The sequence below is a fragment of the Schistosoma mansoni genome, chromosome 4 (assembly GCF_000237925.1).
Source record: "Schistosoma mansoni strain Puerto Rico chromosome 4, complete genome".
NCBI lineage: Eukaryota > Metazoa > Platyhelminthes > Trematoda > Strigeidida > Schistosomatidae > Schistosoma > Schistosoma mansoni.
Genome location: NC_031498.1, coordinates 22,776,180 through 22,920,358, shown reverse-complemented (window position 1 = coordinate 22,920,358; position 144,179 = coordinate 22,776,180). Strand labels below are relative to the sequence as shown.

General features: G+C 36.6%; 5 protein-coding genes across 5 annotated transcripts in view; 1 reads left to right on the top strand and 4 right to left on the bottom strand.

Annotated features, from left to right (window-relative positions):
- The window catches only part of Smp_078700 (hypothetical protein), a gene marked incomplete at its 5' end in the record, with an annotated part of 22,551 nt that extends 10,787 nt beyond the window's left edge, over positions 1-11,764 (bottom strand). The window contains 3 exons of the mRNA XM_018797240.1: positions 1,949-2,099; positions 5,702-6,010; positions 11,540-11,764. Coding sequence (XP_018652302.1) covers positions 1,949-2,099; positions 5,702-6,010; positions 11,540-11,764 — 685 coding nt within the window. The remainder of the gene's footprint in view (positions 1-1,948; positions 2,100-5,701; positions 6,011-11,539) is intronic.
- Positions 11,765-38,522: 26,758 nt separating this feature from the next.
- Positions 38,523-63,676, bottom strand: Smp_145060 (acyl-CoA:glycerol-3-phosphate acyltransferase; the record flags this gene model as incomplete). Its single annotated transcript, XM_018797239.1, has 14 exons — positions 38,523-38,856; positions 39,529-39,690; positions 41,844-41,948; positions 43,495-43,612; positions 45,350-45,463; positions 49,126-49,295; positions 50,803-51,026; positions 51,813-52,009; positions 53,134-53,734; positions 54,712-54,812; positions 55,226-55,460; positions 58,340-58,389; positions 59,591-59,717; positions 63,668-63,676. The coding sequence occupies 14 exons, from the start codon at positions 63,674-63,676 to the stop codon at positions 38,523-38,525; spliced, it is 2,547 nt and encodes an 848-aa protein (XP_018652301.1).
- An 11,367-nt stretch (positions 63,677-75,043) lies between these two features.
- Smp_042210 (putative origin recognition complex subunit) lies at positions 75,044-80,556 on the top strand (the record flags this gene model as incomplete). The annotated part of the gene is made up of 7 exons (XM_018797238.1): positions 75,044-75,214; positions 75,251-75,326; positions 75,372-75,700; positions 76,848-77,231; positions 78,038-78,146; positions 78,932-79,027; positions 80,255-80,556. The coding sequence occupies 7 exons, from the start codon at positions 75,044-75,046 to the stop codon at positions 80,554-80,556; spliced, it is 1,467 nt and encodes a 488-aa protein (XP_018652300.1).
- A 4,285-nt stretch (positions 80,557-84,841) lies between these two features.
- Positions 84,842-111,722, bottom strand: Smp_145050 (hypothetical protein; the record flags this gene model as incomplete). Its single annotated transcript, XM_018797237.1, has 10 exons — positions 84,842-85,072; positions 85,856-86,221; positions 87,842-88,037; positions 90,220-90,468; positions 92,688-93,196; positions 94,358-94,588; positions 98,530-98,859; positions 100,129-100,139; positions 107,349-108,029; positions 111,593-111,722. The coding sequence occupies 10 exons, from the start codon at positions 111,720-111,722 to the stop codon at positions 84,842-84,844; spliced, it is 2,934 nt and encodes a 977-aa protein (XP_018652299.1).
- A 12,477-nt stretch (positions 111,723-124,199) lies between these two features.
- Positions 124,200-141,335, bottom strand: Smp_145040 (hypothetical protein; the record flags this gene model as incomplete). Its single annotated transcript, XM_018797236.1, has 7 exons — positions 124,200-124,924; positions 126,368-126,541; positions 127,202-127,363; positions 129,251-129,358; positions 136,364-136,592; positions 139,902-140,140; positions 140,231-141,335. 7 exons carry the CDS (start codon positions 141,333-141,335, stop codon positions 124,842-124,844), a joined length of 2,100 nt encoding a protein of 699 aa, XP_018652298.1. The 3' UTR covers positions 124,200-124,841.
- Positions 141,336-144,179: the final 2,844 nt, after the last annotated feature.

Sequence of the window (144,179 nt, the reverse complement as noted above, 5' to 3'; positions counted from 1 at the left end):
GGGGGCAGGACAAACTGGTTGATGTTGCCGGAGCAGCAGGCCAGTTGAACTGCCCTTCGAAAAATTCCGCCCATCGTCCAAGACGTCGAGAGATGTTAGTGATTGGCATCCCGTCATCCTCGTAGATTGTTTCACTCACACCAGACTTCTTGCTGCCAGTGGCTCGGATGAGTTGGAAGAGCTTCCGGCAGTTACCAGATGCAGCTGCTGCTTCCATCTCATTAGCACGCTCCGACCACCAGGCTTCTCGGTCCTTACGCAAGCTTTGCCCGATTTCACTACGTGACAGCCTTCGTTTGTGGTCAAACTCACGGTCACCCGGAGTAGACCGACGGGCTTCCATCAGTTGTAAGGAGCCAGAAGAAACCCAGTGCTTATAATCGGGACTCCTTCAGTATTCATAATCGGTGGAAGCATTCACTTTCAACCAGACAGTGACTGGAGATCGTTTAGATAGGACAGAGTTTCCACCATGGGCGAGCTGCTGCATAAGTTGAAAAGTAAGGTTACACAAATTGGGGATAAAAGGATGTGAATTAGCGATATGGTAAATAATAATAATAATAATAATAATAACAATAGCAATAATAACAATAATAATAATAATAATAATAGTAATAGTAATAATGCAAATTGTTTTGTTTCTAGTATGAACGAGAATATAATTGTCAGTTGAATGTTCCATTTCATTTATTTGCGAGAGGGCTGCGATACTGCCCGGGTGTCCAAACCGAAGCAGGTGGTTTTCTTAGGGGGCCACACCCCGAGCCTTTGACCTAGAGGTCTAACCCACAAGGCAGTGGAGCATCGTGAGGAGATGCAGTCCCATGGTAGCCGGTGACCAATAACTGGCTCATTCGCCATTTGTTCCTTCAGGATACGGGGGCCCATGTGCACCATTGGTTTGGAATCAGGGTTTTCCAACTCCCCTAGGTGGATCCTTCATATCCACTAACCCGGTTATAGCGCCGGACATTCGCTTTTTATCCTCTCAATTTCGTAAACAACACCCCCGCCATGAGAAGGCAGTGAGTAGGACTTCCCTGGTAGGGGCTATATACGTGTGGCCATGTGAGAGCATTTGGAGAGGGAGAGCGGACTCTCTCTACTCTCGGCCGTACCAGGGCATTTGGGGGCGATAGTAATATATAAAAGAAAGATTTTGTATACGGATATAAATACAAGGAGAGAATTAGTTCGTAAGAAGAAAGGTTTAAAGCAATTTTAATTTCATAGTTTAAGGGAAGACAAGGAGTGTATACACCTACACCCGTGTGATCGATTCTCAGCCATGTCTCACAGCCTCCAACCATTGGTTACGAAAGTCACGCGGACCCCAACCAAGTAGCCTGCATCTATCAACATGACACATGGGCTCCAGTATCCTGAAGGAACAAATGGCGTATGAACCAATCGTTGGTCACCGGCTACCATGGGACTGCATCTCCTTACGATGCTCCACTGCCTTGTGGAATAGACCTTTAGGTCAAAGGCTCCGGGTGTGGCCCCCTAAGAAAACCACCTGCTTCAGTCTGGGGCACCTGGGCAGTATCATAGCCCTCACACAAATTCAATGAGATTTGTGAGGCGCATATTTATCTGGTGCTTCCTTGTACCAATATTTATGTGTTTAAATAAAATAAAATAAAATAAACAGGCTAGAAGTTAGTGACTTCAAGCACAGATGCCACGTTTTGATTTGGCCGCCCCTAATTCTCTTCCAACCATTCCCAATACTAGTCAGCATAGCACATCGTAGTAATCCATGTTCAGGCATACGTAACACGTGGCCCAACCATCTTAGTCGATTACTTTCAACCACATAACAAAGTCCAAATAAATATAATGCACCGTCTTTGAATAAGCACACACTAGTTTCCTTTGAAAAAAATTTTGATATAAATACAAGTATTTGCTTTAATATCATACAAGAGTGACTAAAACTTACTATCAAAGGAGAGAATTTTAATACCTAGCTGACGAGCTTTGTACAACAAGTCATTATTTGAATTTAACTTTTGACCACATCCCAATACACAAGACATAGATGATGACTGAGATTGTACAGGTGCAACAGATACATCATTGGATGTTTGAGCCTAAATTCCAAATAAAAATAAGAAAATCACAAAATATAAATAAAAATATGAATGAATTTAGGACATTATGAAGACAGTGTTAACTTCTCATTACCTAAGGAAAAGATCAGTGGATTTCTGTAGCGTCTACCGAATCGACATTTACTCAGAAACCCACCTCATTAGGCTCCAAAACACGATAAAGAGCGAGGGAAGAATAAACGTAGACTGAAAGAAAAAGCCTACGCCATGATCGTGAACAGTGGTGCACGACAAAGGCAAAAGAGATGGGAAAGGTATAGGCAATCGATAATACTAGACAAGTATTCTAACTCATCAAGTACACATGTATTAAAAATCTGATTGTTAGTGAAACTTTCTCAGAAAAACTAAAACTATTATTCACTTTCGATCCAGAAGATTAGACCGATAGGCAAAATGATTTAAGCAATAGTCCAATTGGCCTCCAGCTACCCTTCAGTTATTCACTATTCCGATGCTTTCAGACACTCAGAGCCGATTAAAAGGCCATAACAAAATTATGCGTAGAAAAACAACAGGACCTTATGGGTTAAACTCAGAAGTATTTAAAGATAGTGATAGTGATCTGATATCATTAAAAACTGACTGATCTACTAATTAAAATATGTTACATGGGAGAAATTCCATCTAACTGATCTCGACCACCGATAGTCTTAGTCTATGAGGACAGAAACCTCTTTCTTCGTGATAAATATAGAGGAATAAGTCCAAAACTGTCTAAAATGTTAGCTCCCGTGAATAGCCAAGACTTGAATAGAGATTAGGAACAACAGACCCAAGTAAACGAAGCACATTTTAAGCATGGTCGTGTATGTATCAAACAAATATTAACTCTTCAGTGAATTTTCGAAATACAAACGTGAGGAGCTACAAGTGTTTGTTCATAGATGTTCTAAAGCATCTCTTGTTTACGGTGGAACGACTAAGTGAGTAACGTTGAGGTTAGGCTCCAGTCAGTCAGTCAGTTACAACGTAGAACTTCGTACGTACGTACATCAGTTCGAGTTGCCATACCACATTACCACAGAGATCCAGTTGTCGATTCAAATCCCATATTGGTAGAAGTAGTAAGAGTATAAGCATTAATGTGAAAGATTAGGGTTTGAAGATGTTATTGAAGGAGTATAATACAATGAAATAAATTTGGGAAGAGAAAAAGATAGAGACATGAGGAATTCAGAAGATTAGAAGTTGGTAGAACACAAAGAGTGGATGCACCTTCGCCATTGCAAACGATTTCGAGCCATGTCATTCAAGGTCTCTCTAACCATCGGTTGCTATCATCTCGCGAATCCCAACCAGGTAGTCTACACCTACCAACATGGCCCAGTCCACTTGTCAGTGACTTCATGGATTTATGCCATGTTTTGGTCTGGCCGCCCCTAGCTTTCTTCCAACCTGCTCCTACACCATAAAGCATTGCACGTCGGGGCAGTCGGTCATTGGGCATACGTAACACATGTCCCAGCCATCTCAACTGGTGAAGTTTCACTACTTCATCAATCGATTTGCCACCATTACCTAGTACCCGTTTCCTAACATCTGCATTACTTACCCGGTGGTCCCAGGATATACGAGCAATACGTCGAAGACACCTAGGCTTAGGACATAAATACCAAATCTGTTAATACCCGGACATGGTTTATGCATGGTGAACCGCTGCACCCCTCAATGAGTAAAAATAGCTAGTTTAGGCGTTGAAAGAAATTTAGAAGTAACCAGATTGAAACCTGGAATCATTCCATGAGGTCAGTACCTAACGGAATAAACTGTCTTGCTGGGCTGAAACCACTAGCTTGGAGTTTGAGCAATAAACGTGACTAATAGTTAGATACCTTGGGTGAAAAGATTCAAAATCGATTGTAGTGGATTAAGTGCATTCATTTATAATTCTCCTTTGGATACTGGTCGAGTAACTAAATCAAAACATTTGGTTTTCTTAGGAGGTCATAACCCGGGCCTTTGACCTAAAGGTCTGATCCACATGGCAGTGGAGCATCGTAAGAAGATGAAGTCCCATGTTAGCCGGTGACCAATGATTGATTCATACGCCATTTGTTCCTTCAGGATACTGGAGCCCATGTGCACCATTGGTTTGGAATCACGGTTTTACAGCTCCCCTAGGTGGACTTTCCGTATCCATCAACCCTCCAAGTTTTAATGTTCTTTCATACACTCTTTTCGAGCTATATTACCCATATATAGGAGCTTAGATTTTGACGTTAACAGAGGATAACCTGAATGGATCTCCTCGATACTGCCTTTAGTTACAGGTTTTACTATCTTTTGGTGGTGGCTAGTGGTCTAATTCAGGGCTACAATCCCGTTAAACAAAACGGCAACTCAGTAGCTTATTGAATAACGCTTTCTTAGTTGAAGAGCTGTATACTCGGTTCAAATCAGTTTAAACATCAAGAGTGGTATACTTAGCTGACGAGTCCGGAATACGATGAAACGCGCACCCTACATTCTACACTCGACCGTTGCTGCTACCTTGACGTGGTGGTCGGGCTTGCCTATCGTGATGAATCAATCGGGCTATGCTGGCTGGAACAATCGTTTCTCAAGGTTCTACCATGCCAGGCAGGTCGTTTGAAGAGCGGTGAGACTAAAAGCAGCAAATCCAAGGTCCGAAGGCGAAGTCGTACTGTTGACTGTACAGAGGTGTGACAGCAGTAAGGTGTTTCCTTCAGACAACCAGCATGACAGCGATGCTGCCTTTCCACAAGGAGGGGTGGGGTTAGAAAAGGTCGACCCTAAAAATGCACGCCTCGCCTTATCCCACGGATATCCGTCTCCGGCGGTAAGGTCCCATCAAGTACGGAGCTAACACAAAAACTACCCACAAAAAGGTCGTGTGTGACCGACCTCAAGCAGTTGTCCCTTGGGCACTGCGGTCACGCTCTCAGGTCATTAAGACCACTTCTAACCCAATTTCCTTTTCAGGTACCTCTAGAAGAACCCTTCCACGGTGTGGGCAACCGGGAAGTGATAACTGCCCTCATACCTCTAACAGCACTCAAGACCACTACATTCTACGGCTAGCGACAACCCGAATGCACTAAAATATATTTCCTATGTTTAATCTTCCTTATTATCATACCCGCCACCACTACTTCGACTCATTTTCCATACCTTGTTGATCTAACCCTTATACTGCCGTGATGTGATTGGGGCCGAAACACACTTGCTGAAAGCCTTGAGGTTATCATGACTACATTACTTCCGCTATATCATTGCATCACAAGTATAAAGACAAAATGGATTGATCTATAAGTAAGTACTTCTAAAATGATTGCAAGATGGAGACCATATTACAAAACCCTCTTATTATCAACATATTCAGAACCAGCAATCTTAAAACTGTTAGACATTCAAAGTATCAAACAGGAATAACATGTATTAGTCAGTTCGATTTAGTCAACGTAACATCTGACATGAATCTATTCATTTAGTTCTCGTCTACTAACACGGGTCCCTACCCTGAAAATGTAGTTTTTGAAATAAGTCTAAAAGTATCACCGACACTAGAAAAGGCATTTGTGGTGATAATTTAAATAAGTTAAAAACAACCAACTTACTTGGTTTAATATCGATGAGGCTGTAATACCTGATGGAGTAGAATTAGAATCTTCAGCAGCAATTTTGCGTGCGGCAAGTAACATAGCTCTACCACGTGTTACTGGGCTATTAACAGGTTTGCTTCCTATTAACACAGGAACTTTGAGATTGTTTGGTGCTTGTGAAATGGATGAGGACTGATTTTGAAGTGAAATGGATTGTTTCGACGATGTAACATGTGATTCATCAATAACAGATGATGTCAATCGAGATGATATCCGATTAGTTATAACGTAATCAACATCTCGACTAAAGAATTCAACTACCTCCTAAGTTTTGGAAAAGGAAAAGACATATAATAATTATTAAGAAAAGAATAATTGAGGTATAAGTGACTGTTTCAACAGAAAGCAATCTACGATGATTAATTTGAACATTTGACTTTAAATTACAATGTCACTTATCTGAATTCTGCTACCATATTTAGCTAACCAGGTAACAAGTCATACCCTCAAATGAGATAGCGAGACGTGAAAATAACTTGAACCTTATTTATTCGGATACTTATCAAAGTCGCTTTACTGTGCACCAGTATGGTGAGAAATCAACAAGAAAAAGTATTACAAATAAAATTAATTAGGAACTAAAGAAAGCAAATGTTAGAGGAAACTCCAAACGAAGAACAAAACGCATTGGTTAGTTACAGGATTCATACGATTCATACGTTCGTGAGTTCCATGAGTTATGAGCTATATAACACACCTCTTTCTCAGAGAACAAATAACCAAATCAAATTTAATACAAGTTTAAATAGTACAAAAGAACAACACAAGAATATTATGTGCGATCAACCAAAAAAACAGGTTTTAACAAATCGCACATAATATTCTTGTTTTGTTCCTTTGTACTATGTAAACTTAGATTAAATTTGATTTGGTTATCTCTCCTCTGAGGAAGTGGCTTACGCTGAGTCACGAAACGTCAGAAAATTTAATTTTTCTACTCACTGGGATATTACAAATACATCAATTTATTTATAACAATCTACTCAATGCTCAATTTATTCGAAATCATCAAGTCAAACCTTGGTAATGATACCTATATAACACGGTAGCGACTCCGATTATTTCAAGAATTTCAACAGAGTATCCTTAACTTTTGGTGGGACCATAAAAAAGGGTAGATCCGAAAAATTCAATGATATTCAGAAACTGTGAAAGCAGCAGTGATATCTGCTAGTATGATAAACCATAAGGTTAGGGAGAAACGATGGATTTCAGCAGCATCTACCACACTGATAGATGCTCGGAAACTCATTCCATCTGGCTCTGAACATAACGAAGAGAGGAGTCAACTCAAGCACAGGCTGATAAGAAGCCTACACAATGATCGCGAACAGTGGTTAGTAGCGAAAACAAGAGAGATGGAAAAGGCAGAGGCAATAGGTAACAGCAGACAACTGTTTAGACTTGTCAAGGAAACCGGTATTAGGAACCCTAATGTCAGCGAAACTATCTCAGATAAAGATGGATATATTATTCACTCTCAAATCAGGAGATTGGATCGATGAGCAGAACACTGTAGCGGTTCAGTTTAACTGGCCTTCAGCCACACTTCGATTTCCTACAATCCCCAGTCGACTTGAATGGCAAGTTAATGTTAACCCTCCAACTCTTCACGAGATCGAAAAAGCCATAGGAAATCTGAAGCGAGGGAGAGCAGCAGACCTTGACAGGTTTTCCTCTGAGATTTTTGAGGATGGTGGTCCAGTAATAGCAGCGAGATTGACTGAGGTCTTAGGTAGAATCTGAGAACTGGACGTAATTCCATCTGACTGGTCCCAATCACTGATTGTGCCAGTCTATAAGAAAGGACAAAAATCCTCTTGCGACAACCATAGGGGGATCAGTTTGACTAATACAGTGTCTAAAATATTAGCTTGAATAGCACTTCAACACCTGACTAAAGCTCGTGAAGAGCAGACTAGAGAAAACTAGGCTGGTTTTCGACCTGGATGTGGTTTTATAGACCAAATATTCACACTACGTCAGGTCCTGGAACATAGACATACATTCAGATGCCCCGAATTCGTAGTATTTCTTGACCGTAAGGCGGCATTTGACTCCGTTGATCGTGAGGTTCTATGGCAGTGTTTGTCACTGAAAGGAGTACCAAACAAGTACATTAACCTGATAAAGGCTCTCCACTCGAACACAACTGATTGAGTTAGAGTCTATGGAGAACTGTCATCAGAATTGATTACCTCAAATGGTGTTCTTCAGAGCTGTCCACTCCCTCCATTCTTGTTTAACTTTGTCGTTGACGTGCTCTTAGAGATAACGCTTTCCTCATCTTAATTTCCAGGAGTTTAACTTTTACTCTAAGGCTCACTTGTTGACTTAGAATACACCGATGACATAGTTCTATTTGGTGAAGACGCTGACAAAATGCGGAGCCTTCTGACCACTATTTATTTTATTTAAACACATAAATACTGGTACAAGGAAGCACCAGATAAATATGCGCCTCACAAATCTCATTCGATTTGTGTGAGGGCTGTGATACTGCTCAGGTGCCCAGACTGAAGCAGGTGGTTTTCTTAGGGGGCCACACCCCGAGCCTTTAACCTGAAGGTTTAGTCCACAAGGCAGTGGAGCATCGTAAGGAGATGCAGTCCCATGGTAGCCGGTGACCAACGATTGGTTCATACGCCATTTGTTCCTTCAGGATACTGGAGCCCATGTGCACCATTGGTTTGGAATCAGGGTTTTCCAACTCCCCTAGGTGGACACTCCACATCCACCAACCCGGTTAAAGCGCCGGACATTCGCTTTTCGTCCTCTCACTTTCGCAGTGAGTAGGACTTCCCTGGCAGAGGCTATAAGCAACAATGCAGGCATGTTCGGGATGCCATTCTCTCCCTCGAAGTGCAAAATGTTACTTCACGACTGAGTTGCATCGACACCCGAACTAATGATAGGAAGTGAAGTAGTTGAGCGTATTGACCACTTCACTTATCTTGAGAGTCACTTCAGCCCTTGTGGTCTGGTGTGTGACGAAATCTCAGCACGGATACAGAAGGCTCGTCTAGCTTTAGCCAAACTACGTTATTTATGGTGTAGGCGAGATATCCGTCTAGCAACCAAAGGACGGGTTTACTGTGCAGCAGTTCGTTCCGTCCTACTTTATGGCAGTGAAACATGGTGGTAAGAGTAGAGGATATTCGTAGGCTGCTAGTATTCGATCATATGTGTCTTGAAAGCATTGCTCACATAACCTGGGACCATCGAGTAAGTAATGCAGTTGTTAGGAAACAGCTACTAGGTAAGGATGGCAAATCGATTGATGAAGTAGTGAAATTTCATCAGTTGAGATGGCTGGGACACGTGTTACGTATGCCCAATGACCGACTGCTCCGACGTGCAATGTTTCATGGTGTAGGAGTAGGTTGGAAGAAAGATAGGGGCGGTCAGACCAAAATGTGGCACAAATCCATGAAGTCATTGACAAGTGGACTGAGCCATGTAGGTAGGTGTAGACTACCTGGTTGGGAGCCGCGAGATGATAGCGATTGATCGTTAGAGACCTTGAATGACATGGCTAAAAATCGTTTGCAATGGCGAAGGTGCATCCACTCTTTGCGTTCTGCCGAATTCTAATCTTCTGAATTCTTCGTGTCTCTATCTTTTTTGTTTTTTGATGTTTATTTCACTGGATTATTTTCTTTGAATAACATCTTCAAACCTTAATATTTCCAATTACTGCTTATACTCTTACTATTTCTACCACTATGGTATTTGAATCGACAACTGCATCTCTGTGCTAATGTGGTATGGCAACTCGAACTGATGTATGTACGTACGAAGTTCTACGTTGTCGCTGACTGATATATTTATATACGAACGCTGCCAAAACTGAAAAACTTGATCTCGATGGGGATTTTACATTGGCACTGAACGCAACCAAAGAGGCCCCAGACTAGTCAAAATAGGGCGGAATTTCCTGTTAAAGCAGAGCTCGAATCCTAATGAAAAAAGAGTGGAGCTCGTTGAAATATTCAACACAGAGAACTCCGACGTTTTTAAGGCCCTAGAAATATGTTTGAAGTCGAAATAAGCGACGGTGAGATCTAGTTCTCGAGATTCTAGCAGTGTGATAATGAAAGACGAATGTATAGGAAAGATTTGATCAATCTGCACGATGAATCGCATTCTACATGATCTATCGATAGCCCCCAAATGCCCTGGTACGGCCGAGAGTGGGGAGAGTCCGCTCTTCCTCTGGAAATGCTCTCACATGGCCACACGTATATAGCCTCTACCAGGGAAGTCCTACTCACTGCCTTCTCGTGGCGAGGTGTTGTTCACGAAAGTGAGAGGACGAAAAGTGAATACCCGGCGCTTTAACCGGGTTGGTGGATGTGGAGTGTCCACCTAGGGGAGTTGGAAAACCCTGATTCCAAACCAATGGTGCACATGGGCTCCAGTATCCTGAAGGAACAAATGGCGTATGAACCAATCGTTGGTCACCGGCTACCATGGGACTGCATCTCCTTACGATGCTCCACTGCCTTGTGGACTAAACCTTCAGGTTAAAGGCTCGGGGTGTGGCCCCCTAAGAAAACCACCTGCTTCAGTCTGGGCACCTGAGCAGTATCACAGCCCTCACACAAATCGAATGAGATTTGTGAGGCGCATATTTGTCTGGTGCTTCCTTGTGCCAATATTTATGTGTTTAAATAAATAAATAATCGATACAATAGCATACAATTCTGAAATGGAGAAATCGGCTTCAAGCTAAAGAACACGACAATGAATTAGTAGAAAACAGATGACCTAGATATGGGGCCGAAAAACCTTTTTTCTAACCAATCGCACTTCTGGTCAAATAGCTGCATAAGCATTAGTGTACGCAAGTCCAACCTACTTTCCAGGCTTAGAGACGGAGTCGTCAGTAAACTCCTTTGACCAGAAGCCGTTGGGATTCACAACCTTACTAGCATATTTTTTAGCACAGCAGTGATTATAGAACCAACAAGGAACAAGGGATTCTCATTTAAGTTAGCAAAGTAATTGCATCATAAATGATAGACGACTAGGACAATGGAGATGCTATAGCCAATCATGATGTAATAATCTTAACTTACGAAATACTACATCAAGAAAAACAGGTGTAGAAGCAAAGCTATACAACAAATTGAGTTCAAGTTACCAACTCTTAATTAAAATGTAACTCATGGACTAGAAATTATTAAAAACCTGTACATGCTTATCTTACGGGTGGACTAGGACTAGGCACACATCGAAAGGTGGACTTGTCACTTCCAATTAGACCAATCAATACACATAACACAGTTGATAAATTTAAAGGCCAACGACAAACTATGTCATAGAGTGAAGGCTTTCCTACCGCATAACTAACTCTTGGAATCTGATTTTAAGAGCGTTTGGTGCCCTGACTGAATTATCCCAGAGAAAGGTAAGCAAGATCACTAGAAAAATAGTAAAATGGCTATGGCACTGTCCGCTAAATTCTTCAAAACCTAATGTACTAAACTAGGCTGTTAGATCCATCTTATTGTTTTTTCCGTCCCCAAGTGACTAGACGCACTGAATAAAGACTAACACGTCACAAACACCGCATTCGGTGGGGAGATTGTTTCAGTTTTCAGCCACATTCTAATAAACGTCTTACTAGATCTCGGTGAATACCACGTGTCAATGCTACGGGGTTTTTCGCTGATTTTCAGCCAAACCTTATTAATGTAAGATTGTAAATGTAAAATGTAAAATTCACAGAAAAAATAGTGATGTGCATAAGAAAAATGGTAAACTTGCTCCTTTAAGCTTCTTCAGCACTTGTTCCATTTGCTTATCACGAGCTGTGCCTGATTCATAATGCATGAACAACTTTTTGCCGAGAAGTGGAGCGAGTCTGTTTTCTGGAGGTGAAAATGCCTTACTAATTCTTTCTACACCAGTTTTATCATCGACCAGGGAGCTATCTGACTTTACAGGTGGCAATCCAAACGTTGAATGACTGCTCATTAATTTCCTCTCACAACTGTAGTCACAGTCACCCATATTCCCGTAACCTGAGGCCGTTTGGTCAGTCGGCGTCTAGGTCGGTGTGTTATTGAAGGAGTGGGGAAGTGTGAGTGAGGACCTACAAAAGAAGAGGATCAGTAAAGCGGCGACACAGTGCACGTGAACATATTTCACAACATGCAAACAACAATCAACTAAGAGGAGGGAAACTCAAAGTTTCTGATTACCACAAGTACGACCAAAACAACACCTTGGGACTATACAAACCAAATTGCCATCGCAAACCTGACCTTAACCTTGAACTTAGCTGATTGTCTTAAACAGTACTATGATCCTTCGATGTAGGGACCCTTCCCTATAAAAGAAAGCGAGCTTTTGGAAAAGGTTCGGAGAATATAAACCAAGCCTATTCCCGGATTAGTGAAGCTCCCGAATGATGCTCGAATGGCTAAGCTAAACCTATTCCCGTTAGCATGTTGAATAACTAAAGGCGACTTGATGACAGTTTTCAAATTGCTTAGTGACAAATTTGTATCTGATATACCCTCAATTTTCTTATCTTCCAAAACAGAGAATTTACGAGGACACCTCCAAAAAGTTCCCAAAACCAAGACAAACTACTTGTCAGCTGACTATCGACTTTCCCATCGAGTTATCAACGAGTGGAATTCATTACCTCAGCACGTGGTTGAGGCTCCATCAGTCGACTCTTTCAAAAACAAAAGTGGATTAGCTGAAAGACCATAATTGTCACGACTAACACAGGCCACCAAGCATCCTGTCCTTTCCAAACTGAAACTGAAACTATTCCTCTGAGTAAATTTTATGACATTGATCGTTAAATTACACATCAAGACCACTATTTTTGCTGTAATTGAAGATGTTTCAGTTAAATTAATCCCCAAGAGTACCGCTTTTAATCTACAGAAGCTTATGATCTGTACTTTTTGAGCACAAATATAAAAAAATTGTACTGATATTTATTTTTCCTCGTTGAGTATATCTTTATTATCGTTTGTATCCATAGGTACCAAGGTCTTTTCGTAACTACTGAAGTCGAATTTTTTTATTGTTGTTAGGTACAGTTATAGACAAACCTCCGTTTTTGTTTGTGTTCCGGATCCGTTTGTGGATCCGGAATATATGTCCAAGAGGATCTCGTATTAACAGACGAGCTGCAGAAGTGAGAATAGATGAGCGCCACCGAAACCGTGAAGGAAACCTCGTCCTCAAGGGTTTTCACATTGTAAAACTTCGGAACCAAACCACTCCCAAACCACTCTGGGTGGTAAGGGAAAGTTTTCCACATAATTCAAGGTGTGCTACACAAATGCTAACAGCATACTAAATAAAATGACAGAGCTCAAGACAATGGTAGATATAGAAATCCCGGATGTTATTTCTGTCTCAGAGACATGATTAACATCAGACGTGTCTGATAATGAAATTCAGTTGACTGCTTTTTTAACCAGTCGGGCTGATATATTAAATTATAGGGGAGACGTCGTTATTCTGTACACGAAAAGTATCTTGATCATACGAGCTCTTGAGACAGTGTCACATGTTTCAGGGACATGTGAGCTGGTGCGTTGCAATCTGAAATGTAGACGGCAAGATATTAAATTAGCTGTAGTATACCGCAGCCAGGAATGACTTCCTCCTAAGCACACTTGAGTCCTGGTGTAATAGGGGTAAAGGCCTTATGTTAGGCGACTCTAATTCACCGTATATAAACTGGGTAATTTTAGAAGTAGGGTCATTGATAACGTTATTCGATTACAAACTGTCAGAAACCTCAATTACACACACTATTAGAGATCTCACCAGATATGATCTACGAGGCTTCTCGTCTCTCTTCGACTTAGTCTTCGCACACGTAGATGACGTCGCTCAAACGGCTCTCCTACCACCTCTAGGGAGAAGCGATCACACAGTCATCTTATTAAAATTGATGGCTGGGATGGCCCGTCAAACAGTTAGGATCAGGTTTAGGCCCGTGCCAACATAAGAAAAGCAGATATAGTGGCAATAAACTCCACAATGATCGGTCGGAAACTGGAAAATTGATTCAGGGTCATCAGTAGAAGAGGCATGAACTCATTTCAGGCAGTTATACAATCGGGTAACTTAACCGTATATACACTGGATAGTCCCGAAGAATAAGAAACACTGCCATCCCTGGATAGGCCGGGATATTCGAGGTTTACTAAGACAAAAGAAGAAATGTTGGAACGTTGCCATCAGCCTTAGCACGGCAAGTACAATGAAACACTACAGTTTGGTAACAAACAAGTATACAATTAAAATCTGGGAAGCTCAGAAGAAATGTGAAATGCGGTTGGCATAATCTGCACTCAAGCAACCTAAGAGACTATGCTCGTACATAAATTACAAAATAATGGTGCGACGTTGAATTCCCAACCTATTTAAGGAGCTGAGTTGATCAAGAAAAAGCAGAGGCTAAGGTTCACTATTTTAAGGCAGTATGCACTCATGAACCTCCTCTAGACGAAGAACTAAACACAATTACAAAGTCAACAAATAGTTTGCTCACCGTTGATTTCGATCAAGACGATGTATTTAAGGCTCTTAGCACCTCAGACATAAAAAAGTCAACAGGGCTAGATGAAGTACACCCCAAAATCTTGAGACATACCGCACAATATATCTCGGCCCCACTGACTGTGATATTCAATCTGTTACTTGACCAAGGTGTGTTACCTATGGACTGGAAGAGTGCAGTCGCCACTACAATATATAAAACAGGACAAAGACAACAACTACAGACCTGTCAGTCTCACCAATGCAGCAGATAAAATACTGAAAAAAGTAGTCAAGAAGACAATAAGGACATTTGTGGAAACCAACAATTTGTTAAACAGCGAACAACTTGGTTTCAGAAAAGGTTTACCTTGTACAACAAACCTTATAGCAAGGTAGCAAGGGATAGAAGCTCTAGACAATGAAAAATCAGTGCATGTGGCCTACATAGACTTCAGCACAGCATTTGACAACGTGCCAACAAATAGACTACTGTTAGAGCTGGGAAATCTTGACATTGCCGAACTTCTACTAAAATGGCTAAGGGATTTGTTAGTAGGTCGTTGGCAGAAATCAAGAGTAAATTCGAAGTGTCACACCTGTAGACCAGTACTTAGCCGAGTACTTTAAGGTTCTGTTCTAAGTTCTTTACTTTTTATACTGGATGTAAATGATCTCCCAAGTATAGTAAGGTCCCCAATGTTATTATACGCTGACGATGTAAAACTCTAGCGAGAAATAACGGGAGACGCAGATGTATGCGCACTACTCGTAGACTTATGTATCGTGATTAACTGATCCAAAGAGTGGCTGATACCTATCAACGCGGCAAAGTGTGTTTATATGCATTTTGTGGAAACAAAGGTTAATAAGTACAACATAGGGGAAGTGCCAGTACCCGTGGTTCGGTCTCACAAGGATCTTGGGGTGACAGTGAGTCATGAACATAAGACTACAACCCATTGTTTGGAGGTCACATCTATGAGATTTAGAACCGTCTGGTATTTAAGACGGACATTCACCAAGTTAGATACTACCATGTTCACTAAAATATCAAGTTGATCATGCATGTGAACTGGCGTGACTTCTGTAATTATTTTCAGAATATATATATATATTACTTGCTTACGCTTGTTATCCCTTGTGGAGAAGTATAGGCCGCACACCAGCATTCTCCATCCAACCCTGTCCCAACCAATTCTTTCCAGTTAACATTCATCATTTTCACATCTGTTTCTATTTCCTGACGTAATGTGCTCTTTGGCCTTCCACTTTTCCGCTTTCCTTCCAAATTCCAAGTTAGGGATTGCCTCGTGATGCAGTTTGGTGATTTCCTCAATGTATGTTCTATCCACTTCCAACGTCTTTTCCTAATTTCCTCTTCAGCTGCAAGCTGGTTTGTCCTCTCTCATAAAACGCTGTTGCTGATAGTATCCGATCAGTGAATGTTGAGTATCTGACGTAGACAACTGTTTATAAATACTTGTACCTTCTTGACGATGGATGTAGTAGTTCTCCACGTTTCAGCTCCGTACAGTAGAACAGACTGACTTGACATTCGTATTGAGGATTGTCACTTTGAATTTAGTTGACAGTTGTTTTGAGTAGCATATGTTCTTCAATTGTAGAAATCCTGTATTTGCATTGCCAATTCTCACCTTTCAATCTGCATCCGATCCTCCTTGTTTATCAATGATGCTTCCCAGGTACGTGAATGTTTCCACCTCTTCCAGAGTTTCGCCATCAAGTGTGATTGGGTTGGTGTTCTCTGTGTTGCATTTGAGAATCTTGCTTTTCCTTTGTGTATGTTGAGGCTTATTGATGCAGAGGCTGCCGCTACATTTGTTGTCTTCGTCTGTATCTGTTCGTGTCTATGAGAGAGGAGGGCTAGGTCATCTGTGAAGTCCAAATCATCTAATTGATTCTGAGATGTCCATTGTATTCTGTATTTCCCCTCAGATGTCGAAGTCTTCATAATCCGGTCAATCACCAGAAGAAAGAAGAAGAGGGAAAGTAGAAAGCCTTGTCTGTCTCCGATCCCTGTTGGAAATGCATCTGTCAGCTAAGCTTCAGAACTGTGTTCAGGCTTCGAGCTCCTGTTTAAAAGGTGACTCTGATATACAAAAAAGTACAGAGGGCTGCTACCCATGCAATTCCAGAACTTCGGAGTTTACCATACAAAAAACGGCTTGAAAAGGTGGACCTCTTTACTCAGTCCTATCTCAGACTAAGGGGAGACCTAATTTTGATGTACAGAATACTGAGAAATGATTTTTAAAGCAATATATCTGTAAGATCCAAACCTAAATTCCAATAGGTCTGGATGTGGTCGAATAACCGTTAGATAGCTTTAGACACTCGTGTCTCAGTTCAAATCAAAACAAGGTATATATTTGACACGGTTCTGTAATTCGTTATATATACAAATGTACAAATTTACCTAAACGAATATTATCACCCAGTTATTCAACCAACAATTGATACCAAAATATTCAATCTAAATTACGATAAATAGCGAGGTGATAAGAAATATATGAAAAATTACCAAAAATACCAAAGAATAAGCGTTATTCTATCCTTTCTGGATAGATCAAGGGAGATTCCGTTTGAGCGGTTATTTTATAACACCAAGTGTTTCAATTTCTGGAAAAGTGCTCCAAATACAACCAAAAATGCACGATCCCAGTCAAGTTCAAACCGCACAATCAAAAAGCGAGCAGCCAATATGACAGATACCAGAATAATAGCAATTAAAACAAACTATATACAGCTCAGTAAAGAACATGGAGACTCAATAAAAAACGATAGTAAAACCAAGAAAATTGAACGTTACAGTCTTAATTAGCATAATAAATGTTAACAGCATATACAAATAAAGAAAACGTAAGGAAGAAATCACAAGTGTATGCATGGAGGGATTTTCACTTGCAAAATGGATCCAACAGTTGGTTGTACTTCTTATATATCTGTATACATTTTTCACGTAGACTGGCTATACATATATACCATATGAACTAATTCTAAAAGTTTTCGGTCGAAGATATGTTTAGTAGCTTGATACGATTAATACTACTATTAATAAGTGTTTATTTTAGACAAAACATTTTGGATTAAACCATGGTCAAGTACTTATTAAAGTTCTCTTTTTTTTTCATGTTTAGGAAACTTACGTAATGACTTAACCAGTTTTCCTGCAGCATGCTTTTTAGTGTGATCATATAACCCATCTTTATTGGCAATATTCAGATTTTTTTTAAATTTCTGACATTTAAGAATCAATAACCGTGAAGATATAGTACAGTGCGTTACTGTAAGGTTACTATCTTAGCCGCGTTGATTCCACATACCTAATTTTAAACACAACGTATAAAAGAACTGTTAAGTAATCATAACATTGAACTGACGATATGACTATCGTGGCTATGTTAACGTTAAACCAATTATTATTAGTGGCCCATACAAAACCCTGGAACTTAACACTAGCGTTATAAAAAAGACATGTTATGTCAATAGCTTATATATATACTTTTTTTCTCGTTGGTTTAATTACAACATAAAATGGAAATCTACCGAACTTGTAGTGTTTTTTTTTCTATGGTATTATTATTAATACAAACAAAGAACTTGTACTGTTCCAATATGGCACTTTGACATATCAATCCGTCCTCTTGTTATCTTTCTCTCATATCTGAGCAACTTATGGCCAACAAACGTCGTATTGAAGGGGGTTTTGATGAACAAAAACGCAGGCCTCACGCACTCGAACCTCTGCCCTCCTGAATGCTGGACCGTGTGCCTAGCCATTAGACCACATCAAACCACGGGGGAATGACTGCAATTTTTCCTTTTATCGACTAATCATTCATAATACTAATGAGTAATAGGACTTACACACTTCTGAGGTGCAAACCAATTCGTTACTTGGGTGAATTGACGAAATATTGCCTCAATATATCATGCATACCTAAATCAAACCAGAAAAGGGTATTTGTCACAACTGTACTTGATCCGCATACTCCACACAATTTTTTTTTGCTCCTTAATCGTATATTCGTTTCCGTTTTGTGGATTACACTGATGCACCCTTGGTTACGCACCTAGTTGTAAAAGGCGGTCATCACTGGCTCAAGGTCATGCATTTGATCGATTTTGTTAAAGAGTCCAACTTCTAGCGAGTTCACCCTTTTACATATATGCATTACAATAGTTTTTTTTGTTGCTGTTTTCATGGTTCTTCGTGCACAAGGTATCTACACAATGTTTATTTCCTTCCAGAATACCAATCCGTTCTGGAGGCCAAGCACTTACATGAACGGAACAATTATCAATTGCATTTATGTATTTCCATTTTGTATCTTATTATTTTATGCAGGCAGTGGAGCAGTTCTACAGGTTTGCTTGATTTTCACCATTACCTTTGAAGTAGACTCTTCTTTACTTTTTACTTGAGGGCGACTCAAGAGGCAGGTGAGTAAACACCTGATAGCCGGTCTGAGCATGGAAAAATCGTACCTCACCAACATGATGTTGGGTAGCCCGCTCGCGGCACTTCCTCAGATATTCTTATTCCACATTCTCACACTTTCTCTTGAAAGCACGCAGCAAACCGTCAGCGATAGTTGTAGAAAAGATCACATGCTAAAAATAAGATGACAAGCTAGTAAATGAAGAGACATCCATGGACTATCGTTTAAAGCGTTAGTCGTAACTGATTGTAAGTCAAATAGTGAGCGAGTTGATAATTTCGCCTTGGGATGAGAAATAGAACGAAGGTGTTATCGATAGATAGGTTAATCGAACCGACGTTCCTACGGAAGTCGATTCTAGGGGGAAGCTAATGTAACAGCTCAGGTTGGTTGGTTAAGAGTTGACCCCAAACAACCAAGCATATGCTAAAACAGTATTGTTCAAGTATTCATTCACTTCCTTACCTTTTGTAAGCGTTATATTCCCTATTATCTTATATTGAATGTTGAGAGCCTTTGTTTGTCTGAACAGATAATCCCACGCTCCACTGTGACTGCGCGAAGATCGAAATAAAGACCTATTCACTACTTCTCTGGTTTCTTCTATCAATAGCACGAGGGTTACCTATAGGCACGAAAGTTCTTTCGACATGTCTGTCTCTTGCCACCATAGGAATCGTAAGGCTCCTTGATCGGATTCAGGGACCTTTACTTGCATGAACATTTCTTCAACGTCGGCACAAATGGCAATTGCCTCCTTGCGGAATCGCAATAATATACAGACTAACTCTGCGGTAGTGTCAGGACCTTGATAAATCATATCACTCAGTGAAACCCCAGCGAATTTAGCAGCACAGTCCAGCACCACCCTCGGTTTCTCTGGCTTTTTGGGATTTATTACCGCGTGATGAGGCAGATACCAGCGAGGGAGATAATCTGACCTTAACTGGATTTCAGGGACCCTTTGTGCATATCCTTTAGCAAGATTACTTTCAATACTTTTAGCATATTTAGTGTATAGGTTGCTATCCTTCAACAACCTACGCTTCAAACTAAGTAATCTACTGGCCGCTACCTCATAATTTCCCGTTTTTTTGTTTGGATACATTTTCCATGGTATTGGAACTACGAAGCGACCACCATCGTAGAAGGTACCCCTTTCCACTATTTCTATTGCTGATCGATCCTCTACTGACGGCGATTTATCGCTTGAATATACATCAGCGAATTCTACGTCATAAAGCTTACGGAATTGATCTTCTAACGTCTGCAGCTTACTCATACAATTACTAACTTTTTTCTTCAATCCCGAAAATGATGTAGGTCCAAACACGGTCCACCCGAGCAACGTTTTTACTGCATATGGATTTTTTCTTCCACCTAACCGTTGATCGAGTACCCAGTGGGCTTCCGGGACATCACAACCAATCAGTAACACAACTTCGCCAGAATCTATAACTTCTAAAGGTACATCGCTCAAATGCGGCCACTTCACTAGGCTGCTCATGATTGTTTTCGTCGGCTTATGCCCAGGTATTTGCGACACTACCAGGGCTCCTTGAATTTTAACGTGCTCAGTTTGATCTAAGGAATACACCTCAAAAGGTGTCTTTATCACTCGTGTTGCCTTATTGCCGCTCACGGTTTGTACAACCACCGACGACTGTTCCTCGTTTAGCCCCAACAACTTCAAACATCCTGACCTGATCAAGGTTACGTCAGAGCCATTATCCAAAAGGGCATACCCCACAACCTCAGCGTTTCCCGATCTCAACCTCACGGGAATCATTCCCAGACACACGTGACCGTCCACTGGCCTATCATGTCCACAATGGTTCACCGTAGCCAGTCTATCCTCTGATTTACTCTTTGCCGAACCCTTATGCAACAGAGAGTGATGTCTCCCAGAACATCCGTCAATGGCGCAACGTCTCGTCACCTTGCATTCAATAGCTTTATGCCCTTGTTTAAGACATACGAAACAGATACTCTTACCTTTGACGTGCGACAGACGTTCTTCTGTCGTGAGAGCTAAGAACTGACTACACTCGTAAACAGCGTGATCGCCTGAGCACATACTACACTTAGCACTTGCGATCGGTGTATTCTTCGGTCTCACTACGGAATGATAACATGATTTAGTAGTAACTCCGCCTCTTGGACGCTCAGCCAATTGTCCAAACCTACTCGCAGCTACTCTCGCTTTAGCTGCTACGAACTGAGTGAGTTCGGCGAACGTTGGCTCCCTGTCCTCTTCTGTCAAACTATCTACCACTTCGGCCCATTGTCTTTGCATAGGTTGGGGCAGAAATCTTACTACTCTCTCTAACGTAACCAGCGAATTCAAGTCGGCAGTGTAATTCATTTGCTCTAGAATCATACTACAATTTTCCATCTTTATTGCTAAACTTGAGAGTTGCTCGGCGTCATGACAACCACGCCTTACATCATTGAATAAATCCTCCAAAGTCTCTCTTGCTATAACATGAGCTTGACCGAATAATCGTTTCAAAATATCTCTAGCTCTTTTATACCCAGACGTGGCCTCCATCATTACACATCCTTCGATGGCTGCTTTAGCCTTACCCTTGCAATAATGGAGCAAATACAGCAAACGTTGACTATCATCAGATACTCTTGCCGCAACGTAGGTATCGTATTGTTTTATAAACTTCCAATATTCCTTCGGCTTTCCATCAAAATAACACAATTCAACTTTCGGTAGCTCTAACCCAACTATAGGAACCTTAGGTGTTGTGCCCGAGACTGCATGCCTAAGTCTTTCCCCTTTATCTAAACTAAGATCCGCTACCTTATCTAACATTGCGTCACTATCACTATAGCTCTCTTTAAATACATTAGAACCATGAGGCGTAAAGACATCAGAAAAAACTTGCTTTGTACTAAGGGATTTGTCGTTAACCTTGTCTTCACCCTCTCCGATCAGCTTAGGGATTGACTTCTTTGCACGATTGTTAGGCATCTCGAATTATCGACCAAATTTGTTTCAGAACTGTGAGCGAGGACCAAGCTGCAAACCGACCAATATTTGTTCAGGACTGTTGAACACGGACCAAGCTGCCAACCGACCAATATTCGTTTAGAACTGTAAGATCCAAACCTAAATTCCAATAGGTCTGGATGTGGTCGAATAACCGTTAGATAGCTTTAGACACTCGTGTCTCAGTTCAAATCAAAACAAGGTATATATTTGACACGGTTCTGTAATTCGTTATATATACAAATGTACAAATTTACCTAAACGAATATTATCACCCAGTTATTCAACCAACAATTGATACCAAAATATTCAATCTAAATTACGATAAATAGCAAGGTGATAAGAAATATATGAAAAATTACCAAAAACACCAAAGAATAAGCGTTATTCTATCCTTTCTGGATAGATCAAGGGAGATTCCGTTTGAGCGGTTATTTTATAACACCAAGTGTTTCAATTTCTGGAAAAGTGCTCCAAATACAACCAAAAATGCACGATCCCAGTCAAGTTCAAACCGCACAATCAAAAAGCGAGCAGCCAATATGGCAGATACCAGAATAATAGCAATTAAAACAAACTATATACAGCTCAGTAAAGAACATGGAGACTCAATAAAAAACGATAGTAAAACCAAGAAAATTGAACGTTACAGTCTTAATTAGCATAATAAATGTTAACAGCATATACAAATAAAGAAAACGTAAGGAAGAAATCACAAGTGTATGCATGGAGGGATTTTCACTTGCAAAATGGATCCAACACCGGCCCCCAAAATCCCTCCATACTGCACAAGCTATTCTGATGTCTTTTTTGCCATGGTTCACCTAATCGCTTTCCTCACTAAAAGAACGGGTAGGACTTACAACAGTACGCCTACTCGTTCTGTCTACATTGTTTGACAATTAACTAATTGGACCCTTCTAGGAGACATACCTTACGTATATCCCTTCTAATAGACCCGTTATTAGTACGTACTGACACCGTCCTAACCTTTCCGTCCTTGTCTGTTTCACAACTCTCTATTACCCCTAGAGGCCACTTACCGCGGGTGAAAATATCAGAAACCACAATTACTACATCACCTGGCTGGAAATTACGACGCTCAACCAACCATTTTTGACGAGCTTGTAAGGATGGTATGTACTCACGCAGCCACCTTTTCCAAAACACGTTAGCTAGATAATTCACCTGTTTCCAGCGTTTATCATAATTAACTCTGATACTACTTTCGTCAACTATACTGTCGCATTCCCTCAACAAAAGCAAACTGTTAGGTGATAATGCTAGCTTGTCGTTAGCATCCTGTACAATCGGGGTTAAGGGTCGATCGTTCAATATCCTTTCAATTTCAACCAAATAGGTGCCTAAAGTTTCATCATTCAACGTTTGTTCTCTGGTGATCAATAATAATAGTCTACGTACGGATCTTATCATTCTTTCCCACACACCCCCTCTGTGGCTGGATGACGGAGGGTTAAAATGCCACTGAATCTGCTTCGCTGACAATTCATTACTTATCCTTTGTTGGTCCCACTGCCGAACATATTTCCTTAGCTCAGATATTGCACCCACGAAGTTCGACCCGTTATCACTATATATCTCTGAGGGCTTCCCTCTTCTTCCAATAAAACGTAACAGGGCCATCACAAATGAATCGGTATTCAAACTATAAGCCAATTCAATATGCACTGCACGTGTTTGCGAACAAGTAAATATACAACCATACCTCTTTTCTAGTGATCTTCCCCTTTTTACTAAAATGGGTCCGAAGTAATCCACCCCTACAATTGAGAAACTATGCCAGCCTGGTTTCACTCTACATGAGGGAAGCGGTGCCATCAATTGCTGTCCTGAGTTCGTCGTATACCGCCGACAAATTACACACTTACCTATCACTCTCCTGACTGTGCTGGTCCCTTTTACTATCCAATAGTATTTTCGGATTGCGGCAAGTACTTGAGAAGTTCCTGAGTGTCCTTCTTCTTTATGATAATGTCTGACTATCATTTCTGTCACTAAGTGACGACTAGGTAATATTACTGGATACTTGAAGTCATCAGGGTAATCGGAGTAGTTTAGACGACCTCCAACACATAGTAAACCGTCGCGCATTACAGGCGATAAACGTTTCAGATCATTTTGACTATTCACATTACTGTTGTTCTTAAATTCACTGAGTAATCTCCCATATACCTCTTTCTGGACTATCATTAAGACCTTACGCTTGGCACTTTCAAGCTCTTCGACCTTCAGGCATCCCAAATGAACGGATCCTTCAAGACTTGATGAATGAAGTATCATCCAATATTCTATAAACCTTCGTAGCCAAGCTACTGCCCTGACTAATCTTAACCAGTCTGAGTAATAAGAAATAATAGGGAACTTGTCATAATTCAGTTTACTCAAATTAACCACAGCAGTCTTTCTGAACTCAATACTGTCCGGAATGGTTTGTGGACAATCGGTAATAGTTTTACCGAACTCGGCTTGCAGTAAAGTAGGGCACTTAATCCACGACTCAAGGTCGGCCAATTTTTGTATACCTCTCGAAGTCCAATCCGCTGGGTTCTCCGACGATTTGACGTAAGTCCATTGCTCAACCTTAGTGTGCTGATGTAAGATAGCAAGACGATTAGCAATATAGGTACTATATCGGTTTCCTGTATTTCTAATATAATACAACACTATCATAGAATCAGTATGAAAATTTACTTCGCAGAAAAAATTGGGTAAGCTTCTTTGTAGCACTTCACTTAGCCTTACGCTTAAAACTGCTGCTGCCATCTCAAGCCTCGGAACAGTGACTGGTTTTATAGGTGCGACCCTGGACTTGCTGTACAACAAAATACAATACGGCGGTTCGTTCAAATAACTGACTCGTGCATAAGCTACTGCTCCATAACCAATCTCGGAGGCATCACTAAACAAATGCAATTCCACCTGTGCATTAGGTTCATCTAATTTATTCTTGATCCCTCGAGGTATTTTAACGTGACTTATCTGTCGCATAAAGTTCACCCAGTTTAGCCAAATCGACGTATAAGGCTCATTGATCGGCTGGTCCCAGCCTATTTGGGACTTACATAACTCTTGCAGCAGAAGTTTGACCGTCAGACAGACTGGAGAAATTAGACCCAAAGGGTCAAATAAAGAAGATGCCACAGATAGAATACCTCTCCTAGTCAACGGTCTTTCTGGAGCGTCAAAGTGAAACTGGAAAACATCTCTTTCACAATCCCATTGTACCCCCAAGGTACGATGAATGACATCACAATCTCTAGACATTTCCATCACAGGCCCTTCCTTGCATACCCCAGGCAAAACGGACCTAACATCTACCGAGTTTGTTATCCACTTCTTTAATGTAAAACCGCCTTTACACAGTAATTCACTTACTTGCTTGACAAAGTTTTTTGCTTGATTACTAGTGGAAAAAGATACTAGGCAGTCATCCACATAGAAATTGTTCTTAACCGCCTCTACTATGTAGCTATCAAATCCATCGGAGAATGTTTGAGCGGTCTTGATCAAGGCAAAGTTTACACAGAATGGCGAAGACGTTGCTCCGAATGGATGGACGGTCATTTGAAACTCCGATGGTTCTTTCGACATGTCTGTCTCTTGCCACCATAGGAATCGTAAGGCTCCTTGATCGGATTCAGGGACCTTTACTTGCATGAACATTTCTTCAACGTCGGCACAAATGGCAATTGCCTCCTTGCGGAATCGCAATAATATACAAACTAACTCCGCGGTAGTGTCAGGACCTTGATAAATCATATCATTCAGTGAAACCCCAGCGAATTTAGCAGCACAGTCCAGCACCACCCTCAGTTTCTCTGGCTTTTTGGGATTTATTACCGCGTGATGAGGCAGATACCAGCGAGGGAGATAATCTGACCTTAACTGGATTTCAGGGACCCTTTGTGCATATCCTTTAGCAAGATTACTTTCAATACTTTTAGCATATTTAGTGTATAGGTTGCTATCCTTCAACAACCTACGCTTCAAACTAAGTAATCTACTGGCCGCTACCTCATAATTTCCCGTTTTTTTGTTTGGATACATTTTCCATGGTATTGGAACTACGAAGCGACCACCATCGTAGAAGGTACCCCTTTCCACTATTTCTATTGCTGCTCGATCCTCTACTGACGGCGATTTATCGCTTGAATATACATCAGCGAATTCTACGTCATAAAGCTTACGGAATTGATCTTCTAACGTCTGCAGCTTACTCATACAATTACTAACTTTTTTCTTCAATCCCGAAAATGATGTAGGTCCAAACACGGTCCACCCGAGCAACGTTTTTACTGCATATGGATTTTTTCTTCCACCTAACCGTTGATCGAGTACCCAGTGGGCTTCCGGGACATCACAACCAATCAGTAACACAACTTCGCCAGAATCTATAACTTCTAAAGGTACATCGCTCAAATGCGGCCACTTCACTAGGCTGCTCATGATTGTTTTCGTCGGCTTATGCCCAGGTATTTGCGACACTACCAGGGCTCCTTGAATTTTAACGTGCTCAGTTTGATCTAAGGAATACACCTCAAAAGGTGTCTTTATCACTCGTGTTGCCTTATTGCCGCTCACGGTTTGTACAACCACCGACGACTGTTCCTCGTTTAGCCCCAACAACTTCAAACATCCTGACCTGATCAAGGTTACGTCAGAGCCATTATCCAAAAGGGCATACCCCACAACCTCAGCGTTTCCCGATCTCAACCTCACGGGAATCATTCCCAGACACACGTGACCGTCCACTGGCCTATCATGTCCACAATGGTTCACCGTAGCCAGTCTATCCTCTGATTTACTCTTTGCCGAACCCTTATGCAACAGAGAGTGATGTCTCCCAGAACATCCGTCAATGGCGCAACGTCTCGTCACCTTGCATTCAATAGCTTTATGCCCTTGTTTAAGACATACGAAACAGATACTCTTACCTTTGACGTGCGACAGACGTTCTTCTGTCGTGAGAGCTAAGAACTGACTACACTCGTAAACAGCGTGATCGCCTGAGCACATACTACACTTAGCACTTGCGATCGGTGTATTCTTCGGTCTCACTACGGAATGATAACATGATTTAGTAGTAACTCCGCCTCTTGGACGCTCAGCCAATTGTCCAAACCTACTCGCAGCTACTCTCGCTTTAGCTGCTACGAACTGAGTGAGTTCGGCGAACGTTGGCTCCCTGTCCTCTTCTGTCAAACTATCTACCACTTCGGCCCATTGTCTTTGCATAGGTTGGGGCAGAAATCTTACTACTCTCTCTAACGTAACCAGCGAATTCAAGTCGGCAGTGTAATTCATTTGCTCTAGAATCATACTACAATTTTCCATCTTTATTGCTAAACTTGAGAGTTGCTCGGCGTCATGACAACCACGCCTTACATCATTGAATAAATCCTCCAAAGTCTCTCTTGCTATAACATGAGCTTGACCGAATAATCGTTTCAAAATATCTCTAGCTCTTTTATACCCAGACGTGGCCTCCATCATTACACATCCTTCGATGGCTGCTTTAGCCTTACCCTTGCAATAATGGAGCAAATACAGCAAACGTTGACTATCATCAGATACTCTTGCCGCAACGTAGGTATCGTATTGTTTTATAAACTTCCAATATTCCTTCGGCTTTCCATCAAAATAACACAATTCAACTTTCGGTAGCTCTAACCCAACTATAGGAACCTTAGGTGTTGTACCCGAGACTGCATGCCTAAGTCTTTCCCCTTTATCTAAACTAAGATCCGCTACCTTATCTAACATTACGTCACTATCACTATCACTATAGCTCTCTTTAAATACATTAGAACCATGAGGCGTAAAGACATCAGAAAAAACTTGCTTTGTACTAAGGGATTTGTCGTTAACCTTGTCTTCACCCTCTCCGATCAGCTTAGGGATTGACTTCTTTGCACGATTGTTAGGCATCTCGAATTATCGACCAAATTTGTTTCAGAACTGTGAGCGAGGACCAAGCTGCAAACCGACCAATATTTGTTCAGGACTGTTGAACACGGACCAAGCTGCCAACCGACCAATATTCGTTTAGAACTGTAAGATCCAAACCTAAATTCCAATAGGTCTGGATGTGGTCGAATAACCGTTAGATAGCTTTAGACACTCGTGTCTCAGTTCAAATCAAAACAAGGTATATATTTGACACGGTTCTGTAATTCGTTATATATACAAATGTACAAATTTACCTAAACGAATATTATCACCCAGTTATTCAACCAACAATTGATACCAAAATATTCAATCTAAATTACGATAAATAGCAAGGTGATAAGAAATATATGAAAAATTACCAAAAACACCAAAGAATAAGCGTTATTCTATCCTTTCTGGATAGATCAAGGGAGATTCCGTTTGAGCGGTTATTTTATAACACCAAGTGTTTCAATTTCTGGAAAAGTGCTCCAAATACAACCAAAAATGCACGATCCCAGTCAAGTTCAAACCGCACAATCAAAAAGCGAGCAGCCAATATGGCAGATACCAGAATAATAGCAATTAAAACAAACTATATACAGCTCAGTAAAGAACATGGAGACTCAATAAAAAACGATAGTAAAACCAAGAAAATTGAACGTTACAGTCTTAATTAGCATAATAAATGTTAACAGCATATACAAATAAAGAAAACGTAAGGAAGAAATCACAAGTGTATGCATGGAGGGATTTTCACTTGCAAAATGGATCCAACACTTCCTTTAAAAATATGACTAAAGCCACAAAAAACATCGGTGCAGATTAATATGAGATCATTATATTTCGTGACTTCTCATCAGCTGCTTACAACCATTTATGTATTGAAAGTTAACACTTACGTAAGATGGAATGTTCAAAACTTCCCAACCAATTTAGTCGACAGATATCTACACCATCTGCACTTCATTTAACTTTCACAAAAAGAATTCCCGTCATTTTATGAAATTGGTATCAGTTCTTAATTAATCGTAAGCCGTTTAGTGTGATGTTTCTTTGAACTAATGATTCCTTTGTACTAAATGACTACCTGACTTCGTATTACAAATTCGATATGTTCGTTCGTGCTCATCTAATACTTCTATGTTAAATTGCGTTATTCCTGGGATTCCTAGGTTGTACTACAATTCAAATACTCCTAGTTATTACATTTAGACATGATTTAAGTTTTCCTCCTTAAACTTACTAATAAAATGTTACTATTTTTCGAATACGTCATGACAAGTGGACAGTCAATACTATATTCCAATTGGCAGCATATTGTGCTTATATTGTATATTCACACTCTGGCATGGAACACTTTTTATCAACAGATTAGTCTACACAGCGGAACGGTCGGAGGCAGTGAAAAACGTAATTAATTCCCCTTAAAGCTTTCTTTTCACCTCAGATTGTTGGCTGCCCCAGCCTTACAAACGTCAGTCAGGAGGAGTGACTGGATTTAAAAAATGACGAAGTTCTGTCATGAATTGAGAGATATAGTCTAAATGTCTGCACACTCGTTGTGAGTAGCGGTCAGACGTGGTATGAAGACCATACGTTAAAGACTTATGGTCGGTGAATAGGATGAAATCGCGATCTTCTACTGCATGCCGGAAATGTTTGATGGCGCAGTAGGCTGCTAGCAGTTCTCGACCAAAAGCGCTATATCTCGTCTCCGTAGGAGTGAGGAGTCGTGAGAAACATTCGAGAGGTTGCCAACTCCCGGAGATATTCTGTTGCATAACGGCTCCTATGGCGAAATCCAATGCATCAACCGCTATACTAAGCGTGGCTGATAGGTCAGGATGAGAGAGAAGTGTGGTTTGAGCTAGGGCCGTTTTATTCTCTGAAAAGGCCGTACGCGCGGCATCATTCAATTATAGTTTGTGTGGACTACCATTAAGTTAATCGGTTAATGGCCGTCATCAACGTTTGATGATGGGATTAGCAGGTCATCAATGTAGGCGTGAACAAAATTAAAGTCTTGTTCTATGCTATCGATAAACTTTTGGAAAGTTTGAGCAGCATTCCGTAATCCAAATGGCATTCGTAGGAACTCAAACAGGCCGAAAAGAGTTGTGATGGCGGTTTTCTCGATGTCTTCAAGAGCGACTGGGATCTGGTGGTATTCTCGTTCCAGATCGATCTTAGACAAAATAGTCGTGCCCTTGAGTGATGCCGTGATGTCATGTCTGTGGGGGATGGGGTGGCTATCGAAAAGCCTAACTGCGTTTAATGCTCAGTAGTCTCCACATGGTCTCCAACTAACCTCATCCTTTTTGCATACCATTTGGAGAGGTGAGGCCCAAGGACTGTGAGAAGGACGAATAAGACCAGTAGCTAGTAAATTAACAAACTCACGTTTAGCGAAAGCTAATTTGTCCGGTGCCAGTCAGCGAGGTTTTGCGTGATTGGTGGTCCGCGGGTGACTGTGTGGTGTATCACACGATTGGTCACCGATGAAATCTCCTCAAGAGGTTTAGTTAATTTGGGGAATTCCTGAAATAAAGCGTGGAATAAATCGTCCTGAGGATGAAATACATCTGTGATTCGGTACGCGTTTGTGTGAGCTGTAAAGCCCATGAATTTGCTGTTCGACGGAGTATTGATTAGCTGCAGCTTAAGTGAATCGACTAGCAATTCATAGTGTCGTAGGAAATCGATGTCGAGTATGGCTGTAGGAACATTGACAGTGATGTACGTCCACAGATACTGTCGTCGGTTGCTCAGGTTCACTGTAAGCTTTCGTGCACCATAGGTAGGAATGACTGAGCCATTCGCAGCGCGTAGTCGAAGCGTCGTAGCTTGAGACTTACTGTTAATAATCGGTACGACAGAAACTTGAGCACCTGTATCTGCTAAGTACCTAACGTTAGTGCGGTAATCGTCCGCGTAAAATAAACGGACAACCGGAGGTGAAGAGCCGGCGAGTGCGACAGCATTTACTGGCTGGCTTGGGAGTTTCTCGCCTTGTATGAGCAGAGGGCTCCACAATGGCGGGCGCCGGACTCGAAGGCACGGTGGAACCAGCATCAACCAGAACTCGCTTCCGAAATCGCCTTTTGGCGTGGCTTGGAAGATGCCCGCTTAGGGCGAGTTGTTACGGCTTTACGAGAGCGTTACCTAGTTCAGAGGACGTAGGCTTCTGGTGTATTGAATCGGTCTCGAGGACTGAGACGGGTATGAATACGGTAATCTCTATCTCCATGAGCCGTAGGCTGACTAGCATCGAGATCGATGCTTGATCGTGATGTCGAGGCAACTATATAGTTGTCTCGGGTGCTAGTCCGTGCCAATATGTTATCTGCTATGAGGTGTTCTCGAGCAGAGCCGTAATAGTTGGTTGCATATGTGCTGGTAATGGTTCGAGCCACAGTTCGTTAACGATCTCGGAATCGGCTATCGTATTTCCTGCAAGAAACTGCAGGTGCGTGAGGTGATGACTCCGTTTAGCATCACCAATTGGGTGACGTGCCAATAAAGTCTTCAATCGTTCTTCCTTTGAAAGGAGGAAATGTCTAAGGATTGCCCCCCTGAAACGATTGTAGACGTTAAGTACATTTTCATTGAGGACGACCTAACAAACAGCAGCTATGTGATCCCCAGACAGCGTTTCCAGAGCATAGGCGTACTTTTGTCGTTGGCTCGTCCTGCGCGGATCTTGAATTGAGACTCCAGTGCCGCCAACCAAACTTCTGGATCTTGGGGGATAAAGGGAACAAGTCGAAAACTGATTGCCTGCATTTCTGAGCCTATTATATTACTGCTATTCTTATCGCTATTCACCATATTGAGTTGCTGCCAAAATATTATATATTGAAAAATTTCAATACGATTACGTGCAACAGAAGTGCATAGATGAATAATAGACTCACAGTTGAGATCTTTGGAAGATTTGCCAAAGGTTAAACTGTGTTCGAGAATTTGGCTCACCAGATGTAGATGGCGTGTCGAGTCACGATTGAATATGATCACCACTACAATAAGGTTACGTGCCAGATATCGACGTGGACCTCTCGGTAGGTCAAAAACAAGAAGGCTGTTAATGGTCCAGATAAGGTATATTTGTTGGCGATCTCGTGGTATCGAAAGAATACCAAGACGTGCCAAAGATTACAGGCAAAACGGCGAAGCGTAAGATCGTTCCTACAAGCAAAATGAACAACGGAACGAAAAGTGATTTTGCTAGAGTTAAACAAACAAGTACAGTAAAACAATCACTTGTTATAATAATATTTGTTTTCATTACACCAATCGCGTTCCCATAATAAAAGTAGGTCACTACAATATCATGAAATCAGCAACCTCAGTTGCTCTCAGGTTTCTGAAATACGAGAACTTTCGTTTTACAAAATCCAAATTTAGTTCATAGTTAGACAGTCAAATATGTTATATATATGTATGATTTACAACAATAAAATAATAATCATCGAGTAGTTGCGTTACGTGATAGTAATGTAATGTTAGTGTGATCGTAAAATGGTATCGAGTAGTTGGAAGAAATAGGATTATGATAATCAAAGTAAATATTCAAAAAACCAAACAGTTAATAAGTTGCTATGGTAATCAGAAGTATTTGAATTGTAGTATAAACTAGTAATCCCAGGAATAACGCAATGTAGTCAAGAAGTATTAGATGAGCCCGAACGAATGTATTGTATTTGGAATTCAAAATTACAACAGTCATCAATACAAAGAAAAGTCATTGATTCATTTAAACATCACATCCGCCACAGCTGAAATTAGAGTGTAAGTGTCTGTAATCGATTGTACGTTTTCTTATTAAGTTCATCTTACATCTGTCCAACAGTGCATTGGATGTAGACTCTGTATTATCTAGAATGCACTCATAAGTATTAGAATTAACAACCGAAATTGGAACAGACTCACCTAGGTTCTGGAATTGTATACAATCAGCATGTCGGTTGTGTAGTGAAACCATTGATATTTAGAATTTGCATCATAGACTTTCCAACAATATCCTCCCCCACGAAATAATGTTGGGTCCTTACGTCACAATGTTTTAGCCAATATGACGTTCCCAATTTGCATTATCTTCTCAAATCTCACGCATCGACTACTGTATGTGAGTATTTGGGGATAAACACTGATATGTAATTTGAGGTATTCCATCATGTGACTTTGACTTGAACAAAAATCATGATACATATTCTTTTTGTTATTCATATTAGAATACACAGATAGATATGCATTGATATATGTAATTAACACATGTGATTCAATTAGGCTTGATTTACCTGCGAAACAATCGAATAGAAAACATTCATCTGCCTCATATTCATTAAGATAATCTTGGACTTGATTTGGATTCTCTGTCTGTGCAAACTTCACTTCTGGGCAAATTGGTTCTCTGATTATTTCGGTAAATTTTGCTATCCCCTCTGATTCATCATACCCCTGACTAGGGATTCTATTCAACATACATTGTTCGTGAGAGTATCCAATATCTGATACAATAACATCAGAAATATGACTAGAATTCGACTCATTCGGAACATATTTTTCACATTCATTAGGAATATCATTAGAGATAAATTGATTGTGATGACCACTGACATTTGATATGATATCAGAATTCGATTTCTCTGAAATATTTTCCTCAAATTGATTAAGAGTTTCATTAGAGAATAATGGATTATCAGGGAATTCAGCATCTACCAAGACTGAGTCTGGTTTTTGATCATGATTTGACTCATTTAACATTCTATTCTCAGAGTTGTAAGAAATTCCATCAGAAGTATGTGAATTATTACGACAAACCATATCTGGTTCAATAACATGAGAAATCCGATAAGTTTGTTGGTTAAAAATTTTTGTCTCACAATGATTCTGGGTTTCATTCAACTCTGGACTGTTATGCGACGTTATACCACTTCTAGATAAAGATAACTGATCATTAGAAGCATCCATCTTAGCATTACTTTCAGCAAAATGAAGCATGGTATTACAAACTGACTGAATGTGTCCAGTTTCACCACAGTTAAAGCATTTAGAATTACGAAATGCACATGAATTACATGGGTGAAACTTGCCACAGAACATGCGTTTACTAAACTCGTGTTCATCTTCATGGACTGTTTCACAGCTCAATGAAGTATTATCTGGATAACTTTGATTACGCATCGAACTGCGACGACTTAGTAAAGTAGTGGAATTCCTGATCTTCTGTCGAGTCATTTTATCGGATTTGTGTCTCTTACCACATTCAAAATTTGTATACTTTACATGATCCAACAGTAGTTGCTTGAGAGTTGCATAGGGGAGTGAAATCAGTTTGTCTGGAAGTGACAAAGTCTTTATAAGGCTGTATGTTTCTTTTCCAATGAAAGTAAGGAAATGAGCCACAATATTAAAATCTTCATCGTCTTCCTTGGTCATAGCCCAGATTTCGAACCTCTCCATGTACTCCTCAAAAGCATTAAAATCTGAATTTATATTCAACCGTTCCATCACAGGCTGAATCACGACGCCAATATGATAATCAGAAGTATTTGAATTGTAGTATAAACTAGTAATCCCAGGAATAACGCAATGTAATCAAGAAGTATTAGATGAGCCCGAACGAATGTATTGTATTTGGAATTCAAAATTACAACAGTCATCAATACAAAGAAAAGTCATTGATTTATTTGAACATCACAGTTGCACAATTCATAAGAAGATAGAACTAGCAAAATATTTTGATAAAAGGTCAGTATTATAGTAATATTGTATGAATGAAGTGACAAATGTTGAGAATATGTAAAATACAGTGTAGAAGGAATAAAAAAGTACTTTAGATATTTTTGAAGGAAAGGGTTTCATCAAAGTTTAGCTACAAACTCATTCCTATACCGATGGCCAAGGTAGCGAGAGTGGTTGTACAAACTTCTTTTGAATGCAAAAGTTTGGTTTATGAACATGGATTCTGGTTATCTCAGTATTGGGAGAAAGTTGAACGCGTAAACCATGAGATAAATTTGATGGAATATGTTGGATAACCTTAAAAGTTTTATTCAAGTCAATTTGATGACATGTGTCCACCATGTGAGGGAAAATAGAAGTTTTAATCATTCTTACCTGTCCTTTGCTCAACCAAGACGGAACGGTAGATACATTTGTTCTTCTTTTCATTTCATCCATGTGTTTGTTGATGAACTTCGTTGGGTTTACATTCCTACTAAGCAGGTTGTGAATATTACTCAATTCATTTACAACGGTGTCATCAGAGCAAAGAACTCTAGCATGATGAGTGAGGATCTTTACAAAGCTTTTTGTATCTGATTTGCACAGTACTATAGAAATGAGTATATTGTTCAACTGTAGACTTTCTATGTATCCGTCTTCTTAATGTTCCATCTACTCTTCTAGTTAGTTGGACATCTAGAAACGATGTGCTTTTGTTGGTTTTTTCTTCATGTAATGAGTAACGTAATCGATGGATGAATGTTATGTGAATTATCTTTTTCGTGTTCTTTTTCTAATACCATGAAAGTATTATCTATATATATGTAGACAGTGCGATATTAGATAACAGATCATCTCTTTAAGTGGTCCATTTTCTAGATTTTCAAGAAAAGTGTCTGTCAATATAGGGTTCAATGGCAACTTCTTGGCTGTACCATCTAGTAGTATTCATTCTCAAATCGGAAGCAGACATTCATCGTGCAACTAAGAATTAACAGTCTTATTGCGGATGGGGAAATTTAGGTTTCATGTGCACCTCTCTGTTAGTTCACTGTAAATAAAATCCTCAGTTTCAATTAGGAGAATGTTAGTCAATAAGGACGATAAATCCAATGATATCATGAAGTTATTTTTGACCGACAGACTTTATATTATCAACAAATTCAAAGGAATCTTTGACGTTATGCTTAACGATTTCTTTGTGCAATGGTTTGAGAATTTGAAATAACCACTTTGCTTAAGTATGACTGGCTGGATTATTCATATCTAAAACGGATCGAAGGGACAAACCACGTGTACGTATTTTTGACAGACTATATAGCCTTGATGTTATCGTTCCTGTAGGTCTCAACACTCCAAACACTTTTTCCGAACCTTGTTGTTTAATTTCTTCTTCAATGCTTTCTACACATCACTCTTTACCACAAGTTTCCGAAATTTACTCCTATCATTTAAAAAGGCCTTCATCCGGTCTAAATAGTTGTTTTTACCCGTGAATACTACACCACAACCTTTGTCTAGTTTAATGATTAATAAATTGCAATCAGTTTTAAGTTTCCTTACGTTTTTTCGTCAAAATCCCTTACAAATTGTGTCCATGTTTCAGATATCCCAAGCAACCATTCACCAGTGTTGATTTAAAACTCTCGACATAATCTTTTGATGAAGTTACTAGTTCTGCCTTCTGGGCATAAAGATTTTCAGATTGAATTTCAACGTCCATTTTATTAACCGTTTTATTAAAGTCACAAAACTTAAGGCCTAAAAGATAATGCTTCTAACTCAGCCTTATTGAGCTTAACACTGAAAAAATTGTGTGTATACTGACCTGGGTCAGATGGAAACGTCGTTACTGGAGTCTGTTTGTCTAGATTTTTCATTAGTTTCATACGTTTCTTTTCTTTTCTTTTATCAACCACTAGCTTAACATAGTGCAGAAATTGTTCTTTTAATTTATCAGCTAGCACTTCCATAGAGTAAATTCCCTCATTGACATTTTTTAGCATCTCAGATAGATTGTAACTGGTTACTCGACTTCGCCAAATTGTTTAAGCTTTGTTTAGGTAATATTTATATAACAAGAAAAGCACTTGTTGATATACTTGCGAACATATTCATAGTTATATTTATATTGTCAACTGCCACCAAGGATACTTGATGCATTATGAAAAATCTGTGATCGATGTTACTATTGTTATTATGCCTTGATTAAAAAATTGATAAAAAATCTAACAGTCTTTGGACTTCAATTGAGAACATGTAAGCAGCTATCAGTATTGAGTGGAGTGACACTAAGTATGTAGCTTAAAACAATACCATTCTTACTGTAAATCTATGGATGAATTATAGGAATCGATCACTGAGTGTATCATGCTTACCAATGAACTTTCTCAAGTTGAGAAACACAAAAATGCAATTCTTACCACACACCAGAAAAATAAGTTTACCACAGTCGTCAATGAAGACTATGCTTTAGTACATCAATAACGAGTTGGCAAGATAATACAAAACCGTCTAACTTTGGGGAATGAAATTTTTGGATAGGAATTACTATTAGAATGTCCTTCCTACGATTTATTTCATCCATCAAATAAAACCTTAAGGGACAACTCTTAGAGTTTGATTACTAAAATGGATTTATATTTATGAAAACCTGAGAATTAATTATTATTTCAAGAGATGAAATTGGGTGGATCACTGAAGTATCTTCATGTAATGAATTATCACTCTAGTAACCCTTCTTTAAAATGAAAACCCGAAAAATATGATAATACGCACTGGTGGTTAAAGTTGTAACTATTTTAATATTAACATTCCTTTCTTTATTTAACTATGAATAACTGTTTTGTAGTGCTTTAACACTAATAGTTATAGAGTCATTGAAAATGTTGCCTATTCAAACTCGAAGTCCAGTCAATAAATAATAAAATCTGGCTTTATAGATTTCAATATGATGTATACGCTGATAGTTAGGTTTGTCCATTGTTTAATAAATGACCTATATCTATGTGTCATATTCAACGGTTAGAAGTGAAATCTTTAAACTGCAGGAAATGCTGAAGATAACAAGTGATGGAATTTTGAAGAGTCGAGTTTACCAGCAAAGTCTTAAGGTGAACTGTGGACGGAATTAACAACTTCAAGTTGTGCTGATCATGGTTTTTCTATTTTCCCACTTTGATTTGACCTTTTCAAAGATACATATTAAGACAACGCTCTCATCGTCTGAATTTTCAAGAACCGATCTCCAACTAGGAGATTCTCTTATTGAATTAGAATACGCAGATAATAGAGCTCTGTTTGCTGGAGACGCTGACAAAATGCTAAGTCTTCTGACAGCCTTACTCAACAATCCAAGCATATCTGGGGTGCATTTTTTCTGTTCGAAGTGCCAAGTTTTGCTTCAAGACTGGTCTGCAACAGCTTCTGAAATAATGATAAAGGGTGTAGAATCTGAGTAGGTCCATGACTTCACTTGTGTTGGAAGTATAATCAACCCTTATGAGTTGATGTCCCACAAAATCTGTAAACGGATTCAGAAATCCCGTTTAGCTTATGGCTAGTATCCTTGCCTTTGATATCGATTCGTTAAAGGGGTTTGATTCAATGATCCTGTTTGTGAGCAACTATCACTCGAACTTATTGTATTATTAAATTTATTTATTCATCAACACTATATTGATTAATTCTAACAATTACAACTCCTATTCAGCAAAATCGAAAAATTTTTTCTTACAATACTGAATGGTATCAAAATATGACAGAAAAGTAATCCTTTATTATTGTATGTTTTCTTTATATAAAGCATAAACACATAACAATGCAATTTAATATAATAACATAATAAAATTACAAAAAATTCGGAATAGAATTAACATCATACATTAAAAGGAAGACAATATGTAATTACATCAGTCAGTCAGTCAATCAGCTACAACATAGGACCAGGTACATATATGCATCGGTCATAGTTGCCATAGCCTCATTAGCACAACAAGATGAACACAGGATTCATAGAAGTAGTTAATTTAATGGTGGTAATATATAAAAGAGGTATCGTATATAAGGATATGGTATAGGAAGGAAGAACATTAATGTAATTTCATTTTCAAAAGAAAGGCTTAGTTACAATTAAAATCATGATAATTAAACTTGATATCCCTAATGTTACACCAATCTCAAATGTTTGTTCATATTTACCTGTGAATTGATATAATTTAATTAATCCTGTCCATGCATAAAATGCATTAGTCCAACAATTATCTAAATTACAATCTAATTGTTCATTTATCGTTAATTGGTCATCTTTAGCTGATATATCAGAATGTATAATAATTGTGTTAAGATAAAAGTATTGTACATCATTTAAAGTAGTTGAATTTCTACAAAATGATGGATACATTGAATAATCACATAAGAATTGCCAATTTTCTTGGGAATATCTAAAATTTAGATAAATAAGAAAATTTTTTCATAGTAATAATGAAATTTCACAAAAATTGTTGAATTTCAACAAAATGGTTTTTTTATATAGTTGAGATCATGAGTCAATTAAAGCTAGACCACCATGGAAAACCTGGAAGCACTAGACGGCTATTTCGTCCTATTGTGGGACTTCTCAGCAGTGCGCATCCACGATCGCGCCTCGCGGGATTCGAACCCAGGACCTACCAGTCTCGCGTCAGAGCATTTAACCACTAGACCACTGAGCCGGCATCCAACAGCGTTAATGTCTAACTCCAACTAATCCATGAAGTTGAGCAACCATTAAATTAAATGCTACTATATTTATTGAATAACAGAGAATAATACACTGAGATAAGTGAAAAGAGAAACAAAAAAATGTGGAATGCTCGTTTATATTCCCTTTTAGATTAGAGTTTACGCACAGAATTATTCGTTTTTTTTGGGGGGGGGGAGGGAGAGGAGGGAACATAAATATTTGTAGATACAATTGACTACTATTTTTGAAATCGAAACTATCATTAAATACATTGGAAAAAAACATTTGGTAAACATTAAAATTCTTTTCAAGAAAAATCTGACCAAATTTATTGATTACACTGATTAGTTAATTACTTTGTAAGTTGTTAAGTTTAATGAATAAAACTTACTCAATTGATGCATATATAATTTGTCTTAAAGGTATTCCTTGTAATTTGCCTTGAATTGCAGATATTATTTTTAAGTATATAGTAGATGTTATATTTGGACAGAAGCCAATGAGTGCAGATGTGTTATCGTTTCCAGTTGATGACTGTAAGACAGGATTATTTCTGAATAGTGAACAAGAATAGTTTGAACATATTGTGAAGGTTATATAATCATAACTATATGTAGCTATCACACTATTGTTTGCTTTCTACTGAATAATTAAAGGCTAGTCTCCATATTCATTGATAAATTTAATTAAAGATCTTCCTTATACTTAATGTTAACTGTTTTGCAGTTTTTATTACCTTGAATGTAAGTTGGTTACTAATACTTACATATTCTGATTTTATCCAACTTTTGCTACATCTAATAAAATGAAACTGACAAATTAAATACTTATATTATCCTGATCACGAAAGATAAACATTGCCGAGTAGGGCCAGTGAAATGTCACTGAGCCCTAGCCAAATCATTAGGCAGTTGAGTCACTGAATATCGAACAGATAATCGATCCCTGTCAAGATCAAGGACAACCAACGCGCATCAGCTAATCGTATGCCATAAACTGGCTCATGCGATGGTGGTCTCAAAATCTTCTCTGTGCTCGTTCTTACTAATATATCGCCGCAATAGCGTTCTTTGTGTTACACTATTTATAGTTCCTCTTTGATGTCAGTTAATCGATAGAGATTAGGGGGAATTCACTAATGTTATAAATTGGTCATTAAAACATTAGTTTTTAGCAAGTAACCTATTAATATAGACACTTTGTGCCTACAAGAGATCTGATAAGTCACAGATAGGTTAGCAATAACGTCTGTGTCTGTGTCACTGAGTAGCAGGGGTTCGGACGCATATAAAAAACAATAATTTTTTAGGGAGACAGATAAATCTTACTGACAAGTGGTTATCAATATAAAACCCAAATTCAGAATTTGCTGACTATTACGTTCAATCTGCTAACGGTGTAAATAGTGTGCACAGTAATTTGAAATTATTCCAATTCAACCTGTAGAAATCAACCAGCAACACGACATTGCTTATTACTGAATCACCGATTAATGCAAAGTTATTACTGTTTCTTATAAAAAGACATTAAGTTCATGTATTCATTCTATATGATAATTTGCCCGATAGCTATGCTAAAAGTCCTATCCATATAGTTAATAATTTAGCCAAGAAACATAAATGACAGTTTACATCACTGACTGATTTTAACTAGACTATCATTGAAGATCAAGAAGCGCAAGCTCCCTTTTTTATTGCAATTTCAGTTGTTTAATTTAAATCCGACTACGGTATAAAGTTTTTGATTTGAACGGTCTTCTTAAAAAATGAACGCTTTGTGTAATTTGTTGAGTTTTATATTTCACATCATGAATTGACCTTAGTTGGACAAGCACTGAAAACCACAAAGGACTGAACAGCTTTTTCGTCCATGTATGAGAATCCTCACTCAACTACACTTATGACCTCACCGGGGATTGAAATCAGGACATGCATATCTTTCAACGTACGCTTAACATTTAGATCACTGAGTTAGCATCCAATAGTATACATTTATAAATCTGATCAATTTGTGTTGTTGCAAAACCACTTTTCACTGCCATTGATAAGTAACTGCCTCGTACTCAACATAGTTGAACTAAGCTGATCACAGATTCAGCCACCGAAAACCACTTCTTAAAACTGATAACTTGTGATCACATGATTATTATTAGTATAAAAGATTTATGGAAACTATTAAAATTTAAAATTTACACTACAGACTGTAAAAGAGGTCCATACCATCAGAAAATAAGTCTACTGCTTTCTAGTTTTTTTAATGATTATCTAACTAAAGTCGCTTAGTGATTTAAACAAGAAAATCAAATAATTTTGTAGTTTATTTTCACAATTTAACACATAACATAACATCGTTTGCAATGGCGAAAGTGCATCCACTCTTTGTGTTCTGCCAAATTCTTATCTTCTGTATTCTTCATGTCTCTATCTTTTTTTCTCTTCCCAAGTTTATTTCATTTGATTATACTCCTTGAATAACATCTTCAAACCCTAATCTTTCACATTAATGCTTATACTCTTACTACTTCTACCACTATGGGATTTGAATCGACAACTGCATCTCTGTGCTAATGTGGTATGGCAACTCGAACTGATGTACGTACGTACGAAGTTCTACGTTGTGGCTGACTGACTTATGAGTACTACGTTACTAATGATTATAAAAACAATGATGATGATAATAATAGATTTAGTGAAATATAATATTAACCTTCGTATAAAAATCCAATCCTCTGGTGAAGTTTTAGATGCTTGTGGATAGGTTGCGATTACTTCACTTGGCATAAATTGATTTAATCTTTCAATAATAAGACTTCTATAAAAAGAAAAACACATACACATAAGTCCAATTTTAGTATAATTAACCAATAATAATAATCAGGTGTGGAAAGTTAGTAAAATGAAATATTACTCAAACAGATGCTAGAACAACCCCCAGGACCGGTTAGGTTCGGTGATGGAATAAGAATCTGTATTTTCAAAATGGTATAACAGCGAACAGCTGAAATACCATTCAAACAATCAATCAAAAAAAACAACACCTCCATCCTATTCTTTAACATTTATATAAGAAACTTTTTCAGTGATTTATGTTCAAAATATCGTCTCATTCATTCACATATAACTCATCAAAGTTACTACTGGATGATTTCATTCAATGAGCAGACATAATATACTGAACAAATCCACTCCAGTCTGAATCATTCACTCATCACAGTAACCGACTGAGTCAAGGGTCTGGAGTGTCATTAGGATACGTGAGACACCTACGCTATTAACTAGCCATTGTATGTATTTGTTCATAAATCTTATTGTATTTCTTTGTTTTTCTTTAAAATTACCTCTGACTTATATATGTGCTAAAAACGTAAACAAGTAATGTTCATGATAATTTTAGTGTTTTTAATGTTGATATTTTTGATAGAGTCGGAAAAAACATTAACAGAATTAGTAGTAGTATTATTAAGATTCTCCATGTGATGAATTACAAGTCTCTGCTATCAATTGACAAAGAAATATTCCAATTTCATCAATCAATTACTATACAAACTTAAGAGGATAAATCCCCTACTCTATAAATTTGACTAAGTTGATTGAATGAATCAATGTTTCCCAATAAAACTTTTATCAACTGAATTGTCGAGGTAGAGTTGAAATAAAGACAATCTTTATTACAAAAGAGAACATTAGTTAAAAATCAGGAAAAATACTACAGAACTGCTTTATCATTATCCCATCAATCCAATCGGTTTTATTAGTTATGCTTTATTAAGTAATCTGTTATTCACTCACCGAAATGGAGAAGTTATACCTAACAATCAAAATTATATATAAAGCAATTATTCCGTTTTATAATTTCCTATAGAACAATGAGAAGACGGTGTTGATCTGAAAGATGTGATGTATTTGCGCTATACATTTCGAACAATCTGGTCATACATTTACCTGTCAAGGCATTTTTATATGCAAATTAATAAATTTCAATCAAATGAAGGTCGAAGTAAGGAGGATAAATTTACGGATAGACAAGGTTTCTATAAACCTGAGAATTCGTTCTTGATAATTTCCATACGTCGTTTCAAAAGCTGTATTGATGTCCTGCTTCAGTTATGTGCTTTGCTATCGATAAATATGGTTTTTTATTTTCTATGTTGATCGGAACATTTGATGTCAACTGATTTTGGAGCAATCTAAGTGAAAGTATAGTATACTGACGTCCTTAAGTGAACCAATCGGGACTAGGATAGAACCCCATAAATTTCTGCGCGAAACTAAATACAAAGTGACAGATAGCTTGTAGGTTGTCACGAACTAAGTGAAAATTGGCGATTAGTGTAATACAAACAAAATTGATTTCTTACCTTAGTTTATCACAATTTGTAAAATCGTTAAGACCCAAAAGAACACGACAGGATGTGATCATAGTTTTACCAAATTTAAGCTGATCAACTTCTGAATTTTCACATAACATATCTGGGCCTGAAGTCAAACAAATCATACTTTCTTTAATTTAAGAGTATTCTAATATAAAATGAATGCGAATAATCATTTGATCAAAATAGCACATATACTTTTTTATAGAAATGAAATCCTCCAAAAAGTAATGACGACCATTTACCGGTTAAAAAATTTGGTCAAGATTACAATTGGGGATAGCCAAAAGAAATTTTTAAAAAAATGGATTTACATAATGACAAACAAGCTTAGTGCTTAACATAGCTGGTCACGTAATTAACCAAGGGAAATCAAGTTGGTTATAATTAAATATGACGTTTGCTCTAAACTACCGATATTTCTTTCGGTCAGCCAGCATCAGCATAGAGCCTGGGATATATTTATGTCGGCTCCAGTCATCATTCTAGATTTATACAACGAAATGAAATCAACAAGAAATAGTAAAAGAAATTAGAATAATGTGGCAATGACAATGAAAAAGAAACTAAGGGTTCGAATTCGGGCTGGAGAAAACAGTTAAAGGGTGTATATGAAGGTGTGTCAAGATTTTGGACCAATGGTTGATTAAAACAAAGTCATAAGTTAAATTAGAAACAAAATTGAAAGACAAAGTAATGAAATAAGGAAATAAAGTACAGCAGTTTTCTATCTGAATCTAGATATAAGCATTATTTTGGGAAAATATGTATTATGAACTTTGATCTTGCTACGTTTGAAGAGATTACGATGTCACCGGCGAACGGAACGAAAGTCAGCAACACAACTACAGGACAAGCTAGGCTATTTCACTGTACCCCAACCCTTCTAACTAGAGGGAGGAGGTCAGATTCATCCGGCAAAATATATATTCCACAAACAGCCGGAAGCATAAACGAACAAGCACACAACTCATTCGTAAATATGCAGTACATAAACGTCCTTAAAAAACGACGCAAAGTAGCGTAATAAAAGAGGAAACGAATCAATGACATTTGAAGTCCTTTCAGGTAGCGATTAAAAACTTGAAGTAAAAATAGGTGCTTTTGGTGCAAAAATAACAAATTCAGATTTCCATAATAAAACTACAAAACGAGATGTTTTTATCAAGCGATTACTAGGGAACTTGTATTTTGTCGCACTTAAGACTTATCAATTAGATGTACCTAAATTTCATTGTTAAACTTCATAACTGCATTTGAACCCAACATTCATATCTGAATATGTCAAAGTGTCACCCATTAGACTGTAGTGGGAAGAAAGCTAATCACGGGAATGACATTAACTGTTGATCGATGTGTGAATGTGAACAATATCGAAGTATTCTTTCAAGAAGTTAATATTACTAAGAAAGAATAATCCAAGTCAGTCCCGAATACCGATAATTATAAAAGTTATTTATTTTTGAGTAATTTTGTATCCCAACCTGGATAAACAAGTGTCGGACTCGTAGTTTGAAGATCATAAATTTGTTACAGAATGACTGACACTATTAACGGGTCTTGAACTAAAATAACGAAACTATTCAACATCCTCTATATTTTTTAGTTCTTAAGGCGATATTCAATAACCGTTAAAGTTATTTTCATCAAGACAAGCTCTATTAATAGGTTGTTTCATTACTCAGTTTCAAACAAATAACTGAATACAAGTCTTATTAAATTCCCTTATAAGTTGATATCCAGGAAAAAAACAATATTTGAAGTGGTACACTAAAAATCATCTCTCTTTGCAGGAAAGAACCATATTATCAATGAAAAAGTTTATGAAAATCTGATTACCTACCAGTTTTCATAACACCTGATTTGATATTAGTTTCATCATTCGTTTGAACTAGGAAACGTTGAGTAGATGTTGATGTAACCTGACCGGTTATAATTAAATCATCCAATTCATAACCTTGATAAGAATGATTTACATAGAAAGTAAATAAAGGAAATAGAAATTCACTTTCGATAAATAAAATTACGTTGTCAACAGTGGTTAAAATATATTTTACTGATGAAACAATCAGAATTCAGTTGGCGAGTAACTGTTGGATTTTGGCATGAAATTCTAAACCTGCTGAAGGTCATCAGCAAAGCATACTATCATGTCAACTATTTACAGGATATGAAAATGGTTAAATGTCAGAATTTTAAAATTCACTTTTTTCAAATAAATGACTTATTATATTTTGATGTATACTATTTATGTCGATAGATAAAAGTAGTATGTAACACCAATCAGAAATGGAATGCCTGATAGCAGAAGGTTGAGAAGATCAAATTAATGAGAATAGTAACGTAAATAGACATTAATTGCAATAATAATGAAGAAACGGTGAAGTTTGAGACAACTGATGAAAGATTCGAAAATGAAGTATTTAGTGTATGGTTTTACACATTTTACCAAATAACTCTAAAATTACTTACTTACTTACGCCTGTTATCCCTCGTGGAGGAGCGTAGGCCGCCCACCAGCATTCTCCATCCAACCCTGTCCTGGGCAATCCTTTCCAGTTAACATTCATCCTTTTCATATCGGCTTCTATTTCCCCGCATAATGTGTTCTTTGGCCTTCCTCTTTTCCACTTCCCTTCCGGATTCAAAGTTAGGGCTTGCCTCGTGATGCAGTTTGGTGATTTCCTTAATGTATGTCCTATCCACTTCCAACGTCTTTTCCTAATTTCCTCTTCAGCTGGAAGCTGGTTTGTCCTCTCCCACAGAAGGCTGTTGCTGATAGTATCCGGCCAATGGATGTTGAGTATTTTGCGTAGACAACTGTTTATAAATACTTGTACCTTCCTGATGATGGTCGTAGTAGTTCTCCACGTTTCAGCTTCGTACAGTAGGACCGTCTTGACGTTTGTAGTGAAGATTCTCACTTTGAATTTAGTTGACAGTTGTTTTGAGTTCCATATGTTCTTCAATTGTAGAAATGCTGCCCTTGTTATGCTAATCCTCGCCTTTACATCTGCATCCGATCCTCCTTGTTTATCAATGATGCTTCCCAGGTACGTGAATGTCTCCACCTCTTCCAGAGTTTTGCCATCAAGTGTGATTGGATTGGTGTTCTCTGTGTTGTATTTGAGCATCTTTCTTTTTCCTTTGTGTCTGTTGAGGCCTATTGATGCAGAGGCTGCTGCTACATTTGCTGTCTTCGTCTGTATTTGTTCGTGCGTATGAGATAGGAGGGCTATATCGTCTGCGAAGTCCAAATCGTCTAATTGATTCTGAGATGTCCATTGTATTCCGTGTTTCCCCTCAGATGTCGAAGTCTTCATAATCCAACTCTAAAAATATGCATTGAATAATAAATTGATATTCCCCACTTGAGTTTTCGTTCACTGCAATATAGCCGCTTAGTTTGTTTTATAGATTTATTTACTATTATATTTTTGGCACAATATAAAATTCTCAGCACAAACTGTTTTAACAAGTTTCTTTTTCTTATTTTTTGATCGATCCTGAAGATGAATATTGAGCAATCACCAGTTAGGAGTTAGCAGTTCAGGACTTGACATTTGAACAATGTACACTGTTTTCGATGAATATAACCATCAACCACGATGTCTCTGATTGGGTTGTTTTGTAACTTTTACAGTGAACAGCCGTAAACGTTTCAAAAAAGCACCTGAATAGGTTATGCGATTACTAGCCATAATGATGTATTAAAACAAACAAAATTAGATACTTTTCTGAAATATCTAGATGGCAGCAACAGGTAGCCCAGATATTCAAGCAGACCGCCTTAGTTTGATTGTAATATTTAGATATATGGCAATGGTAATTATTGAAGCTTGTACGATGTTTTAATGATTGATACATTTTAACTATTTGCTCAACTACAAGGCTCAAGAAACAGGTTTAAAATCTGGCCTAATAATATTATCATTCATACGATTATGAAGAATGGAATGTAACAGTTTATAATAATTATTTGAAAGACAAACGAAAGGTTATATGTGAGTGACTTTATATACTGATCCAAAAATTCGATACCTTTATATGATTGGAGTGAGTAACATAGTTCATCATATATAAGTTAAACTACACAAGATATAATTTAGACTTATAAAGCTTGAGAATAAAGCATATTCAGTTAAAGATGTAGAACGGTATTGTGAGGAGGAAAACATATCATGAAATGACGATGATTTCAAATAGAAAATTTGAAAGTAATGTTAAGTCGTGTTGATGGGAATCAAATGAAATATATTCTTGTAGTTGAACATTCAGAAGATTTTCATTTTCGAATCATTCTTTCGTCTAAAATGTAGATTTAGATTGGGGTTATTAGAAGAGTTTAGGAAATCAATTCAAGAGTTCAGTCAGATGATTTATCAGTGGCGATGGAGAAAACTACAATGAAAATTTTTTTTGAATAATTAGAAGCCTATATCGAGCGTCAAAAGAAACGGTTTGAACTGCCTCAAATAAAAATCATAGAAGTCTTTATACAGAAAATGTGCTTGTCCTAGCAAAACCTCGCTTCTGGTGAACTACAAGTAACATACCGATACAGTCATTAGGCCATCGATAAATTTAACTTTGATGGTTTAGCAGGTGTTACTTTTGACTCACGGTTCAAGAAATATGAAGATCTGTTCCATATTGATCTCTGTAGACTGGATGATGCTTCAAAAGTCAAAATACGTTTAAGAAAACTTGGAACGCAGAAACATGAACGCTATAGTAACTTTATTCTTTCAAGAAACCCATAGGACTTTAGTTTTGATGGAACAATTAAAATTCTGTCTCATATCTTTGGAGAATAGTCATCTATATTTAACATCCGTTACCAATGCTTGAAGATAAAGAAAGGACCAGATGACTGGGTGAAACATACAGGAATCGTGAACTGAGAATAGGAGAGCTTCAAGTTGTCTTCCATGACAGAACACCAGTTTAGATGCCTCGTATTGGTCTGTAGCCTGCATTCACTCGAGGATACTGATATCTGAACAAGAATCCCAAGCAAGCGTGAACAGCATTACTCCACAGGAAGTAGCTAGCAAATGCCAAAGATCAGTCAAGTTGAAATATGATACCATAATGGTCGGGAAGAGTAGCCGGTTCCTTCACATCAATGAAGTCGAAATAAAAGACTTACAAGGTTTCGGCACGCAATTGATTGACTGAAATCATTCATTATTTTGATGATCATTAACTTACTTTCATTGATTTTATTTTTGATACTCCGAAAACAAAAGTACTACTCATCTCGAAAATCTGTTCGTTTTGGTTAATTACAGATTTAGAAGCTTTAAGTTTCATCCTAAAATGCGAATAATAGATGGATCGTACACAAGTTTAGTTTAACTGAATTTTCCAAAATGAGATAACCCATCATAGTACTTGATAAAAATCAAAATAAGTTCTTTTAAGACACTGTTAATCCAATCTTGACCCCCGGTAAAATACAACGTCTGGGGGTCTAGAGGAAATTCACCAGAAGTTTTCAATGGTATACTTTCTCCTGAATATATATATTGCAAATTCAATAATAGAGAATCAGACTGTTAAAACTATTTTACTTAGTCGAAATTCAGATTTCTTTTATCATTATTTTCAACTTACCATAAAGGTGTGAAGGCAGCTTTGTGTCAATTTCATTGTCTACTTCAGTAGTATGAATAAATTTAACAGAATATTCCTGATAATATGTTGTTTCAGTGCTAGTTACAGGTAAGTTGGCTACATATACTTGAGCTAATGCTTGTTGTATACTTCCATTGGACCAAACAAATCTGTTATAAAGAAAAGGTATAAAGATGGTTACCAAATGATCTTGTTTAAATTATGTGATTTTCTAGGTAAAGAAAAAGCTTTCAGGTTTAGTTAAGAGAAAAAAACCAAATTATAGCTTTCATTCAGATTATTCTTCAATAATCTCCAAAGAAACATCAACTATAGGAAATATGCTGAGAAGTGTTTCATCTAGAGAAGTTCTATTAATGACATCAACTTTTGACAGAATCCAATTCCAAATTATAATAATTTTATCACCTTTAATTTAAAGGTGATAGCTGTGAAGTTCGACTATCTAGTTAGCAAACATTTATTTAAAATATCAAAATACTACTGATAGATAGGTGTGTGAAAGCGCAAAGATTTAGATTTAGAGTTTCAGCTCGCTTTAATTTGAATGATCTGTACAAGTCCTGAAACTTTTTAAGTGTTTGTTTAACAGAAAATGATTTTATACGTTTACTGGCAATATCGTATATTCGATATTTCATCAATCTGGGAATAACTATGGTGAGATTTTTGATGGTCAGTTATGGCTACAACAAATGAAACAACAAGATTTTGGTTTAACTTATTTAACTAATATGATTAGCTGGTACGATCCTTTGAAAGATATCTGGAGATTCGGTGACCGATGCTAGTGGACATGGTGGAATATGACAAAAGACACAATTCTTGAATGTATCCACAGCAAGCCTTCATGTTGCTCGATAGAACATTTTTATATGGATTCTAAAACATCATGAAATATAACATTTGCTTGTAGGATCACCCTAGGATCTAGTGAGTGGAATTCGAGTGAGTTTATGACTCAATCGTATTATATGCTATTACATATGAGCTAAAAGCCCAAGTATATATATATATATATATATATATATATATATATATATACTCATATTATCAAGTGACTTGGTCATTGATCATTCTAATTTATGAGAATAGAAAATCTTTTTTTATAAACATTGAGAAGTTAGCTCAAGTGAATTGAAAATCGAAAGGTTCATACTGACTCCACACCTTTGCGAAGCTCAATAACAGAAATTCTGAAGAAGTAGATAAATTGCAAACTTAAATTGAAAATTGCTTGATCATGGTTATTATTTCTCTTCTTATTTATATAAGAGTCGGCACTGTGAATTTCGGTAGATGATATCCTGACACGTGCAACATCTTATGACAATATTGATGTTTATATCCTCAGTGGTTTAGAGGTCAGGCGTTCGCGCGCGAGGCCGAAGGTCATGGACCCGATAACCTGGTCAAAGTAGTTGAAGTGAACTTTTGTGGTGTCTCATACTAGGATGAAACAGTTGTGCAGTGGTTTATGGTTTTCAATGATGGTCTAATTAGGATCAGTTCGTGATTTAAAAACTATGGACATTCTATCATCTCTACAAGACTCTATTCTGATAATTATTTATGTTTTATTATCCATGTACATTTTTATTTGAGGAAATAAGTTTGTCTAGAAAACATTACATATATAAAAGAGGAAAAACTCACTTATAATCCACTTTCAATACAACATTGTTGCACATATTATTCAATAAATCAATGTCAGGTGGAAGATCGAAACCATTATGCCAGGGACAGGTAGTTGGGACTAAAGGATTTGACTTCACTGAATTTTGTGATGGGATACATGAAGTCAATTTGGACGTCGCATTATATGTACAGTTATGATTGAAAAAACCGGTTTGATTTATTTGATCTACATTAATATTTGACTAAAGAAACATCGAAATACAGCAAGAAAAGGTAGAAAACACTTGAGTTTTTCGGATATTGTACGACGTTGAAATTTCAAACAAGGATTTTAAAACATACTGGATGTTAAGAAATTTAATACTTAATATGGATAACAAGAATTAGGCTATAAATGATATTTTGAAGTCGTCATTAAGCATTTTCGCGCATTTGAATTTGAACCCACCACACTGAAAGTTGCATCACTAGTGACCGATTCATGAAACCTTTAAGGGAATCTTCATAAATCCTCAGTCAATTCGTACTTTATCACAGTCCATCAGAACTACAATGATCGTTTTTAGTCATTTCATTAGTATTTTTCAGTTTAAAAGTACAAAGCACTATCCGTTGAGCTGTTGATTTGAGATAGTCACTAATTTTATTGAAGGGTATGATGTGTGTATCCCAATTAGTAAGAGTTTGAATTGTTTCGTCGATATTCGGGATTGGAGCTGAGGCAGGTATATTCGCGTGATGAACTTTAAATAGAACAAAATGCATGACCTAGAATAAACTGCTAGCCACACGCTATACATACTAAAACTTGTAGCATAAAATTGTGTGGAGGTGGTATGCTCAGGATGTACACATAGCAACAGACATTGGTCAGTTGCAATCCTAAATGTGAACAATGGAAGATTGAAAATCCTTACTAATACTTGTCACCAAAATTTAAAGAATCTCATAGATCAATATTTCAATTTATGACACATAAATAATACCTAATCAATGATAAATAATAAAAACACTGGATTATCACATACCTGAGAAGACATTGTAAAGTTCTGTAATTCATTTTGCTTTAAACATAAGTAATCTACCTTTACTGGGACTGGTGTATCATCACGTAAACGATTCATGCGTAAACGAAATATTGGTTCAGAATATCTTGATATTGCTAAATCATCAATTAAATAAGCACGTGCAAATAAACGATCCAATAGTGTTCTTGGTCCCCAGCCTAATCATGTTATGAAATACATGTATATGAAAATTTTATTTTAAATATACAAATGTTCAATTTATATTTACTTAAAATTGTTTACTTCAACCGTTTTCTCTCATAACTTCCATCACAGACTGACCTTAATCCAACAATTATTGGAAATCAGAAAGTATTGAATAGCTGTTTGGTCCTAGAATGGTATTCCTGAAACTAACAATGACATTGGATGACGGTTGAGTAAAATCGCGAATCGATGAAACTTAGAACAAAACTATTGGATGATAACTTAAAATTCTAAGAGTCGAACTTTAAACGCGAGATCTGAAGGTCCTGAATTCAATTTTCTATGAGGTTATGAGTGTGCACTACTGATGATCTTCATAATAGGGCGAAACGGCTGTTTAGTGCTTTATGGTTATCAATGACTGTTTAACTAAGGTTAGTCCTTGAAATAAACAATAAAATTCAATAATTTCCATAAACTCCTCAAACTAATGATACTGAAACAGATTGAGTTCAATTGATAAATGTTAGTTTATTCTGTCTGTTTAATAAGTGATAGATACATTTAACTGTTTCTTTAATTCTTCTCATTCTCTAGCTGACTAAATATAGACTGTTACTGTTATTAACCATTTAGTAGTAATCAATGTCCTGCTATGTAGTCCTTAGAGCTATTTGAATTCTCTCGACTAAGTTGAAATATACCAGCTAAAGATAATGACTCTATTGTCAAAATTCTTTTAATTCAATGATCGACGTTCGAAGACAAACGGTAGGAAACTATAGACCGTGGTTTCGTGTTTGTTAGGACTCATCAGCAAAATATACCTGTAATATTGTAAAAAGTGATTTTATATTTGGATTCACATCTATTTCACCCACAATCAAAATCAATAGTGTTGCAAGTGAGCTATTCAGAATAGTGATTCAGCAGTAGACAATTCATTTGAAATGGGTATACATACAACAAACAGTCATAAAGTATCCTAATGATTAAGATTAGAGGTTTAGAAAGACAAAAGTTAATCAAAATAGTAGAAAATCAATATATATATATATATATATATATATACATTAGCGTTACTGCTATATAAATTAAGACTCGTTGTTAGTATTAATTACAAAATAAGGCTTACCAATTCCTATATTGTTTTTTATATTGATTGCATCTTGACATTGCATGACTGACAAAACAATGGGACATCTATAAGTATTTCGACCAGAAAGATATTCTACAGGAATATTTGATTCTAAATCACAGTTCATTTCATTGGGTAAAACAAAATATTCATTATATTGACTAACGAGAATAATTGGATCATCTGAAGATGTTAAAATTACTGGCTGTATCATTAAAAGTAATGGATCACCATTTATATATGAACGTTGTTTTTCATTCTTTTGTTCAACAATAACTTCTCGAACACCTGAATCACTAATTTGATCTAATGGATATTCAATTTTAGCATTTTTAACATTCTTATTAAAGTCACTAAGACTACGAGCAGGCGAAAGTGAACTGTGATATTTTCCAAGAACTGCACTATTATCAACAGCAACACATAGAAGTGGATGATAATCTGGTAATTTTGTGAAACCTCGATTAATTAAATCAATTTTATTTTCTTGATTTTCAATTCGATCTAGCATTGCATCACAACTATGATAATTTGGTAGATTGAAATAACCACCAAAAAAGCTTGATGACTTGACTGTAGACTGATTAACAGGACACATCTGATAAGAAACAAGAAATATTGGACTACAGAATCTCGCAAAGAGTCCTTAAATTTATAAATCATTCAACGGAGTAAACACCGCTTGACCGTACAAATCACATTAAGTTGAGCGGAAATACATTCAACAATTCAGATGATTCATAGAACTATTCTTTGTCATACTACTACTTAAAGGTACTGAGATAGTATGATCGCTAATTTTGAGTTCATGTTCAATGAACAGTAAGACGGAGTTATTTATTTGATGTTGTAGAAACCTATGATAATAATGCCTACCATTATTTAATTAACTTAAAGGTTGGATAGTTTGGATCTTCTTACCCATAGAGGGTAATGAGAGACTTCGTTATACTAAATTGAACATCTAAATTTAATCTAATTTTAATTATTAACAAATAATGTATCATTCATGTTGTTACTTGGATGAGATCAAATATCTTGAAAGTAATCATATGGTAATTTATACAAAATTGTAGATATATAACTAAAAAGAACATTTTTCGAAAAGCCAGAAACCCTTCAGCACGAATAAAATCCACAGTTAAAAAATTCCAGATTAATGGGTTTTTTTGAAAACAAACTGACACACAAGATAACTGCACTGAGTTTTACGTAGGTTTGAACCTGTAATGAAACTTCAAGATGGTATTAATACATCATATACATGAGTGAAGTAAGATAATATAGTTAACTTTAACGAGTTGTGGTGACGACCTATCTATTTCTATCATCAGTTTGATGCTATGGCAAAATTATACAATATTTTGCTTTACTTTTAGACTTATATTTGATTAGAAATATTTGATTATCAAAGTGAAATATCGGAAAGCGATGATGATCTTGAACAAGGTATGGTCCAAAATTCTATCTTAATGAACTAATTTTGGTAAAAAGATTTACGGAATGAACGTGACACGAATACCTAATCAGCTATGTAATTTTTTGAAAAGTATTTTCTTGTTTAGATACACTTACGTTATCGCATGGACATCCAAGGTCACATGTATTAATGGTTAGGTCACAGGGACAGGGAGAAATGTTTGTCCATACAGGATCAGGATAGGGAAATGCTTGATCTAAGAAAAAAGAACAAAATGTCAATTCATATCAGAACCAGTTTAATGCTAAATCAAATTACGACAATTCATTATCGTGAAGAAATTATTTCGTTGACCTCTGTTATACTTATTAAAAAGGCATCCGAAAGACAGGTTATATCATTTTGACTTACATTATGAAAATTGAGAAGAAGGCTTATATGAACTAACGCTCTCAGGTGATCATGTCCAATTCCTCGGGTCTTGGTACCTCTAATTCAGTTCGGGCAGCAGAATACTATCACTAACCTTTAAGCATAAAGGGTGACTCTGAGGGGAGTACATAGATCTTTACTTGGTAAATATGTTACACCACAATTCAGAGAAATATACACCATTTAAATACATAATTAACTTAACAAGTCATAACTCTTAGACAATGATTAACTAACCTGTTGGTAATTCTTCACCTTTATTAACAATTAAACGAGATTTAAGTAGAACATTAATTCGACTTGTTGTCACAATATTAGCAAATGCTGGATCCATTGTAACATTATTCGTAGTACTGCAACATTTTAAAATTAATATTTCCATTGTATTATCATATTCACTTGTTGGATAAGAGTTACGTTTTACTGTAAGTAAACGTGTAAGTGAATCTGTACGACTTGATATTGATGATGCCTATAAAGATATACCACAAAATTAACTTTTTTTTCTTTAAAATGACTAATAGAAGTAGTATGTTGTACTTTCAATCAACTTTTCAAAAGTAATTTTTTAGAAAGATAGCTTATTTGTCTAGTTAATACTGATTGTCATTTAAAAGAATATATAGAATTGGTCAATAAAAGTAGTGGCCTTTCCCTATTATATTAAAAAGACAGTTTTCATTTATTTATTACGACGTAATTCCGTTGACAATTCAATATATCAGAAGGGGTTTTGCGGAGATTTCAGTATTTTCATAGTTGAAATCATGAGTTAAGTGCTCTGGCGCGAGACTGGTAGGTCCTGGGTCCGAATCTCGCGAGGCGGGATCGTGAATGTGCACTGCTGAGGAGTCCCATAATAGGACGAAACGGCCGTTCAGTGCTTCCAGGTTTTCCATGGTGGTCTAGCTTCAATTGACTCATGATTTCAACTATGGAAATTCAATATATACAATTCATAGAATGGAAGATATAATGCCTCCTCCTAATGAATTTAGATATTAAGCAGACGAAAGACAACCTAATAGTAATAAAACAATGGAATAAGTTTTATTAAAATCGGTTTAAATAATAGATAGACGTCAGTTGAGAAACTGGAAAACAAGAAAGTACTGTACAGATATTTTACCTCATTATGAGGTTCCTAAATAGTACGAAACAACGACACTAGGGGAATTGAATTCAGTACCTTTAGAATTCACAACAAATGTTTGATGTTTAGACTTTACAGTTATCATCCAATAGTTCACATTTCTAACTTAAATCAATTCGAGGAACAGTGCGACTACCATCCAATGGAATTAGTTATGATTGTTTCACTAAAAAATCTGAGCTCAATCAGTCTCAAATTTTCACTAGAACTAATTATGAGTATAAATTCTTTAAGAGCCTCATGATAGGACGAGAGAGTTGTCTAGTTTACTTTATTTTTCTTCGCTACACAAACTGATGTTAATTTGTAAAGAACATAAACTACAAACGCATTATTTGTCATTCAAAAGTCACAACAAAGTAAATAAATTTTATCATGGGGTATGATTTCGCCTAACTAGATAAATTTTCGGCAATACTGATGATATTTACAATATAATACGGAAAGTACATTAGTATGAAGAAACATTGAGTTACAAATCTGTAAAAAGTATAATCATTTATATTTTCTACATATTTAAGCGAACGATATTGTAGAATATAACCACATGAATCACTGTTCAAGTAGTGCATCACATTTCTGGTAAAACTGAGTCCTGATTTGTCTTTGAAAATATACATAATTTTATAGATATTCAAAGCTAAATTGCAGTTTCTGTACTGAAAATCATGTTTCTAGGAATCGAAAATCAGCTATTAGTGTTTCGATATGTAAGTGCATCGAATAGTGTATGTGGAATGTGGGAGACCGGGAGGATCATTCAAATAGCTGAGGAGATACTTGTTGGTTCTCGGAATCAGCGAAACCGATTGGACCGAAACTGGACAAGAAGGATTAGATTTAGGAGAGATGCTGTTGTACTCTGATCACGAAGAGGAAAATGCTACACACACTCTGGGAGTTGCTCTGATGCTGTTCAGAGAAGCGCTTAATGCAGTTATAGGGTGGGAATCTCACGGATCCAGGAACATCAAAGCATCCCTCAAAGCAAAGAAGGAGGGAATCACAATGAATGTCCTCAAATGTTATTCACCAACCAATGATAGCAACAATTACAATAAAGATAATTTTCACTATAAGCTTCAGTCATTCATTGCAAAGTGCCCAAGCAAGGATCTCACCATCCTGATGGGAGATCTAAACGTCAAAGTTGGAATGGATAACTCCGGCTTTGAAGGTATCATCAGACCACATGAACTGGGAAAGAAAAAGGAAAATGGGGGGAGATTTGAAAACCTATGTTCGTTCAACAAATTGGTTATGGGCGGCATAATATTTCCACACAAACGCATACACAAAGGTACATAGGTTTCACCGGATCACACCACGAAGAGCCAGACAGATCATATGTGTATCAACGAAAGATTCGGAAAGGACAATGGAAGATGTGAGAACCAGGAGAGAAGCTGACATAGCTTCAGATCACTACTAGCTGGTGGTTGATAAGATGAAATTGAAGCTAAAGAGGGAATGGACAATTGGATAAAAAGTATTACGACGGTTTAATACAGCCTACCTTCGATATGCTGACAAAATCGACGAATTCAAGATAGCCCTCAACAAGAAGTTCCAAGCTTTACAACATCTACTCAAAAAAGAAGAAACTACTATGGAGAACAATGGAAGGGAAATCAGAGAAGAACTAACTTCGATGTGTCAGGGTGTTCTGGGACGCAATAAGCATCACCATAAGGAATGGATCTCTATCTATTCGAGATTCAAGAAAGGAAGAGAAAGAAGACATCAATTAAAAACAGCCGATAAAGAACAGAGAAATTCAAGACACTAGCTAAGTAATTTTTAATGGGTCCAAACACCAACACAAATCAAGTGCATTAGGCTGACTACTAAATAGATAGGAACGTGCATTCTGAATTTTACTTTTAACTACTATCCAAAATATCGTCAATTTGTAAATACACATCGAAATGTCTGTTCGTGGAGCCGGTTCGCATGCATAGACTGATTAACCCTACGTCCGAATATAATAACAATGTAGATATTCACACTCGTACAATTAGCAGTATCTGAATCCAACGATAGAGTCTAATCAGTTGTTCTTCTGAATATGGTTAACAAAGCTTTAACCCATAATGCTCGTTCTTAGATATACAACTGAATGAATTGTCAAAATATTTTACAAGATTTCTACAGGTCGTTTTTCGATTAATTATCAATAAATAAAGAAACTAACTTACCCTAAATTCATTTAATGAAGGTGTTACAGACCAGCTGCTCGAGGGTACAACTTAATATGGAAAATTAAAAAAATAAAGGTAAAATTCAGATATTTTAACATTCAATTCACTGGTCTATATTTTATAACATTTGTGAAAGCAAGTCAAGCAAACTCATAGTGAATAGGTTAAACTATATGAGATATTTAACGTTGATCTAAATTAAAACACATAAAAAGTCGATCCTTGCAGATCCGAATGGTATGGAATGTATAACATCCAGATTTCACATTAGTTGTCAATATTTCATCACTAGTATATAGTTAAATACAATTAAAGCATGATAATTGTTGAATGTAATTGATGAGTACTTGTTCATACTCACCATCACTTTGGTGACCTATTGTATCAATAATAAGATTTCAGAAGAATTCTAAGGAATTCAACCTGAAGTCACCAATTAATAATAGGCTTTTTTGAATATTTAAATGGATTATTAGAAACCAGTGATCAAAAATTAGTCTGTACACACGACGTACGTTTACTGAATCTAAAATAGTCGATTTCTAAATTATCTGAACACAGAAAACCGAAAAACTGGATACACAACGGATAAGTACAAAATTATTTCGTGCAAGGTCAATAATTCCAAAGTCAATCGTGAATGAGTTTGAGGTTGAGCCCTAATGATCATTTTGGATTAAGATGAAATAAATCCTTGACAATTCCCTCCTTAACTTCCTTGAATTTTCTTTGAGTTTCAGTTAGGAAATGATTGGTATGAGATACCCAAATTTGGGCAATTTTTAACCTGACTCAAATTTATGAAAAAAATACGAAAATAATTCACGTCTCCGTCCTCCTGAATTTGAAGTTTAATCTACTTTGATGGTCAAAAATTTTATGTCCTCGTTTTGGACGTTTGTATTTAATGTAATGCGACCTCCTTAATTTAATAGACAGTCTTTTAATATTTAGAAAGACATTTCCACGTAAGAAACTTCATACTTCACCTTACAGTGATAGTGAGACCATATTATTCAAGCATTGAAATATTGGGGAGAATAGATCTTAAATTGTGACTACAGCAGTTATGCAATGACACCATCATGTACGGAGTTGAATAAAGAGAAATTGAGTTTTAGAATAAAGTGAAAATATTAATAGTTATCGCTATAATACCCAATATAAAGAACAACTGATATGCAAGAAAATGATTCCGAATTAGTCTAAATCCCTGAAAGTAATTTAAAATAGATTAAAACATATTACCATTAGTTGATACTATTCCACATGTATTATCACTGAGTAAATTATTGGCTTGTGTTTCATTGTTGGCCACATTAACGCTACAAAGGACTCCTAAATCTTGATTTAATCCATTCAGAAATAATAAAACCTGTAAAATAAGGATAATAATAAATGCTGAATTTTGAATCGAATAGTTCTGTACAACTTACGTTTCAATAGTGACTTTAAATAATGGATTTCGTATTCATTGTTGTTTAAAAATACTTTTTTAAAAATGTGTAAACAGAAATTGTATATTTTAAAATGTTTTAAGATTTCTAATTTAAACATTGGGGCGGAGACGTGGAGAACTACGAAAGCCATTATCCAGAAGATACAAGTGTTCATTAACAGCTGTCTACACAAGATACTTCGGATCCGATGGCCAGACACTATCAGCAACAAGTTGCTGTGGGAGAGAACAAACCAGATTCCATTCAGCGGAGGAAGAAATCAAGAAGAAGCGCTGGAAGTGGATTGGGCACACTTTGAGGAAATCACCCAATTGTGTCACAAGACAAGCCCTCACATGGAATCATGAAGGTCAAAGGAGAAGAGGAAGACCAAAGAACACATTACACCGAGAAATAGAGACAGACATGAGAAGAATGAACAAGAACTGGATAGAACTAGAAAAGAAGGCCCAGGACAGAGTGGGTTGGAGAATGCTGGTCGGCGGCCTATGCTCCATTGGGAGTAACAGGCGTAAGTAAGTAAGCAATTTAAACATGAATAATTGACAAAACTATGTTTTTTTTTCATTATAAGCAAAGATGGATAGTGGCTAGCAGTGGAATCCAGGATGCGCGTTTCGTCCTATTTGGGACTCGTCAGCTCGCCGTACCTACATCTCAGAGTTGATGTTCACTCTGGGACTCGAACCCAGTACCTTTCGCTTCAAACGGCATGGCGTTATCCACGTAGCTACTGAATCCTGATAGCCACTTGCTTGTGCAATGAGGTGAAATGGGGCAATACGCACAGTAAGCACATATACCAATTAGAGACTGACCAGTTGCAGCCCTAAACGTCAATGGGAAGATTCAAACAAACAATACTAAGTGATTTTAAACTTCAGCCCATTGAACAAGCAAGTGGCTATCAGGACTCAGTAGCTGAGTTGATAACAAGATGGCGTTTGAGGCGAACGGTACTGAGTTCGAGTCCCAAATAGGACGAAACGCACGTCAAACTGGATTCCACTTTTAGCCACTATCCATCTTTGCTTATATTGCTTGTGAATTAAGGCTATATCGAGGCAATACGCACAGTATGCACATATGCCAATAAGGGACTGACCAGTTGCAGTCCTAAACACCAATGGGAAGTTTCAAAGAAACAATACTAAGTGAATTTATGTTTTTTTCGGTTTCAAAAAAATTTATTATCTCAATATATAATAGTATCAATGTAACTCGAATAGTGTCTACACATTTTGCGCAAAACCCTCATTGGTTTGCATAAAAAGAAATAGTTTAAACATTTACAATATACATGTTCATTTGAATGCAAGCTATGAACTAACGCGTGTGGATTATAAGAAATACATTGGTTCTGTGATGCATGACAATTACACTTTATTACACTACAAATGTGAAATTCTCAGGATACAATAGATTACATAACTTTCTGATCCATCTTGAGTCGATGGTAAATTTTTAGCAATATTCCTTGAAAGTACGCTTATTAGTAGTAACTAGTGAAGTGTATCCAAAATCTTTGGAAAAAGGTTTATGGAAACTTAATTCAATTTAAATAGTTAGCCACCTACATATCTAGCTACACTAACCGAAGTAATGTCGAACAAATATAAGCGTTTTTCTGTCTCTTGTGTATTGAAAAAACATGTACATCAAACTAATATCACCCCCTTATTGATTTAATCACTGATATAGATCAGATTACACCTTCTTGACAACTTCGGCTGTATCAGGAACAACAATTTACTATTATAACTGACCACTATTGATTCATTATATATTTTTTGTGCTATGACACGCTACTTATTATTGGTTAATAGTTTGGTTTTAACACTTGATTTCACGAGTCAGTGTAAGCTAGACCACCATTGGAAACCTGGTGGTTTAGCTTAGATCAACTCGTGAATTCAAATGTAAAAAATACTAAAATCTCCACAAACCCCCATACTGATAGTTTGGTTTTATTAAACCATCTCAACAATTTGTGTCGTAATGAATGGTACATCTTTATTGCAAAGACTCATTTATTCTAACCATTTGGTTGAATTTTCTTTTTTTTTTAGATTCATTTTGTGATATTTTATCCGAAACCTAGTTTAATTTGAACGGTTTGTGGATACATAATGCTTATAAGTTTCATGCTAGAACAGAAAAGCTGTCCAGTACTTCCTACTTTTAAACGGTTGCCTAATTAGTATGTGATAATAATGCATATAAATTGTTATCGAGTTGCAAATTAACTTTTATACGTTTTGTCTGATGAAAGCATGTTCCTTTTCCGCTGATACTTTGACAGTTTTATTGATGCCTAGAAAATCCATAGTTAGAGGTATTTAAATCCTTTTTTCTCATATTTTTTCACATAACAGACAAATCTAGTTCATCAGTTTCCGAGTTTTGAGATTTGATGCAGTCATTGAGGGTAGAAGTCTTCCACAGATTTCATTATATCAGTTTCAAACCTAATAGAACTGTAATTTGGTGGTCGTTGTATTGAATCCAAGTTCATTCAGTATAGCAGCTTAATCTATCGATGCAAAGTTGGTTTAGCTCAAAGGATCCAACAACTGGAATATTTAATGTCAGTCTTTTCAAAGGTAGGTTATATATGCGGATTTAAAAATTCATTAGTAAATTCGTTACCACAAAATGTTAAAACGATGCAATTAAAACAAAACAGAGTATAATAGCATCTTAGGATACGACCGACAAGATATTTTTTGTGTTGTAATATGGCAAATAATAATAACAATAACTAATAGAAAATACGATAAACCAACCTGAAACTGTAGGCTATACAAATTCACATCATTAGGTGTAAGGATAATCTCTCCACTGATTAACGAGATCACTGAACTGCTTCCTTTAATGTTTATAGACATTATGACTGAATCGGAAAATTTTTACTAACCCTCAGATGTTGCCGACGTATACTGATTACCATTAATTGATTGTGCTTTACATGAAATAGTAAATGATTGAGCACTTGAAATTGACTGAATGGTAACGGACACCTGAAAAAGTAATGTCCGATCACTTTTGATCTCGAAAACTTACAACTCCAGTTGACGTTCCAGAATATACTGTGACAGGGTTTATGGAAACTAATATGTCTGCTAAAAATAGGGGAAAATAACAGTTATTTGCTGGAAACCGTTTCAAAATGTTTAAAAGAAGTAAATCCTTATTATAAAGCCAGTTCGGTAATTGAAACTAGTCGGCAGGATATCCTGCTTAACAATCCTTTCATGACAGTTGGCACTTCGAAGTTAGGTATACCTTTAATCTTAGAGTAACTGATGCTCCCTGTGAGATTTAAACTTACATCTCCAAGACTCTTAGCCTGACACTTTGCTGATAAGCTGTGACTGGACACTTTTAGCACTAGGTTTTGCGTAATTTGTTGTTTTTGCATCTTTGTTTACGGTTGGGTTGTCATACAACGGAAAAAAATAATGAACCACCGTCCCCGATTTTTAGATATTCTTTATTTAACAATATTTTGTGGTTAAAACTATCTTTGAATTGAAAAAGTTACAACAACTTAATTATTGAATTCAGAAGTATGAACCTGATTAGCTGAAATTGTGGGTGGGATCTAGGCAAAATTTCACCGCAATTATTTTTTTATTCCACTTAAAAATAATTAGTTGTGATTCAGTGTTGAAGAAAAATTATTTCAACTGAAGAAAAAATGAATCACGTAAGAAATGAATTAAGGATTCCTGTCCATGTATGGTAATTAATATAGGTTTATTAGTGGTTAGGGTGCAATGAGATTAGATACTGCTACAGCAATAACTTTAAATTTTAGTAATATGATAATATTAAGACATTTTAAAGACAAATGACTACTTACTTGACTCATCTTTTTTCAGACATGTCACAATAATGTTGCTTTCTGAAACAATCTCACTATATGTACATGAGACAAATGAATAACGTTTACCTGGTTAGAATAATCATTCGCTGATTAAAAGGAGTTGGTTTCTTCAGAAGACGAACTGTCCTTGGAGCAATAGATACAACAGGAGGTTTTCTACACTGAATCCAACTGTTATACGAGTAAAACATGAGTGGCTAACAAACCTTTTATTTGAGAACAAAACACTTGAATTAACTTTATCATGACAGAAGAAAAGAACCTCATGGCCAACTTGGGAGCATTGGAAAGCGATGGTTCCATTTGGCTTTAAATCTGATAATAATATTTCTGAGAATAAGCCATTCGTATCAGAGGCGATGGGTGTTTTTAGAAAGGAACAAGTAGCTGTACTCTGACAACATAATATGTTTGTAACCATCTTACCCGAAATACGCCTGAAATGTTTGTTGAAATTGGAATCGAAATATTCTGTTGATTCATGTTTGTGCTATAGGAAATGACATTTCCACCATCACAAATAGTCAAAATAAAGACTAGGTTAATCATTAACTCTGTAAAAACTTACAGTGAAAGAACATCAAAATCCAAGGGTGAAAAAGTAGATTGTACAGTCTAAAACCTTTGGCTTTAGGCATATCTGTATATGTCGACGAAACCTGAGAATAATCAAACAACTGCTCATTAATCATAGTTTGAGTGTAGTTTCCAGTCTGATCAAGTGGTTTGGATTGGTATTAGAGTAAACCTCCGGATTAGACTCAAACAAATTTTAACTTGACGAAAGTTCAGTTAGCTGCAAATTTTGATGCAACTAATTAATCAGTCAAATCAAAGGTAGTTTCGACCTCACCTTTACCAATTTTACACTTCTATTTCCTTCATCTAGCGCTGTCCTCAACAGCTTTCTATAATGAACACAGAAGGAAATTAAATAAAGCATAGTCGAAAATCAATTTGAAAATAATTGGCGTTCTAAATTTAGTATATCTTAGATCATTTGGATTCGTTTACCGGTTTGGATGAACATAGTGGATTGTCAAAGCTAAATGCAAGCCGACGTCTAAACAAATGGGACGTTTATTTTTCTTCGATGAATATCTTCACTAGATTTCTTCTCAGTGTCTATTCCACGGGACTTCAACACAACTCGGATCGAGAACACGTGATTTGCCTGACTAGAACGTAAATGTATTTCCACACCAAGACCCGACAACAATTCGACAAGATCATGTTAATAACAAGGGTAAGACAATATAACTCATCTAGTACCCATCAGACTATCGACAAGTCTGACTAAGCAAACAAACAATCATTATCACACCCCCGCACACATCACCTATATATATACATATACATATATATATATATATCTTTCCGAGTTGTTTCATGCATTGATCCAATAAAGTTAATGGTCGTTATTCCATTAGGGGAACCTGGTTCCATATTAATCAAAGCTACACGAGGGTTATCTTCCAGGCCTTTGATCATTGATTATGTCTTAAGAGCCGTGGGATGAATCCGCATGTTTTATCTCTGCTCTGCTAACCAAAATATACGTTTGGTGGCCCTCATTACATTATGTTGACTTCCTTGTCCCAATCCTTCATGAAATTTATCCAGAACACAATCGACTATAGATAAAGGAACTACTATAAACTTGCAAATTATATGGTTCATAACAGAGGTATGATACTCTACACATCAGTATTAGGAATTCTTAAGTAAATCATAGAGAATTTTCCATCCGATTAACCCCTAGTATATCCCTTGAAGATAATCAGAAAATCGAATTTTTCAAAGCATTATACGCGGTTGACGCAATAAGTTCTGTTTCCTGAATGTGGACCAACTTAGCGTCTCTGAGGAGTTTTAGTGCTATTATATTTGAGTAAATCTGAAACAACGATTAGGGCAGAATAATGTACATTTATTTTATCTCGTGGTTCCTTATCAGTTGCTTGCAAACATTTTTACTTTAAATTCGAACACAAGATACAATAGCTTATGGGGTAGCAGGCAACGTTTTTTAATTATTACCGTTCCAAAAAACGAGAAGTTAGGTTATTTTCTTTGACAGTAGTTTTAAAATACCCGTTGTTAATTAAACGGGAACTGTTGTACTGTATTGGATTCCCATATTGGTAACACAATGGAAAGTTTTTATGAGGTTTGTCTGTCCTGCGTGGTACGATACCAGAGTTTTGATTTCAATAAACACGGATAAATCAATTCGAAGTCACAATCTCGTAACCAATAATACAATCAGAATCATTTCTGAAATTCTATAGCCACTTTAATGCTACATGATAATTTCAAATAACGAACTTGAATTCCGTGGTGATATTGGATAAAATGCACAATATGGACGACTTCTACAGTTTGTTTCTAAAGTTGCATGAGTATTTTCTGTTTATTGTAACATACGACTTACAAAAGTTACAGTACTTTTCTTCCGCTAAAAAACCTTGCGGTAGTGCATCACTAATATCCTGGACACTTGCATCTATGTCCAAAAAAACGTGTCTGATTTTGGTTATTCTCTCGATAAAACTGGGGGAACTTCAAGGCTGGTGAACGTTCATATAGCATCATGTACACAAATAAATGAGATTATTCAATCAATGAACCAGTAATAACCACTAAGTAGAATATTATCTCAAAAGTACTGCTACAAATAAGTGTAGTGGTTTGCGTCTAGCCATAGAGTACTATGTGTACCAGGAGAGGATGGAGAGTAGAGGGAGTGCTGAGAACTGGACAAGAGATCAAATGTTTAAAAATCAGTTGAAAACCCGGGAATGGAGCACAATGCAGTTATATTAGGTAGCAAAAGCAATAGACGATAATCAGTATTAGCAAAAGCCTCGGATTGAAGTAACCTCGAGATGTAAACTAGGAGAAAACAATATGCAAGAGAGATGTAATTTAATTGTGTGCCAGTTACGGTGCTGGTAATATTAACTTATTTGATGTATTTAAACGAAACATCAATTATTCCAACAGAAAAAAACTGGTGGGTTGTCAGTTCAAGTCACAATTATTTATCGTTAATCATGTATATAATTTTTAAGCAGATGATTTTGTCGTTTGTATTATGACACTCGCAGATTATCGTATAACTGAGACCCTGGAGATGAAAATGACAAAATATGTGGCTGATGTATGTAGTCTGTGCTTATTCAGGTATAAAAAATAAACAAATTTCTTCGTGTTGTATTTGTAGGGCCAGTGAAATGTCACTGAGCCCTAGACAAATAGACCTGCAGTTGGGTAACTTAACATTGAACAGTTCATTCACCCCCGTCAAGATCAAGGACAACCAACGCGCACCATTTGATCTGACGCCATGGAATGACCCGTGCGGTGATTGTCGCATTTTCGCTTGTACCTACTCTAACTAATATATTTATGTAATCGCGTCCTTGCTTTTGTACGGTCTTCAAAACATCAACAGTACGACAAAGGTGCATTCCAAGTTAGATACTGACTGTGAGGCGTGTTCGATGCTAGCTTTTGGTCACACCATTCCCGTCCAACTCGAGTAAGCTCCTAATCATTCCATATAGATATTCTACGTTGGTGACCTACAATTTTAACTTACATCAATAAACTTTTTCCTGATCTGATTTGATTATCAGCGGACTAATAGAGTGACAGGGATAAGTGTATCACGTAGTTGAGGATCGTTATCTATGATCTGTCTAGTGCTACAAGTCGTTTGAATAAATGAAGCTCTTCAACTGATATAATAAATATTTGGGCGGACAAGCCAATGAACAAATATCGCGCCTTTACTTTGGGGGATCCAAGTAGTCAATGACACGGCTTTTTTCGGAATGGGCCAGCAATATATGCAAAATTTGCCGAGTTTGCTAGTGTGCTCTGGACAAAGAAAGGAGCCTATTAAATATTGACTGTCTGTTATTATGTTTCTTTCTGTTCAGTGTTCCGAAGACGAACTAGTTAGACGGTAGTGATGTTTAGTAGGGAGGATATATATTTAAATATTTTTAGAGATAACGAAGCATGAGATTTCTAAATTGGCCATATTAATGAATAGATAACTTGCGTGATGCGGGAACAACAGGTATTGAGAATTCAAAGGCGATTGCACGGAGATTCAACTTTTTATCATCATTTGTGAACCATAGATGGCCACACTGATAATGGCTGTATTCAATCATTAGGTTGTTTAAAATTCAGTCAATCAGCGCTGATAGTAAACAACACGTCAATTGTCTTCCCTTTTTGATTTTGTTGCTTTCATTGACTGTACTTGTACATATTTGCTTCTGAATATAAACACTCTTCCAGAATTAGAAACACCCCTTGTAATAACTAAAGGATAGAATAACACTTATTTGTTACGCTTTGCATCCCTTAATTGGACCAACAGTTTAGTGAAAATAACCACTGAAATTTTAAGCAATCTGTTTCTACTTGTTGTCATCTTAGACTATAGTAATTAAAATTGTAGCTGGATAATCTTTATTGTAGCAGTAATTAGGAACTGTCCATATCAATTACTGGGGCGGATTTCAGTGCTGTTATTCGTCGGATTGTTCTAGTATGGTAGTTGTTGATAATTTGTCACGTCACAGTTTCTATACGATTTCGACATGAGTATTTTGGTGCATATAAGACTATAACGTCATTTGAGAGAGTAATTCGGCTCTTTGTCGACATAACTTTAGCTTGTTTTCTTTATCACAGAAGCAAGGCATTTGATCCAATAAAATTAAATAAGTTTAAATAATCATACTGCAATTTTTTAGTCGTGAATGATTAAAATTTTCCAGTCGTAAACATGGTCTGTTCTGCTTCTCATGCATTTACTTATCTATCTTTTTTTCAGCATGGTCGTGAAACTTTATCAGAAGCTAATGGAAAACACGACTTTCTCCTACACTGTAATCACTACTTTTCATATTTCTGAAAGATTTATGGTTATTTTTAGTAGAAACCTGTCGAATTTGTAGTCTGAGGAACAGTATCATGAAGTACAATGTAGTGAGATAGAGGTGACCTTCTTAACTTATCATATTACTTTTTGTTATGAAAATCTCTGAAATTTATCTACATCTATTACTGACCACGAGTTGTTCGTCGCAAAGATTTCATATGGTGCACCAACGTTCACATCGGATTTCCTAGTTTTGTCAACACTACTGACATTCGCACATGTACAACTTTATCAGCCTCTTTATACGACCACTATGTTTTCTGACATGTCAGTCAAACTGAGTTACCAATTACAGTAACTCCTATTGACTTCGTAATATTTTGATATCGCACGTGGACTGGCATGCATCTTGCAGCACATTATTGTTTGAGAATAAATTATCATTAGCGGTGAATTAGTAACGACTTTTTACAAGCGTCTTCGATTGGTAGCACCCAATAACCCTAACGAAGCTAGGATCGGCGCGGGTTATTTTGAACAAAAGTGTTTATTCAATGAGTCATTTACGAGCATAACTGCTTCATTTTCCTCTTCCATAGTTTTTAATTAAATATACTCTTTCCTAACTATTATAGCACTTTCGCTTGTCCGTCTGGGGAAGTAACAATTGGATTTGTATTATATCTGACAATGAAGGGTCTTGCAATTATCACCGACATAATATCGTACAATGTGGTCACTAACAAGAATGCTACCTGAGTAAGATTGATGAAATAGTTAGAAATCTAAAAAATATCCATGAACGCCTGAGGGCCAAGTAGTTTCTTAGGAAAGGACTGTAACTTCAGTGAGTTTTGTATTGAAGTGTCAAACGTGTGTGGTGCAATTGTGACCTCGTCAAACGTGGTTGTGGTCCGTTATATGAATAGGGAATGAACAGTACTTAGCCGCATATTGAGTGTTTATGGTGATGAAAAGTATCCATATCAATGTACTTACTAGAAATTTCTGAAATAATGCAACTTACAGCAAGAACTAGGTGAGCACAAATGAATGCATTGTATTCGGAATTCGGGATAAGATTGTCTTCCATCACAAAACAATCACTAGTCCGTACAAATACCACAGTGTTACACAATGACGAAGCTTTGTAATGGTATCGACTCTAACTACAAGAATCTGGAAGGTGAACACGAACTAACTGGGAAAATTTGCACTCAACACTTAACACGAAGAAAAAGTCAGTAATGGTGAACGCTGGAACAATCAATCAAAGTGGTCTGGCTCTTCCTTTTTGCACTGAATATTTTGCTCTCTTCTCAGCCTAAATATATCCTTCAGCAATGCTAGACGTCATGTTGCTGGTTGTAACAGTAGGACGAGACAGTAACCACCACTTAAAATCTCATAGATTAGGTAATCACATCACGACAAATCCACAGTTTGAGATCAGGCCTATCACTAAAGTAGCAAAGATAAATGTACTAATATCGAACTAAATCATAATTTCAAGGTTTCACTTCGCACTGTTCCATATAACCATAGTAGATTAATTATTTGATCTTTTCAGGAATGAAATGCCCAAAGCTGTTTTGGAAGCCATAATGTCTGGTTCTCTTGATCCCGGCACACCCTCGGCGATTTGAAACTATGAAACTATGAGACTCCTTCATGAAGCTAAATGCATAAAATCTTAAATAATTTAGAAGTATCTTATTCGATTCATGATGGACCTAACAACTTACAGTTCATAACACGGACTACACAGAAGAATCGGTACCACAAAAGCAGCGGATAATAATAATGAGAGGTGTTTAAAAATTGCGTTTACGCCAACTATCTCCCAGAAAGCACGGATAATCATTTAGTTTAGAATGTGTGAAGAGAAATCGGTGTTATATCAACAAAGATGGTGTTTATAGGTTTCCAATACAAATATTGGCTGAGGCTTTCAGAAACATAAATTATGCTTTTTCACGGAGATTCACTGTCATCAACTACAGATATTAATTTCCCGTGAGGTTGTAGGACCCTTTTCGAGTTACTGGGAGGAGGAATCGATCGATATAATTCTTTGTTTGTATGAAGACAACATAATATGAGCCCACAGTCGAAACATTCTGCGCATAGGTTTTTCGTTGAAAGATAAATCCACTGCTTGTGTATGTGATGAAAGCTGACCAGATATACTTGCAGCAGAGCGTTTTTACGACGAACAATCTGTACTGTCATTAGTCAAAAAATTATTCAATTACGCCACGTTTACTCATTTGGTATAAACGTGATACTTTGTAATATTTAAGACATACCGCATCCAAACACTTATATGTTCTAAGCGAAGGTGGATAGTGGCTAGCAATGGAATCCAGTCTTCGCCGGTCCTTTCAAAATATTTTTCTGTACCTACTACAATAGTACCTTGGAATTTTACTCAACATACATTCTCCTAAACACTGGTTAAAACACTTAAACATGATTATGTTCTTATATTTGTAGAGAAAGTGTATGTGGATAATACGTCACAGTTTAAAAGGATTGTCTTTCGTGACCCAATGTTATTTGCCAAGAAGCCGAAAACTGCTAATTAAGCTCGATAAAATTTATTGTTTGAAATAGGTCGAATGATGAATTTTTGATGGTTCACTAATCCGATCCCCAGATATTTGACTGATGATTCAAGCAAAGTAATGTATATGTCATGAATCTAATCCTTAAGTTTTACCACGTATACCATGCCCAGGGTTACCCCGGTTGTGCGACGGGGTTCATAAGGAGCTAAACGCTGTTCAAGTTTACTCAAACAGACATTAGAGTGAAAAACGAGAAGACGAAACAAAGCGGAGAAGGAAAGCCTGCCAACTCGCCTGAAGATACCACCAGTATTGTAGTTTGACAACTCTTTACCAGCAACAGCTTCTATAATCCAATCGCGCCCATCCAGTTAAAATTATAAGTCAGAACTGAGGAGGTTGCAGGATATATTTGATGAGTTATCAATATATCGAGAAGTGACTGACCTAATCTGGCTAATGATCGTAGGAGATGCTTCCCACGCCGTTCTGTAACGTGATCTGGTACGGATGCATGACCGAACATCTTCAGCTAAAAGAGTCCACTAAAACTAATGTGGTCAGCATCATATGTCGAACACTTACAAAGCTATTGATTTTGAGGAACTGTTTACAGCTACAGATCACCCCGCCCCCCTAGTGAAGTATGATGCACCTACGACGTAGCCAGCCAGTAGTTTAAACCCAGCGATTTTGTCGTTGGTAAACATTCTTCTGATAGCTTGCTATGTTTAGCAGCGTCTGGTCGTCTTTCCTTACTATAACGGGCTATGAAATACAGCATAGTAATCGTGAAATAAAGTACAATCGAGATCTCGATTCTTTGTAGACTCCATCGTTTTTCTTGCAGCCGTCCTGGAAAAGAAATATATAGAACTTGTGAGTACATGTCGAAATACATTCGTACTTGCGTAAAGACACAAGGTGGGCTGAAGAAAAAGGTATATAAACTAATACGCTTGCGACAGCGTAAAAGCGATTGAAAAAGTTGGCTGTCTTAAGTTTATTTTCAGACGCTGATGGAGTATCAACGTGCGTGTCGGCTGTCGAATGGGGTACTACAAGTGTAGGGGCCGTGTCGTTCGATTGTACCGAAGAAAAATCGACATAGATAGGATTTCTTTCTAAGTAAGCTGTTTTGAGGCGTGAATGCACTGAAAGTCAAAAAGCCCTACGAGAAGAATAGAGTTATTATGATGGTAAAACATGACTCTATAGTTATGGGGTAAAAGTACCAGATGCTACAATCCTAATCAAACGACAGAAAAGTGTCTTCTTCCGAACAGAAAATCTGAAAAGACATTTAACCTGATGTTTCAAGTGATAACTACGTCTGTTATTCATACCTTTGAGAAATATAGATGACGTTTGAATACCTCAATGACTCTCAAGAAGAGGATAAGCGCGTGTTACAAAGTAGTGAGATACGATGCCTCCATCAGTGGACGATAGTACTGAAGCGTTGCCTTATCTGTGTTCTTCGGCTCTTGGTGACTCTCTTTTGTGATTTTACAATAAACACTGAGTATCTGTCTATAAACTGCTAGTTTTATCGCTTACCAGAGTCATATAAACCATACGGTATGATAGATACTTAGTGAATAATTACATGGAAACATGGGGTCGTCTACATGCAAATTGTAACGTTTTACTATATTTCGTTTCATATTTATTATTGGTATTTCAACTTGCCAAAACTCCAATTTCCGGGAAAACGTTATATGTTTTGGGGAAGCTGCTATAGAAAACTTTGGAGGGATGGCACAAAAACCCCAAAACTGTGAGGATTTCTTCATAATAACAAGTATTTGTAATCAATACCGTATTTAGGTCGATTCTTGTGTGAGCTGTTCCATTTAAACACAATCAAGGACACGTTTTAGGGCTTTTTATCAACTGTCTTACATTTGTCGTTTCAGGATAAATAGTACAGTAAAGTTTCACAGAACTGCCTATTTATGGATTTGTTGGGTTACCGTTAGCTAGTTTGTTTTTTGTTTCCTCGTGTTTAAGGCCACTGGTATGTAGTCCTCAAGCGTTTGATCTCTACTGGTTGGTGTTTGCTCTTGGCCAGGTGTTCAGTCAACATCGTGGTTTTTTTGTCCTATCTAAGGTTCCAATGAAATTCAGCCCTGTGTAGACTTACGGTGGACTTCTGGTTGAATTGTTGCCGGTCAGACGTGGTGTTGCTAAAGGAAATTCCCGCGTGCAATAGGAACTTACAACTATATTTCACATCATATCTTTGTTAAAGTCATCTCCAAAATCTTACTCATGAAATTTTTCTGTGCCTTGACCAATAATGACTAACTCAAGTGTAACGAAACAAAATTGTTTTCTACAATCAAATACAAACATTCTTTGTTCGTACAAGTTTTTTTTAGTTTCAATAATTATTTATTTAAACAAATATTGGTACAAAGAGGCACCAGATAAATATGCGCCACACAAATCTCATTTGGTTTGTGTGAGGGCTGTGATACTGCCCAGGTGCCCAGACTGAAGCAGGTAGTTTTCTTTGGGGGCCACACCCCGAAAGGTCTAGTCCACAAGACAGTGGGGCATCGTAAGGAGATGCAGTCCCATGGTAGCCGGTGACCAACAATTGGTTCATACGCCATTTGTTCCTTCAAGATCCTGGAGCCCATGTGCACCATTGGTTTGGAATCAGGGTTTTCCAACTCCCCTAGGTGGACTTTCCGTGCCCGCCGACCCGGTTAAAGCGCCGGGCATTCTCTTTTCGTCCTCTCAATTCAGTAAACAACACCTGTGGCACGAGAAGGCAGTGAATAGGACTTCCCTGTCAGAGGCTATATATTCGCGTGGCCATAAGAGAGTATTTCGAGAGGGAAAGCGGACTCTCCACTCTCGGCCGTACCAGGCTCTTTCGTCCTCGATCGCTTTATTAAAGAAGTATTAATATTTCTGAAAAGCTCTATCATTCTTGTGTAATGCTACACTGATGAGTTTCTGCAAATGTAGACAATAAAGCCGTGATATTAGTAAACTTAGGACTCAGCCATTGTATCAAATCTGTGTGACAATAATCTACATATGTTTTCCCTCTCCTTCCTGGTTGTGACTGCAGACAGGGTTTCAAAGGATTTGAGCACGAGCAGTTACTGTGTTTATACCGACCTTGTGTTGCTCTGATACTGTGACGACATCATGTGAAGGAAAAGTAGTAGGAAAATCAGATTTGATCATTTCTATTTTTAAATTATTGTTTGGGGATAGTTTTTTCAAGGTCTGATTAATACATTTCTCCATCCAGCAATTCTTTATTCGTGCACAAATAAATCAGTTGTATTCTTAACCGTAGTGATTATTTACCAGTAAAATTTAGGATTATATTGATTCGCTGAATTATTTTGTGGTATTTCGATGGGATATAGCTTTTAATGCATAAGTCCTGTCTGAACTGAAGAAATGATCTTTTGCTCATTGATTATCAGTAACGTTTAAGACTGCCAACTCCACAGAGTCTCTACTAACAGAACAGTAGTCATGATCATTCCTATAATGATCATGTAAAGTGTCAGCGGTCATCGAGAAGTAACTGTATCGATTATTCATCGTATATGGATATCCAGGTATCCACAGATAACCATTTTAATTAAGCAACTTACGAAAATGTTAGAATCAAAGCTTATTCTCCTATTACTGATCATATCAAATAACGCAGATCCTGGCAACTTCAAATTTAATTGACTCTCTATTGGTAATTTACCCATAGATTATTTTTAATTTCAATATTTACATTTTCAGAATCTTATATACACATCAACCAGTCTTGCACCTGCTTTATTTTTTCCTCATTAACGGAATACAGTGAAGACTATAGTTCGTAAAATTCGACCTAGCTGATTAATACAAATGGATCTGATTTGTGATGTGCTACGCATAAAATTAAGAGGAAATCAACATCGTCTTCTGTATTTTGATAAAGAGTTGAAATATTTACAGGACCTTATTTCATCCACAGTTTCAAAAGGTGAAAGTAGCTCCATATTAATAATTGGTAGAAGAGGTGTTGGTAAACATCATGTAATTTTATGTAGTATGTATATTTTATGGCTTTAGCTAATCAAAGAAGCAATAAAAAAAGCAAAAGAAGACCCAAATATTGGCTCCGGAATTTCTGAAGTTTACTTAAACGGTTAGTATTATTTATGATTATGACCAGTGATTTCTCTTAACATAGGTTTAGTTCACACAGACGACCGTTCTGCTATGAAATCACTAGCTAAACAACTACATAATGAATCTCTATTAAGTAATCTAGTCCAACCAGATCGTAATTCAACTTCTGATTTTCACAACAGTATGATAAATTTGCCTTTTTCTCAACAGCTCAATTCATTTTTAAATGAGGTCCGTCAAAATCATGGAACTCGAAAAGCTATTCTAATTGTCCTGAGTGAATTTGATCTTTTTGCTTTACATCATAATCAGTTGTTGTTATACAATTTATTCGATTGTTGTCAATCTCCTGAATCTCGTATTTGTATCATTGGACTAACGTGCCGTTTAGTAAGTTTTTAATACTTTTCTAAAGTTTCTAACATTAAAAATAATTTCTCAAAAAAGTATTTATAGTGAGATTCATCTTGAATGTGACACTTTCTTTTCAACACATACTGTAACAGGCTATCCATCACCTTCAGTTGGTTTTTGTGTGAATTCCCAAGCACATTTTCTTCATTGGAAAAATACGTTTAGTAAAATAAATTCACAAAAGTTGTTTTATATTTTCATATATTGTCCTTAACTATTACTAAAGGTTAAAGGTACATGACTTCCAATCACAACAGGTGTTACAGATTAAAAACCAACTCCACCTACTTGAGTTAGGGACCCATTGTTGGCTACTATCTCCCCAGCAACTAAATCGTGGCGCTTAAAGCCTTGTACATAAATCCTGTACGTAGTAAATAAATTGGATCGCAATATTTGGTGGTCGTGTATGATGTTCAAATTCATCGCGATGATATAGATAAGTCGGTGTCTTAAGCCAAAGATTCTCTATGTAGCTGTTAAGTCTCGTTATCCGACGTAGACACTCTTATCGCTTAGTATTCTTCGAACACTTTGCCCCACTCAACTAGTCCCCGAAATCAAAACGTGGTTTGAAAAGGTACGTAGTTATAGTCTAAATAAACCAAGTTGGATAGAAGTGAGTCACAGTAAGAAAAACGTCAATATATTTACAATTTTACACAGGAAAACTCTTTCAGTTACCCACTGGTTCTGATTGGCTAAGAATGAATCAATGAACGTGCTCCAACATAATCCTGCATATGTGTGCTTTAATCTCAATGTACATCCTGCTGACAAAACACTGGATGTCAATTCCTAATAGGGATTATTATTCAATCACCTTAATACTGATTCAAGTTATGCGTTCGAACCATTATCTATTTCGTTCTGAGTTTTATCTTCAAGTTCAATTCTGTCATTGTAATTAATAGTCTGTTTTCTGAACTCACTTATTGTTATTAAATATCCTCTTAAGCATTATAAACCTGTCCTTTTTCATATTTAGTTTTTTCGGTATATCCCTAATATATGTAGTCAACTTAGTCATATAACGATGTTGATTTCCAAGTGTTCTTTTGAATTAGTTTACTTCAGAATTCAATATTTACATCGCCTTTTTTCTTTTCTCCATATAACATAGGATATTATGGAATTATTAGAAAAACGAGTTAAATCAAGATTTTCACACCGTCAAATTTATCTTACATCACCTGGAGCACCAATTGAGAATACTGATTCTTATGCATCTAACAACAACGACAATCATGATAATTCACGATCTGAACCATTTAAACGATTTTGTGAAATCTGTAAACATTTATTAAGTGTTGATATTCATGATCTACTACCACAATTATCACCATTATTGTGTAAATTGAACTCTAAAGAGCATCGGGAATTAGAGTTGTCAATTAAATCATGGAATCATCATATTGAAAAATTAATGCTTGATGAAATTGTAATTGATTCGTTAAGACAAGCATGGTCTATTTCAGTGAGCATTAAACGTTTGATCAATTTGTTGGTACGTTTCGTTCATGTATTCAATAAATTCTTATTGTTGTTTTTAATGTTTAAAAGCTGTTTTTGAAATTAGCTTTTCCAAAGTAGTAAGTTACTGACTATATAGTATCTAGAGATGTAAGCAACAAGAAACCTTACTTGACCAAAGTTTCTTGCTATTTGACAGTACTCGTCAGCAAAGCATATCTACGATTTTGCAGGAACTAACACCCCGCTCTGTGGAATCCCAATTTGCATCACCCAACTTCGTAGTACGAAATGTTACCACTAAGCTGTCTGAACGATCATTGACGTGTGGGACAGATATTTTTAATTGATTGATTGCTGAGTGCTGAAAAATCAATTGTCATCAGTACTATACTATCCAGTTTATAAAATCAAGTAAATTAAAATTCTTTTTTAGTCCTCAACTTACCTTCTTGATGCTTGACCACCAAAATTAATAAGTGTGTATTTTATCAAGTTGTTTACTGATGCCGAATTGATAGATATACGATTTTTTAAAAGATTATTGAGCATTTAGTTTGATGTTTGTTATTTTGCCTAATAATTTGTATCAGTTGAACAGTTTTTTGTCAATATTATTGTCTCAACTGATCCGATGTATGTTGATTAATATAACCAAATTCATGATTGACTGGTTAACAACAGTGTTTTAAATGAATGTTTGAAACGTATTAAGCTACTAAGTAACACACATGTAGCGAAAAATGTCTGGTTGTCATGCGCAAACGCACCTATTTTTCAGTTGTGTAATAAGTCGTACTGTTCCTTTCAAATCAATACTTTTCATGTTCATTTGAACAGATTCCAATAGTTGCTTCGCTTGGACCTGAACACGATCGTATTGAACCAGTGCAATTTATAGAGTCTTTATGTACATTACAACAAGATTCAAAGCTCACTGCACTGAAGGGTAAGTGTCCAAAACTTTTTGTTTATTTCTTTTGGAACAATTTATATCGTTGTCTAATATCAAAAGTAGCCTCGTTATCATTAGTATAACATTGCTACAGTCGAGTTTTCAGGGAATTTTTCCGCCTTATTTGTACAGTAGTTAAGATTACAAAAATACCAAATTGTCTGTAGTGGGGATGGGAATCCATGGGTGAATCACACTCTGTTTATTGGTTCGCCCGAACAATTGTATCACTGGTTTTTTTATTGATCAGCACAATAGTTATCGTGGTTCATTAAGTTATGTAAATTATTTGTTATGTAAACAGATACTTCATTGTACTTCCTACTCTGTCTATTGCTATTCAATTGCAGCGTGGAGTGGTTCAGTTACCTACCAAAAATAGGAAGGTAATACATTTGAATAATTTTACTTAGCTCTCAATTTTGGAGAATCACACTATCGTGACCCATGTTTGTATTTTATTGACTTAAATGTTTTGCTAAATCAAAAATTTAAGGTCAGTATCCATTCACTGTGAACTGCTTTTGTGCTGGTATGTTTCATTAATGAAGTATTATCCGTCAAGATACAATAAAGCTACCTTGATATCCGGGTTAATATTGGGGTGAATCTGTGATGGAATAATAGATTTCATATATTGGGGTAACTAAGGCGACGTGATTGAATGTAAATATCTACATGGTTGTTGAGCTGAATCATATTTTCTTGGAATCCAGATTTTATTACAAACCTCACATCTACATATAAACACGTTATTTCCTTTTATTCGTTTTCCATAGGTTGTTCCGTATTAGAGCTATTTTTAATTACTGCCATGGTCAAACTTCAAGATATGAATGTTGGAAAACCAGTTAACTTTGAGAGTTTGTATTCTGGTAAGTTAGTCTTTTACAAGTCGATACTTAGATATTGTGTTTTGGTATGATTCAGTAAAAAAAGTGTTAACGGTAGAAAATTGACAAAAGGGTTCTCTTAACTCATGCATATAAAAGCCCTCAAATGCCCTGGAATGATCGAGGTTCGAGAGAGTTCACACTTCCTCTTGGAATGCTCTCACATGGCCACACGTATACAACCACTACCAGGGAAGTCCTACTCATTGCCTTCTCACGGCTTGGGTGTTGTTTACGAAATTGACAGGATGGAAAGCGAATGTCCGGCGCTTTAACCGGGTTGGTGAATACGGAGAATCCACCGAGGGGAGTTGAAAAACCCTTATGGTGCACACTGGATCCAGTATCCTGAGGGGAAAATGGCATATGAACTTATTTTTAGTCACCGGCTACCATGGCACTGCATCTCCTGATGTTGCTCCACTGTTTTGTGCATTGGACCTTTAGGTCAAAAGCTAGGGCAATGGCTTTCTAAGAAAACTACCTGCTTCGGTTTGGGCTCCTGAACAGTATCCCATCCCTCACACAAATTGAATGAAGTGTGGCATATATATATATATATATGTATATATATATATATATATATGGTGCCTCCTTATACCAATATTTATGTATTTAAGCCAAGTAAAACCTTTTGATTTCGCACAATAAATTTAGTCTGAAACCGAGTACGTGAATTTATACTGGGTTACTTAGTTGTCTTTCTATCATTCTCTGACTCATCAATGCACCATTCTTTAAACACCTTGTTTTATTTTGAAGCTTCACAAATAAGGATTATAATAAGTGTTACTCGTAATACATAGAAATCCTATTCATTGTTGTACCAGTATTACCTGAAGCCTCATTCATTACTGCAAAGAGCGAAATGTCTTACAGCGTTTATAGCAAATGGACTGATTCACCCGACACTTTTTTAGAATCATATTAGTACTGTTAATCCCAATATGAGCGATTTATGAGAGCTTCTGGACTATTTGATGACCATTATGTATAATTCAGTAACCGACTAATCAGTTATAATCGAAATAACTGAATGACTACTTCAAACTACTACTACTATAATTTTACTGAGTCATACAAATTTATTTTGTGAAGCATAAACTTTCACATTTGGCGTAATCAAATTGTTTACGTTATTCTACGATTATTATTTTTATTCCCGGCTTTCTCTGTATTTCAGTTTTATTCTACTTTTTTTCCCCTTAGAATACTTAAAGTTTTGTCGTTCCAATTGTCCTGGCCATTTATACGATAAACCTGTTGTTATGAAAGCATTAGACAATCTGATTGACTTTGAATTGATTATATCTGGTAAAGCTGCAGTCACTGCATCCACTGGTCTATCGACCGCTGGATCCAACAATAAAGCAATTTGGAGTTCATCTGCTTTACCAAATTATCGTCCATTATTTTGTTATGTAGACAATGATACTCTCACCGCTTGTTTAGATACCTATCCAAATTGTCCAGTTGAATTGCGATATTGGATACATTCAAGGACGTTTTGATTAATTCCTGTTATTTTCCACGTCTTTTTTTCGAAAAAAAACTTTTCATTACATTAGAGTGTAATACTATGTGCAATTATACAAAATCCATTCAACAGTGTTTGTTTATTTCTATTCAATGGTAAATCTTCCGTCAATAAGACTGTCAAAAAGTTTTGATTATAAAAGCCAAAGTTAAATTCCAGGAACAACTGAAGCTGCACTTAGGCAATTTCGAAAACGAGGCTGACCCAGATGTTGCTTGGAAAGATATATGAACAGCTGCGACATCTTTTAGTGATTTGAACAAAAAGGTTACGAAAAGCCAGTGGATTTCTGCTACATTTATTGCACTGATAGACTCTCGTAAACTTATCCCCTCAGGCTCCAAACACGATAAACGGCGAAAATAAATCAGATCTAGGCTAACCAAAAGTCTACGAAACGATCGTGAGTGGTGGTGGGCGACGAAAGCAGCGGCTGTAGGCAACACTAGACAGCTTTCCAGATTAATAAAAGAAACCGGAATTAAGAAGTTAAGTGTGAGTGAGGCAATCACGAAGAACGACGGCACTCTTACATGCTCTCAGTCTAGACGTTTAAAACTATGGAAGGAACACTTTAAGGAGCAGTTCAGCTACTCTACAACTACCCACTATTTCCAAACAGCCTGAATGTAACATTAAAATAGGTCTTCCATCTCTAACTGAAGTTCAAAAAGCTATAGACAATCTGAAACGAGGAAGAGCAGCTGGTCTAGATGAATTAACTCCGAAGGTCTTTAAGGATGGTGGTCCACTTTTGGCGATTACGTTGGGTAATATTTTAGCTAAAATCTGGGAGTTGGACGTAATCCCATCCAACTGGTCACAATCACTGATTGCCCCAATATATAAGAAGCGGTCAAAATCATCCTGTAATAACCATAAAGGTATAGTTGAACTAATATAGCATCTAAAATACTTGCCTCAATAATTATCGGGCGCCTAACTAAGACTCGTGAACTGCAAACACGAGAAAATCAGGCCGGCTTCAGACCTGGTCGTGGCTCTATCGACCACATATTCACTATTCGTCAGGTTTCAAAACACAGAAATGCTTATCGGTGTCCGACAATAATAGTTTTTCTTGACTTGAAAGCAGCATGTGACTCTGTAGACCGAGAAGTTCTGTGGCAGTGTCTCATTGAAAGGTGTACCTCAGAAGTACATAAACCTTGTGAAGGCTCTTTGCTCGAACACTACCAGTCGAGTGAGAGCTTATGGCGAACTGTCATGTGATTTTACAACCTCAAGTGGTGTCCGGCAAGGCTGTCCACTATCTCCATTTTTGTTTAACTTCATCATTAACTTACTGCTGGGAATAACACTCGTCGACTGAATTTTCAGGAATTGATCTCTTTCCAGGAGGTCCACTTATTGGCTTGGAATACACAGATGACATAGTCCTGTTTGGTGAAGACGCTGATAAAATACAAAGTCTTTTGGTAGCACTGAGTAACAATACAAGGATGTTTTGGATGCGTTTCTTCCCCTCTAAATGTAAATCGTTACCCCAGGACTGGCCTGCGCCAACACTTGAACTAAGGATTGGGAGTGAAGTAGTCGAACGCGTCGACAGTTTCACTTATCTTGGAAGTCTGATCAACCCTAATGGGTTGGTGTCTGACAAAATCTCTGCACGGATTCAGAAAGCTCGTTTGGCTTTTGCCCAGTTACGTCACCTATGGTGAAGGCGAGATATCCGTCTATCCATTAAGAGACGAGTATACTGTGCAGCAGTTCGCTCTGTTCTACTTTACGGCTGTGAAACATGGCCATTAAGAGTAGAAGATACTCGTAAGTTAATAGTATTTGACCACAGATGTCTTAGAAATGTTGCATCTGCTGCGGTCACCGGATATGTAATAGTGAGGTTAGATGCAGGGTATTAGGGTGATGTGTGGGCGAGAATGACAATGATTGGTTGTCTTGATGAGTCAGACATTAGATAGGATGACAGGTGTTATGTGTTATATATATATATTCCCCTATCCTTATTATGTATTGACTGTTTCTTGTTGATGGACACTTATTGATTGACTGTTCCTTGTGTCGGATTTTGGTGTGAAATATATTGACATTATAGTCAGGCAAATCTCGTGTTCTTGATCTGAGTTCTGTTGAAGTCCTGTAGAATAGACACTGGGTGGGAATCTAGTGTAGATATTCGTCTAAGGCAAATTAACGTCCCACATACGTGTAAAAAGTAAAAGGACTGTTATAACAAGAAACCCCTCCAGTTATAACTAGTATCCTCTACGTTTATAACAATTGGCGACGGCATCTTTACGTTTATAACATAGGGAATGATGGTAAATCAGTTGATGAGGTCATGAATCTTCATTGACTGAGATGGTTGGGCCACGTGTTACGTATGCCTGAACACCGATTACCACGACGCGCAATGCTGACTAGTATTAGGGATAGCTGGAAGAGAGTTGGGGGCAGCCAAACCAAAACATAGCATTAGTGCTTGAAGTCACTAACCTCTAGTTTGATCAATGTTGGTAGATGCAGACTACTTGGTTGGGGTCCGCATGACTATCATAACCAATGGTTGGAGACTGTGTGACATGGCTCAGAATCGATCACAAAGGTGTAGGTGTATACTCTTTGTCTTCACCTAAACGTTAAGGTTAAAATTACTTTATACCTTTTTTTCTACGAACTAATTCTTTAACTCTGCAGTATGTCTTTATATGAAATCTTTTTTATTACCATTAAAGTAACTGCTTCAGTGAATTGGATGTTCATCCTGTTGTGCTAATGAGATACGGGAACTTAAACCGATGCATATATGTGCCTGGTCCTAGGTTTTTAGATAACTGGTTGAAATACTTAGTAAATGGCAGCAGATCTATATATCTATTATTAGCCGTGTGGAGCCATTTCGTCCAGCCAGTCAACTAATTGTTTACTTAAACAATCAAATTGTTTCGTGAAATAATTGAGTAGTTCACTGGTATTGTTTGAGTCGTGTACGAATCTTCAGATTGACAGTCATTTGCTGACATTTATTATGTGTCGGTAAATTTGACAACCACCTCTTACGCACCCATGAATCAGGCTATAAGCTAGTTGTTCAGATGTAAACTTTCAATTTCGAATTGACTGGTTGGAGTTCGAGCGTCTAGACTAATGGGAGGACTGCCATTTGTAAATGGGTATATGGATGTTGGTTCGATCACTCCAACTAAGTGATTTCGTAGTGTTAATTGTATTGGAAAAGTAAGCAAATGTCCGCTAGTCATATTATACGGTTTTTTAAAAATTTATATCGTTTGCCTATAATTATGGGGTCATACTCAAGTTATCGTTTCATTAAAAGATGAACAAACCAATTAGACAGTCTTCCCAACCCTGAAACAAGAATAGTGTTAGTACATCAATACAAGTGATAGTTTGATTGTTCAGAAGATTTGTCGTGACTAAAGATTGCTGGCTAAGATCCCAATCATGTGTATTATTCGGTAGTCATCAGTTGGTTTCGTGATAAAAAAAGAACTCTTTATCACTAACTATTCACATTTGGCTAGTCAGTGTTGTAACAAATAACGTAAAAGGGAATGTGACAAGTAAGACTGTTATATCCTAGTGAAAGAAGTACGTACGGATAACTTCCGAGACCTATTAATGGACTATTATTCTATATATATTCTTATGGTTTAAATATTGGGTAACTAGATTGTGTATATCTATATTCATCTTATTATAAGCTTCATTTTGATCTATGAATTATTACTGTACGATTTACCGTTCCTAAATTATATTCAGTTTATTGATTACTGTCTCTTACGTTCACAGCCACATTTAGCTTGATCTTGTACAAATATTATTTTCTATTTTATGGTGAGATGTGGTCTGTCTGTCTGGTATATAAACAGAGTATGCTTGAAATAAATGACTCGCATAGATTCGTATGGCAGAAGCTGCAATTGGTGTTCTGGACTCAATTGGAAGGGTCAGGCGGACAAAGGACAAATAAGGACGCTAGACTACTCATACTGGTCGAACGTCGTTGATTTGCCACAGTGTCAAGATAGGAGAAGTCGTATTTCGATTGGTGGATAATTCACGTGATAAAAGCCGGACATAAAAATCAATAACGAATCAGCATACTTCCTATTTTTTTTATAAAGTCACAACAAAGACTAATTCATTTGGTCTTGCAGATCAACTATTATGGAATATACAATGCCTTGATAAAGAAATTACGTTTTTGTTAAAAATATTTTTTTACAATAAAAATATTTTCACTTTACAAATTAATTGAGTATAGGATCTTTTAGACGTGTAGGCCAATCAAGTTCAACACCGATTACATCCAACGCTAATATATCTAATTGACGACCAAATATACTTGCTAAGCTAGGATTACATCGACCAAGATCTCCATGAACAAGTTCTTTCACATAGGTGCCAGCTTCACAACGAATTTCTAATATGAACAGCTCATCTTCTGGATATAGCTTTGACCATGATTTAAAATCATCGAACTATGGAAATAGAAAATATGTAAATGTACAACATCTCGTGGAACAAACAAGTATTTGTCTGGAACATTAAGTGAGATTTATTTATTTAAACACGTAAATATTGGTACAAGGAAGCACCAGATATATATGTGCCGCACAAATCTCATTTGATTTGTGTGAGGGTTGTGATACTGCCCGGGTGCCTAAATTGAAGCAGGTGGTTTTCTTAGGGGTCCACATCCGGAGCCTTTGACCTAAAAGTTTAATCCACAAGGCAGTGGAGCAACATCAAGAGATGCAGTCCCATGGTAGCCAGTGACCAATAGTTGGTTCATACTCCATTTTTTCCGTCAGGATACTGGAGCCCATGTGCACCATTGGTTTGGAATCAGGGTTTTCCAACCCCCCTAGGTGGACTTTCCGTGCCCACCTACCCGGTTAAAGCGCCGGACATTCGCTTTTCGTCCTGTCAATTTCGTAAACAGAATCCCGTCACGAGAGGGCAGTGGGTAGGACTTCCTTGGCAGAGGCTATATACGCGTGGCTGTGTGAGAGGATTTCGAGAGGGAGGGCGGACTCTCCACACTCTTGGCCGTACCAAGGCATTTGGGGGCTTATCACCATTAATAAAGATGAATTTCATTAGATTAATAATCAATAAACATTACGGATGAATTGATACCACAATTTTTTTTTGGATAAATAGTGGTATCATCAATAAAGTTTAATTAGTAGTATATATATATAAAGTATTATTTACTATCATAAACAAAAAGACAATATCAATCAATAAAATAATTGTACCTCGAAAATATTAACTCCTATCGTTTCCACATAAGACATAAAACATAAATTATAAATAGTTCTTTTACGATTTAACAATGGTCTTCTATGTAATACACGTATAGGTGTAAGTTGATGAATATCCAATGGACCAAAATAAATTTTTCCATATTTCATAGAATTTATTTTATTAGGAGGCCAATGAATAGTATTCACATGATCAATATTTTCATTTGTTTGATTTAACAAAGTGGTATACTGTAGCATTTTCATAAGTAATTCAGTATTAATTCCACCTTGAGGACACCAACAAACAGCTCGATAACATTTGGCTTTATGCATTTCACCTAATTTTAATGCGGCTGTAGCAGATTTTGACGAGACTAACTAAGTAAATGTAAATTAATAGAAACGATTATATTTTAGAATAAGTATGAACTGTTTGCAAACCTATTTATGTAGAAACCTAAAATAGTACAAAATAATTACTATTCAATAATATCATCTCAGTCAAAACAACTTCGATAATGTAAAATAAATCCAGACGTTACTGAAAAGTATCATGACTGATAATTTCAAAACAGGGAAACAATGGATAGGATTCTCGTCATTATCTGAGACTTCTTAGCAGCGTGTACACAAAACCTCGCGAGGGATCGAATCCACGACCTAAAGATTTCGCAGAGACCCCAATACTTTCAGACCATTGATTAGGGACTCGATAGTTTGAGTTTCCTACTTTAGAAAGCTCTTGATATTCTGCGACTATCACGTCTAATACAGAGTCGCAGTTGTTTGTTGATAAAGAATCTTATAGTAGAATAAAATGTTTGTTCAATACTTTACGGCTTCAAGTGAAATCCAATGTCTTCACCGTGAAGAACAATTATTGTGATACCATTAGTTATCTTGTTAGTCCAAACATCTTTTAGGAGAACTCCAAAAGATTTAATAGAAGTATATTTTTTATAAAAGTTATGATTAAATTCAACCAGAGTTGATGAAAAGTCAGATTAGCTTTGTAAAATGAGGTATTCTGTAGTAGACTTCGAGTAATCATACTGTACGCTTTCTTCATAAATATTCCATTCATTGATATTATGTACCTGATAAGAAGAATTTTTGTGATTATATTCTACTACAATTGGTTCTGTCATGAGACAGACTTTTGATGAAACGAAATTTAGGCTAAAAAAGATAAACTTTAGATTTTTGTACTGTTGCTCCAATCATTGTTTACGTGTATTGAAGTAATGTTTACTAACCCAGTAAGTTCAGAGAAATGATGCGTCCATTATCCATTCGGGTTCCTCTCACCACCGGTATTCATATTGACTAACAAAACAATCAGAAACCATCAACAATCTACAGACAGACGTGTAGAACATATATAGAAATCGATCAAATTGGTTTAATTCCTATGTTTTGTGGCAATCCTGATTATTTTATAGCTAATTCCGAACGAAATAATCTGGATGTAAATGTTAATATTTGTGTTCAATAATTAACCTTGCTTTTAACTCTAAAACATCAGTCATTAACCTTACATTACATGGTCTAAAGAAATCAATCCTGATCAAATACCACTTTTTAATTTGACACTAAATCTTTGCTATCGCAAAACCTTCAAAGTCGTAAGTTTAGATCATTTTAGTTATTGATATACCTATTAGATAAATATCTAACTTCCAATCGTTTCCTATTTCCCCAGAATCTTCAATGTTTCAACAACGAACGGAAGACAAAAGATTAGAGGTCTGAAGAGAACTCTTTGGGAAGTGCCTATTGAAAGGAAATATTTCCAGCCTTTTCCTAACTTTCAGAGACTTTCAAGGACTTCTGACAGTTGTTATTGCTTTTCTTTTCAATTTAATCAGACAAATGTCGTCAGATTTTTGTTTTTATATCAATGAAATAAAATTGTGTAGCAATGTCGAAAAAGATTATTATGAACAGAGGGTTTCATTGTCTAATAAGAAGAAAAGAATATTTTTTCCCTCTACCAACCTGTAAATCTCGTATAAACACTCGACCCTGAGTTGTCGAATTGATAAACGATGCCAGTTTCAATAAATCCAATGGTTCATCTTCATTACATTCTACAGCAAGTTTATTGTTAACAGACCATCGTTGAATAATTTGTGACGGTAATAATTCATAGTTGCTAAGTTCGATTGCAAATGGTCGACCCAATCCAAGACATCTAAAAGTTGATAAATAAATATACATATTTGGAGGACTTTGATTTGATTGATTTTAGCAGATAATCACTAACGCGACAGACTACCGTAAACGATCGATTCATGCAGGGCCTGTATAACCCGTTTGAACTAAATTGGATAGAACAGAACTGTTGACTGTTTTAACTAGGTAACTGTTTGACCACGCTGGAAGGTACTTGAATGCATAGAGAAGTAGAATTCCTGGGACATTTGCCGATGTAAATTGGTCCACAGAAATAGTTGAATTGGTAAATACAAAAACAGTAGGCTAGGCGATGTCAACATTAGATGTGTAGAAAATGTTGGCTGTATGTTGACTGAGTCGAACGCTCTTTGAACTGTTCTTCTTAACCTCAGCGTTAACATTTTGCTGGGTACGTATATATTTATTTACTTGTAGAATATTAAACGTACTTGCTTTCGGTGTCAGTTTAGACATATTCATATTCAAAGCAGTTTTACAAAAAAATGCAATTGATGGAATGTTAAGGGAATACTCATACATACTTAGTTAGACAATATCCTCTATGATAATAAGCCAACGAGGGGAAAAAGAATATATATGTATATAACAGAATGTGTTAATTAGATGAGGCTATCCATCTTCGATAAAAATTATACCTCAAAGTAATAGTTTCCAAAAAATATATCCACGAAAAGCTAGGAAATATAAACAATAGTATTATAAGTGAGGGGATGAAGACTAATTTACAATCTGTTGTTTGGTTAGTGGTTTTACTAAAGATACCTCAGGTTACTTAGATTTTTCTTATTAAATCATAACTCTTTTCTGTAACGCTAATCTCAGTAAGCTTTCTCTTCATTAAATCTTTGCACTAATTTTATTTATTATACTTGACCGATTGTCACTTTTGGTTTGCCAGTTTTACTGTGTCCCAAGGTCATGTTTAGATGTTCTATTTACAACGGTGTTCATCTCCTGACTTCTCTCTGTCCTCTATATTATTGAAGATTGTTGATGAAATGATATGTGTCGGCCGTCCGATTCATCAAGTTGGCACTAAAAGAATCTCGAATGTTCGTTTTTATGAATTACCATCGGTTAATCAATCTGCAAACTCGACAGTTGTCAGAAATTTGTCCGATTAGGATTAACGGATCGGATCCTGTCTGAAAGTTATCATTTGGGCCGCATCCAGGTTTTTTTTATCAAATCAAGTGGTTCTCCAAAAGCATTACCAAATAAAGAGGAGTCTAACAAATTTACGCCTGATAATCAATTATTTTTAGAAACTGATCGACTGGAATTGGTTAGTGTTGTATCTCGAACTTAGATTTCTGAGTCTACCGCACAATACTTGAGCACTCGAACGCTAGAACCCTCCCAAGTCACAAATCAAAAGACAGAAGACAAGTAGAAGGAATGTTATTCCAAACAGTGTCGATTATGGTACAAAATTGTCAGGTATTTATAGTTTTTAGTAGAAACAAAATCATCATTATAGTTATCCACTCCGCAGTCAGGGAGTTATCAGCATTGTCCAATAGGGAGGCTCCACGTGGCAATTCTAGGATATTCTTCCAAAAGCTGATTGGATGGAACATGTCGGGCTCCTTCTGGGCTTCTTAGAGCCTCCTCGACTTCACCTGTGGACCATCCTCACAGTTAGTTAGTATAAGGAATTTGCAGGAAACATTAAACTTTATGGTTCATATCACGGACTGACCTTAGTTAGACAATCACTGGAAATAAGGAATTCACAGACAGTCGTTTTGTCCTGGCATGAGACTCTTCAGCAGTGAGAATCCAAGACCCAAGCAGAGACCAAGCTCAGGATATTCGGTCTCGCGAAAAACACTTAGCCTTAGAACCACTGAGTCAGTATCTAACGGCGTACATATCTGCCTTCAATTAACTCACGATACTGCATAACCACTGTCCAAATTTATTGGTGGGTACAACTGCCTCATACATGACATGGTTAAACTCCACTAGTCACGACTTCTCACTATAGCTCTATGAATTACTTCTCGGACCAAGGAGACTCGTGAACGCATGCTGTTGAAGAGTGTCATATTAGAACGAAACAACTGTTCAATGGTGGTCTCGCTAAGGTCAGCCCTTGATGTAAACTATAAAATGATTAACATATAAAATTCCAAATAAAAAAAACCGAAAGATAGGGAAAAATGGAAAATTACCTAACATCAACATCTTCTCTACCAGATGTAATAAAACAACTTTGAGCATTTGCACCAAATCGAGGTAATATTGGTTGTGTGATAAGTTCTTCTACAGATGAATCTAATTTACGCTGTGATCCAATTATCCATGGGGATTGAGGCAAACGTCGACTTAATTTCACATAACGACCAGCCAAATAAAGCGGTACACTTCGAACTATTTCCAAAGATATTATGAATGCAGGTGAACAATTGCTTGAAGAAGTTCTATGAATTCAAGTAAGAAAAAAGAATTTATAGGGATATATATACTGTAGTTAATTTTTTTGTCAAATTAACTAATAGGTTACAAATTTGTGGGGGAAATTGGTCAGTTATTGGTTAATGTTCAAAGGGAATAAATTTCTACGTACTCATAACAAAAAGATAAGGCAGTACAGAAATTGAAAACACAGAGAATTTGAACAGGTCAACAATCAGAACAAGCATCAATAAAGGTAAAAGAAAACACAACCTATTTGTACAACGATTACATAGAAAACGTATACAATGTATAAGATAGATTGGTCATTGAGTTTCATCTCTGTTTAGAAACATTGAAAAGAGCTCATTGGTTGAAAAAAAGAATCAAATAACTTGTTTTAATAATCATGTTATCAGTGAGTTGATTCACGCAGAGAATATATTCTATTCGGACACTATGAATATTGCATTTTTACTTTAATCATTGTGTTGAATGTTGAGTAAATTGACGTTTTGATTAAATTTGAGTAGTAACTACTTTTTTTATCATTTCTTGAAATAGTCTTCCTGAAGTTTACTATCACAAAAAATTGTATTCTATCTGAAGTATTCATACAACATAATGAACTATTCCCTTTCTTATAAATAATTAAATCGGAATTTTCAGTAACCAAAAACCGATTTGAACTACCGAATTAGATAGAGATAAACTTTTATTAACGTAACATAAGTGGAACTATGAGACTACTTAAACTGACAACTAATATTTTTCAATTTCAATAAGCTGAAGACTAGTACTAGATTCGGATCAATACTAAAGAAATATAAAGTAATTATGTTAGAGATGTTATCTTGAAAAAAAGCTTTGCAAGACTTATTTCTTAACAAATAATTAAGAGTTCACGTGCGAGTTCGAGAGTTTCGGATTGGAATCCCGCGTGTGGGATCGTGGATGAGCACTGCTGAGGAGTCCCATATTAGGACCAAATGGCTTTCCAGTGCTTCCAGGTTTTCAATGCTGATGTAGCTTAGATCGACTGATGAATTTAACTACAATCTCCGAAATTTCCCATCCTGATAATTAATTATTAATAATTCATTTCGTTTAGTTTTGAACTTATCTGTCAGCCGAATCACTTTATGTACTCTTGTTATTAGATCGTTGATGTTTTAAAATACTCACGTGTCGATACATTTCTACGGACATTTTTAACATGTTCAAACGAAATCATTTCTTTCTTGGTGGATTTAATAAAAATTCCAGTCAGTCAGTAATAAGCAACATACAACATAACAAAAAGACGTACATTAGCCAACATTATATTAAGATGAAATCAGTCAGATGAACACCAGGGTAATAGAAGCAATAATATCAGGGATAGAAGAAATTAGACTACTATAATAGTGTAATTGGAGAAGAAAAAACAGATTAACGGGATAAAGAAATAAGACAGTTTTGAAACTCAAGATTAAAGGGTGAATAAAGAATGAATGAATCTACGTCACTGTGACGGATCCGAAGCCATATCACTTACAAATAAATCTTCCAGATAAGACTGCATATCATCCTGTCAACTGACTGTAGTTACATCAAGAGAAGAGCCTATCTTCTTAAATTCTCAGTAATAGTTCAGACTAATAGTACTTGCCCATTTTCATCAAACCTTAGCCCCCAAATGCCCTAGTATGACTGAAGGTAGGGAGAATCAGCTCTCCCTCTCGAAATACTGTCACATGGCCACATGTATACAACCACTACCAGGGAAGTTCTACTCACTGCCTTCTTACGGCTTGGGTGTTGTTTACGAAATTGACAGGACGAAAAGCGAATGTCCGGCGCTTTAACTGGGTTGGTGAATACGAAGGATCCACCGAGGGGAGTTGAAAAACCCTGATTCCAAACCAATGGTGCACATGGGCTCCAGTATCCTGAGGGAACAAATGGTGTACGAACCAACTATTCGTCACTGGCTACTATGGGACTGCATCTTCTGATGTTGCTTCACTGTCTTTTGGATTAGACCTTTAGGTCCATAGCTCCGGATGTGACCCCCTAAGAAAACTACTTGCTTCAGTTTAGGCGCCCGGGTAGTATTACAGCCCACACACAAATCAAATGACTTGTGTGGTTCATATGTATTCGGTACCCCTTTGTACCAATATTTATGTGTTCAGATAAATAAATAACAAAAGAATATTTAAAATAAATAAATTTTTTTGAAATTTAACAAAACGATACTTACTTCCTTAAATAATTTGATTGCAAACAAATATCTTTTAACAAAGGAATAAGTTCTGTTAAAAGTCCTCGAGAAAAATGAAATGATTTTGGCAAAGTATAACCAATATTAATCACAGATGAAGGATTGAAAATGGATGAATTTACATTATAACTGAACGTTTCAGAAGAGAATGATTTTGTTGTTAATTCTTGTATGATTTTTCCATCTTCGAATAATTCCTTTTCTGAAGAATTCATCTTTAATTCTTTTTCATAATGAAATCTTGAACGCTTACGTGGTATTTTAATACTTTTTGAACGAACAAGCCAAGAACGTATAGAATTTAATGGAGAACGTTCTAAATAACTTAGAAATTCATTATAATCTGATTGTATGAAGAAATTTGCAAATTCTACAGTTATACAAATAATATTCGATTCTTGATCATAATTTGAATTGTTAACAATTAATTCATTGGTTTTAATTAGTTTTAATTCAGTATCATTGCGTAAAGAGTAAATCAATGGAGCCTATGTATGATATAGAAACAAGAGTATTCTATATTAAACTTATTACACTATGAGGTATTACATAGTACAGAAATACTAGGAACGACATGGTTAGTTCTAGGAGATAAAATATAAGCGCAGTATCAGGTGGTCGAATTATTTTGAAATGCGCATGTTTAAATGTTAAGTAGTTTTGACGTGATAGTTGGCACTCATTAGAAAGACGTGATCGCGAATTCGACGGAACTGATACTCTCTAAAAATTCGAATCAGAGTCACATAGCCTGACAGTGACATTTATAAATAGACAATAAAAAAGAAAGAAGCTCGTGCAACAATGTTGTTCAGTTTATCTTTAGACAATTAAGACAACTCAGCAAGCGAAATTTTCCTTTCGATAATTTCATAAAGAATTAAATATAAGTGTTTTGAAGTAATTGTTTTCGTGTTGACGGAGATGTTCACAACATTAGATCGCGTGATACAATCACTGTTATCTGACAGTTCGACAGAAAACCAGATGTAGACCAAAACACGAGTTTAATAATACCAAATATCGAGTGAGTTAGAATGAATTTTACTCCATAAAATAATTTCTTATATTTAGTGTAGCTGGATATGTCCGCTTTCAGTAATTCACAGATCGCTAGTATCTCAGACCAAACATATCAGTAGCTGTTAGAATTATTGATGACAAGCTTATGTTATGATTTACTGGAAATACACTCTCATAATATTACGATGATGAGAATATTTGTGACGTAAGATGAAAGTTTTGGAGGTGTCTGGTTTTCTGAGTTGGATGGATTAATTTTGAAGCTATACTGTCTTTCCCGACATCATTAGAACAAACTCCGATAAGCAGTGATTTATCCGAAATTAACTTGTTTTGTTGACCCAGGCCTCAGTTCAGATATGAAAACAATGAAGGCAAACAAACAAACAACAACCATGCACATATATGGACAACAATTAGTCAAATTCCAAGTCAACAGAACAAACTGGTAGTTAATTTTGTAGAAATTTCAATAACTGACTTCCTAATGAAGTTTGTGCTGATGATGTTGTCGAGAAAGACAATAGTAGCTTTACGATTAAACTATCCAGTTTAAAGAACAAAACATCTTCAAAATCATATATTATTGTGAAACAAATTAAAAATACATAAAATGACAAACTCACTTTCAGTAAAGATGATAACTTTTCATCTGCAATCCATTTCCATGCAGTTTTTACTGGAATAGCATATGATCTCAATACATTGATATCATCTTTAGTGAATGTTATCTGTGGATTATTCAATTTCTCAATAGTACTACTATTCGAAGTATTGTTTACATGATCAATCGACATACAAATTAATTCATCCCATAAAAATTGTTCACGTAGCATAATATTGATCGGTTCAGTGACCTTTTTAATCGAAAAAAGGAACAGGATAGCATAAATGAAACAACGAAAATTGGTTAGACGTAATTATTAGTAGCAATGTTAAGAATGATATGAAGACAATTTATTTAATATCTTTTTGTTATACATTTATTTATGACGATTATAATGATGATAAGAAATCAGGTGTAGATATTTTGTGTGCAATGGCCGTAAGTCTGTGGATGCCTCTAACTCTACTAGCTGATTAATAACAATTACGTTCATCTTATCTATTCGTCCACATGTATAACTGCATGCTGCATCATTCGTTACCCAAAAACATTATTCGAGTACTGCAATTATCACTCTGTTCTAGTCGCACTATGTACCAGAACATAGAGTTTATAGCTGTTCTTTCAAAGACATACTCTTATTCGTCACACCCAAGTCAGTCCCACTCGCTGCCATCGATAATCATATGTATTGCTATTTTTATCATGCCTTAGTACGATTTTGTGACAAACGAGGTCCAACGTATCTCCCTCAAGCCACAAAAACCACTCTGGTCCTCACGACCGAAAAGGAATACGACTACGCTTATCTCGTCTCCCAGTCACTATCCTGTTCCTCTGGTCATTCTACTAATACATATTTAACGATAGCTCGATGCATCTGTTATAATGCAAACGATAACATACACTAACTTCGCATTTGATGGTTACTATCAATTACAGTACAGCAACAAATATCACCGGTCGATGCAGTTATCATTTCACGGCTTGACTATTCTTATCCTACGAACGGGAACTCTATGTATGTAAATTCGAATCTACTCATAGCTAATCGACGCTATTTACTCTACCGCAGCTCATCAGAACATCTTCATATTTCACCGCTCCTTATCCTCATATTTGGTTGACATTAATTGCACGGCCATTGTGATTCCCTACCACCCATTGATTAGAAATTTTAGGGTGTGATTAAAAAAACTTACGAATTGGTGACTAGTGAACATGTTTCCGAAAATGTGTGCTCAAGTGGTAATGAACAAAGATTTTGTCACCTGTAATAATTTTTTAATTGACTGAAAAATGTGCGTCTTTGTAATCTGACTAGTTCAAATCGAAATAGCATAAAGTGCTTTGATTGGATGTGAGAATTTGCATTTTTACATTCCAATTTTATTTACAATAATTAAATATGTCTGACTGTTCCATCCGAGTTTTGATAAAAATTTTAACTGAGGAAAAAAAAGACACCAAATCCATTTCCCTGCGCTGATACACTCCTGTCAGTGAATGCACGTAATGTCAACAGCAAATGTTTTGTAAGTGCGCAGCCTGACCAAATCATTATCTGAATTACTTAATGTTATTTGTAAATGACATAGCAAACGTTATTTATTTAGAAAGTCTGAAATTATTTTTCAAATCATCGGTTATCTCTGTTAAACATAATAGACGAACAATAAAAAACCGGTATGTACATTTTTCGTCATATGTGAATAATATTTTTTTAATGTCAAGCTCGAAATAGCCAAACGTTACAAAAATAACCATTTTTGACAAGCATTTGAAATATTGGTTGCATTAAGTGTAAATGAACAAGCCTGCGTCTGACGAAATAGTTTTCTATCTCCATTATACTACTTAAGACGAATAAGGTCAACTGTATCAATCAACATTTAGGTATACTGACTTTTAATTTCATTGTAATAAATAAAACCCTACATTTATTTATCAAACGTGAAAATGAGAATGATCAGGTGTTCTACGGCCATTTCTCCAAAATACAAATTTAAAATTTATTTTATTTATTATTTAAACACATAAATATTGGTACAAGGAAGCACCAGATAAATATGCGCCACACAAATCGAATGAGATTTGTGTGAAGGCTGTGATGCTACCCAGGTGCCCAGACTGAAGCAGGTGGTTTACTCAGAGGGCCACACCCCGAGGCTTTGACCTGAAGGTCTAGTCCACAAGGCAGTGGAGCATCATAAGGAAATGCAGTCACATGGTAGCCGGTGACCAACGATTGATTCATACGCCATTTGTTCCCTCAGGATACTGGAGCCCATGTGCACCACTAATTTGGAATCAGGGTTTTCCAACTCCCCTAGGTGAACTCACCATGTCCACCAACCCGGTTAAAGCGCCGGACATTCGCTTTTCGTCCTCTCACTTTCGAAAACAACAGTAATGCCACGAGAAGGCAGTGAATAAGACTTCCCTGGCAGGTGCTATATCCGCGTGGCCGTGTGAGAGCATTTCGAGAGGGAGAGCGGACTCTCACCACTCTCGGCCGTACCAGGGCATTTGGGGGCACAAATTTAAAATACGGCTTCAAATTTCTATGGAAATGAGAATCTCTCACCGCATAATGGCAGAACGTAGCTCTTTCATAAGTTCTGATGGTGCTCTTTAACGCTTCAAGTGATTGGAACGATACGGGATAGAGCGTATTCAAAGATACGTTATCCGTTTCTGTGACAAAGTGAGAAACAACAGAGCTTGTACTCTGTACGCTACTACCGTCCATAATATGAAGAAAATGTGCTCTGTCGACAAGTTCTGACGTCTTATACCGATTTCGGGAAATAAATAACCAATTACAAAGAATTTAAAACTAGCCATTTAACTGGACGAAACGGAATGAAAATAAATTGGAAAATAAGATATTAAACAAATTTATTAAAAAAGAATACAAAAATGGCCGTCCGTTTAATGATGTTCCACATCCCACTTCAGTGTTACTTTCGAAAACAGACATTTTTTCAAATATGTCATTTTCTACAAGGGGGCTAATGTAGTGTCGGTTGCTATGTTAAGCCCATATGCCTTATTTTAGCTTCCGGATAGGCCAATTTATATATTCTTCTTGAGTCACGTTTTGACCTTGTTAATTATTCACTTATCAATGCTGACTGTTTTTATATGAGCGTTGACTCACATGCCATCACCACCGCGCGTCATTTCGCCTCTCTTTTATTCGCTTCATCCTTCTCATTTCTTGTCCAGATCAATTAGTGTACAAAATATATATGTATTCAAAAATCCATTCTCGTATTCGACTTATTTAATTCCGTTATTCACTGATGCGATTTAAGTCGACGAAATATACGATGACAGCCAACATGTGTAGTTCGATAACAATCAGCATACAATCTACTTGGAGTCAGGTAAAGGGTCACCAAAAGTCAACTCTGCTCATAAGTCTTGAACTAAGATGAAAAATATAATCAGTAATTTTGCGTTCGAATGTTTCTTTAGTTAGTGCTACGGCTCATGTTGAAAACTAACCATAAACCATGTAGTTGATACCGAAATGTTTCATATGTGCAGTGCAGTGAAATAATTAGTCAAATGGACAGGATCAGTAGTTTGTTACGACGTAAAAATTGTGAAATACAGACCACTGAATATGACTAGGTAGTATAGTGTAACAGATAAAAAAAGGTCAATCGATGGAATCAAGTAGATACGAGACTGATTTAAGAAACGCGAACTACCGTTTGGAGCACTAGACTGCACTTGTATATCTGTTGCAAACATAAATAACAAAACACAATTGTATTCAGTTTTCTTATCTAAACAATGAAGAACAATCAAGGAGAATCTCCATAGCATCGCTCGAGTTCTATGGCACTAGAATTTTAGCGGTATATAATAAGCGACATAGAATGATTGTGGTCCAGATCACACAAAAATGAATAAGTAAAAGGATCAGTTCTCTCAAAGTCTTAGATACATTTAGTTGACAAGTGACAAATCCAAGAATTTTCTATCGGCTGTCTTCAAATAACTGAGACCAAGTCTTAGTATATATATCGGTTGTGCCTTGTAGTAGAATTCAGAATAGGTACTTCGTCCTACCTGTAACCAAGATCCGACTTCGTTTAGTGGTTTCGTATCCACTGATTACTACTTCATAACATGAGGAAAACACGTAGAAATAGTGAAAATTAGTTACTAACGTACCCGAAGTTGATATGCTGTATATTGATAACGGGATCCATTTAACTCTTTATATAAATAGAGTAAAACATATTTATCAAATTCCTCATTGGTAAATTCCATTTCATTTTGTGATTCATTAAGATTTCGTGGAATATCACATAAATAAGGATTATGCAACAGGCCAAAACAAAGTTTACATATAAACTCATCAGGATATGCTTGTGAATGAAAGACATTAAGTAAATCTATTTGTTGACAGCGACCATTAGTTAACCGGATGATACAACATTTACAAATATTGAAATCAAGCATATATTTCTGGATACAGGAAATGGCTTCATTTGGCATTGTCTACATGAAAAAGTTTCAAAAACACACGAAAATGTTTTATTTTTATTTTGTGCACATGTGAGGGAATAAGCGCTGTCGTCTAAAGTAAATGTGAAACGATCCATTCTATTAGTGTGCTAGATAAAATGAGATTAGATTATTACTCTTTTTGTGAAATGCCTATTATATGAGATTTATAGGTGCAAAGCAAAATAGTTGTAACATAGTCAGTCATTATCAACGTAGCGCCTGACATAATTCGCCACATATTAGCACGACGAGATGGAGATAACGATATGGATTACAACACAGATAGGAATAATGTAATAGCAATGATAATCATAACGACTAAACATTTGGTTCAGAATGACAGAATGAAAATGTATGCATGAAGGAGTACTGGAATTTGAAATCGAGGGGTAGATAAGTAGTGAATAGACCTGCGACACTGTGAAAGATTCTGAACCATGTCACCCAAAGGCTCCCATCACTAGCCAGGTAGTCTAAGCATGTTAGGACGGATCAGACCGACAGTTAATAACTTCATGTAACGTGTCTCGCATCCACGACTCAATAGGTAAAACCCAAGTCGATTAACTACCGAACTGTAGCGATACATTGACAATCAGGTATGCAGTATCAAACTTCGTTTTATAATTAAAGCGATTAAAACAGACCTTCTGTGTATATCAGAAAACGATTTACATCACTTTTAAAGATTGGTTCCAATAAAGTCTTTCAATTCAATCATAAACTTTTTCATTTGAAGGTGGAAGGCTGAAAACCTTTATACAGTTGTGTATCTATATGAAGCTCACTGGATTCAAGATAAAATTCAAGCAACCTCAGTTTAATAGGAATAATAATGGCGGGATCATTATAGGAATTTAGAAACATGACGGGATAAAGATAATATATAACAATATTACAATGAACAGACACACTTGAAACTATATAATTGAATAAAGTTTGTTTCTCGTCAACAGAAAACCTAATTAAGGAATAGAGTAAATATTTGAAAATTAAAAAACAAAATCCATCTTCATTTTTCTTATTATCAAAGTATTAAACTACAGTGCCTAGTGATTATCGTTGAAAGAATGTATCACATTAATTGGTTAAAGAAAAAGATTCCAGACAAAAATATACCGAAAAAATTGCTCATTTAGCGTTAATTAGATGATAATAATGATATAAAGTATATCATCAATGTTCTAAAAATAAATAAATAACCGGGCTTTAGATCTTACAACATTAACCCAAAAAAAAGACTAAAATATGTGAACTAACATACTGAATGGCTGAAAGTTAAAAATAGTGAGACAAAAAGTGACGCACAAAGAAACATTGACTAAGTTTAAGTAATAGATAAACTTCGACGTAAATGTTGTTATAAAGATATGATCATAATGACGATATATGCCATTATTTATATATATCCAGGTTATTAAAAAAGGTAAAACTTATTATGTTTGCCATTTTAATCGATATTACTTACTAGATTTGCCATTCAGTCAATCAGCTACAACTATGACTAGGCATCGGTCCACCTTGCCATACCTCGTTAGCACAACAAGATGAACACCGAATTCATAGATTTTCCATTCAGAATTCCGTTTATAATTTCCTAACCACTATGTAAACTAATTCGCCTCTTGCTAGCATCCTAAGCTTAAACCAGTTACGTGCTTCAACTGGTAAGGCTAGTCTTTAGAGTAACCCCAACTCCTATTAATCCTGAATGTATACCATTCTTCTATTCTCAATCTTCAGTCCGATAATAAAACAACAACCAAGCTTCTATTGTATGTTTAAGTCACCCGATACGTCTATCTCAAGTACTCACTAGCTTATATACATGAGTTATCAGACGGCAACGCACCTCTATTATGAAATCATACTTTACATACAATCATGCTATAAGTGCTAGAGAACGGTACTTAATAAATAATACTTAATAAACAATAATTGAGAAGTAATAAATTGTATAACAATAGTTAATAGGTCTCACAGAAGCTTACAATACTGAGAATAGACAAATACAATAGTCCAATTATTTAATAAAATTACACAATAATAATAAGTAAAATAGTCCAAATATCTTCAATGCTCCCCCTACTGTAAAACATCTCAACTAGTAACAATAACAATCACATTTAAGTGTATACTGAATAAATACAAGTCATTATAAAAACCAGGGGAAAACGATTATATTTCAAACCTTTATTTTAATATCAATAAAATGTTATGTAATTTTAATAGTTCAGATCATGAGTCAATTGAATCTAGACCACCATGGAAAACCTGGAAGCACTGGACGACCGTTTCGTCCTATTGTGGGACTCCTCAGCAGTGTGTATCCACGATCCCGCCTCTCGAGATTCGAACCCAGGACTTATCAATCTCGCACGTGAGCACTTAAACTCCAGACCACTGAGATGGCCGGCATCCAACGGTGTTAATGTCTAACTTCAACCGATCCACAAAATTGTTAAGTGCTCACTGATAAGACGTCTGCACGACAGTTAAAGTGATACAGATGTTCCATGCATTTTAATTTAAGTATATATATATATATATATATATATATATATATATATATATATATAATTTACTGTTTTCTAATGTTTAATTTCAAACGTGCAGGTGAAGAAACTTCCTTATCGTCGCAAACATCAACTCTCGTTTTACAGAACTGTCTTAAGATTAGTAGTTTTTAGTATCAAACTACTATATTTTCAGATAACTTTCTTCTTGAAGTACATATTGATGTTGTTTAGAAGAACACCGAAAGGTTCACAACCAAACCATCCAGCTTAAAGACTACAACACTTCCAATTTTCAACATGAACCAACTTCAGTTAAATAAGTACTAAAAGACCAAGGTGTACTGGACAGCTGTATAGTACTGGTTTAAGTCTTTCAAACAGTGGAAACCAGAAGATCAGATTTTTAACAGTATTTAACCTGATATCAGTTTGTGATGAAACTTATCTGAAGATTGAATAACCATCCACAAATTAGATAAGTAGCTTAAAGCAGAATATATATATATATAATCTTTAGACGATAATCACATAATACAACGAATATTATACAAATACAGAATTAAAACAACCAAATATCAAATTGAATTAAGTTTCGTACTTACATAAATCTTTCTAAAAATTATTGTCAAACTATGTGCATAACATTATATTCAAAAGGTTTATTTTGGTAGTCTATACAAAACTGAATTCTTATTAATGAATTAGAGGTTCATTTTATTTGACTTAGATAATTAAATGATAAACAGGGTTTGAAAATCAATTGTTTAACCAAATATCAAGAATTCGAGAATCGAGGTACTAATAATCTTGTTCCATCGAAAGAAACTATCTATTTACAGCACTTATTTATTTATTTAAACACATAAATATTGGTACAAGGAAGCACCAGATAAATATGCGCCACACAAATCGAATGAGATTTGTGTGAAGGCTGTGATGCTACCCAGGTGCCCAGACTGAAGCAGGTGGTTTACTCAGAGGGCCACACCCGAGGCTTTGACCTGAAGGTCTAGTCCACAAGGCAGTGGAGCATCATAAGGAAATGCAGTCACATGGTAGCCGGTGACCAACGATTGATTCATACGCCATTTGTTCCCTCAGGATACTGGAGCCCATGTGCACCACTAATTTGGAATCAGGGTTTTCCAACTCCCCTAGGTGAACTCACCATGTCCACCAACCCGGTTAAAGCGCCGGACATTCGCTTTTCGTCCTCTCACTTTCGAAAACAACAGTAATGCCACGAGAAGGCAGTGAATAAGACTTCCCTGGCAGGTGCTATATCCGCGTGGCCGTGTGAGAGCATTTCGAGAGGGAGAGCGGACTCTCACCACTCTCGGCCGTACCAGGGCATTTGGGGAATTTACAGCACTAAGTAATGAGTTACATGAAATGAAAATATTGTGAAAAAAACATAAGAGAAATCATTTTAAAAAATGCAACCATATTAAGTGGTAAGAAACGCTATTCGAACAAGAACACAACTAGCTTATATTTCACCAAGTTAGGTGTATATTACAGTATATGAAAAATACAATCGAAAACTATAGAACAATAGCTATTAGCATTTATTCCGAATTATGCCTGCTAACCTTTTAATTTATCGAGTTGCACTGCCTTCAGGACTCCAGTCAAGGATTTATGACGGACAGTTGATTGCTAAACTAACAAAAATATTTTTTTATTAACAAGCGGTCGTAAATTAACTAACTCTCCGAGTATCAGAAAAATAACATGGAGTAAGATGATACCTTCACTAAACAGGATGCTAAATCATTAAGAAGTCAGGTTTTGAATTTACATATTGATTAAAAGTGAAGTCTACCTAGTAGGTTTCAATGCATTCTAATTGCATTAATTCATTCTGTAAAAGGTTGGTTTATTGGATTTCACGACGTTTCATTGTATTAATTAACTTTTTTATTTTACCATGAGTGACGACTACTTAGTTGACGATCGTTGAAATTAATTGAAATATTATTGAGTGCAAGTGTCTTGCTGTTTCTCGTGGTACATTTTTCTTAACACGATTTGTTTTTTAGAGTAGTTAGGGCTAGGACAGAATAGAGCTGTTGTGTAAGGGTATTGATGTTGTGGTTAGAGTTATTGACAACTTTTAAATAACACTTGAGACCGTAATGTGTCTTAAATTATACTTTCAGAGTATATAAATGTTTAGAAACAACCATAGTTGCCAAAGTTTACTGGCTTGTTGTTCGCGAGCAATAATAATAATATAGACTAGTATCTAAGTTACTAAGTCTGACAAATTGATCCATATTAGTAGCGGGTGAAAAGCACAGAACCACAGGATTTTACGCGATCGGATGATCGCCAAATAAAACACTTCAGGTGTTTATCAATTCTTTAATCGATAAAAGCTAGTAATATTATGACATGATTCATGGTCCTATCCCTAAACATTAAGCATATTTCGTCACCATAGTTACATAACATTTACTTATTTAAACACATACATATTGGTACAAAAGGGAACCAGATACATATGCGCCACACGTAATAACTTTGTTTATAAGATGAACATATTTTAAGCGTTAATAACTGGCCTGCAATATTTTCATTGTTGCTCACATAACTAAATCATTAAAGGAACTTGAATTTAATTTTTGATAGTTTAAGCTGTCACGTTGTTGATATTTTGACTGATATCAGATCAGTCTTAATTGAGATATGCGCAACAAGTGTGAATCGCATCGATAAAAAAGCTATGACAAAAGTTTACATAGAATAAATGGAGTATGGAGAGCAGTGGAATCCAGAACACTCATTTCGTCCCATTTGGAATCGTCGGCTGAATGTACATGCATCTGAGTTGATGTTCACTCCAGGACTCGAACCCATTATTGCTTGCTTCAAATGTCAACACGCTATCCACATAGCTACTGACTCCAGCAAGTCATTCATTTATATAACGAGTATGGATCTTAATTTAACGCCGATGCATCCAGTTGACGAGTTCGAAACAGGACGAAACGAGAGTCTTGGATCCCACTACTAGCTACATTTTGTCTGTTCTATTGAAGAAACTTGTTGTGAACTCTTCTTGTGTGATGTAAAGTCGTTCCATTATTACTAAACCTTTTAATACTACAAACTATCTACAATAATACTTTCCAAGCTCTTTACCAGCTATATAGGGATTATCCAATAAAATCAATATATAACAAAGAGCTGAATGAAGTGGTATATCAAATACGTAACTTCATTATAATCAGTTTTAAATGACTGAATACTACATTCGACTGTATAATTAAGACGATGAAAATTATCCCAGCTGAATAAAATATACGACCACTCTTACTAATGAGTCAATCTTAACTTAATTGAATCCACGTATCACTCATTGACAATTGGATTTGGAATATCTCAACTTTTACAGAAAAGGAAGAGTAAAAATGGTTCTTAGTAGTGGTCCAAAGTGCTTAATAAACTGGTAAATTATTCTTTTCTTATGTTTCATAGTTAGTGGGAAAATTTATCTAGTAATCACCTATGATACAAATTCATTATGTTTACATGAATTCCAAATGTTATACCGTTTGATAAGTACTTGTAATTCACTTTCTGGAAATTCACTCGTTGGATTCTCAATTGATTAAACTGATCCTTAACCGGGAAAATACAGAAGCCGTAATAAAATTTTCGAGGACTGTTGGCAACTTTATTAGTTCATTTTCAAGAATGGGATCCGCTTGTCTACTGACGAAGTTTTCTGGAAGCTGATATTGAAGGTCCGTAAAGGAGTGACGGTTAGACGAAATTACTGGGCACTGAATTCTAGGGTTTCTGCTGTATCACTTTAAGGACTAACTAACTGAGTGTGATGAGCTATCGGAGACAATTACACGAACCTTGATTAAGTAGTCTATACCTATTATTATGACTCACTTCAGTTGTCAGTGACTTCATGGAGTGGTACGATGTTCTGATATGGTCGCCCCTAGCTTACTTCCAGTCCACTTCTAAACTAAACAACACCCATCAAGGTAGGCAGTGAGCGGGTATGCATGACACATTTCCTAACCATCTTAGTGAATATTCACTAGCTCATCAATCAGTTTGCCATCTTTACTCATTACCCTATCCCTAACCTACGGATTGCTTACTCGGTGGTCTCGAAATTCAAAAAGTAATGCTTTGAAGACACATATGACCAAATAGTAATAACCTACAAATACCTTCTGTTCTTGGTAACCATGTTTCATACCCATAAAGTAGAACAGAGAGAACTACTGCACAATTAACTCGTCCTTCGGTTGGCAGATGGATACATTGCCTATGCCACAAGTTGGGAAAAACCAATCATGCCTTAGAAATCCGTGTCGAGATTTCGTCAAAAACCAGGCCGTCAGGACTGGTGAAACTCTCAAGATAAGTGCAGCTGCCAACACACTCGGTCGCCTCACTCCGTGTCACTAATCCGAGTGCTGACACAGGCCAATCCTGAAGCAGCATTTTGTATTTGGAGGGAGAGAATAGCATCACAAATATGCTTGAATTGTTGCTTAAGGTGGTCAGAAGACTGTATATTTTCAGCGTCTTTACCAAAAAGAACTATATTATCTGAGTATTCTAGATCAAAAAGTGAGTCTCCTGGTAGATCAGTCCCTGAAAATCCAGACGAGAGTGCTATCTTTAACAGGATGTCAGTGACGAAAATAAAAGGACAACCCTGATGAACACCACTGGGGGTTGATAATTCTGATGACAGTTCGCAATGAGCTCTGATAATAATTCCATATTTTCCCGAGTCTCACTAACAGCCGGGCTTTTAATACATTTTCCGTTGATAAGTCTGAATAGTCGTCTACTATTCCTTGCTGCCGTTCCCTTTTCTATATATCATCTTCATCGAGAGAAAAGAACTTCGTGTACAAATTATTGGACTCCTGCAATAATGAAACGTCAAAGAAAAAGACATATGTACATATTTTCTGTGAGCAGTTTCTCTAAGGAGATTTGAGTCAGATTTTGACTTTCTGTTACTGTGGATTTAAAAACACGTGTCTATGAAATATACTTCATATTTATACAGTTCACAAAACGAATTTAAATTGAGAAGTATAACTAATAATTTTAAAATGAATCGTGATTCAGCGACAGTTTTTAATGCCCAAAAGGAAAACAAAAGCAAAACTAGTAAATGAAGAACGGGGAAATCCCAAACGTTCTTGGAAAAGGAAGGTTAATTTTCCATAAGTAGAGGCTGATAAGAACACCCAGACTCCTGAGCATAAGTATGTTTGGGCATGTGATCCAGTAATTGGAAGTCAACTCCTTACACTACATAGTGACACCATATTACGCCACCCACAAATAACCACTTAATTGAGAAACACATTTTACTTTATAATACAATCATGCTGTACAGTAAAGGGGAAAAATAAATACTGTCTTAACAAAATCTATATATTTATGATCAAATTTATACAGAAATATATAAACAACTCTCTCGACCAGAAAGGTTAAGGTATATTTCAAGAAGAAAAAGTGAAATCATACATATAAATGTAAGCAATGAATGTCTCAGTCCACTATAATATATTTCAAAAGCTGAAAGACAAAGGGAGCAGTGGTGTTTTGATCTGCAAAATGATAACTGGAAGCAATCTGGTCAGTACAAATAGTTCAATTATTCACGTCATTTATGTATACTAATACTCTTGAAGAGGTACGATGAAATGAAATATGTATACAAGTCATCATAATGGGAAATCATAAAGAATTAGTTTTTCAACAAATACAGATTTCACATGATAAAATATAGTCCGAATAGAGGCTTTGTAAGGTAAATAAAACAATAAATTTCCTGAATGAGTGGGTACTAGTCATATATATACAAAAAACAATAATCAAGTCATAAATTTATACAAGGACCCATGAATATACAAACATGTTTATAAATGCACTATTAAAACGACGCTCTTTTGCTGTGCTTACTTGAGGTTTGGCACAACTTAGTAGCATGATTGAGGCTAGAGAGGCAAATATTTATGGAATTAGAGTCGGTGTAGTGATCTTTGAAAGAAGTATTAGAACGTTTTGGCTGTAGTCGCTCAAGATGTGGCATCGGCGTCCCCCACCAAGCTGAACATGCTTCTGTAAAAACAAACTGCAAGTACATACACTGACTTCGCGTGGGAAATGAATATAAAAATGCTACTTCACGCAGACTATGAGATGGTTCTAAACATTCTCCATCAAGGTATAAATCTACAATTTGTCTGGCAGGATCAAGTTGATATTTGGATAGCAATAAATGATGGAGGTTAGCGACAGTTACTACAGCCGGACATAAAAGATATATTGAGTTAGAATACTGTTCATTAGAAAGTGGTGAAGGCGGTTGGGAACGACTAGATTCACTTTTTGAAACTAATTTGAAACTGTCGTGACGTTTGCAAACTACGGATTCAGATATTTTTGAATATGACGGAAAACTTGTTAAATGTATTAGAGCCAAGCTCACAAATTCATCATCTGCTACTAGAAATGCGGCAGAAGTTGGTAAACGGTTGGAAACAAGCATTTGAGTTGCATGAGTTGAAGAAACAAGTCCGCATGGACTTTTAGAAAGCGACCGAGTTGCAAGAGCAGTTGGAAGGGGCGAAGAACAAAGATCTGTAGAAAGAAATTTATTCGAAACTACGCAGTTACAAAAGTTATATCTAGTTTGTGATAAAACGGCAAAAGAAAAACTTCAGATTAAAATCTGGCACCATAAAAAGGAGTTACATTGACCCAAATCTAAAAACAGACACCCAAAGACTAAGAGCGGCAATAAAATGAGAAAAGAATATTAGGTATTAGAGCAAACACAAAATCAACATCTAAGGAAAGAGTGGATACGACTGTGCAAATAATTCAAGTTTTATACAGAGTATTCTTTAAATTTCTACAAACCAAGCTAAACCCTTGGTAAGACGATTAGTGATACTACAAGGTTACCTAGAAGAAGTAGGTGAGGTGAAGTTGTAAGTTGCGACGTATTGGTTGAAAGTCAAGTGCACCAACAACTAAGCCACAGTCCAACGAAAAAATCCCAGTTGATAGCTATTAAAAATAGAATATTTAACAACAGATATCCACTTAAATTTATTGAGAAGAATTTGAGGCCAAAAAATAAAACGTGTCCATAGCACCAAAGAAGACTCTCTTTATGAACATTCAGTTTAAAAGAGATACTGAAGCAGAAATTCTAAAAGCATACTTCCGAGATTTCTGAGAACAACATCCTATTCGTATTGTATTTACTAGTCGACCTGTGGTTCGTAGTTGAGTGAAGGATAAGCTTCCACTTTGCGTCAAATTAATGTGTCTATCAGTTTACTTGCTCATGTGAAGCAGGTTATACTGGCCGCACAAAGCGAACTCATTCGAAGCGCATCTCTGAACCTTACTCTACCTGGCTTTTTAAAGGACTACAGAAGTCAGTCAAAAGCTCAATCTTTAGACATCTAATTAATTCTGATCACTATGGTTTACCAGATACTTCTTTCAAAATCATTCATACATTTGGGAGAATCGACTTAATGTGAATGCAAATAAAAAACCTTCCCACAGTGGAGATTATAGCTGTCAACCAGTGTAAGTCTAAGCTGTGTACAAAAACAGTATGTCCAGCCCCTTATTCTTTCATGGCCTTAACTTTCCTTTCTATCTTCCATTATCTGTCATCTTTTTCTTTCTAATTATAACCATTATTACAATTTTTTAATTATTCTGTTCTTATTTATTATTTATTTGAAAACATAAATATTGGTACAAGGAGGCACCAGATATGTATGCACAAAACAAAAAACTGTCATTTCATTTAATTGTGTGAGGGCTATGATACTGCCCGGGTGCCCAGACCGAAGCAGATTCTGTTCTCAATAGCTAAGTAGATAATTGTCTTTACCTTAACATTTTTCACTGGGCGACTGTTACATAACTTCCTCTCAATACCTGATTTTTGTGAACAGTTTATGACAAGATGCCATTACAAGCTTTCCAATTATTCAACACCATTCTATCTACTAGACTATTGTTTTTAGTAAATAAAATGGTCTGCGAATACGACTGTACAAGTTATGCAAATGATGTAGTAGGAAAGAAATCTCTTTATCGAACTATCTTTACTCTTCTTCAAAGACACAATGGACCTCTTTTACTACTTAAAAAATATCATTAAGGTAGCGTATTTTCCTTTTTCAGAAGTTTAAACAGAAAGTTTAGATTTATCCATAGAACCAGTAGTTAGCATAATGAACAATCATGTTAATATGGTCGTTTTATTTCATAGTGGCTCTCTAATTATGTATATTTAAGTGGTTTTTGTTCAAACACGTATAGTAAGGTACCTCGACTAATCAAGTCACAATAAATTTAGAGATGGTATTAATTTGTGGGACTGGGGCAAGGAATTATATTAGTGACTTACTTTTATAACGGCCCTCTGAGTAAACCACCTGCTTCAGTCTGGGCACCTGGACAGTATCACAGCCCTCACACAAATCAAATGAGATTTGTGCGGCGCATATTTATCTGGTGCTTCCTTGTACCAATATTTATGTGTTTAAATAAATAAATGAAATAAAACTTTGAGAATTAGTTTTACTAACTTTTAGACGTCGCTTAGTCACTTGTCATTTAGAATATTGATGGTGAGTGGTCATTCAGTGTTATCTAGTCGTCATGTTAGTTACCTCTGTAGAAAGGGAGAGATCACAAATAACCATCAGTTTAGCCTACGAAAATTCTGTTGACTGAAGGTATTTAACAAGATTTAATCTCCATACACCTGATCGTCAGACGGAAATAATGGGATGGATGATCACAGAAGTCTCAAATACAACCAAATGTTGAAAAGGTACAATGAGCTTTTGGTAACTCGGTGATGTTACGAAATCTCTGTCCAATAATTAATACGATGCACCTACTACAAATAACCATTTTAATCTGATAAATAGGTTTGCTTAAAAACGCCTGTATTTCACATCTGCCTACAAAATAAGATTATGCCTTCTTAATTGAGTAAATTTAGTATCTCATGATTAGAATTCTCCTAAAGATCTTACTTTATGGTATACCTATCGACGAATACAGGTGATTAACAAGCAACTAAAATATTTTTCGAACTCTAATCTGATACCGGTGCAGTTTGGCAAAAAAAGACCGCCCAATATTTACCACGAAAATAATTGTATTACAGTACCGAGTTTTACGCATCATTGTTTCTAGTTTCCATGCATCCAACAGATAAATAACTGAGATAAAACGCTACTTGTAATGTGAGCGATCGTCATTTCCCGAATTCCTACACCATGGAACAATACTTTCTCCTAAAGGACATACGTATTTAAGGGGGTAACTGCCTGTGACCAGCTATATGGCCATTCCGTGATTTTTGATATTAGATGCATACCTCTCAGACCTTACCGTCCACGAAGAAAATCTATCACGTAAGGCAAAATATGCTACATCTAATAGTGGTCTTTACTAGCTCTTTTTTCCTGTGTGAGAATGCAGCGTCGCCTCAGATAATGGTTGTCAGAGAAAACTTACTACCACCATACTCTGATAGTCAGAAACATGAAGTCATTCTCAGACCTTGTTTGTTGGTCTTAGTCATATGGGACCCCAACGGACTCGTATAAATTAGAAGGATCTTAAAGAACTAGCGTTTCAGCCGTTACTACATGGTCAGGTTTTCACAACAGACAAGCTTAACTATATCACATCAGTATCAACAGTGAAAAAGGACTGTTAAACGAGCTATGTGCTCGCATCTACCAAGTATAGATCCCCCGGCTTCTAACGTGAATTACTAGTTGAAACGGTAATTCTGGACTTGTGATATTACTTAATGCATCCAAGGGAAGAAAACAGATGTAGCATTTTAGGTCATACACGAATCCTTAAAATCACCCGATAACTGATCAATCTACAGTAATGTAGTACAATACAGTAGTCGCCACACATATTTTAGGTCAACTCTCCAGTAACATGTGATTGATGGGTGATAATTAACATCACATAGGGTCTTTGTTTCCATGAATTGTGAACAAACAAAAGAACACATACGGTGACATACAAGACGAATGTAAAAGGGCCCAATCGCTACTTGAGGACTCGGTAGTAGCAAGATGAAGCCATAAAATTGAAGCAACAAAAAGTGAACGACGTATGATTAGTTTTCTTACCCGAAATGCTATAACTAGCTGTGCTACTGGGATTGCAGTTTTTGGGGAAAATTTTCTTGGTGCAAACAATTTTGTCTGCACAGGATAACTCTTTTAAATACAATTCTTTGAATTCCGTGATTCTTTTCATCTCAGTCTTCAGTAAACCTGGGACTAATTTATATACAATCCGCTGTAGAGCGACATCAGGACGGAGGGCTTGGCCAGGTCTAGTTTCCTGTATCAAACTTTGACATAGTGGACAAATTTTGTGCTCCAATAAATACTTGAGGATGCAGCTTCTGCAGAAGACATGGATGCATTCTGTTAGAACAGTCGCATCTATTAGATAACCACCACACAGTCCACAAATCAGGTGCCCATTGATGGAGGAGAGTTTAACTCCAGGATATGAACTGGTCATTGATAATATCCAATTCCATGCAGATGTCTGTCAAACATCAGTAAACACATACAAGACATCCAAGGAGGTTACTGGGAAGGACTTGCGGCGCGCCAAGATTTCAAGTTTGAACCTGTGCGGCTGCAATGTTCAAATGTACGATATTGAGCGGTCGCAAGAAACGAACTATAAAGTATGCAGCATTGGATCCTTGCTCTAGTTATCAAATCTGAGTTGATTGATGAGCGTATGTGATGCATTCCTACATATTCCTATCCTTGTGCTGTTATGACTTAATAGTTTCAGTTTATGTCATATGAACGGCTAAATATAATCTCACAGATGCTACTATTCTTTGAAAAAAAGGACAACGGACCACCAAGATGTTGACAAGCTTTCTGTATCAAATGCAATTAAGTGAAAAGTGGTAATGTTACAAATTACTTACACATTAAACTTGCACTTCTTAGATGACGATGACAAGTGGCATGTATATTTCAATGATAACATATGACCTAACTGGAATCAGATACTGGACCACTAAAAGTGGCGAGCCCGACGTGGTTCAAACAGGCAGTCTTCTGGTTCATAACGCAAACGACAATGTGCACTGACTTCTCGTTTTATAATTATTGTTAATTGCAGTACACCAACGAATATCATCCACCGATGCAGTTGTCCTTTTACGGACTGCTAAATCTTATCCTACGAATTGTAGCTCCGTGTATGTGAATTCAGATCAACTGATTGTTAATCGATGCTTTATTCTATACCGAGGCTTAGTAGAACATGTTCATACTTCATTATTCTTAATCATTATATTATATCGGCACCACAGATCGATTTCTGTTCTACCGTGTTTATTTTCACAACATATTTCGTTGCCATATTCATGATCGACAGACGATTTATTGCTGTTCTAACGGTATTTTGGATCACTCACATGAGCGTATTATTTTATTATTCGGACAGTCATAACATAAATGTACGTTTACTTTCTGCAAGCTTACTAATTTGCTCATAATTGCGTGCTAACACTTCCTTTTTTCGTCCAAATCTTTACGACATTCATGTATTCCTTTATACATAAGTGCGGCACTTCTATATTATACACTCACTTCCCTCATGACACTGTACTCTACCAGATATAGTGCACAATTTTCCTCGCAACTTATTATTAACGCTAACCACATACATATTCATTGTTATTTTCGAAAGCAGACATTTTTTCAACTAATTGTGCTATTACCCGGTTTTCGTTTTTGAGTGCATATATTCTTCTTCCTCATTAGTTTTGCATACCAGTGCTACCTCCAGATATTCTCGGGGGGGGGGGCTATGTGTGTATACTTAAAGTAGACTTATTTTGTAATTAGTTCTTGTTGCGATTTGCATTTTACATCAGTTCTCATAATTTCCTCAACTGCCAGTATCGCCTGTGAAATCTTCGTTTAAAGAACATGAACCCTGACATCTCGTTCCGGTTTGTGATATACATAACATGACCCATTAATTATCGCTCAAAAATACATAGCTGAGCATAAAGGCTATTCTAGATTCTGGACTAACCAGTTAATCCATTCCACTCAAGCCATATTTCGACCATATCACTTACTGGCTTTGTTATAAACGGTAGGATGCTTGTTATAACTCTAGGGTTTCTTGTTATAACAGTCCTTTCACTTTTTACATGTATGTGGGACGTTAATTTACCTTAGACGAATATCTACACTAGATTTCCCACCCAGTGTCTATTCTACAGGACTTCAAAACAACTCAGATCAAGAACACGAGATTAGCCTGACTACAACGTCAATATATTTCCACACCAAAATCCGACACAATCCAACAACAAGGAACAGTCAATCAACAACAGTCAATACATATAACACCTGTCATCCTATCTAATGTCTGACTCAGCAAAACAACCAATCATTATCATCCTCGCCCACACATCAGGCTTATTAACCCTGACTATTTTCATATGATTTATGTGTGTTGATTGCTTATCCTATTCACTACGTGTCTATAATTTATTTTTGGCCTGACTACATGTACTGTGTAACGCTTGACGAAGTTGAGTTTTCTCACTCGCCTTCTCCAGTGCACGTCATTTCGACCCACCTAGCTCTCTCCTCCTTGCTTTCTACATTTCATTCCCCTCATTGTCTGACTATACTTATTCAAAATTCATTCTCGTGTTTGAATTATATTTATTCCGTATTCACTAACGCGGATTTAGTCTATAATGATATACGAGGATTGGCCACATGTATATTTCGATGATAATCAGCATACGATCTAGTTGGAATCACACACTGGGCCACTAAAACATCATGCTACCAAGCATGGGTACGAATGTTTATGGTACACTTTATATCCCTCCATATTATAGATCATAAACTACTATTCGTTTCCTTTCAGAAACCAATATTTGGGACATGTCATTTGAAAGAATTCCACTTTTACATCTTACAAAGAGGTGTTCGTAGGCAAGCGAACAAAGGGAAAGAAATCTTTCCGATACGACGTGGTTGAATGATGCTACCATAAATGTTGTTCAAGTGAAATACTCAGACGAACGTGGAACAAAGTGACAAATTTTGAACGGAACAGGATATTTGGCAGGAGTCACTGGTAAATGAACACGAGACCACTAAGGTAGGCGAGTCCGTTCATACCAATGTGGTCAGCACCAAATATCGAAGACTTACAGAACTATTGGTTTTAGGGACTTATTTACCGTTACAGATAAATAATGGATGTCTAGTCATTGAGGACTGAAAAGTATCAAATGATGTTACGTGGGTTGTGGAAAAAGGTTTTTACGACAAAGGAAAATGAAAAGCTTTTGTAAAACAGCATTACTATCACAGATAAGACATTTGCAAGGTTGCACTCTGTTTCATTGGTTGCCAGAATCATTAAGATATCATCCAAGTCATTTTAACTGCTAGTGAAATATCACTATACAAGAATATATTTTGCCAAAGTGAAAATGAGTTTACGTGGTACAGTCGACCATTTCTGTTCAAGTTGATTCTTCTCGCTTTCTCCACTGTTGGGTTTGTTCCGTGTTAAAAGTTGAATAACTATTTTCCCAGTCGTCCCATGTTCAGCTTTTAGGACTGTGTGGCTAGGACCCGATGCTACTACAAGTTTGCCGAACAAAATGGCTAAGTTGTGTGAACTAAGTGAGACCAATAACAGTCATCTTATAGGACTATCTGGAACAAGGGCATATTCGGGAATGACGGACCATGAGCTTGAAACACTCGCTATGTCTTCAATTCGCATAGACAAAGAAACCGAAATGGAGGTGAAGCAGCATTGTAATTGCTATCTTGCTTGGTGACGCATCAAGTGTACAGGCAGTAGTTTACCAATTTTGCCGAATTTATATGTCGGTCTATGAGGTTTTCTAACACCTCGGGATGTCTAGTTGGAATCGTCTACATGAAGCCTGATGACGCCGATAAATACAATCGTATGCTGAGGTGACTATCTCACTCCATTCGTCTTGGATACACTTAAATCCCGACTTTAGTAGACTCAAATCTTCCTAAAGAAAATTTTCTTGGACACACCTACATTGGGAGTGACATCTATGCAAAAGCCTCGTACCTCAACCTCGTTCTAGAACTGGAATTATCCGAAAATCCGAAGTTGGTAACTCCGTGGAGAAGGGGTCGGACTCTGTCACTTTTATAATGCGTATTTACAAACCAAGAATTCTCAGTTGGCTATTCTGAGAAATTGATCACGCTTTCATGGCCTTTAATTTCATCAGCGAAACAAGGATAAAACATTCTACTAACAACAGGAGTTGCAATGTCAAACACTTGGTTCCGTCAGCTACACAGGTCAATTTACAGCAGGCGGACTAGAAACTCCACCCTCAACTCGATGTGAATGCTTGTTGGAATTTACTACTGCACACCATCTTATGTGCTACGAGGCAGTCTATCTTCCAAACGGCCCTTAAAAATTACAAATAATGCAGTTATAAAAAATTGAACTCTGCGAATGCTGACAGGCAAAAGGCCTTACTGGGAGGGTTACAAAGGAACTGGTGACGACGGCACATATAGGCAGTTGATGCAGCATTCAAATAAGGATATTCTATCTGTCCTGGATATGGTTCATTCTGTTTATTGAGGGAAGAGGCTTCAATCTTGGTATAATCACTTAGTGTAATGTAATCGCGTTCACTAAGCCGAGACACGGTCCCAGAAAATTGTAAGCTGACCCAAATTACAGCAACTTTCAAAGGAGTCGGACATAGTGAACTTTCAGGCTACCATTTGCTAGGGCTTCTCGCAACACACTCAAAAATAACGGGGTCGTTGATATACGATGGTCTACTTGACAACCTACATTCCACTAACTTCTCTTCATAGGATGAGTCGTATATGTCTCACCGAAAAGCTGAAACGGTCTGGTGTCAAGTCTTCGTTAAATGACCTGCCTACTTCATATCTAAATCATTGATTTTTTAGTGTCAGGGTGAACGCCACTTTTTCTCAGGCTGCGAAATGTCCTAGCATCGTCCCTCAGGTTTCAGTGCTAGTACTTCTTTTCCCAATTCGTATGAGTGAGTCCCTCCAGAAAGTATCGTCTGATTTACTACTTTTCGCAAAAGATGTGACTTTATAGGGAGGTTTGCAATCACGATTATAAGCTGACACTTTGAGAGGATCTGACTTGATTTCAAAGATGAGCAGACAACAATGGACTTACTTTTAGCACCTCGAAGTGTATAGCAGTCCATCTGAAAAATGTTGAAGACTACGCATAGAACTTAAGTAACTATCTTCCAGAGGTATCCCAAGTTGGAAAAGATTGGGGAGTGTTAGTACCGTATTATCTAAAATCCAACTCTAACTACGATTAAAATGCTTTTCGAACAAATCTTAGACTGGTGACGTTGAAGCGCATACTTGGCCAGTTTGACTACGAAAACGTTCGTTCAATCTTCAACGGTATTATTCGACCCCATATAGGGAATAGAAAGAGCATTTGTTTTATCATTCTGGAAGGATAAAAATACACCAACACGTATCCAACGATCAGTTACACAATCAGTTTGGGAATTGAAACCCAAGTCTCATGGAAAGCGCCTGAAATCACTGAATTCTTACCAATCAGAGTATAAGAGTCTCAGAGGTGACCTTTTGATGACTTATAGGAAGCTAAGCATTTCCGAGAACCCACTTGAATACCTACTTAAGCTCAGTACGAACCCAACTCTTGGGGGTAACACCCAGAAGTTAGGGACACTATATAGCAAAATGGAATGTAGGTACACCTCTGAATCTCTACGGGTAGTTGAATTCTAGAACTCGCTGCCGGCTGAAGTAATTTGACCGACTTTCAGGGGCTCTTTGAGTGGAAACCTAATAAATTCCTAAAGACTCATGACAGTATCTCACTACAATTCACCAATATTCCCCTTTTCATTGTAAAATATGTATAGGTTCCTTCCAAGAGGGATTGGTGATCTACTGCTACTAGATATGAAAGCCTGTTTAGAGAACGCCCCTTCTGTTTTTCTCAGAACCACTGGAACCACTGGAAAGTATGGACTCACTGGTTTACGAAGGTGGGGACTACAAGCAAGAAGACAAGGTGATATAGAATTGAACAAACATCTAGTGAGACCTAAGTTATCTATTCGTGAAAAACGTAAGATTGACACTCATACGTCAACTTCTCATTTTGCAGACACTAGGGTACGCCTCCATGACCCGATTCTGTAGCCTAACGTTTTACATCACAATTCTTCTTTCCGCGTTGTCTCTGGCAGATGACGAAGTCTGTTCATCTGATGGGTGGTACTTTCGACGTAACCCGGATTATACATGACTTCCTGTCTTTGTTAATATAACCATTCGTCTTAATCTTTACTCTCAGGACTTTAAGCCTGTTTCCTCAGACTCAATTGTAGTTAACTCTTTCTTACACTTGCTGTCACCACACAGCACTCGAGAGCATTCATTTCCTATCCTTCTTTCGGCCACTTTAGCATTACGTGCTGACACATAAAACTTCCACCAACAGTCTTTTGCCACCCGTTAATCTCTATCCAATTATGTTCACTGATGATGTCAATAAAATACACATACCAGCTCCCCTTATTATATAATTGCCAACTTGTTTAACGTTAGAGAATAACTAAGTCGAACTTTAAATACATATATTTAAAACAATCGTTACTCCAGACAGACAAAGGAAACGAAGCAAAGAAGAACGTGGAAAACAAACGTGCCAACTTGCTCTACCAATTGCAAGCTTTAATACAGACGGAAATAAATTCTGCGTGGTGTGGCAAAGCAACAGGCATTAGATAAAAATACTAGGTGATAAACATGCACATAGGGGCGTGGAGGACATTAAGGTAAGTACGTTAAAGTAAGATAAGTATTTCTTGTAGAGATCAGAATTTCCTATTTAAACGACAGTTATTATGAATGCAAAAACGACCCAATAGTCACCCATTGTTTGAGTTATTAAGGTTTGTTCAAAAGCTAGGATGAATCATGCGAGTGTGCATCAGTACTAGACATTACAAGTCCTGAACAGAAGAGAAAGTTAGGGGAAAAGCTGAGTAGACAGAAAAACGCGAACGAGTGAAAAGGAATATTAAAGTTGATAAGCATAAATGCGAAGACGATTTAACTACGGTGGCAGAAAAACTGTAAAAGAATGGAACGCGGGAAAACTATTTCATACAGTTAAGAAGCTTGCAACTAGTCATAACAAAGAGTGTTATATATTTTTACGCTCTCTGTCCTTATTCTCCCGTGCTGACCTATTTTTGTGTTTGTATTGTCATATACTAACTACTAATACTCAGTAAATAGTTATATTTCTATTAGTTTCTACGCGTATGTTGTAACGCAGGTTTGTCATGTAATACTCTAAAATATTTACATATATTTATAACGTTTACTGTATTTACTGTATTATCAACCCCTTTAGTAGTTACTTTCAATTTGGTCAGGTCATTGAGTCGTTGTTTAAACGCAACGGCTTCCATAGTTGTTTGCATTTGGCTTTCTTTTTGCTAGTTGATAAACTATTATCAAGATTTGACATAGGTATCAGCTGTTATTTGCACTATCAAATGTCACAATTATTCTTTACCTTATTAGTGCAGGAATCTTTTTTTATTTGAAACATACAGATGAGCTAAGCGCCACAGATACTTTACGATGTGAGGTTTCTAACTAATTTGTGTTTATTCTTCAGTAAAGAAGCACCTTTCAGGCAAATTGCTTTTTTGTGAACTTCGGTTTCACGCGTTTAACAGTCTTGTGGTTAGACGCTTTGTTATATTTAACAGAGGGAACCAGTCAATGAGGATCAACAGTGACAGAATTGGTGGGTAGAGAGACAAAGGAGTTGTTGAATAGACCGGCAGTCCTGGATCCACTGGACATCGAAGCCTCACATACAGACCTTATAGATGATACTCCATCAACCGTAAAAGAGACTCGCAAGGTTATCAAACAAACCAAAAATAACAAAGCATCAGGATCAAATACCATTCCGGCTGAAGCACTGATATCTAGTATAGATGCGACTGCAAAGATGTTTTGTGTTCCCTTCAAAAAAATCTGAATAGAAAAGTCATTGTCAACAAGCTGAAAAGAAGAACAGCACATCAAGATACTAAAGAAAGGAGATCTTAGTAAGTATGAGAACTATAGAGATATCGCATACAGTCAGAGTAACGGCCGGAACTCCAGTATTTGATCTAACTGTAGAGCTAACAAACCAAAATTTAAATAATTAGGCCAAATTACGTACTTCTGTGTAATGTACGAAGCCTTTTTGAGTAACTCGTTTAAATTGTGTCAAAACACGAACTCCATACTTAATCTAAACGTTTCTAATTTAAGAAAGCAAACACATGATATCAAAAATAGAAAATAACGCAAACGGTGCAGCCTATACACTCTGAGGTTTCTCTAGCACAAAATAACGTGCTTAACAGCAAAACGAATGGACAATAAATAAGTGTTCGGAATCTCATTATCAATAAGAGGATATCTAACAAGGTGGTATAAAATATCTGCTTGTAAGAATTCGAATAACCGTTCACAGGTCAACAATCATCAAGTGAACCGATCCATATCCTGAAGTTCAGTTAAAATGACCTCACTGTCAACGGCCTGGGAAGATGAGACAGTAAAATTAAGTAGTAAAGGTAGATCCTTAACCAACGTTGGATAATAAAACTTAAGACAAAGAAGACTGAAGGATATAAAACGTGAACACAAGAGACCCGAGTAAAAGTTAAAATACGAGGCTGGGGAAAGAACAAAGAAATAACAATACTGTTCAATAAAACACTTTTGAGGGGTTTTCAGTATGTTATTTTCGTTACAGTAAGCACAGAAAAAGTTTTAAGAAGAGTATTCACTAACTGGAAGAAAGACTTACTAAATTCTCAGACTAGGGATTTATTGTACTAAATATAAAATATTGAATAAAACCAGTACTACTACTAATAATAACAACAGAAGACAAGCTGACTTTCTCAAAGATCAATTATATATAAAGCAAATTACGAACTTTGGATCACTGTTGAATAATCATTTGGATTGACCTAGTTATTATACTTGAAGCCCTCTAGGAGTATTTGAGTGTGGATACGAGAACCCTGTGGAATCTTCTTTGGTAGTACTGAGTACCAATGAAGATCTTCATCATAACACGAAACTCATATGAGGGACTGAACTTCAAGGTTATGGATGGAGAACAGCTCACAGATGTATCACAAGTAAGGGCTGGTGTCAAACATGTCTGTATACTCTTTTCTTTCTTTCTTTTTGTTATTACTGATATGATCATAAATACCTACAGATATCAGGAAAAGCCTAAAGAGTGATAGCAAACCTATTCATTGGTAAATAAACTCTGAGTATGGTGTCAAGCTTGACAGGTATCGAAGACGTTCTTGAAATTAGTTTTACTCATTTCATTCGATTACAGACCAGCTAATGAAGATTTATCACTTTTAATAGAAAATAAAATGCCTCACAAAGGATATATTGTTCTCACAATCATAATGGACTCTCTCAAGTTGGCTATATCTCCGTCTGTAGTGAATTTATTTTTGTTTGTATGGAATAAACTTAACTTTTACACCTAACCCCAACTCTATCCTATCGCTAATTTTAAACTTGGACCTCACCCCTGACCACTAACTTTAAAAATCAGTGTAAAAAAATCAATCCATATTGTTTCCATTAAACTTGTTTATATTCATATTATTTATGCGTTCTCAAGTCAGTACTTCTGGCAATATTTCAATACCTTGTAAGAACTTGATAATGTATTCCTTATTATAATTAGTATTCCATATGACTTAAAGTCAACCTACTGATTTATTTTATCATTAACGAATTTGAAGTCACTTAATCCAGGTAGATTCTCACAATAATTAAGGATAATTGTCATTAAGCAGATTGTTTTATGCTTCCAGGTTTTCAGTGGTTGTCTGACCTAGATCGATTCATGGTTTCAATGAATATATTCATATATCTAAAGGTAGTACCTGTGAACCAGATTTCTACCACTATTTTTAAAAACTTCGTCGACTTTTGAGTAACTTCCGTTGTTATTATTTGTTTTGAGTTTTCTGTTTCAAAGCACAAATGTTGAACATAAATAAGCTCCTTTGTTTTACTTACACGATTCATATGTCCCATTATTCCGGTTTCTAAGCTCTACTGTTTAAAAAATTCCTTGCTGGTACAATCTACTTTTTTTCAAAGTCATATTTTAGTTATCTTTTAAAAACAAGACCTATAAATGACAATCAATGTTTTGAATAAGGAATTTGAACTTGCGGGTTTCCGTCCATTCTTTCATTTCCTGATCAAATACAAACTTGAAATTGGGATTAACTCGGTTTTCCTATTTGAGTAATGAAAATTTATTCGGTAACATATTCTTAAGATGTGCGACAGATCTAAATATGCACATGGAATACATGGTAAATTCATGTAAACTGAGGTGGAAATACGAAGGAACAATTGTAATCTTCTTTTACGGTCATTGTATATATACCTTTATCTGGATAATTCCTCTGAATGTAAACAAGCATTAGTTGTGAGTGTTTTATTCGTCTTCATGACAGTACAGATTCCTCATTATTCTGAATAGTTAGGTTAGTCAAGCAGTAAGAGCGTGGATAATAGTTGAATCCAATCAAATGCAAGGTCTAAATGTTAAACAAAGTCTAACAGACTTCTCTGTTGCAAGTCAACTCTTGTTCGCTATTAACAGGTTATACAGATTTATAAGGATATTGTTAATCAAACAGAAAAAAGAAAAAAGATTCATAACATTAGTAGAGGATGATTAATTAACGCGAACAAAAAATGTGCATATGAAGAAATGAAATGCGACGGGAAAAGTCCATCTGGATTTTAAGAAGAGTTCACTGTTCAGTGCATGGAAAGATACTTTTACAAATAATTTTTTGTTAATAAAAATACCTAACTACACCTGTCGAAATTTTCAGACATACTTTTCTATACTGTAAACTAAAGGTTTATATTTTGATACTGATAGACCTGATAAGTATTGGCATATTGTATGTCGGGAGCCCGACTGCTGCGAACGCCTTGACGGGGTGGAAAGGGTTGCCCATCGTGATGTACTGACCGAGCTATACTGGCTAGAAAAACCGTTCCTCAAAGTCCTAGCATACCAGGCAGATTGGTTGAAGAGCGGTAAGACTGAAAGCAGCAAACCCAAGGTCCGAGGGCGAAGTCGTACTGCTGACTGTACAGTAATGTGTTTTCCTCAAACAACTAGCATAACAGCTATGCTGCCTTCCTACAAGGAGGGGTGGGGTTAGAAAAGGTCGACCCTGAAAATGTGCACCTCACCTTATCCCACGGATTTCCGTCTCCGGCTGTAAGGTCTCAACAAGTACAGAGCTAACACAAAAATAACCCACAAAAAGGTCATGTGTGACTGCCCTCAAGAAGTTGTCCCTTGGGCACTGCGGTCACGCTCTCAGGTCAATAAGACCAACTCTAACACAATTTTCTTTCCAGGTACCACTAGAGGAACCCTTCCACGTTGTGGGCAACAGGGAAGTGGTAACCGCCCTCACATCTCAAAAAGCACTTAATACCACTGTATTCATAATCGATTCCTCTCTTCAATTCATATTATTCCTCCTATCTCGAATATCAACTTCATAATTCCTCCTTCGACTTCCTCCTCACGTGTTATCATGGCCAACATTCTAGTGCGCGAAATACTCTCCCAGGTCTACTGAAACCTCACTCCAAACTACGCATTGGAGCCTTCAATTTACGTATGTCGGGAAGGTCAAACAGATCCCACGTTTCAAGGCCATCAGTACTTATGAAGTGCAGACAATTCAGACCATTGGTGCAACAGATTTGATAATCTAGCCCAGGTTATCAACTACATAACTTCGGTAGAATTAGTAACATAGGAAGTAGTTTCGTACATATTATTCAGTTCGGCAAGTATAACCACTAATCCTTCCCAGTCTTTTCATTTTGAGTGACTCTTGATTAAAAGCATTTAGTAAGTGAATGAACGTATTTCAACTGAATCATATTTCCAGAACTAGAACAGATACTTAAATCTCTTTCGTCGTGATGACTTATCAGACTGAGTCTGAATAGCGTTTGAGTTTAATCTCTTCGATAAATCTGAATATCAAAATCGAAATACATGGTTCTGTATGAAAAATGCTGATAAACATTATGATATCACAATTATTCAATTTCTTGTTAAACCTTCGCGTAAACTGTTGGCACTCGACCTACTTTTAGAAATAGAAAACAATTTGAAATAGTCATAGCTATCTGTATACAAAAGTCAAATCTTAAAACATAGAGAATTATCTATTCAAGATATTCAGTTTGTCTTGTATACTTATTAGTTACTATCCATTTTTTTCTGATAAAACACTCCCTAATTTAAACAATGAATAGACTTACATCTATAAATTCTTTCTTATTTGTATACATATATAGTGATTGAGTAAAAGATTACTGATAATCATGGAATATCTAATACATAAATAAATATTAAGTATGTTGAATTAGAATGTGAATGAAGTAAATACTTTCATCAACATATTGTTATCAGTTGCTGTTCTTGTTTATTTTAAATGAATATTCTCTTTTGGAGAAAGAAAAAATAGTTTGGCCTCTTTTTCTTGTCTCAATGTACCAGAGGGTACAGTGATTAAATGCATAAGAAGAAGAAGGAGAAGGGGGAGAAGAAGAAGAAGCAAAATTACATATATATGTATCCGTTATAGCATAAAGGAATCAATTCACAACCATTTTAATGAATATCCATGTCATTGTTATCACCTGACATGAATTTATTCAATATAACAATAAAATGATTAATTAAATGACCAAAAGAAGTTTTCATCAAAGTTCATATTTGTAGTTATAAGTCAATTTATTAATGATAAATACGTTTGGAATAATTTAAGAAATTGTTTACATGGTAACAAAGTAAAATACCCAATACCTTATTTTATAAATTTCCCTTTTTTAAATGGTAAAAAGGCGGGTTTTTTTAAAGAAGAGATAAAGAAACATTCTGAAAAAGTGATTTTAACTAAGTAACTGTATGTAAGAAAAGGCTAGAGAAGTAATGTCTTTTTTAAGAAAAAAAAAGAATTCGAAATAACATTCACAACCAACTTGTGGCTTGTCCTTTTTGTTTTTGTTGTTGCTAGTAGTCATAAAATCATAGATCGTATGACGATTGATTCTTGTTGAAGTTAATGAATTATATCTGCACTGTTATTGAGTCCAAGATAATGAATTATGATGTTTGTTGTTATTATTGTCGCTGGAACTGATTTGGTTTTTGTTCGTTTTGTAAATAGTAGTCATGAGTTACTTCAGTTGTTTGGAATACATTACCTTGTTTTAAACAAAAGTACAATAAAATGTAATTTTCCAAGTGTTCTTTTTTTAAATATAGGAAAGTAATAAAAAATTGATTTGTTACTTATGGACAAAATGTCTTACCTCATATGTTTGCATTAAACTAATTATTTATAACTCTAATCAGAATGGGTTTTGTGGAGATTTCAGTAGTTAAAATCATGAGTCACTTGAAGCTAGACAACCATGGAAAACCTGGAAGCACTGGACGGCCGTTTCGTCCTATTGTGGGACTCCTCAGCAGTGCGGACCCACAATTCCACCTCGCGAGATTCGAACCCAGGACCTACTAGTCTCGCGCCAGAGCACTTAATCGACAGACCACTGAGCCGGCATCCAACAGTATTAATGTCTAACTTCAACCAATCCACGAGGTTTGAGCAGCCGTTCACCGATTGTCTTCAGTGAGTTGTTATCTCACAACAGACGTGGTTGAACTACACTAGTCACTGCTTCTCACTAGAACTCTAGGACATGTATTTTGAAGCGCTCTGGTGCGAGACTGGTAGGTCCTGGGTTCGAATCTCGCGAGGTGGGATCGTGGATGCGCACTGCTTAGGAGTCCCATAGTAGGATGAAACGGCCGTCCAGTGCTTCCAGGTTTTCCATGGTTGTCTAGCTTCAATTGACTCATGATTTCAACTATGATTATAACTCTAACTTTAATTCACTGAACTCAACTATCTCTACTCTGATTTTACTCAATCCGTTAACTAGAGTGGAAAGTACAGTGTATGTTTAAGGTTTCGTGATAGAGACTACTGAAGAACTGGTTTGTTACGTAAGAAGATTGTATGCTTAAACACAAAATAGTAACATGAAAGAAATATGATTAAATTTCATAGGGGATTGAATGAAATCAGTTTGTATGTCACTAATTTTCCAATCAATTAGAACTTGAATGTTAGTAACAGGTTTTCAAGTAGTTTCCAATCATGATCTGATTAAGGATTGGAAATGACAGCAATAAGTTGATGAGAAGTTTATTGTAATGATCATGTTTCTAGCAAAACTTCTAGTCAACGTTGATTGGATAACATGCTTCCTAATAATTACAGTCTTTCTTGTCTATTGCGAGAAATTTTCTGGATCACCCCAACTAGTTATTTTATTCTATCATTAGACAGGTAATACTGACTTAAATTAGAAAAAGTAATTCATATTACATATAGGAATAACTCACTATTGAAAACTCGATGTATTTGTGAATCTTTTACTAATAAGATTTATTATCAGGGTATCAAAATGGTTAAAAAGATAACTGTATAAATTGGTGAATTGTCCAGAATCAGACTTTTAATCTTGATTTTGTGTGGGTAAATTGTAATAGTAATTTGATTTTCGACACATGAAGTCGTTTAAAGTGTGTGCGTGTGTGTGTGTGTGACAGGAAGAGAGAGAGACAGAGACAATACTTACCAAATTGTCCTGTATTCGAACTACGTCCATCTGATGGAATTTGTCCATACATTTTATCATCTTCATTTGATTCTTCACTGGCCGCTGGAATCGGCATTAAATAGTTCAATAAAAGAAATCCTAATAGAACTAAAGCTGATGCTGCTCCATACACTCTAAACATTGTTGGAGTTCCTGATAGATATAGTTAATTAACAGAAAAAAATTCTTTAAAGGTTAAGTGTTTTAAGTAATGGGATTAAAATCCATAGTGAACATTTACAAAATATACTCAAGTTATATATTGATATACATTTATTTTAATCTCACCAGGAAGTTCATATTGATTTATTATCTTTCCAAAAAGTCTTTTGTTACTAACGTTAGAATCTTTCTCTAGATAAGTCGGTACAATATTAACTAATCAGAGAACAAGTATTAGATATTCAATAATCCTTTGTACCTATCCCACCAATCAGCGGTATGAGAGTACAAGCTGAACAATGAGAAATAAATTTACTGTAGCCTAGATCTGAATTATATCTTAGTCAAGAAAATTCGCCGGTTTTTAATGTTAAATGATTATAAACAATCAGCAGGAACTTCAGGAGATGAAATTCTAGTTATTTGGCTCTAATCAGCAAGACATATTTACAGTCTTCATGAGATGAACGCTCCTGGAGAAATTAAGACATAGAAATAATGTTTAATAAAAGGTTTTATTTTATTTGAAGTAGGAGATGCTTATATCAAGAAGGACAATGAAAGCTTCTCAATTGAACCATTTAATTTAAATAATGCAATATTATCAAATAAAGAGGATAACATTTCCAAAAAATCTCAATTATTATTTACCATAACTAGATATAACAAGTCCACCAAATATGGCACCTAAACCACGTCCCAAACCATAATGTATTGCACGAAGAAATCCTAATGTTGATGAACGAAACTCCGGCTGGAATGCTTGCATAATATATGAACAACAGGCTACCCATACACCAGCATGTGTAAGACCTGAAAAAGGTTTCAGAGGAAGAACACAATATCATTGGGAATCTGATAGAATCATTATCTATTATTCAAATCAATATAATACTTACCATTATAAGTAACTAACTATATCTTCTTAAACATAGAGACCTTTAGGAAGTTTACTTGATTTACTTTACTTCATGTCCATTGGAATTTTTTTGTGTTTTTCAATTTCTTTCTTGTTATTTATTAAAATGAGTTTTCCACCATAAGTTATTATCCGTGAAACTGGTTTGAAAATTCTTCTTTATTCTAATCTGTGGAAAAGCACGTTTAGCTAGAAGTATAAATATATTGTCTGTCTACATTTGTTGATCATTGAGTGATAATAATTATCATGTTTGTCTAGCGCTTAGTTCTGATCGGTTTCTATCGATTAAATCCCAAAGTAAACATTAGTCTAAGTGACCTGAAATCATGAGCATTATGTTATGATGCTAGTTGGTTATCAGCAGATGGTAGAAGACACAGAACGTAGGTTTTGTGCTGGTTGTTATATGTCAACAAGGTGTATCTGATATCCCGAAGGAGCTGACGTTTTGTATGAGATTCATAAAACTGAATGTCATAGCTTAAACCAATTATCAAGAGTCTGTTGATTTTCTATGATTCTCCCTTAAAACAGTCGTTATCCTGTTTCAAGGTTCACTATTTTTGAAGATTTTACTAAACAACTGATGGGTGAATTTATTTGACCTATCAAACAGTTATTAATCGACAACTAAACAATACAAGTTATGTTGACTTCTGCATAATTCTGTTGTATAGATGAGTATTGAAAATTATGAATAATGTATGGTGAGATATAAATCATCAACAATAATTCAAGTTATGATAACATTCTTAAATAAGATGATTCTCTGAGAATTTCCTTATATCATTAATGTAAGGAACCTTTAGCTTGAAAATTGCAACTTCTATTCTATGTGATGTTATGTGTGCACCCTTCCTAAACAGAGATGAAACTGTTACCTAGAGTCTACTTGTTTTCAATGATTTTTCAGTTAACATTAGCATTGGTGAAAAAACGAAAAATTATCATACACTACAGGGTAGTAGCTCTTAAAAACTTTGGTACCCTTTGAGTAGTTCACAGAGCATTTAGTTGCCTAAAGTTGTACGTACTTCACTGAATTATTATCTTGTATCTATCATTCTTTCAGTTTTCTCATTTACTTTAAGGATAAACCCACTGAAACACTTGAAAATCTTCACAAACTCATTGTCAACTACCTGCCAGCTGAATATCGATTATCACAACTATTTGTTAACGAGTAGAACTCGCTGCCTTAATATGTGTTTTAAAGCTCCAACGAAGACAATTTTGGATTAAGTTGGAGATATCCCCTACTATGTCTAATACAAGCCTATGTTTGCACTGAAATAATCACTATTCTATCATGACGTCACTCCCAGTTTAATGCTTTCCATACCTTGTATTACTGTGAAACAATTTGAAAATAGGACTTTGGCGGCGAGACTATAACTTCTGGACGAACCAATCAGGTTCAAGATAGCTGGTCTTGGATTTTGGAGCGAAATTCATTCGTCCAAATGGCTAAATAGTATTTCAGAATCATAGCTAATTTCATTTTATGATGAAACCCCTAGCTGCAATTCCTAACCGTAACGCTAAACAGTAAATCTTAATCCTGATTCTTCACACTAATTTGTAACCGTCATTAGAATTTAGTAAGTAGATGGACATCTCAAGGTCATCCATAAATTTTATTTCCACCTTATTGACCTTTATGTTCACTGAATAAGTTCAAATACTCTTAACCTATATATTATCTTGAGTGTATAAAAATAAAGTTCTTGATATTAACATTCTTTTATAAAAAATAGTAATATACAATGTTGAATCACCTTGTATAAATTCAAAAGGAAGTATCCACCATGGATTTGTGATCCAAGAGACATAGAGAAATCTTGCCACATTACCAACTAATCCCAAATACAGAACTTTTATATGACCTAAAGATTTAGAAAAAGAAATTGGCGAGACTATAATTTATGGACGAGCCAATCAGAAGCGTTTGAGGGATTTCAAGGTCACAGCGCTAATTTCAATACCTTGTAGTGACCGGCCAGTCTCGATAAGAACACGATTGGAATAATAGAAACAATTATTATTATTGTAACCAATTGTACCAGAGATTGTTTTACTGTATTTGTTTAACTGTATCCGTTTCACTTCTTGTTCCATATACCGCCTGGTTTGGTTCGAGCTTGCTCACGCACTGCTTGTTCGCTTGTACTCTTTGGCACGTCTCGGTATTATTTCGATACCACGAGATCGCCAATAAATATACTTGATCTGGACTAGTAAAGCCTTCTGGTTTACGGGCTATCAAGGGAACCAAGTCATATTTGTACGCGTAATCGAATAGTAGTGGTGATCATAGTCCGTCCACGACTCGACATCCACTACAACTGGTGAGCCGTTGTTGGAACACGCAATACAGCTGGTAACCCAATCCATCGAGCACAAGTCAAACTTGGCCAATTCTCCAAACCAGATCAATCCGGTGAGTCTATTTATCTATCCACATCTGTTGCATATATTCGTATTGATATTTTTCAATATATAATATTTTGGCAACTTAATATGGTAGATAACGATAAGAATAACATAAATATGATAGACTCCGAGATACAGGTTATCAGTTTTCGACCGGTTCCTTTCATCCCTCATGATCCAGAAGTCTGGTTCGCGGCACTGGAATCTCAATTTGAGATCCGCCGCATAACCAATCAAAGGCAGAAGTACGCCTACGCTTTGGAATCATTGCCCGGGGATCACCTAACCGCTGTCCGTGAGGTTGTCCTCAATCCCAACGTTCCAAACGTTTATGACCGTCTTAAGGATGCCATCCTTCGACATTTCCTCCCATCAAGAGAGGAACGATTGAGGACACTTTTAGCACGTCACCCTATGGGTGATGCTAAGCCGAGCCACCACCTCACGCGCCTGCAATCCCTTGCAGGAAACATGACAGTTGACTCTGAGATAGTCAAAGAGTTGTGGTTCGAAGCCTTACCAGTCAGTATCCAGCCAACCCTTACGGCTCTGCTCGAGGACACCCCGCTCAACAAGGTGGCCCTCATAGCAGATAAGATTCTAGCACGAGTTAACACCAAAGACGACTATTTGGTTGCTAGTACTTCCCGTTCTAACATTGATCTCGATGCTAGACGACCTCCGGCTCATGGGGATAGGGACAGATGTATCCATACTCGTCTCAGTTTTCGAGACCGCGCAAATGTGCCAGCCCCCTACGTCCCCCGACCCAGGTCACAATCTCGAAAAGCCATAACGACTCGCCCCAAGCGGGCATCTTCCAAGCCACGCCAGAAGGCGGTTTCGGAAGCGAGTCCAGGTTGGTGCTGTTTTCACCGTGCTTTCGGAGCCGGTGCCCGTCATTGTCGAGCTCCCTGCTCATACAAGGCGGGAAACTTCTCAGCCGGCGAATAAATGCGGCCGTACTCGCCGGCACTTCACCTCAGGTTGGCCGTTTATTTTACGTGCACGATTATCGCACCAACGCTAGGTACCTTGTGGATACGGGTGCCCAAGTTTCTGTCGTACCTATCGGTAACAGTAAGTCTCAAGCCACTATGCTTCGACTACGCGCTGCGAATGGCTCAGTCATTCCCACCTATGGTACACGACAACTTACGGTCAACCTGAGCAACCGACGACAGTATCTGTGGACGTTCATCATTGCTGATGTTCCCACAGCTATACTCGGTATCGATTTCCTACAGCACTATGAATTGCTAGTCGATTCACGTAGGCTGCAGCTAATTGATATTTCGTCGAACAGCAACTTTATGGGCTCTAAAGCCCACACAAACGCGTACCGAATCACAGGTGTATTTCATTCGCGTGACGATTTATTCCACGTTTTATTTCAGAAATTCCCCAAATTAACTAAACCTCTCGAGGAGACTCCATCGGTGACCAATCGTGTGGTACACCACATAGTCACCCGCGGACCACCAGTCACGGCAAGACCTCGCCGACTGGCACCGGACAAATTAGCTTTCGCTAAACGTGAGTTTGACAATTTACTAGCTACTGGTATTATTCGTCCTTCTCACAGTCCTTGGGCCTCACCTCTCCACATGGTTCAAAAGAAGGATGGGGTTAGTTGGAGACCATGCGGAGACTACCGAGCGTTAAACACAGCTACACGTTTCGATAGCTATCCCATCCCCCACATACATGACATCACGGCATCACTCAAGGGCACGACAATTTTTTCCAAGATCGATCTGGTACGAGCATATCACCAGATCCCAGTCGCTCTTGAAGATATAGAGAAAACTGCTATCACGACTCCTTTCGGTTTATTTGAGTTCCTACGAATGCCATTTGGATTACGGAATGCTGCTCAAACTTTCCAAAGGTTTATCGATAGCATTGTACGAGACCTAGACTTTGTTCACGTCTATATTGATGACCTGCTAATCGCATCATCAAACGTAGATGAACATTATCAACACCTGACGCTACTATTCCAGCGCCTTTCGGATAATGGAATAATAGTCAACCCCGATAAGTGTGAACTCGGGAAGAAGGAAATGAAATTCTTAGGTCATGTTATTAAGCATGAGGGTATTCTACCTTGTGAGGATAAAGTACGTACTATAATGGAGTACACTGTACCGTCCACACTCAAGGAACTGAAGGCATTTCTCGGTTTGGTCAACTTCTACCGACGCTTCATTTCGCACGCAGCAGAACAGTTACGACCGTTAACCGATTTACTTCGCGGTAATCCACGCAAACTGGAATGGAACGACGCCGCACGTACTGCATTTTCAGATATCAAAACGGCCCTAGCTCAAGCCACACTTCTCGTGCATCCTGACCCATCAGCCACGCTTAGTATAGCGGTTGATGCATCGGATTTCGCCATAGGAGCCGTTATGCAACAGAATATCTCCGGTAGTTGGCAGCCCCTCGAATTTTTCTCACGACGCCTCACTCCCACGGAGACGAGATATAGCGCTTTTGGTCGCGAACTGCTAGCAGCCTACTGCGCCATCAAACATTTCCGGCACGCTGTAGAAGGTCGTAAGTTCATCTTATTCACCGACCATAAGCCCTTAACGTATGCTCTGCATACCAAGTCTGACCGCTACTCACCACGAGAGTGCAGACATTTGGACTATATCTCCCAGTTCACGACAGACCTTCGTCACGTCAAAGGCGAGTCGAACTGTGTTGCTGATGCTTTATCACGTATCCAACTGAATGCAGTTACTTTGCCAGTGCTCGATCTACCTGCTATGGCCGCCGCCCAAGCAAACGATACTTCATGCACGGAAGCACAACAGTCTACGTCCCTTCAATGCCGGGAAGTACCCCTAGCTACTAGCTCTGGTACTATCCTATGCGATACTTCCACGGGCCTCCCTCGACCCATCGTACCCTCCGCTTATCGCCGTCTCGTCTTTGATGCCCTTCATGGTCTATCTCATCCTGGTATCGCAGCCACCCTACGCCTCATAGCTGCACGATACGTCTGGCCGTCAATGAATAAAGATGTCCGTATGTGGGTAAAACAATGTTTACAATGTCAACGATCAAAAGTGCACAGGCACGTAGCTGCCCCTATTGGCACTTTCGCTACGCCTGATGCTCGCTTCGATCACGTTCACATAGACATTGTAGGACCATTACCACCATCGCACGGGTATGATCACATACTCACATGCATTGATCGTTTCACAAGATGGCCCGAAGCTATTCCCATCACGTCTATTACGGCGGAGACAGTTGCTCACCGCTTCGTATAACGATGGATAGCTCTGTACGGTTGTCCCTCGACTGTCACGACTGACCGAGGACAACAATTTGAGTCCGCATTATTCTCCTCACTAACACGGCTGCTTGGTACGGAACGCATACGCACTACCGCCTACCATCCAGCATCAAACGGTTTAGTTGAACGGTTTCATCGCCAACTTAAAAGTGCTCTTCGAGCACACGAAAACAACAATTGGTACGAAACCCTTCCGCTCGTCCTCCTGGGAATCAGAACGAGTCTAAAGGCAGATATTCAATGTTCCGCCGCTGAACTTGTTTACGGCACGACATTGCGTCTGCCTGGGGAATTTTTCACACCACGGAGCAGCACTAAGTTCGGCGAATCAGACTACGTCCAACGACTGTCTGCATTCATGCGAACACTGACTCCGGTGTCAACTCGTATACAACATCGACAGGTCGCTCTCCCTCGAGAGTTATCTACCTGTTCACATGTTTTCATACGAGTAGATTCGGTACGCAAACCTCTACAACAGCCTTACGAAGGACCTTTTCACGTGATTTCCCGTCACGAAAAGACCTTCAAGGTTGATCGACGTGGCCGCATCGAAACAGTCAGCATTGATCGTCTCAAGCCAGCACACGTCGATGACAGTGCTATACCTGATAAGCCGAGACCCAATGTTAGACCCATCAGAGCTTCTAGCGGGATTTCTACATCTACTTCGGATCCCACGCTAGATGCACCTGAGACCTCATTCTCACGTCCCAGTCAACAGCACGTGTCATCTGCCCCGTCTACGGACGAGACTTCCGTCTCACGTCCAGACCTGCAGACCACACCGCCCTTGACTGCGGATGAGATTGCAGGCTCACGAGGTTCGAACGAGACTACCGTCTCACGTTCTGGTCGCCGAGTACGCTTACCCGTACGCTTTCTCGACTAACCTCATAACCAACTACGGATACAGTATAGGAATCTACCCCTATACTACAAGAAATCTACACTTTTCTCTTTTTCTATCATTTTTTTTGTTTACCCCGAGCCTACGCCTCTGACCATCGCTGTTCTGGTATCGTCGACTTTAGTAAACTTTGGCGAAAGCTGGCCTGATCACCCACGCTCTAGTCAACGTACTCAGTCGACCTCTCTGGCTCCAAATACGTATGGTATACATTTGGTCCCGAACATGGTTATCCTGGTCGCATCTGGTTCCTTGGCTCAATCTGGTTTCGTCCTACGTCTGCAGCGTTTCTGGTCCGGACCTCTACGAACGCAACCTTCAGATTCTGGATACAAACCACTCTGGTGTAGCATGCTAATCCAAGCAATCAATACAGCACGTTCCTTCTGGTACCGTTCTACGTCAAAGACTTTTGGTGGCAACTCGAGGATCAACGATCACTCCCTGTTCTGCCAACGTTTTCGTCCTACAATTGCACGTTTCGCGATCAGTCCCACGAATGAAACCGCTACGTATCGAAAGTGTAAATCCTTTCTAGCGGGGGGCTCCTGTAGTGACCGGCCAGTCTCGATAAGAACACGATTGGAATAATAGAAACAATTATTATTATTGTAACCAATTGTACCAGAGATTGTTTTACTGTATTTGTTTAACTGTATCCGTTTCACTTCTTGTTCCATATACCGCCTGGTTTGGTTCGAGCTTGCTCACGCACTGCTTGTTCGCTTGTACTCTTTGGCACGTCTCGGTATTATTTCGATACCACGAGATCGCCAATAAATATACTTGATCTGGACTAGTAAAGCCTTCTGGTTTACGGGCTATCAAGGGAACCAAGTCATATTTGTACGCGTAATCGAATAGTAGTGGTGATCATAGTCCGTCCACGACTCGACATCCACTACAACCTGATGCTCATGTACGATCGATTCACAGAGGATTTTAGAGAAGACGTGATAATTAAGCGGCTACAATAAATGGGACTACTGAGAAGTTCTTTTATTTGTAATTGCAGTAATCAAATGACTTGTAGACCTTGTGAAAACTACCGTGATATTGTCGGAAGATCTCTGCTAGAATAGGAACCTTTTCCTCTCGAACCAGATTAAGACTAAGACAAATTATAATAATTACCGCAAACTGTATAATAAAAGCACCAGTGAAATTGGCTACAATATTCGCATGTGTTACTGTAACAGCTTCGGCTGTTCAGTGGTGTGAGTATTGTAGGGATATATGCGTAATAAAAATGACAAGCTTATACAACTGGAGTACACACAAACAATAATGAACCTATGTGTTCGAGGCTGAGAGAGATTCGCGACCTTATCATGGCACCAGAGACCGACTATTATGGAGCCAAATAGATGAGTTCCTCTACAATATACATTACGGTTTTAGAACCTTTGAACCTCTTTCTAACCTTGACAAGTTTTTGGACCATTTGAAAGAAGTGTATCCACCTTAATTCTTTGGTTTTGTATAGTATATTTTTACTTCATACTGACTGCTTCCTGATTGGCTAATATTTCTCAAGGTAACTTGAAATTCGTTCATAGGTCGTCCATAAACTATAGTCTCGCCAAAAAATTAACTGTCATATTATAATTACTTAATATAGACATAAATATGAATATAGTTTTTGTTAGAAACATCAATTTAAATGGTTCAACTCTGCAAATGAGAATGTTTTAACTTCTAAACACTGTATATCCATATTTCCACACAGGATTGAATCTCGGTTTGCATCATGAGCTCAAAACCATCGGGTTAGATTATTTAAATCAAGTCGTTCATATCTTTCAGCTTCAGTCCATTCGTATAATCGTTTTATTATCATAACGGCTTCTTTCCTAGAACTTCAGAGTATTCATCTGAAAGGCTTGAATCAATTCGTAATGGAATTCCTGTTTTGTTAGGGAGGCTTAATTATCAGAAGAGCTGAGTTTCAAAACATAATGAAGTATTGTCAGTGCTCTATGGTTTTTGCACGAGACTGATAAGTCCTGGGTTCGAATCTAGAGAGGCGGGATCGTGGATGCGCTCTTCTGAGGAGTACCACTATGGGAGGAAAAGGCCTTCCAGTGACCCCCGGTTTTTCATGGTGGTCTAGCTTCAATTGACTCATGATCTCAACTATGAAATAATTATTAGTTAAAATCTTCCTACAAATTAAAACTTGAACAGTTTATACAGTTTAATAACATTCAACAAGAATTAATCTCAAATACTAACCAATTTTATCAATAATTTGTTTACTAAATTGATACATCAATATCTCGGATACATGATTGATAATTGATGCAATACCAAATAATGTTGGTGAACCATTTAATTCTTGCATATGCCAAAATAAAAATGTGAATACTTGACCTAAACCCAAACCCATAAACCATATAACGAATAAGAATGCCAATAGACTTGGTTGACGAAATTGTTTCAATGCACGAAACCAACTTGTTACCTGGTATTAATTATATACACAGAAATTAACATTCATTTTCATCAAAAAAAAAACAAGAATATATATACATATACATTTATGAAAATTTAGAAGGATTCTGAATATTAAAGATTATTTGATTGGTTGAAAATCATGATAATTCGTTTTGAAGATCAGGAGCTACCTTCTTATTATTCTTTTTAGTAATGTAGAATAGATTCTCTGGATCACAATTACAGTATAATCCAACATTTCCTAACACTGTAATTATTGTTTAAATGTTAGTAAGAACAGGAATGAGTTGTACTGTAGTGAACAAGAACACTGGTGGGGACAATTGGATGTATTTTAGCACAACATTACAGAATATGAGAACCATATAATGAACAGCTAATTTGCAAAATAACAATCAATTGTCTCAATTTTGACTGGTCCTTCTACAAATATCCATTCATAGTCTCCGATTATAATTGTTCATGCATTTTCGTAACAATTGCGTGTTGTTCTCATTCTCTCATTATCGATCTTCTACTGAAATACATTCAATGTTCGACCATCACCATATACTACTTATGTGGATATCAGTAACCCACATCACAGTACGATTACTGATATAGCTTTCAATTTTTATCGTGGAAAATACAGACTATTCAAACTCATCAACACATCTGGAATATTTTTAGTTTATATTCTGGTGTGACTAAAGAGTTTTGTAACTTTCATGTTCATCCTTGATTAGTCGTTTGTGAATAAACAAATAAAACGTGACTATACTATTCGGTATTTGATTTATCTTCATTGGTTAATTAATGATTCTGGTTTAATGTTGAAATCTATTCAGTTGACAATTGTAGATCAGCTTTGTGATCGAATTAGTTAGTGTGACTAACATACATGATAAACTTATATGCGTTAAAGCAAAATGAATATTTATTATGTCGAATGGATATTATCAATCAAACAAGGATTCCTTCCATATGAAAAAAAGATTACTGAAGATGTATGATGCTTTAACAACAATCAGAGAAGTATGCAAAAGTATCCTAGAAATAGGATTTAAATATGTCAATCACAGGTTATGAACGCTTCCGAGTACCACAAAATCTAATTAGTGAACAGTATTTATCTAATATTGACATGCATATAATGAAATGAAATTCAAAATAGATTATAACAGTATTGTGGTGTGTGCTACTGATGTCTTCAGATATAAGTAGTATGCATCACTAATCAAAAGTGAATTATCTGTTGCTAGAAGGTTAAGAAGATCGAAGAAAAGAGAACGAGAACAGAGGGCGATTGGTATGGAAACGAAAGAACAATGAAGTCTGAGATAATTGATGAATATTTTGCAAATGCAGCATTTACTGTATGGTTGTGAATTTACTAAGACGTTCTGTAATTTTGTGCTTAAATACATTTGATTGTTCCCGCTTGTGTTCTTGTTCACTGCAGTACTAGTGTTTGTCACTTCTGCAGAAATTGATCTCAACTCATTTGAGAAGTTTGTATCTTACAACTTTATCTTAAAAAAATTGTTGCACTAGTTACCAACTTGTGATAATTTTATACATTTTTTTTAGATGAATTCATTTACATTTCCAACACATTTTGTAGTTATCAGTATAGGGTTATGGAGATTACTAAATTTTTGATTGAAACCATGAACCGATTGATGTTAGACTACCATTGTAAACCTAGAAGCACTGGACGGTTGTTTCGTCCTATTGTGGGACTCTTCAGTAGTGCGCCTCCATGATCACTCCGGTCTCGCGCGCGAATGCTTAACTTCTAAACCATTGAGCTATCATCCAACGGTGTTAATGTCTAACCTTAACCAATCCACGAAATTACTCGACTATGATAGGACGAAAGGACCGTCCAGTGCTTCCATGTTTTCAGTGGTGGTCTAACATCAAATCGATCCATCATCTCAATCATAAAATATTTGCTAGTGTTTTTCTTGAAGAAAATAAAACCTTTTTTTTCACTGTAATTGCAAGTAGTTAATTTTACTTTCCAGCATAATTCATAAATCTCATTCAATGAATTCAAACATTTTCTCTCAAAGTTCAGTATATAATCTGGTCTCTTTTTTTAAATCTTTTTGGGTTGAAAGATAATTCATTATATTTATTGATGATGATTATTATGAAAGTAGATAGAAACAAAAATGGTTTTCTATATTAAATTGTTTGAATCTTCCCATTGATGTATAGGACTGCAATTGATCAGTCTCTTATTGGCATATGTGTATACTGTGCGTATTGCCTCAATATAGCCTTAATTCACGAGCATTATAAGCAAAGATGGATAGTAGCTGGTAGTGGAATCCAGGACGCGTGTTTCGTCCTATTTGGAACTGGTCAGCTGGATGTGCCTGCATCTGGGAGTTGATGTTCACTCTGAGACTCGAACCCAGTACCTTTCGCTTCAAACGACATCACCTTATCCACTCAGCTACTGAGTCCTGATAGCCACTTGCATGTGCAATGGGGTGAAGTTTATATTCACTTAGTATTGTTTGTTTGACGAGTTCCAAATAGGAGGAAACGTGCGTCCTGGATTCCACTGCTAGCCACTATCCATCGTTGCTTACTAAAAACCTTGATATTCACTGAATTACATAAAATGTTTAAATCAATGACTTTTAATAGTAATTTATTAGGAAAAGATCTCTATTAACCAGTCATTGTTAAAATGGGAATTTTTGGACATTTGAAGTAAAATTTCATTATGAACGAATAATAAACTCAAGGATAATTAAGAATTAAAGGAAGCAAAATAAATGATATTTCTTAGTTCAAGTGTCTTTAATAGTAAACATCCATAGATTGATTATTGATCAAGCCTAGGATATTCGTTTCTCGTAATAGGAGTGGTAAGTACTCAAAATGTTTTTCTCTTACAGAAAATAGATTTTGTTCGTAAGTCATTAGTATTAAAGAATTAATCGAATTAAAAATCTCAAATATGTTTACTGTTACATGATTAGTAAACAACTTTTCAAATGGCACACACACACTAGCCTCTCTACTCCGAATGTGCTTGTAACTTTATTATCTGTACTATCCGCTAATAAACTGTGGTCACAGATTCTTATTGTCTTCTGAATTCAAACACCGTTTGGGATTTATATAATAACGATTATCAAGGTGATTGATTTATGAAGCTAAGCCACTGCAGATGGCAAGTTAGTGATAACTTCTGTGACGTCCAATAATAGAATGTAAAATCCGATTTATTGTTCCTTAGTAGTTCAATAATTCACCAACTAATCATAAACAACTCCATACATGTTATAATCATAATTACTATTAGTTTACTTACTTTTAATTGAGCTGCAGCAGCTAATTCTTCTTGTTGTGCATCTATTGTACTTTGACTTTTTAACTTAACTCCATCATTATTTTTTTGAACAATTTTGATTCCAAGTTGTTGTTCTAAGATTTCTTCATTACTATGTTTAGATTTTTCTTTGCTAACAACTTTTCCTGTTTCTATTTCATGAATTAATGGATCAGGTTTCCAATCTTTTGCATCAACATCTTCATCATCATCTTCATTGACTAACTTTGAACGACTTTTTGTTGTTCTACCGAAAAATGTTCTAGCCATTTTATCTTTTACTAATTTGAAATACATACTCTCTGAATCACCTTCATATTGAAAAGTGAATTGTGTTGCAATGAATAAAGCGAATGCAATAAAAACTGAATATGTTGCAAAGTTTACCATGTAATTTTTTTCACGATAACCAGGATGTAAACATGGATAGTCAGGAAAACTTGTAGAATGATCTAATATTAAACCAATGAAAAACATTGATAATGCCCAACCAATTGAACCAAATATACGTTGTTTTTCATAATTATTACAAAAATCTATTCCACTTTGTTGTAAAACTGCTGCATCAACAATTGGTATAGCAGCACAAGACATAAGTTCACTAAAAAGTACCAACAATAGGATTACAATGAATATTTGATTGATTTTTGTTTGACCATAAACAACTGTAGAATAAAGAGGCATAACAAGACTTCCAGGTGGAAATTGGGTAGGATCATGATAGGCTTGTGTTCTTGCATAAAGATTTTGATCACCAGTCTGTTGTCCAACACCTGTACCCCAACGTGTCGCTTTCATTTTTGGTGGAGATACTAATAGTTTAGTGTTTAGATAAAGTGGTGATTGTCCTAATTGATTACGAATTTTCAAGGCTAAATCTCTATCCATATCAACAGATTTAACATCATCATATCTTGATGCTTTATAAGGTTGAATAATGCTCAAAATTAAACCTTCTTCATCATCACTTGTTGTAGCATTATATCTTGTTGATCTTGGTAAACTTACTAAACAACCTTCTGGTGTTGGACGTACAAATCCTAAGCCAAGTGTGAATGCCATGGCGAAGAATAAACTAACTAAAACAAACATCTTGCCTTTCTTCCATTTATCAGCTAATGCAGTCCAAAATGGTGCAGCAAAACACTCGACTAATGATCTTGTCCCACTTAGAATACCACATTGTAAAGCATTCAATCCAAGTTGTTTAAAATAGATTGATATAAGCGGGAAAAGTGAACCAAATGCAGCATAATAAGAAAAATAAAACAGTTGATATATTAACAAAGATCTATCGAAGAATGATCGAAACCATTCCATAAAATTCTTTCTTGATGTAAATATTGATGAAACACTTTGATGTTCTTGTTCTTTAGCATATTGTGTATCAATTGTAGTGAATTCATTCTTATTCATTTTTTTCTATAATGAACAAAAGTATCAAAAGTAACTTAATTTAAGCAATTATCATTATGACTACTGACAAAGTTACTATTAGGGACAGTAAATTCGGGGCATTTAAATCATTATAAATAACAGAATTACATTACAGACGATATGAGTTAGGGGTTAGTAATAGTGATAATATTTATAACAAAAGTCACTTAAGTCATTTTACACTTATTATTAGTTGAAAGCGTGAGTCAGTTGAAGCTAGACTACCAGGAAAAACCCGGAAGCAATGGACGGCCGTTTCATCCTATTGTGGTACTCCTCAGCAGTGCGCATCCACAATCCCGCCTCGAACCCAAGACCTACCAGTCTCGCGCTAGAGCACTTAACCGACAGACCACTGAGTCGGCATCCGATGGTGTTAATGTCTAACTTCAACCAATCCACGAAGTTGAGCAACCGTTCACTGATTGTCTTTTGTGAGTTCGTATCTCACAACAAACGTGGTTTGAACTCCACTGGTCACTGCTTCTCACTAGAACTCCTGAATTTACCTCTCGAAGTCAGTCACTAGTGCTTCCAGGTTTTCCCTTGTGGTCTAGCTTCAAATGACTCACGCTTTCAACTATGAAAATACAAAATCTCCACAAAAACCCCTTCTGATAATAGTTATTATTAGATTAATCGGAATTATGTGTGATTTCTGAACAATATCCTCTATGCCTCACTTTTTTTTTGCTTTACAGTCACTGATACAGGTAACAATTCTACTACCTTGGTATTCATATTGACGATTCCGACTACTTATGATGAGATATTCTGACTCGATGTACATATGTTCCCAGTTCTATGTTGGTTATTATTGACTTGGTAGTTAAGCTAAAGAATGTTGGATAAAGTCGCTGTGGGCTTGATTAATAGTTTAGTCTTGTGCAATTATCATCATAGGACGAGTTAAACTTATATGACTACATATAAGCAACTGAAATTGAGGGAATAGGTTTTACATACTTTAGAAATTGTAAATTCTGATGAGGAATTACAGAAAATGATAACCGGTCCTTTATATAATACTATAAATGCAACTTTGAAAACTCTGTTTTTTTACTGGTAACCATCTTTCGATGGTATGATTATTAATAGAGGTCCATGTTTAAACCGTTGTCTGTTCGGAGATTAACATTATACCATTAATTATTAGCTAATGAATGTTTCTTCTCATGAAAAGAAATCGAACTAAATATTTCTCCGTTTCAGATACTTCTCTTAAGATCAAATTATGAAATACTTAGACTTAAAGTGGAAAGTAAGAAATACGGACGTGGAACTTTAGGTTACAAAGGTAGTAATAAAGTCAATGTACTTACATATAAGTAAATTTGCAACAGAATGTATCACTGAGCAAATATAAAAATATCAATCTTAATTATTAGCACTTACATTGAATTTCTTCGACTAAAACTGTAGTTTCATTCAATGATTTTGGTTGATAAAAGTTACATAAATGTAAATTTACAAATCAACTCACTATTTATCAGTTCACAAATGACCTTATTTATTGATTCGTTAGATACTTAAAATTTATAAGAGGAAAGAATTTTTTCTTGGGAAAAATTTTTCTACTCATTCTATAAATTCTGATTGGTTAAAGTGTGTTACTTTCAAAAAAAATTTTTTTTGTCTTATAAGACCTCACATTCTTTTCTGTCTATATATAATCCATATTATATATTCCAACAAAGTTTTTATCTTTATATTACCTATTCGTATTATAAATAAATAGAAAGGAATAAATGAAACATCAAAATAATGGAAAGATCGAGAAACAGATAACATAGAGATAAGTGGGAGTATTTTTCATAGTTGAAAGCGTGAGTAAATTGAAGCTAGACAACCAAACAAAACCTGGAAGCACTGGACAGTCAACTCGTCTTATTGTGGGACTCCTCAGCAGTGCGCATCCACGACTTCACCTTGCGAGATTCGAACTCAGGACCTACCAGTCTCGCTCCAGAGCGCTTAACCGATAGACCACTGAGCCGACATCCAACTGTGTTAATGTCTAAGTTCGGTTCATGCACTTTCATAACAATTGCGTGTCGTTCCTCTTTTCTACTTATCAATCTTCTACTGAAATACATTCAATGCCCGACCATCACCATATACTACTTATGTGCATATCAGTAACCCACATTACAGTATTATTCCTCCTTCTTATTAACTTTTATTTAACGACCAGATTTCCTTAATAATTTATCCTCTAAATATTACATTTGAATTGGCTTACATACATATCAAACTTTAGTTAAGGGATTTTAAAAAACGGTCAATTGATGATAATATTATCAGGTCCTAGAATCATTATTACTATTACACTTGCTAACCTTTTAGAGAAATTTATTCAGCATCCACCCCTATCCACTATATCTGACCTAATTCATATTATTCTATATATTACATAATTTCCGATTTGTAATCCCGTTATTCTCTCTCTTACTCCATGTCAACTATATTTATTCTGATCATATATCATACGATTTTATTTCACTTATAAACTGATTCAAGTCAACACTTCATATTAGTCAGCCTCAACATTAACGATTTGATTTGATTTGATAGGACAAACACTCCTTGATTCACATGTTACAATTTCTTAAATGATGTACTCTGACTTAAACTTGGCCAACTATTCTCTTGTGGATTATCAATTTAGATTTATAATTGTAGAACCCTGATGAGGAATTATTGGAAAGAATATTCTTCGTTCATATAATTGTGTTTTAATATGATGGGAATTTTTCTGCGATTATAATCTTAAATGTTTAATTTTATATAAAAGAAAGAGATTTGTTAGTTAAATTTTCCTGT